The 144,179-nt window shown below is 38.9% G+C and overlaps 4 protein-coding genes, 2 long non-coding RNA genes and 1 pseudogene across 14 annotated transcripts; 5 read left to right on the forward strand and 2 right to left on the reverse strand.

The window, feature by feature from the left end:
- The first annotated feature begins 9,894 nt into the window (after positions 1 to 9,894).
- On the forward strand, positions 9,895 to 13,243 carry LOC121995702. Of its 3 annotated transcripts, none has more exons than XR_006115899.1 (5): positions 9,895 to 10,430; positions 10,566 to 10,674; positions 11,918 to 12,110; positions 12,367 to 12,417; positions 12,834 to 13,243. It is a non-coding gene; the product is annotated as an uncharacterized LOC121995702 (long non-coding RNA). The 3 variants fall into 3 exon arrangements; XR_006115898.1 differs by having other exon boundaries at positions 9,898 to 10,430; positions 12,002 to 12,110; XR_006115897.1 differs by lacking the exons at positions 9,895 to 10,430; positions 10,566 to 10,674 and having other exon boundaries at positions 10,681 to 12,110.
- A 22,560-nt stretch (positions 13,244 to 35,803) lies between these two features.
- LOC121993691 lies at positions 35,804 to 36,299 on the forward strand. Its single transcript, XR_006115367.1, has 3 exons — positions 35,804 to 35,866; positions 35,955 to 36,050; positions 36,241 to 36,299. It is a non-coding gene; the product is annotated as an uncharacterized LOC121993691 (long non-coding RNA).
- Positions 36,300 to 57,453: 21,154 nt separating this feature from the next.
- LOC121995704 (pentatricopeptide repeat-containing protein At3g21470-like) lies at positions 57,454 to 61,266 on the forward strand. Of its 2 annotated transcripts, none has more exons than XM_042549447.1 (3): positions 57,454 to 57,882; positions 58,040 to 59,924; positions 60,953 to 61,266. In XM_042549447.1, exon 2 carries the CDS (start codon positions 58,178 to 58,180, stop codon positions 59,834 to 59,836), a length of 1,659 nt encoding a protein of 552 aa, XP_042405381.1. In that variant the 5' UTR covers positions 57,454 to 57,882; positions 58,040 to 58,177; the 3' UTR covers positions 59,837 to 59,924; positions 60,953 to 61,266. The 2 variants fall into 2 exon arrangements, with proteins under 2 accessions (XP_042405381.1, XP_042405382.1); XM_042549448.1 differs by having other exon boundaries at positions 57,454 to 57,823.
- Positions 61,267 to 61,282: 16 nt separating this feature from the next.
- Positions 61,283 to 76,290, forward strand: LOC121994584 (annotated as a pseudogene).
- A 15,686-nt stretch (positions 76,291 to 91,976) lies between these two features.
- Positions 91,977 to 115,062, forward strand: LOC121995705 (pentatricopeptide repeat-containing protein At3g14580, mitochondrial-like). Of its 6 annotated transcripts, XM_042549452.1 has the most exons (5): positions 91,977 to 92,511; positions 92,743 to 92,749; positions 92,848 to 92,884; positions 113,139 to 113,344; positions 113,411 to 115,062. In XM_042549452.1, the coding sequence occupies exon 5, from the start codon at positions 113,525 to 113,527 to the stop codon at positions 114,680 to 114,682; it is 1,158 nt and encodes a 385-aa protein (XP_042405386.1). In that variant the 5' UTR covers positions 91,977 to 92,511; positions 92,743 to 92,749; positions 92,848 to 92,884; positions 113,139 to 113,344; positions 113,411 to 113,524; the 3' UTR covers positions 114,683 to 115,062. The 6 variants fall into 6 exon arrangements, with proteins under 6 accessions (XP_042405386.1, XP_042405385.1, XP_042405384.1 ...); XM_042549451.1 differs by lacking the exon at positions 92,848 to 92,884 and having other exon boundaries at positions 92,743 to 92,768; XM_042549450.1 differs by lacking the exon at positions 92,848 to 92,884.
- Positions 115,063 to 115,817: 755 nt separating this feature from the next.
- On the reverse strand, positions 115,818 to 119,805 carry LOC121995707 (brassinosteroid LRR receptor kinase BRL2-like). Its single transcript, XM_042549455.1, has 2 exons — positions 116,898 to 119,805; positions 115,818 to 116,831 (listed from the first exon to the last, which is right to left on the reverse strand). Exons 1-2 carry the CDS (start codon positions 119,421 to 119,423, stop codon positions 115,986 to 115,988), a joined length of 3,372 nt encoding a protein of 1,123 aa, XP_042405389.1. The 5' UTR covers positions 119,424 to 119,805; the 3' UTR covers positions 115,818 to 115,985.
- Positions 119,806 to 121,559: 1,754 nt separating this feature from the next.
- Positions 121,560 to 128,211, reverse strand: LOC121995708 (U4/U6.U5 tri-snRNP-associated protein 2-like). Its single transcript, XM_042549456.1, has 9 exons — positions 127,771 to 128,211; positions 125,517 to 125,761; positions 124,590 to 124,674; positions 124,116 to 124,301; positions 123,865 to 124,035; positions 123,573 to 123,788; positions 122,291 to 122,462; positions 122,046 to 122,217; positions 121,560 to 121,967 (listed from the first exon to the last, which is right to left on the reverse strand). The coding sequence occupies exons 1-9, from the start codon at positions 128,161 to 128,163 to the stop codon at positions 121,874 to 121,876; spliced, it is 1,734 nt and encodes a 577-aa protein (XP_042405390.1). The 5' UTR covers positions 128,164 to 128,211; the 3' UTR covers positions 121,560 to 121,873.
- Positions 128,212 to 144,179: the final 15,968 nt, after the last annotated feature.

Consider the following 144,179-nt stretch of genomic DNA (forward strand, 5'->3'; position numbering starts at 1 on the left):
TAACGGCACGGCCGACGGTCGACGACCAGAGGGTCGCCAAATGGGCCGCCGAATGAGTCGGCTCGTTACAAAAGTAAAAGCACAGTTGTCGGGCCCAAGAAGAAAGTTGATTATTATTTTGAAGTATTATAAGTATAAGTTTTGAACAAGTAAAACAAGTTTTACATAAACATAAAGTATTAAAGAATAAGTTTAAAACAATGAAATAAGTTTCATATAGTTCTAAAAATCAGTAAGTTTAGTTCTTTATTCTACCATGTTTATCTAGTAGATGAGTAGATTTCATGTTTACCTATTAGATGAGTAGCATGATTAGCCATTAGAATTACATGAGTAGATTCCTTAGCTTTTCTTTGTTATTAGTTTGACATGAGCAGTTATGTTTATGCTTTATTTCTTTTTAGAGCATATAGTTTCCAGTTCTTTTCGTATACATGCACATTCGTGATTTTGTGAGTTAGATAGCGCTTACTAAGCAAATTTTGCTTATAGACTACACTTCCTCTTACTGCAGATAAAGGAAAAGAAAAGATTTAGCAAGGAAGGCGACAAGGTGGCATGGATGGTGTGTGATGCCAGGACTATGGAAGCCTTGGGACTTAGTTTAAGAATTTATTAAGATTTCCATTTATTAAGAATGTATTAGATGAGTCATTTAGTCTTCCGCTGTTAGTTAATTGTATGTTTTTATTTTGTTTCCTCTATTCATTACTTGCATGATTTGATTTCATTAAACTGCGTGGTGATGTTATTCCTTTTGTGTGTTTGATATGTGTTCCAGCCGCCTGTGGCTGTGTATATTATGTTATGTATGTCAGTTTAAGGTCATCGGTACAGGGGAGATTCTGCCGAAATTTTTCGGTAGGGTTTCCATGTAATTTTTAATCATACCGGTTAAGTAGAGTTAGTAGTTAAGTAACGGTCATCCTTAGAGAGTAGTAGTAGTAAGAAGGGTGGTCGTTACATAAACTTAAATAAGAGATCTGATCCCTTCTCTTTACCGCAATGCAAAAGAACTATAGAGAATGCCATCAAGTTCACAACAACAAACTAAGATCTCCCAGCCTATTAATAAGATGCGCCAAGCTTCTGGGAATGCTCTTTCATCTTGGGATCGGATTGCACAAAGAATAGAGGAATGATGTGGATCGCACAGCTACAATCGATTGATTGGATCGATTTAATAACTACAAATGAAGGTGGAGGTGGAACTGACGTAGAAGCTTTAGGGAATGCCCTTCTAACCTCTATGAATGACTGGAATCCACAGATCTGGGGAACACCTATTGATTTGTGGCAGCGGCGGATCGTGGAAGAGAGAAATCGGAGATCGGGGAACACCCACTGATCTCGATCTGTACCTCGATTGTTGATCGCCGGTTGATGCAAGACTTGCCATCGAAGATGGAATTCGGATTCAAGATCTGGATTGTGAATGGAACTTGCGACGCCAAGTGGTGAGGAGGAATTTGCACGATGAACAGTAGCGCAAGCCACTGTTCATCGTGTCGTAGCTGCGTTTTTTAGTTCAATTCCAGATCGGTTCACTAGCTTGGTTCGGTTCGGGTTCAACAGTACTCAGCCCCTTTAGTGCAGCAGCAACTAACTTGATCCACCAAGTTCAACAATACTTTGGCACGGGTCGAATCCATGTCCAAGCTGTTAGAGTGTATACTAAAAGTTTAGCTTTTTGTATAAACATATAAGAATCACATTGGTCAAATGTCTACATTTATGCTAAGTGTAGTTGTCCATTTAATTTATATTGTAGATAACATGGTGTGAGAAGACACACAGAATATCATGTTATCAGATCCTTATAAATTATAAACAGTTGCTCACAACCAAGATGGAATGGGACAAACCATTGGAGTGGTTATAGTGTAATTAGGTATTAATTTATCTTGAATAATAAATTACACTAGTACACTATGAGTGTATTGAGTATGATAAATTGAGGTAGTATCTTTTTATACTGACTATATAAAAGAATAATACCTCTATTATTATAGAAATGTGTACTCTTAATCATGATATAATAACAAGCACATATACTTAGTATTTATTTCTTTGATTTATCAAAGGGTGCGATTTAGCTCGTTAAATCAATAGGCCCGATAAGTTGGGAAATGATATTATTTATATAGTGTGTTGTTGATAATAGAATGAAACTGTATCCTAGTAATCTAGGTTGATGATGTCCCCTTGAGGAGCTCATAAGGATTGTCATGTAAACTCTGCAGGTGGACTTAATCCGACATGACGATAAGGTTGAGTGGTACTACTCTTGGAGCTGGATATTAATTAAGTGAGTTGTCAGTAACTCATTTAATTAATAGGCATTCGATATCTTAAACACAGGAAGACTAACACACTCATGATAAGAAGGAGCTCATATAGTAATATGGGATTGGTGCGGTAGTGTAATAATAACTCTTTAGTGGAATGAGATATTATTGATGAACTTGAGTTGGGTGTTCGGGGCAAACACGGGAAGCTCAAGCTCATCGGGAGACCAAAACCAATTCCTCCTCTCGGTCCCTATTGTAGCCTCTTATTTATAAAGTCTTATATCAACAAAAAACCCAACTTTTTACCCACATCTTGGTGGTCGACCAGGCCTAGCTTGGAGCCCAAGCTGGGGTCGGCCAAACCAAACCAAGTTGTGAGCCAATTTGTGGTTGGCCCTAGCTTGGAGCCCAAGCAAGGGTGGTCGGCCACATATAGATTAAAAGGAGATTTTAAATTTTAAATCTTTCCTAATGTGGAAGCTATGGTTTTAAAAGAGAATTTTAAAAATTTTAAATCTTTCCTTTTATATCCTTCTACAAAGGATTAAAAGAAAGGTTTGCTATCTTTCCTTATTTATAGTTAAAAGGAAGATTTTAATTTTCGGTCCATATTGTAGCCTCTTATTTATAAAGTCTTATATCCACTCAAACCCAACTTCTTACCCACCTCAAGGTAGTCGGCCAAGCCAAGCTTGGAGCCCAAGCTAGGGCCGACCAAACCAAGGTTAGATGGGTTCAAGTTGTGGCCGACCCTAGCTTGGAGCCCAAGCAAGGGTGGCCGACCACATTGAATTCAAAAGAAAGTTTTATTTTGTAAAATCTTTCCTTTTATAGAGATCCATTAAAAGAATTTAAAAAGATGATTTTAATATAAAACTTTCCTTTTTTAGATCGGTCATAAAAGGAAATAAGAGGAAGTTTTTATTTTGTTGAAAACTTTCCTTTTATGTTGGTTTTAAAAGAGAGTTTTAAAATTTTAAAATCTTTCCTTTTATAACTTTCTACAAAGGAATAAAAGAGAGATTTGAAATCTTTCCTTATTTGTAGTTATCTATAATGTGAAAGAAAGATTTTAATTTTTTGAAAAAACTTTCCTTTCTTGAAACCATGTTTTATTTTAAATCTTATCTTTTATAGATATCCATAAAAGGATTTAAAAGAGATAGATTTTAATTTATAAAATATTCCTTTTAGAACTATCCACAAAAGAGTTTTTTAAAAGAGATATTTTAATTTTTTTTTTTGTTTAAAATCTTTCCTTGCTTGGAGAACAAGCATATGGCCGGCCATGACAAGAAGAAAAGGAAGTTTTAATTTTTTTTGTTTTAAAACTTTCCTTTTTAGTCATTGGCAAGGAATATAAGGAAGTTTTAATTATGTTTAAAACTTTCCTTATTTGCCAAGACCAAGAAATATAAAAGAAAGGGTAGAGGTGCCTCACCTCACAATAATACATCTTCTATTCCTCTCCTCTCTTCCTTGGTGGTGGTCGACCCTTACTCTTTCTCTCTTCTCCTTTGTTTTCCCTCTTGGTGGCCACGGCATAATTGGTGTGGAGATCCATTGATGGCCGGTTACTTGAAGGAGAAGAAGAATAGAAGGAGGTTCTCTTGTCTAGCATCCCTTGGAGGAAAGTTGGTGGCCGAAACTTGAAAGGAAGAAGAAGGCTTGGGTGGATTCTCGCCTTGGTAGATCGTCACCCACACGGCGTCCGAGATAAGAAGAGGAATATAATAGAAGATCAAAAGGTCTATAAGTTACAAGAGGTATAAATAGTTATAAGTTTCCGCATCACAACTAGTGCATCCTTTTGTATAGATCTTGTAAAACCAAACACAAGAGGTTATCGATTTTAATTATCATTTTTGTTATCGATTTTTGTTTCGATTTCATGTTTCGATAATGTGTTTCTATTGAGGTCTCTATTGTTAAACCTTGTTTACTGTGAGAAGTTTAAATATCTGATTTCTTTGAAAGACTTTGTCTAGGCAGTGGTAGATGATCCCATGCCCAAGAAGATCTAGTGCCTCGCCACGTTTGACCTGGAAGCCGATCCTTGAAATAGATATTTGATCAACTTCTGTAATATGATTTAACTTAGGAAGATCACATCGGTTGAACTTGAAGTAAGAATGTTAAGTTTCGTTCCAATTCAAGTTTAACTCCTAAAGAGAAAATTTGGATTAATAATGTTAAGCATCATTTGCAATCCAAATTTAACTTTAGTAGAACACATGGGTAGCTAGGATAGTTCTATCCTTGTACAAATTTTGTATAGGGGAACTAGGACGGTATTCCGAGTAGCAACCAACAATTGGTATCAGAGCTAGGGTTAGCCTCTGTGTGTTTGGATTTAATTTAATTATGCACATGTCATGCATATTTTAGGCAGGATAATAGTAAGATGTGCAAATAGATTAACTCTGTGGTTGCAGACTCCAACTATTATGGCCTATTGTGATTGTGTGTGATTGGACCCTCAGACATGTCGAGGGCATTTTATGTGTGTGCATGATTGTATGTATTAAATACAGCAGGAGTTGTATTAGTTTTAGGATTTTACTTTTTGTTCGATCTAGATTACATGTACATTCCTTCGTGGAATACAGGATCGATAAATGTAAAATTCTATTTTTATTGCGGATCGTATCTTTGCAAGGTGTGGTGCTATTTGAGGACCAGAGGCACAGCGGAAAAAGAAGCAAGATAGATGTTATAACTAGACCTGATTGTGGTGGCTAAAGATGGCAGCAGCTAGGGTTGGCAGCACACGGAGGACAGTGATGGAAAATGCTATAATAGTTGGAAAATTATTTTTCCATATTTATTGCTTTTATTTGCTGTGATGTGTGTGTGTGCATGATAAAATCCTCATCTTAAAAAACTAAGTGGGAGAGGGATTAGTAAATAAATTCCACGGTCTCCATTACTGGTTTGTAAGTGATGCAACAAACATGCATGTTGGCTCTGAGTGCCTCCCTCCACAACGGATGAGTTTGTTTGCAGATCACTAGATCAAACTTCCTAAATGGATGATTATAGGAAATTATTTAGGAGCGTGTGATCTTCTCCAACTGAAGGGGCACAATCCTATCTAATGAACTAAGTATCAAGTAATGGTAAATACTTAGGCGTATTTAATAGTATCCTCCCTAACGGAATCACTGTTATTATTTGTGTAACCAAAGGAATACCAACTATTAATTTGTCATAAAGCTAGGTAAAACCCCCTCTTACAAATGTCTGAATTAGTATACGTTCATACTAACGTGACATACAAAATTCACGGTGTTTGAGTTAATTTTATTTGTCATAAAGTTAGATTGACAAAATAAAATGGGTAAAATCTCCTCTTACAAATAATTGAATTTGTATACGTCCACACTAACATGGCATACAAAATTCATGGTGTTTGAGGTAATTTTATTTATCATAAAGTTAGGTTGACAAAATAAAATTAATGGGTAAAACCTCCTCTTACAAACAATTGAATTTGTATACGTCCACACTATCGTGACATACAAAATTCATGGTGTTTGAGGTAATTTAAGGTTGACAAGATAATTAATGGGTAAGACCTTTCTCTTACAAATATTTAAATTTGTATACGTCCACACTAACGTGGCAGACAAAATTCACGGTGTTTGAGGTGTTGGTGAATTTAAATGATATTGTTTTGAGAAATCAATATTATTTTAAATTCTAAAGTTTTGACCAAATATTTGATCAAAGACAGACTAACTATTAATTTTTTTTGTCATAAAGATAGGTTGACAAGATAATAAAATTAATGGATAAAATCTCCTCTTACAAATGTTTGAATTTGTATACGTCCACACTAACGTGGCATACAAAATTCATGGGGATTTTGAGATGTTGGTCTTGACCAAATATTTTTGTGATTCTTAGGATTTCAAATGTTTTTCAATCCCCTAGCCGTTATACTATAGAATAGACTTAGTAGTCTCAATTATAATAATTGGAAACAAAACTTGGACACAAAGGTGAACTGCCCTCTTAGAACTGAGAACAATAAAGGTGTATTTTATTTATTAGTTGAAATATGTTTAATGGTGTTATCTACCAGTACCTAGTGTGTAGATACGGAGCCACTGATCATGTCTGCAATTCATTGCAGGGGTTCTAAGAAACCCGACAACTATATGAAGGGAAAATCATCGTCTACATGGGTACTGCTGCAAAAGTAGCAGCTGTTGCAGTGGGAGATGTTTATCCTCTGATAGGAATAAAACATGGATTATCTTTACGTATCAAGTTTTAGAAAGAACTTGATTTCAGTTTCTAAAGTATTCAAAGAACTTGATATTCTATCTCTTTTGATAACAAAGTTGTTATCAAGAAAAATAGGGAAGTTATCTGTTCTGGTACATTAGTTGGCAATTTATATAAATCAAATAACTCCCACGATGCAACAAATGGAAATTAATAACACATCTTCTAACTCTAATAAGAGAAAATAACATTCAGAAATGAATCAATCATATCTTTGGCATCTAAGGTTAGGTCATATTAACTTGAGTAGGATTCAAAGGGTAATAGCCGATGAACTTTTGGGTTCATTGGTGTTGGAAAACTTTCCAACCTACGAGTCTTACTTGGAAGGAAAAATGACCAAGAGGCCTTTTAAGACTAAGGGATATAGAGCCAAAGATGTGTTGGAATTATTATGATTTGTGTGGACCTATGACTATCCAAGCAAGAGGTAGTTTCAAATATTTTGTCTCTTTTATGGACGACTATTCAAGATACGGGTACATTTACTTGATGCACCGCAAGTCTGAGTGCTTTGATAAGTTCAAAGAGTACAAGACTGATGTGGAGAAACGTCATGGTAAAAGTATCAAGACACTATGGTCTGATCGTAGTGACGAGTACCTTTTAGGAGAGTTTAGGAGTTACTTATCAGAGGTCGGGATTCAATCCCAACCGTTTGCACCGGGTACACCTCAATAGAATGCATGGTGTGACAGAACGAAGGAACATGACTCTTATGGAAATAGTTAGATCAATGATGAGTTATTAAGAATTACCAAATTCGTTTTGAGGATATGCTCTAGAAACAGCAGTGTACATTCTGAATATAATACCTTCTAAGTCAGTACCCTCTACTATCATAGAATTGTGGAATGAGTGTAAGCCTAGTTTGAAGCATATTCGGATTTGGGGTAGTCCAGCACATATGCTGAAGGGAAAAACTGATAAGTTGGAATCACGTACAGAAGTTTTCTTGTTTGTGGGTCATCCTAAATGAATGAAAGGTGGTTTATTTTATAGTCCTAAAGATCAGAAGGTCATTGTTAGCACCAATGTCTGATTTTTAGAAGAGAACTATGTAATAAACCACAAGCCCATGAGTAAAATTTGTTCTTAAGGAAATAATAAAGAACACATCTACTTTAGTACCAACAGTGTAAGATGAAATATCACAAGAAACTGCAACACGTATCACAAATGATACATAACAACAGACAGTGCCTCGTCGTAGTGGAAGGGTTGTTAGGCAACCTGAAAGATTCATGTTTTTGGGAGAGTCATCGGACTTGATCCCAGGTAAACATGAACCTGATCCCCAAACATATGACGAAGCACTCAAGATAAAGATGCAGCATCTTGGCAAAGAGCAATGAATTCAGAAAAAGAATCTATGTATTCTAACAAAGTCTGGGAGCTAGTAGAACCTTCAAATAGTGTAAAAGCTATTATATGTAAATGGATCTATAAAAAGAAAAGAGGGACAGACGGGAAGATGGAAACCTTCAAAGCGAGGCTTGTTGCGAAGGGATATACTCAGAAAGAGGGAATTGATTATGAGGAAACCTTTTCGCCAGTAGTTATGCTTAAGTCTATCTGAATACTCTTATCTATTGTTGCTCATATGGATTATGAGGTTTGGAAAATAGATGTCAAGACAGTTTTCCTTAACGGAAGTCTTGAAGAAAACATCCATATATAGCAACCAGAGGGGTTTATTGCAAAGGGCAAAGATCATCTAGTATGTAAGCTTAATTGGCCTATTTATGGACTATAGCAAGCTTCAAGGTCTTGGAACATCCGATTTAATGAAGTAATCCAGTTGTATGGATTTATTCAGTGTCCGAATGAGTCTTGTGTAAAGAAGAAGTGTGATGGAAATATGGTGGTATTTCTTGTACTATACATAAATGACATTTTGTTAGTTGAAAATAATATCAAAGTGTTGTCAGAAGTAAGGGTATGGTTGTCCAAGCAATTCGATATGAATGACTTGGGAGAATGCGCACATATTCTCGGGATCAAGGTAATAAGGGATCGCAAGAAAAGAATGTTATGCTTATCCCAAGCTTCATATATCGATACGATCCTAGCTCGTTTTAGCATGCAAGACTCTAAGAAAGTTTTCTACCTTTTAGGAATAGAGTATCTTTATCTAAAGAGATGTCTCCGAAGACATCAAAAGAGATAGAAGATATGAAGGCAGCTCCTTATGCTTTAGTTGTAGGAAGCCTAATGTATGTTATGTTATACATGAGACCAGATATCTATTTTGTCATGGACATGGTTAGCAGATATCAAAGTAATCCAAGACGGGGGCATTGGACTGCCGTAAAGCATAGAGATTATATGTTGGTTTACCAAGCAAATGATTTGATCCCTGTGGGTTACACGGATTTTGACTTCTAATCAGATAGGGGCAATAGTAAGTCGACCTCAGGGTTTTGTGTTTACTTTAGGAGGTAAAGCCACAACAATGAAGGAGTGATAAGCATAGATGCTTTTCGGACTCCACCATGGAAGCTGAGTATGTGGCAGCCTCTAAGGCAGCCCTAGAAGCTGTATGGCTCAGAAACTTCATGATGGACTTAGATGTGATTCCTGATTTGCCCAAATATTATTTCAGTGTATTGTGATAATAAGTGATGCAGTAGCAAACTCGAAGGAACCACGAGCCCATAAGGCAAGTAAACACATAGAGTGCAAGTACCACCCAATATGAGACATCGTATAATGAGAAGTTTTTGTCGCCTAGATTGCATCAGATGATAACCTGGGAGATCCTTTTACTAAGGCCCTTAAGGCAAGAGCTTTTGATGGACATGTTGAAGGGTTGGGAATCAGATGTATGGCAGGGTATATGGCAGCATAGTCTTTTAGTATAAGTGGGAGATTGTTAGAGTGTATACTAAAAGTCTAGCTTTTTGTATAAACATATAAGAATCGCATTGGTCAAATGCCTACATTTATGCTAAGTGTAGTTGTCCATTTAATTTATATTGTAGATAACATGGTGTGAGAAGACACACAGAAGAACATGTCACTACAAGAAAATTGGGCTTTTACAACACTTAAAAGACAACGCTTTTTTTAAAAAGCGTTGTTATTTTTTTTTTAACAACGCTTTTAGTGAAAAGCGTTGTCTATTTCTTTATTTTCTTACTAATAGACAACACTTTTTTAAAAATTGTTGTCTTTTAGTGATTTTTATAGGTCAACGACAACACTTCTTGAAAAGCATTGTCTATTATCATTTTTTTAGTGTTGTCTATTGTTGAGTTCTCGTCTAAATTAAATCTAGAATGATACAAACCGTTGGATGGAGTTGAAAAACCCTAGGTTTCACTCACTGGCACCCACCTATCTTTCGAAAACCTCCCGAACCCCTCACAACTTCGATCATCTCTCGCCTTCTCCATCACTGTAGGCGTCCCTCATTCTCTTCCTCTACCCGATTGGAAGAGGACAGGCTCCCTCTTCCGCCTCCATCTCATCTACATCCGACGCTAATGCACACAATAGGAGCTTCATCCCAGAATCCGCAGGCCATCTCATCTCCTCTACCATCTTCCTCGCTGTTGACGGCAAAGTCTTCTCACAGAGCTTCCAGATCTGAAAGCCATCTCACGGTGCCTTCATCTTTAGCCCACAGCTTCTTCCGATTGGGAGAGGCGCCACCACCGAACTCTACATCACCCTCTCCTGATTAGTAGAGGTTTCTTCGCCACCACTAGTTTCCTTCCACTTCTCCATTTCGGATTTGAAGAGTAAAGCTTCATCACTAGCCAGCATCCCCTCTCCTCTTCGGATTTGAAGAGGAGAGTTCTTATCTGAACTTATCGTTTGACTGGAAGACCAGCTCACATTGTAAACTTTTTTTGCTTATTTTTAATCACCTGTAATCGTTTTATCAGTGTAGATGCTACCATGTTATTTCTAGATAGGTTAAGTGAATTGGTTTTCTTGATTGAAATTGGCTATGACTGGACGTTGCTTTGGCAGAAAAAGAACTGACACACCCAATTCGGCTAGGTTTGGCCCTAAATTTCTCGGTCTGTTCTAGGACGAGATTTTGAATTCGCAAGACAAGTCTTGTTCTCTTGCCAAGAAGGTAAGTTCATCAGAGTATGCTTGCCCTTTTCTTTCTTAGATTCTTGTTTAGGTGATATGTACCAACAGAAGAAAGTGAGTTCTGAAATTCTGGTTTAGATGCATTTTCAAACTTAGAAATAGTTGGCGTGATCTTGCTGGGATAGCTTTTTCATAGATCACTGAAAAGTTGGTGGAATTTTCCTTCATTTTCTAGTTGAAACATTTAATTAAGTTCGGAATATGCAAGTTTCAAAGAGCTTTCATGATAGAGTTGGAACCAAACCAAAAAAAAATTAGAGTAGCAGCTGTAATAATTAACCTTGCTGCAGAGGCACCTTTTCCTCTGTTCTTTTTGTTATCAGAAATATCTAGGGATTTGTCTTGACAGTCTTATTGATATTATCTTTATATCTTGTATGCCAATATGCAGTTTGTTTTGGCCTTCACAATTATGTGGGGATTCTCTTTGATACTTCTCTTGATATATCTGTTTGTGATATGACATTGTTCTCTTTTGTTAGCCAACTCATGAGTAGCATTTCCTCTCTAAATGAACATGTTATTTCTATTATTCTAACATGCTGTATGAAAATTTATTTGGATTGTAATGACATCCTTTTTTGTTCTTGACTTCTTATCCAGTATTGATGTATGTTCGACAATTCGAACTTAATGCCCATATTGCATCCCCTAGCTTGTCTTCCTATAGATGTTTTTCCTATTTGTAGGCAGTTAGAAATTTCTACTTGGTTCCTTTCTAAAGCAAGTTAAGAAATGAAGCTACCTGTGCACTCTATGAGGTTTCATGAATTTAGGCAGTCTGTTCCACCAACTGAGTTTTTAACCATTGTTTTTTTGGCCCTTTCCTAGCATGCATATTAGTGGATGTATTCCTAGTATGCAATGTAAAACTTAAAATAAAAATATCCTTCTTTGAGAATAAGTTCTCTTTAATTTTCATATTATGATAAATTAATAACACAAATTCCTACTTACATGTGGTCTTATACCATCAAATTTTCTACTTAGCAATTCTGGTATTTGAATATGGAACTTTATTAGCTTCTTGTGTATCACTTCTAAAGGACATCATATCACAGGTAAATTCTAAAGGATACGTTTGATATGCTTGTTTAAGTTGATTACATATGATTTTTCTTCTTCATTGCAAGTTACTTTTATATGAGATATACATTTTCAGTAATATATATATTCTGCATTGCTGATAACGCACATGTCAAGCATACAATTTTTACTTTAAGCCTCTTCTCAAGTGCAACGAGAAAGCCACATATAAACATAGCTAAGTGATGCTCAAAATTGCTTGCATGATGCTCTTTGAGGAGACATTGATAAGCGAAGAGGAGGAAGAAGCACTACTTGATCAGAATATGGAGGATTAAGATGCAGAATATAGAAAAATAAAAGTCCATGGCTGCATATATCAAGAGAGAGGTTCGTCATCATTTATCTCCATTCTCTTAGAAAATTGCATGGGCCTAATAACTTTTCTTTTTTGTTAAAATTTGTTTGAAAGCGGAGAGTTCTCAAATAAATCTAATAACTTTGAGTGATTGGTAAGGATGTTGGATATGTATATGTAAGAAAAAAGAGTTCTTTAATGAATCCAAACTTACGTGTTCCTTAAGTATTTTTTACCTTAAGTTTTTTGATCTTTCACCGATCTATGTTTGTTTTCTTTGATACACAGGTTTGTTCTGCCTTGGTGCAACTTATAGAAGTTCGACCATCATTCCTAGAGGTATATAAAAAAAATTATTTGGTTTTTAGATGGATTTGTTCATATTTCTATTGATTGCCCATATTGGTTGTGTGTTTTTGCCATTCTATCTTAGATGAACATCACAATGGGAAGATGTTGTGGAATTCTAAAATAGTAGCATCAACATTTTTGCTAGCACAACCATGACATGGTAGCACATAGTGAAATGTGGATATTGATTATATAAGATATTGTACATTAAGCCATGAATTTGTTCTCCTTTTTTGGTTTATTAGTTATGTTGTGTTGTTTGTTGATTTAATGCTAAGTAAATTGTCTTGATTCCTACTTCAGAATCTAAGAGTTTATAGAATCTACTAGAGATATTGTTGTTGTTCCATTTTTGTGGGTCATCAAGACTAGCTTACACTTTGTCTTGAATCTTTCATGTGCAGTGCCTTTTCAGATATTTTTGAAGGTGAATGGAGGTATTCAAAAACTCCAGCTAAATAGCTCGGGTATGGATAATTACAGGAGCAACAACTACATGCTATGTGGCACTGCATCCGAACATCATGGGTGTGATTGGGAAGTACTTCGACGAAGAACTATCAAGAAGGTTTTGGGATTTAAGTGAGAATATGGTTAAAGTCAATGAGTAAAGAACATTCAAGTCAAGAGGATAAGTAGCATCTATAAAGATCCTTTAAGTTCATACAATAAGATGTAGATGATAGAAGTTTTCAGTATCTCCTAATTAAAATTTCTTTGTATGCAAGTAATTATGCTTGTTATAAAGTGTATGAATGATAATTTATATATTTATCTTGGTTGTTTATTTAATAATATGTCGTTGATTGAAGTAGATTTATTTTCATTTATCTTTTATTTGTCTTTGGTATTAAAAGATAATAGTTTAAAACCTCTTGGATAATGCTTTTTTATGTGTTGTGAAATTGTTGTCTTTGCTAAAGAGGACAATGTTTTTTATGCGTTGTCTTTAAAAAAGACAACGCTTTTTATGCGTTGTCTTTAAAAAAGACAACGCTTTTTATGCGTTGTCTTTGTAAAAAATAACAACGCTTTTAAAGAGTTGCAAAAGCGTTGTCTTTTCTACAAACGACAACGCTTTTAAAGCGTTGTCTTCGAGCAAACTTTTAACAACATTGCTTTTAACAACGCTTTTTCAGTCACATAGACAACGCTTTTAAAGCGTTGTCTATTAGCTTTTTTCTTGTAGTGTGTTATTAGATCCTTATAAATTATAAATAGTTGCTCACAACTAAGATGGAATGGGATAACCATTGGAGTGGTTGTAGTGTAATTAGGTATTAGTTTATCTTGACTAATAAATTACACTAGTACACTATGAGTGTATTGAGCAGGACAAATTGAGATAGTATCTTTTTATATTGACTATATAAAAGAACAATACCTCTGTTATTATGGAAGTATGTACTCTTAATCATGATATAATAAGAAGCACATATACTTAGTATTTATTTCTTCGATTTATCAAAGGATGTGATTTAGCTCGTTAAATCAATAGGTCCGATAAGTTGGGAAATGATATTATTTATATGGTGTGTTGTTGATAATAGAATGAAACTGTGTCCTAGTAATCTAGGTTGATGATGCCCCCTTGAGGAGCTCATAAGGATTGTCATGTAAACCCTGCAGGTGGACTTAGTCCGAAATAACGATAAGGTTGAGTGGTACTACTCTTGGAGCTAGATATTAATTAAGTGAGTTATCAGTAACTCATTTAATTAGTGGACATTCAATATCTTAAACACATGGAGACTAACACACTCATGATAAGAATGAGCTCATATAGTAATATGGGATTGGTGCGGTAGTGCAATAATAACTCTTTAGTGGAATGAGATATTATTGATGAGCTTGAGTTGGGTGTTCGGGGCGAACATGGGAAGCTCAAGCTCATCGGGAGACCAAAACAAATTCCTCCTTTCGGTCCCTATTGTAGCCTCTTATTTATAAAGTCTTAAATCCACCCAAACCCAACTTTTTACCCACCTTAAGGTGGCCGGCCAAGCCAAGCTTGGAGCCCAAGCTAGGGTCGGCCAAACCAAGGTTAGATGGGTTCAAGTTGTGGTCGGCCCTAGCTTGGAGCCCAAGCAAGGGTGGCCGACCACATTGAATTCAAAAGAAAGTTTTATTTTGTAAAATCTTTCCCTTTATAGAGATCCATTAAAAGGATTTAAAAGGATGATTTTAATAAAAAAACTTTCCTTTTTTAGATTGGTCAGAAAAGGGAATAAGAGGAAGTTTTTATTTTGTTGAAAACTTTCCTTTTATGTTGGTTTTAAAAGAGAGTTTTAAATTTTTAAAATCTTTCCTTTTATAGCTTTCTACAAAGGAATAAAAGAGATATTTGAAATCTTTCCTTATTTGTAGTTATCTATAATGTGAAAGAAAGATTTTAATTTTTTGAAAAAACTTTCCTTTCTTGAAACCATGTTTTATTTTAAATCTTATCTTTTATAGATATCCATAAAAGGATTTAAAAGAGACATATTTTAATTTATAAAATATTTCTTTTAGAACTATCCACAAAAGGGTTTTTTAAAAGAGATATTTTAATTTTTTTTGTTTAAAATCTTTCCTTTCTTGGAGAACAAGCATATGTCGGCCATGACAAGAAGAAAAGGAAGTTTTAATTTTTTGTTTTAAAACTTTCCTTTTTAGTCATTGGCAAGGAATATAAGGAAGTTTTAATTATGTTTAAAACTTTCCTTATTTGCCAAGACCAAGGAATATAAAAGAGAGGGTAGAGGTGCCTCACCTCACAATAATACATCTTCTATTCCTCTCCTCTCTTCCTTGGTGGTGGTCGACCCTTACTCTTTCTCTCTTCTCCTTTGTTTTCCCTCTTGGTGGTCGCGGCATAATTGGTGTGGAGATCCATTGATGGCCGGTTACTTGAAGGAGAAGAAGAAGAGAAGGAGGTTCTCTTGTCTAGCATCCCTTGGAGGAAAGTTGGTGGCCGAAACTTGAAAGGAAGAAGAAGGCTTGGGTGGATTCTCGTCTTGGTAGATCGTCACCCACACGGCGTCCGAGATAAGAAGAGGAATATAATAGAAGATCAAAAGGTCTATAAGTTACAAGAGGTATAAATAGTTATAAGTTTCCGCATCACAACTAGTGCATCCTTTTGTATAGATCTTGTAAAACCAAACACAAGAGGTTATCGATTTTAATTATCATTTTTGTTATCGATTTTCGTTTCGATTTCATGTTTTGATAATGTGTTTCTATTGAGGTCTCTATTGTTAAACCTTGTTTACTGTGAGAAGTTTAAATATCCGATTTCTTTGAAAGACTTTGTCTAGGCAGTGGTGGATGATCTCATGCCTAAGAAGATCTAGTGCCTCGCCACGTTTGACTTGGAAGTCGATCCTTGAAATAGATATTTGATCAACTTCTGTAATATGGTTTAACTTAGGAAGATCACATCGGTTGAACTTGAAGTAAGAATGTTAAGTTTCGTTCCCAATTCAAGTTTAACTCCTAAAGGAAAAATTTGGATTAATAATGTTAAGCATCATTTGTAATCCAAATTTAACTTTAGTAGAACACATGGGTAGCTAGGATAGTTCTATGCTTGTACAAATTTTGTACAGGGGAACTAGGACGGTATTCCGAGTAGCAACCAACAATTGGTATCAGAGCTAGGGTTAGCCTCTGTGTGTTTGGCTTTAATTTATTATGCACATGTCATGCATATTTTAGGCAGGATAATAGTAAGATGTGCAAATATATTAACTCTGTGGTTGCAGGCTCCAACTATTATGGCCTATTGTGATTATGTGTGATTGGACCCTCAGACATGTCGAGGGCATTTTATGTGTGTGCATGATTGTATGTATTAAATACAGCAGGAGTTGTATTAGTTTTAGGATTTTACTTTTTGTTCGATCTAGATTACATGTACATTCCTTCGTGGAATATAGGATCAATAAATGTAAAATTCTATTTTTGTAGCGGATCGTATCTTTGCAAGGCGTAGTGCTATTTGAGGACCAGAGGCACAGCGGAAAAAGAAGCAAGATAGATGTGGCAACTAGACCCGATTGCGGTGGCTAAAGATGGCAGCAACTAGGGTTGGCAGCACACGGAGGGCAGTAATGGAAAAGGCCATAATAGTTGAAAAATTATTTTTCCATATTTATTGCTTTATTTGTTGTGATGTGTGTGTGTGCATGATAAAATCCTCATCTTAAAAAATTTAAGTGGGAGAGGGATTAGTAAATAAATTCCATGGTCTCCATTACTGGTTTGTAAGTGATGCAACAAAGTTCCGTGTTGGCTCTGACCTCCATGTTTCGGTCGATCTGCTTATGGAACACTTTATTCATCAACTTTTGGTAGGTTGCTCCGATATTCTTTAGTCCGGACGGCATGACATTATAGCAATAGGTTTCGTCACCTGTGATGAAACTGACCTTTTCTTGATGTTCTCGGGTGAGCGACACTTGGTGGTAGTCTTGGTATGCATCGAGCATACATATTAATTCGCAGTCCGCTGTGGAGTCCACCATTTGGTCTATCTGAGGCAACGGATAGAAGTTCTTCCGGCATGCCTTATTTAGGTCGCGGAAGTTGATGTAGACCCGCCATTTATTGCTTGGCTTGGAGACTAGTACCACGTTAGGTAGCCAACTCGGGAATTGGACTTCCCGTATATGGCCGGTCTCTAGTAATTTTTCTATCTCCGCTCAGAGGATCAAATTCTGCTTCGGGCTAAAGTTCTCTTCTTCTGATTAACCATTTGGGTGTTCGGTCGGATATGTAGCTTGTGTTGAGCCACGCTCGAAGAAAGACAAGACCATTCGTGCATCGACCAGGCGAACAGGTCATAGTTTCGTCTGAGGCAGGCCACCAACTTTGCTTTTTTTCTTGCTCTCTAGATCGGCTACGATAAAGGTTGTCGCCTCCGATCGGTTCAGATGGATTTGGACCTCCTCCTTCTCATCGTAGACCAGAGTAGGAGGCTTCTCCATGATAGCTCTCACCTCCAAGTTCAGTGTCTTCCGAGTGGCTCGTGCTGCCATTCTAACCATCTTGATGTAGCAACGCCGAGCGACCAATTGATCGCCTCTGACCTCACCCACCTTGTCCCTTACTGGGGACTTGTTCTTTTGGTAGAAAGTGGATATCACCGCTCAGAACTCATTCAGCGCCGGGCGGCCCAGAATGACGTTGTAGGCTGACGGCACATCCACCACGATGAAATTGGTCGTCCGTGTCCTCTTCAGCGACTTGTCCCCGAGTGAGACGGCTAAACGCAGTTGGCTGATCGGTAACACTTTGTTGCCGGTGAACCCGTAGAGTGAAGTTGTCATGGGAAGTAAATCGCCTCGATCGATTTGCAGCTGATCGAACGCCTTCTTGAATATAATATTCACCGAGCTTCCTGTGTCAACAAAGGTATGATGAATAACATAATTAACTATTACCGCTCGGATAATCAGGGCATCATCATAAGCGATCTCTACCTCCTCTAAATCCTACGGGTCGAAGATGATCTCAGGTCCTTCGGCCTTCTCCTTGTTGCAACCGACCGCGTGAATTTCAAGCCACCAAACGTGCAACTTTCTTGCTCGATTGGAATCACCACTGGTCGCCCCCCCCCGGCTATGATTCCTATCTCACCTCCAGCAGCGTTGCTCCTATTTTCTTCCTCTCAAGATGAGGGTCGTCTCCGTTCGACCTGCTCCCAAATAGGACTTGGATTGTTCCGTTGTTGAGATTGATTGTGACGTGATTCGACCTCTTTCCTTTTACCTTCCCTTCACCCAGCTGATCGACGTCTATATCTCCGATCGGGCGACAGTGACTGACAATACTGCCTTCTTGGGACCGGTCTGTTAGCCAGGTAGCAATCTCGGGTATTATGAGTCGTCGACTGATAGAAAGAGCAAAACATCTGGTTCATATTTTGCCCCTGGAGGCTTTTGGGTGTCTGACTCCAACGTGTTGCACGGCATGCGTAGGCTCGTGTTGTGATTGAGTTCCTCCCGATCGGGGTCCTTTAGGAGGTTGATGGTTGCTCGGTTGACGTCGCTCGGACACCACCACTGGTTCGACGGGTGCCTCTTTTTTCCTGACCGCCTGATCTTCTTCTACATTGATGTATTTATTGGCCCTTTTCTATAGATGGTCAACTCCTTTGGCAGTTTCCGAATGAGTGACTAGAAGAATTTTCCTTCAGCGAGACCCTGAGTGAAAGCGTTTACTAATACATCTGAGGTAATTATTGGAATGTCTGCCACCTGATTGAAGTGTTGGATATATGCCCTTAAGGCATCTCGGTCCCTTGCTTTAGTGAAAATTGATTTACGTTTGTCTTCTGGTGGCGGTGACTGCTAGCAAAGTGATGTAGGAAGACCGCTCGAAAGTGTTTGAAGCTTTGTATCGAGCTGCTTGACAAATGCTTGAACCAACGTTGTGACGTGGTAAGGAAGACTTGACATTTTACCCCATCTGTGTATTGATGCAGCGTGTCCACGTTGTAAAACTTGGTCAGGTGGTCGTCGTGGTCGGTCGTCCCATTATATTTCCCAATCGGCAATGGGGTGTAATACTTCGGCAGAGGGTCATTTAGAATCCACTCTAAAAATTGTTGATTGACCCGTTCAGGAGAGTTATCCTCCCTGGGTTTTCTTTTTCTGGTATTTCGAACGGGTGCCTCATCAGAGAATGATCCCCTATCTTTATCCACACGGCCCCTCTGTACTAGAGCCTATAATAGGGCCTGCGCATTAGGGGTTTCCCTATAGGTGTCGATCGACATCTTGTTCAGCTCCCAAGCGAAGTGTTGTTTAGTCTGCCACCCCACTATTGAAGTTGCAGGTTCCTGTATTTGATGATCGGCCAGTTCTTGTTGTTGTTGCTCCACTATCTTTGTCGCCCGAGCTTTCATCAGCGCGTCAAGATCCTCTTACATCACCATTACCGTCATGAATCATCCAGTGTCTTCCATTTTCTCGTTAGAATGCAGGCTATGTTCCCACAGATGGCACCAAAATGATCCTGTCCGAAGGCATGAAGCTGGAAAGACGGGGAGGTGACAGTTTAACTGACTGGATGAAGACCTCGCATCTATCTGCAAAACAAAACCAAATCAGGGAAGGGGTCCTTGGCGTTGGTCCTCCGACGCTCAAGTTACGCGTCTATCTGCAAAACAAAACTAAACCAGGGAAGGAGTCCCTAGCATTGACCCTCCGACGCTCAAGTTAGAAGCAGAACAGGAAAAACATGAGAGTACTAAGGATAAAGATTTTTCTTACCTTTCTTTATACCTAGCATGCCCTTTTATACATTTTCTGGTGACCCTGCATCTTCCCCTGTTTAATGATATTGATTACTGACAGAGAATATTTTTGTCTTGTCTTCTTCTCATTTAATGATAGATGGAGTGTTCTATTTGATTTTCTCTTTCCTTTATTAATTATCCATTCCCCCCCTCTTTTTATCATTTTATCGATTCATTATGTGTATAATGCTAACACCATTCTTCGAGCTAGACGGGTGGCTTGCTCGGCTCGGGCTCCTGGCACGCTTAGCTTGTTCTCCTGCCGACCTAATTAACTATACTTGTTTACTCAGATGGCTGATCGGACAAGGATCCCTTTAATCAACCAATAAACTGATTTCTACTCGGGTGTAGTCAAGTCTTGCTTAAGCTCTGGTGTTGACCGTCTTGACTTTGACCTACACTATGACAATTGACTCGTGCCATATAGGTTCTTCCTTATCGCCGCATCATTTGCTATTTGTAATTTATAAAGGAATATGTTTATCTATAACTTCTTACCAAAGAACATTTTGTTATTTTAGATGTTATATACTTTTTTTAAGATTTTGTGAAGTATTATCGAGCATTGATACATGCTCTTGAACCCCTTGCGCCTCTTGTCGTCCCCTCTTTCTCTTTCCTAGGAAAGGAAATAATTAGATAGGGATCAAATTTCGACGATCATATGCATGTCCTTGGAAAGAACTTTTTCTATCCCTTAATAATTTGATGGTCGACTATAAGTTGATCCGATGATTTACCTTTCTTCATGTAACCTGAGGACGTACTGTAAGGGATGTATAGGGTGAGTGTAATTATTTTTTATTACAGAAGGGCAAGAAAATAATTAAAATGGTATAATCATCTAAGTCGGCTGGGGACTTTTTCACTAGGGATCGAAAGAAATCCCTATCGATTAAACCCTATGAGAATGCACTGACTTACACCTCAAGAGTTACCAAAGGTGTATCTATGGCTACCCGACTGAATCTCTGCATGTACTCTTTTAAAGTCTTTAGGCTTTTGTTTGAGGGTGAACAAATCGTGCAGAGTCTTTTGGTATCTTCGACTAGTGGCAAAACACCGCATGAATATCGCTTTAAAGTTTTCTAAAGACCAGATAAAAGGTGTTCGAAGGCGATTAAACTATCTTTGTGTTGAGCCCGATAGAGTCATCAAGAAAACTCAATATTTGACCCATCTGTATATTGATGCAGTAGAGAGGCATTTTTAAATTTACAGATGTAGTCCTTGGGATCAGTCACACCATTATACTCTCTAATTTGCAGTGCACAAAAATATCTTGGTAGTTCATCTCGAAGGATATTCTACAAGAAAGGAGTAATGATAATAATGAAAAATAATCTCAAATTGATTTCAATTAATTGAGATTTATTATATTTAACATCACAATCAAGATCAGCATCACATTAAATATCAACATAAATCAAATAGTAAAAATAATACTTCCAAATTTATTATATTTATTGCTATGTTTATAATTGTATGTCATATTTAATATTTTCATTATTATTTAGATAACTTGTATAAATAAGCCTATTAGCTCTAATAAATTACAAATCAAAGAAGTATTCTCTGTTCTATTTCTTTCCTCTATTTATTAGTTTCAACATAGTATCAGAGTCATCTTCCCTTCCAATTTTCTTCTTCCGAATTTTTGTTACAATAGCTACAAGAGTTTCTACATGATGGTTTGATATCATCATCTATAGTGCGGCAACCTCGGCAACTTCGACGACGGCAACATCAACTTTTCTTCTCTTTTCATTAACAACTCTTTTTCGTTGACAACAGCAACTTCAACAACGTCAATCGTAGCAAGATAGAGTTACTATTTGTTCGTTTTATTTATCTCTTCATTTTTTTTCTTATTCTTCTTTATTTTTTCTTCCTTCTCCATCTCTGTTCTGTTAAAAAGACTAAAACAGGAAAAAAAAAACCAGAAAGAAAAAAAATAGAAGAAAAAACCAGAAAAAATGGGAAAAAAAAGTAAAAAAACAATAGAGAAAAAAATAAAAACAAAGTGGAAAAAATGTCATCTTTATATTCTATTGAGATTTTGTGTGATCACAAAATAGCTCTTTCCCTTTTCATATGTTTCATTCTTTTTCCGTTAAACTTGACTATGATAACTATTTACTATGGAAATTACAATTTCTTCCGTTACTTTGTGTTCATGACTTACTTGGTCATGTTGATGCTACTTCGTACCCACCTCAAAAAGATGATTCATCGTATGTTATTTGGTTTAAGAAGGATCAATTAATCTTGACTTAGTTAATCTCATCAATTACTGAGTCTATGCTCCCTATGCTTGTTGGCCTCAACACCTCTCATCATGTTTAGGAAGCTCTTAATCATTCTTTTGCATTCTACTCTCAAGCACGGGTTCTCCAACTTCGTCTATAATTGCATTTTGTGCAGCGAGGAGATGGTTCTATCAATGACTGTATACAATCAGTCAAGACCATTGCCCATAACCTAGCTGCAATTGAGCATCCGGTCTCTGATCTAGAACTATTAATGCATGTTCTTGTAGGTTTAGGTCCTCAATCTGTTAGTTTTATTCCTAGTGTGATGACTCGCTTGGATCAAATGTCACTCGAAACACTTCATGGTATGCTATCTTCTCATGAAAGGCTTCTACAAATACAATCTCAAAAGGATGTCAGATTCTCTATCTTTATCGGCACACATAATTAGCAAAGCTCCACAACCTTATCAATATAATTAGCCTCCTCCCCAACATGGTCATTAAAATCAGATTGGAGGTTTTAGAGGCTGAGGTCGAGGTTGAGGTTGAGGTTGTGGTCGAGGGTGCTATCAGATTTGCTTCAACTATGGTCATTATGCTCAAAATTGTTATAAAAGATATGATTCAAATTTTTGAGGAGGACATGTATTATCAAATCGACCCCTCCCTTATCTTGGCAATCTAGTACTCAATTATCTCATTATGGAGCATTCTTACTCTCCATCCCTCCATATTTCGACCGGGCGGATATATATTTCTCGACATATTACTTTTGATGAATCTCTTTTCCCATTTGTAGTTGCTACCTCGGATCCTCCTTTAGATAATCAAGGAACCTATCTAGTATCACCAAGTAATATACTAGAATCCTCACAGATTGCTCCATCAGGATATATTGAACGTACAAGTGGGATGGTATCTTGGATCGTGCTCGATCTCCATAAATTCCAGTAGACTCAGTGGCTAGTGGTGATCCACTCCCTAATTCTAATTCCAATTCGTCTAATCACTCATCTTCGAGTAGCTCTGATGATGATACTCCTTGGCGAATGCTTCCTCTAAGTGATATTTATGCACAATGTCAACCAGTTTCCACTCGTTATCCTCTTCCATGTGCTCTTATTGCTTTTCAAATTTTGTTGAACCTTCCAGCTTTACACAGACAGTTAAAGATCAAAATTGACGTACTACAATGACTACAGAGTTTGATGCTCTTCTTCGTAATATAATCTAGAGCTTAGTTCCTCATATTCCATCAATGAATATTGTGGGTTCTAAATGGATTTACTAAATTAAATATCTTACAGATGGATCTATTGAACATTACAAATCTTGCCTTGTTACTAAAGGCATTAATCAACAACCAGGTATTGACTTCAATGATACTTTTAGTTCAATCGCTAAAATTACAACTATCAAATTACTATTATCTATAGTTGTTAGCTCCAATTGGTCGATACAATAATAAGATATTTCCAATATTTTCCTTCATGGACACCTTGAAGAAACTATTTTGATAGAGCAACCACCTAGATTTATTCACATGCAAATTCCAACACATATGTGTCAATTTTAGAAATCTATATATGATCTTCGATAAACACCTTGTGCATGGTTTCATCGTCAATCTACTTGGCTTCATACTTAGGGATTTCCTATAAATACCCTAAGGTAGTTTTGATGTAATCAACCAAGTCATGTTAGGTCCTATTGGTATTTAACCCCTGTGTCTAAGTGTGCAGGAACTTAGGATCATAGGAAGTTGAGCGTAAGAGACAGCTAGTGAGAAGGACGGCATGAGAGGGTCAAAGGGATTGACCAGACACTTGGTGAAGAGAAGAAAAGTCTAAGTGGGTCAAAGGCATTGACCGGACACTTGGTGAAGAAGTCTTAGCAGGTCAAGGTTGATCGGGTGCTAGGCATGAGGTTCCAACAGGTCATGGTTGACCAGATGTTGGAATTGGGAACCTTGAACTTGAGTTTAGGCAAGTCAAAGGTGGGTCCATCGATCAACCGATCGATTGAACCGTAGTCCAATTGATCAGTTGATCGATTGGATGTGTGCCGCGAAGAAGGTTTGGCACAATTGATCAACTGATCGATTGGGAGTAATTATTGCGAGCACAGAACCTTTCCCAATCGATCGACCAATCGATTGGGGAGCTGGAAATCACATGATAGAGGTTGAATCGATCGGGCGATCAATTCAGACATTTTTCAGAGAGCACAGAGGCGCTCTGAATCGATCAGCCGATCGATTCAAAGCCTCCCCAATCGATTGAGAGTCATTCAATTGATTGAGATCAGATCGTTGCGTAGGTTATAACCGTTGACGAGCGTCTTCTTCGCAGAGTTCTCTCTAGCGACTACAACGACTTTCTCCACAAAGCTCATAGGCACACACCAGATCTTGGAGGCTTAGAGAGAAGTGTTGGTGCACTTCCAAGCAAGTCAAGAGGTGTATTCAAGCAAGAAGAAGCAAGCTAGGGTTTTGTAAACCTTGTAAGATTTGTATTGTATAAGCTTGTCTTTCCTTCTTGTTGTACTGTGAGTTTGTACAAGGCTTCTCCGCCTTCGATAGTTACCGTAAAGGAGCATTTTCATAGTAGAGTGAGCGTGTTGTGTGTGGATCCTTGGATTAGTCACCTCTTCTTGAGGTGGATGTTGGTTGCTACTCGGAAAACCTAATGGTTCCACTGTACAAAAATTTTGTACAAAGGTCTGAACCTTTTCCTAGCTACCATGTGTTCTTTTAAATTAAACTTGGATCGCCTGCGGAACTTAACACGTTTGACCCAAAGTTTAATCTATTTATTCTTTTAGGTTTTGACTTGGATCTCCTGCGGAACTTAACACGTTCGATCCAAATCACCTAAGTTATTAATTCCATTAAATATTAATTTCTATAATTGGTTCTCAGTACTGACGTGGCGAGGCACATGACCTTCTTGGATATGGGAGCAACCACCACCGACTAGACAAAACCTTTTAAGGAAAGCTAATATTTAATTTCCTAAAATAACTTTAGGTTAACCGAAAGGAACAATCAAATCACAAGGAAAAGAAAAAACAAAGAACACAACATCGAAAATAAATTCAAAATACTAGAATCGCATGCCTCTTGTATTTGGTATTATTTCCAAAAATAACTAGTATGATGCGGAAAGGAAAAATACTAGTTATACCTTTTAGAAAGACCTCTTGATCTTCTACCGTATTCCTCTTCTAATCCCGGACGTTGTGTGGGCAACGATCTTCCGAGACGAGAACCACCAAACCACCTTCTTCTTCTTTCCTTCAAGTTTCGGCCAAGCAAGACTTTCAAAGGAAGAAGATCATTTTCCACCAACCAAGCTCCAAGGGATGCAAGCTTTCTCTCCTTCTTCTCCAAGCTAAGATCCGGCCACCACTTGATCTCCAAGAGAAAAGAAGGTTTCGGCCACAAAGATGGAGAGAAGAGAAAGGGAAGGGCTGGCCACACCAAGGAAGAAAAGAGGGAGAAAAATAATAGAGTTGTTCATCATGAAGCCTTCTCTACCCTCTCTTTTATAATCCTTGGTCTTTGGCAAATAAGGAAAATTTAATAAAAACTTCCTTAATTCTTTTGCCATTGAAAAAGAAAATTTATTTAATTAAAAATAATTTTCTTTTCATCATGATAATGGCCGGCCACCTTTTATCCCTTAATCGAGGAAATTTTAATTCACACAAGAATTAAAACTTCCTAATTTGCTCACGGAAATTTATAAAAATTTCTCAAATAATTTTTCCCTTCATGGTGGTTAATAAAAAGGAAATTTTATAAATTAAAATCTTTCTTTTAAACATGTGGATAAAAAGAAAGTTATCTCTAAAAATTAAAATCTCTTTCAATCTACAAATAAGGAAAGATATCAAATCTTTTCTTAATCTTTTGTAGAAACTTATAAAAGAGAATATTTAATTTTTAAATTCTCTTTTAAATCATGAACATGTTTAAAAAGGAAAGTTTTCTTAAAATTTAAAATCCACCTTTTAATCAACAAATAAGGAAAGATTTCAAATTTTTAAACTCTCTTTTAAACATGTGGATGATTTACAAATAAGAAAAGTTTTTAATAAAAATTAAAACCATCCTTTTAATCTACAAATAAGGAAAGAGATTAATCTCTTCTCTTAATCTTTTGTAGAAGGCTATAAAAGGAAATTTTAATTTTTAAACTCTCTTTTAAATCATGATATCCACATAAGAAATAATTTTAATAAAAAACCCTTTTAATATTCTAATGGCCGGCCACCTACTTGGCTCAACCATTTGGTCTTGGCCGGCCCTAGCTTGGGTTCCAAGATAGCATGTCGGACTAAGTCCACCTGCAGGGTTTAACATGACAATCCTTTTGAGCTCCTCTTGGGGACATTCTCAACCTAGATTACTAGGACACAGTTTCCTTCTATAATCAACAACACACACTATAAGTGATATCATTTCCCAACTTATCGGGCTTATTGATTTATCGAACTAAATCTCACCCATTGATAAATTAAAGAAATAAATATCAAATATATGTGCTTGTTATTATATTAGGATTAAGAGCACACATTTCCATAATAACTGAGGTCTTTGTTCCTTTATAAAGTCAGTATAAAAGAAACGACCTCAAATGGTCCTACTCAATACACTCTAAGTGTACTAGTGTAATTATATAGTTAAGATAAACTAATACCTAATTACACTACGACCTTCCTATGGTTTGTTCCTTTCCATCTTGCCGTGAGCTACTGTTTATAATTTATAAGGTACTGATAACATGATCCTCTGTGTGTGACACCACACACCATGTTATCTACAATATAAATTAATTGAACAACTACATTTATCATAAATGTAGACATTTGACCAATGTGATTCTTATTTCTAGATAAATATTTATACCAAAAGCTAGGCTTTTAGTATATATCCTAACAGTGGATACCAAGTAAATCCTTGTGTTAGCGTTGCAAGTTTGTTTCTTGTTCATTCCGCTGCATATCATCACCAAGAAGCAAGCAACGAGACGCATAACGAGCTATTCACCCCCCCTCCCCTCTAAGACCAATAACGACCCTAACAAGTGGTATCAGAGCAAGGTCGCTCTTTATTGGAATCATCTCCGGAAGGGGCAAAAAGGTTAGAGGGTGAAGACGTTGGAGCAAAATTCATCAAGTCAAAGAATTAATCAAGATCTCAACTTCAAGATGGAATTCCGAGATTGACTCGAATTCGACACAAGGGTGTCTCTACCATTCATATCAACAAGCTTTGATTCTTGGAAATCAAAAATAAAAAATTTCCTTATGATGGAGATAAAGCAATGGTTTGCTCTAATGGAAGGCTTCGAAGCTCCAAAGAATTCAAAAGGCAAGATCCTCAAGAAGAGCAAATGGAGTCAAGAGCAAATACAAAGGTGCGAGGCGAATGACAAGGTAACCAAATTATTGGTTAGTTTATTGCCAAGCACAATTCTATGCAAAATTGGAGAATTTGAAGATGCAAAAGAATTGTGGAGCAAATTGGCCAAGCTTAATGGAGAACCCTCCACTACACCAAACCAAGAGAAATCCAAAGAGGGCAACTCATTGGAGCAAGACCAAAAGGAGGAGGACACTGAGGTTGAGAGATGCTCAACATCGGAAGAAGAAGAAGCTTCATCCTCAACGGAGTGCAATGAGAAGGGCAAAGAGGGAGCATACTCTTTGTTCCATGTAGAGGATGAAGATGAAGAGGTCTCCACCTTAAGGATTGAGGGGGAGCGACCTTCATTGACACCGGATCAAGAAGAAGGAGGAGCTTCTACTTCCGGGTCAAGAGAAGAAGAAGATGGGGCAACCTCCACAACACAAGCAAAATCAAATGGAGAATAAAGTGTCATCCCTACCGGTGAAGGTATAATTAGCTCAAGTAAAAATAAAAATCATATTATATGTTTTGAGTGTAGGGAACATGGGCACTATAAGAGCAAGTGCCTGAAGTTGACTAAGAAAAAGGGTTAAGTGGCACCAAAGGGCAAGGAGAAGTCCAAGGAGACCACCCCCACAACAAAGAAGAGCAAGGAGCACATAGTATGCTTTTTGTGTAATCAAAAAGGACATTACTGGAGCCAATGTCCAAAGGGGAAGAAGTCGGTCAAGCCCAAAAGAGGAAGCACAAGTCAAGGGGGAGCTCTTAAGAGCAAACCCAAGGTAACATTTATTGATGTAATTTCTCTTAGAAATGGTAAAGAGCATGCTAATTCTAGTTTATATCATTTTAATGTCATTTACCATAAAAATAGAAAGCATGATAACATTAAGAAAAAACATGTAGCTCTTCATGCTAAAACTACCTAACCTAAGGCTAGGAAGGTAGATAACTACTTGGGCAAAAATACTAAGGATAGTAGATACAAGCTTAAAAATAGAAATACTTCACTACAAAAAAACATAACTTTGGGGACAAAAGTTTGGAACGAAAAAAATTCGTCCCAAAATTGGGACAAATTTCGGGTCGAAAATAAATTTCGACCCAAATAACCAACAAAACTTGCAACAAACAAATTTCGTTTCAAGTTTGCAACATAAAAAAAATTCGTTGCTAAATTCGTTCCCAAAATCTGGAACGAATTAAAAATTTGTCCCAAATTTAGGGACAAATCCTGGATTCGTCCCAGATTTAGGAACGAATCCTGGATTCGTCCCAGATTTGGGAACGAATCCTGGATTCGTCCCAAACTTTGGGACGAATTCCTGGATTCGTCCCAAAATTTGGGACGAATCCAGTATTCGTCCCAAAACTGAAAATATTTTTAAATAAATAAAATCAAACACCTAAGGCTTAAATATGGACCTAGAGACATCGGAATTTGATGAAACAAGTTTCCATGCGTCCGTATCGTTGAACTGATCCTAAATACGTCATCATCCATAATAGTTAATTAATATTTTTAGTGATTTGAATTTTTAACACCAAAATAGGTCAAATTGGGATTAAAAAATTCTAAAAAATATATATATTTGGTAAAAAAATATTTTTATTGATAGATTTACGATCAGGATAATGATATGAACACATAGAAACTTATTTCATCAAATTCCGATGTCTCTAGGTCCGTATTTAAGGCGTCCAATTTTGTTTTTTTTTTAATAATTAAATTTTTGGGACGAATACAAAGATTCGTCCTAAACTTTGGGACGAATCCAGGATTCGTCCCAAAACTGAAAATATTTTTAAATAAATAAAATCAAACACCTAAGGCTTAAATATGGGCCTAAAGACATCGGAATTTGATGAAACAAGTTTCTATACGTTCGTATCGTTGAGCTGATCGTAAATACGTCATCATCCATAATTTTTAAATAATATTTTTAGTGATTTAAATTTTTAACACCCAATTAGGTCAAATTAGGATAAAAAAATTCTAAAAATAAATATATTTGGTCAAAAATATTTTTATTTATGTATTTACAATCAGGGCAACGATACGAACGTATAGAAACTTGTTTCATCAAATTCTGATGTCTCTAGGTATATATTTTTTAAAACATATATAGGTTGATACTAACTAAAAAGGGGTTGTGTAGTGAACGGTTGTAAATTAGTGTCCGAAAGCTTAAATATGGATCTAGAGACATCAGAATTTGAAGAAACAAGTTTCCATGCATCCGTATCGTTGAGCTGATCCTAAATACGTCATCATCCATAATTTTTAATCAATATTTTCAGTGATTTAAATTTTTAACACCAAATTAGGTCAAATTGGGATTAAAAAATTCCCAAAAAATATATATTTGGTAAAAAATATTTTTATTGATATATTTACGATCAGAATAATGATACGAGTGCATAGAAACTTGTTTCATCAAATTTCGATATCTCTAGGTCCGTATTTACGGCGTCTAATTTTGTTTTTTTTTGAAATAATTAAATTTTTGGGACGAATTCCTGGATTCGTCCCAAAATTTGGGACGAATCCAGGATTCGCCCCAAAACTGAAAATATTTTTAAATAAATAAAATCAAACACCTAAGGCTTAAATATGGATCTAGAGACATCGGAATTTGATGAAACAAGTTTCCATGCATCCGTATCATTGAGCTGATCCTAAATACATCATCATCCATAATTTTTAATTAATATTTTTAGTGATTTGAATTTTTAACACCAAATTAGGTAAAATTGGAATTAAAAAATTCCAAAAATATATATATTTGGTAAAAAATATTTTTATTGATAGATTTACGATCAGGATAATGATACGAGCACATAGAAACTTGTTTCATCAAATTCTGATCTCTCTAGGTCCGTATTTAAGGCGTCCAATTTTGTTTTTTTTTTAATAATTAAATTTTTGGGACGAATCTCTGGATTTGTCCCAAAATTTGGGACGAATCCAGGATTCGTCCCAAAACTGAAAATATTTTTAAATAAATAAAATCAAACACCTAAGGCTTAAATATGGACCTAGAGACATCAGAATTTGATGAAACAAGTTTCCATGCGTCCGTATCGTTGAGCTGATCGTAAATACGTCATCATCCATAATTTTTAATTAATATTTTCAGTGATTTGAATTTTTAACACCAAATTAGGTAAAATTGGGATTAAAAAATCCCTAAAAATATATATTTGGTAAAAAAATATTTTTATTGATAGATTTACGTTCAGCATAATGATACGAGCACATAGAAACTTGTTTCATCAAATTACGATGTCTCTAGGTCCGTATTTAAGGCGTCCAATTTTGTTTTTTTTTAAATAATTAAAATTTTGGGACGAATTTCTGGATTCGTTCCAAAATTTGGGACGAATTCCTAGATTAATTCTGAAATTTGGGTTGTTACTGAAAATATTTTTAAATAAATAAAATCAAACACCTAAGGCTTAAATATGGACCTAGAGACATTGGAATTTGATGAAACAAGTTTCTATGCGTCCGTATCGATGAGCTGATCCTAAATACGTCATCATCCATAATTTTTAATTAATATTTTCTGTGATTTGAATTTTTAACACTAAATTAGGTCAAATTGGGATTAAAAAATTCTAAAAATAAATATATTTGGTAACAAATATTTTTATTTATGTATTTACAATCAGGGCAATGATACGAACGTATAGAAGCTTGTTTCATCAAATTCCAATGTCTCTAGGTATATATTTTTTAAAACATATATAGGTTGATACTAACTAAAAAGGGGTTGTGTAGTAAACGGTTGTAAATTAGTGTCTGAAAGCTTAAATATGGATATAGAGACATCGGAATTTGATGAAACTAGTTTCCATGCGTCTGTATCGTTGAGCTGATCCTAAATACGTCATCATCCATAATTTTTAATTAATATTTTCAGTGAATTGAAATTTAAACACCAAATTAGGTTAAATTGAGATTAAAAAATTCCAAAAAAATGTATATTTGGTAAAAAAAAATATTTTTATTGATAGATTTACGTTCAGCATAATGATACGAGCACATAGAAACTTGTTTCATCAAATTCCGATGTCTCTACGTCCGTATTTAAGGCGTCCAATTTTATTTTATTTTTAAATAATTAAATTTTTGGGACGAATCTCTGGATTCGTCCCAAAATTTGGGACGAATCCAGGATTCGTCCCAAAACTGAAAATATTTGTAAATAAATAAAATCAAATACCTAAGGCTTAAATATGGACCTAGAGACATCGGAATTTGATGAAACAAGTTTCTATACGTCCGTATCGTTGAGCTGATCCTAAATATGTCATCATCCATAATTTTTAATTAATATTTTCACTGATTTGAATTTTTAACACCAAATTAGGTTAAATTGGGATTAAAAAATTCAAAAAATAAATATATTTGGTAAAAAATATTTTTATTTATGTATTTACAATCAGGGCAACGATACGAACATATAGAAACTTGTTTCATCAAATTCCAATGTCTATAGGTATATATTTTTTAAAACATATATAGGTTGATACTAATTAAAAAGGGGTTGTGTAGTGAACAGTTGTAAATTAGTATCCGAAAGCTTAAATATGGATCTAGAGACATCAGAATTTGATGAAACAATTTTCCATGCGTCCGTATCGTTGAGCTGATCCTAAATACGTCATCATCCATAATTTTTAATTAATATTTTCAATGATTTGAATTTTTAACACCAAATTAGGTCAAATTGGGATTAAAAAATTCCAAAAATATATATATTTGGTAAAAAAATATTTTTATTGATAGATTTACATTCAGCATAATGATACGAGCACATAGAAACTTGTTTCATCAAATTCCGATGTCTCTAGGTCCATATTTAAGGTGTCCAATTTTGTTTTTTTTAAATAATTAAATTTTTGGGACGAATCTCTGGATTCGTCCCAAAACTGAAAATATTTGTAAATAAATAAAATCAAACACCTAAGGCTTAAATATGGACCTAGAGACATCGGAATTTGATGAAACAAGTTTCTATGCGTCCGTATCGTTGAGCTGATTCTAAATACGTCATCATCCATAATTTTTAATTAATATTTTCAGTGATTTGAATTTTTAACACCAAATTAGGTCAAATTGGGATTAAAAAATTCCAAAAATAAATATATTTGGTAAAAAATATTTTTATTTATGTATTTACAATCAGGGCAACGATACGAACATATAGAAACTTGTTTCATCAAATTCCGATGTCTCTAGGTATATATTTTTTAAAACATATATAGGTTGATACTAACTAAAAAGGGGTTGTGTAGTGAACGGTTGTAAATTAGTGTCTGAATGCTTAAACATGGATTTAGAGACATCGGAATTTGATGAAACAAGTTTCCGTGCGTCCGTATCATTGAGCTGATCCTAAATATGTCATCATCCATAATTTTTAATTAATATTTTCAGTGATTTGAATTTTTAACACCAGAGTAGGTCAAATTGGGATTAAAAAATTCCAAAAATATATATATTTGGTAAAAAAAATATTTTTATTGATAGATTTACGATCAGGACAATGATATGAGTGTATAGAAACTTGTTTCATCAAATTCTGATGTCTCTTGGTCCGTATTTAAGGCGTCCAATTTTGTTTTTTTTTAATTAATTAAATTTTTGGGACGAATCTCTGGATTCGTCCCAAAATTTGGGACGAATCTAGAGATTCGTCCCAAACTTTGGGACGAATTCCTGGATTCGTCCCAAATTTTGGGACGAATCCAGGATTCATCCCAAATTTTGGGACGAATCCAGGATTCGTCCCAAAACTGTAAATATTTTTAAATAAATAAAATCAAACACCTAAGGCTTAAATATGGACCTAGAGACATCGGAATTTGATAAAACAAGTTTCTATGTGTCCGTATCGTTGAGCTGATCCTAAATACGTCATCATCCATAATTTTTAATTTATATTTTTAGTTATTTAAATTTTTAACATCCAATTAGGTCAAATTGGGATTAAAAAATTCCAAAAATATATATATTTGGTAAAAAAATATTTTTATTGATAGATTTACGATCAGGACAATGATATGAGTGCATAAAAACTTGTTTCATCAAATTCCGATGTCTCTAGGTCCGTATTTAAGGCGTCCAATTTTATTTTTTTAATTAATTAAATTTTTGGGACGAATCTCTTGATTCGTCCCAAAATTTGGGACGAATCTAGAGATTCGTCCCAAACTTTGGGACGAATTCCTGGATTCGTCCCAAATTTTGGGACGAATCCAGGATTCGTCCTAAAACTGAAAATATTTTTAAATAAATAAAATCAAACACCTAAGGCTTAAATATGAACCTAGAGACATCGGAATTTGATGAAACAAGTTTCTATGTGTCCGTATCGTTGAGCTGATCCTAAATACGTCATCATCCATAATTTTTAATTTATATTTTTAGTTATTTAAATTTTTAACACCTAATTAGGTCAAATTGGGATTAAAAAATTCCAAAAAAAATATATATTTGGTAAAAAATATTTTTATTGATAGATTTACGTTCAGGATAATGATACGAGCACATAGAAACTTGTTTCATCAAATTCTGATGTCTCTAGGTTCGTATTTATTCTTTTTGATTTTGTTCCTCTTTTATTTAAAAAAATTTAAACTTTGGGACAAATTTTTGAATTCGTCCCAGATTTTGGGACGAATCCAGGATTTGTCCCAAAATTTGGGATGAATCCATGGATTCGTCCAAAATTTAGGGACGAAATTGGGAACAAAAAATATTTGTTCCTAAGAACCCTAGATCTAAAAATCAACCCGATTCTTTTTCCCTTCCCTCATTTCTTTCCTCTCTCCCCCGTTCCCCTTCCCAGCTACGATTTCCAGGGTTTCGGCCACATCTCCGACCGACGACGGTGTGATCTGCGACGATCGGCGGTGGAAGGTTTTCGTTTGGTAAGCCCTCTCCTCTCGGATCTCTCTCTCTCTCGGCGTCACGGGGCTGCCTACCGGCGTGGGTTGGCCGCGTGCAGGCTCTGCCTGGCCGCCGCTAGGCGCTGCCTGGTCGGCGCCAGGCGCTGCCTGGCCGCCGCCAGACTCGTGCATGGCCGCCCGCGCCAGGCGCGTGCTGGCCGCCGCCGTCAGCAGCGTGCATGGCCGGCGGCGGCAGGCACTGCCTGGCCGCCGCTGCCAAGCCCTGCCTGGCCTCCGGCAGGTCCTGCATGGCCTCCGGCAGGCCCTGCGCGCCTTGCCTATGCCTGGCTCTATTTGGCCGTCGGTAGTCCTTGTCTGGCCGCCGGCAGTCCTTGTCTGGCCGCCGGTAGGCCGCTGCCTGGCCGGCGTGTGGCTGCCCGCTGCCTGGCGATGGCTGGACGACGTATGGCTGCCGCCGTGCACCTTTTGAAATTTAAGTTAATATTCGAAAATTACTGTCTGAATTGATAATGTTGTTTGTGCATGTCTCATTTTGGCGTGATCTCAGTGTAGTTGAAGGCAGCTGTATTTGTTGACCTCTTTTCGGTATTCTTAAGTTCATTATTATACATTTACTAATTTGTATATAAAGTTAGCTTTAAATAATTATATTATAGTTGATTAATTACGTTCCTTCTTTTTGATTAGCTGTTGTTTTTGTTTTGTCTTCAATGATAAGATTTATCTATAGTAACTTGTAATAATGTTTAACTGAATAGTTGAATTCAGGTAAAATACAGAATGAGTGAAGTTGGATGTATTGTAAAATACCGAAAATAGGTGAATATGAATAAAGGAATTTTCCGGAATTTTTGGACATTTTTCGGGAATTTTTCGGAGCACGTACGGACGAGTTCACGGGGATAAAAATGGGGCCCGGGAAAGCCTATTTAGGCTACCCCATTTAAGAGAGGAAAAGTTTGCTTTTCTTTTATTTCTTTTCTTTGTTTGTTTTTATTTTCTTTTCCTCTGGTTTTATTTGTCGCCGTTTCCCTCTTCTCCTGCCCGAGTCCTCTTCTTCCTTTTCTCCCCGACGCCGCCGTGCCTCTCCTTGCCCTAACTGCCGGCCGACGGTTTCTTCTTCCCGAACGCGGGCGGCCCGTTCATTTGCCGGAGCCCTAGCACAGCCGCCCGACCACCTCTCTTCTTCGTCTGTGCCCAAATCCCCTCTGCCGCCGGCGACGAGAGCCACCGCCGACCCCCTGTCGCCCTAGGTGTGGAGATACCGAGCACTAGCCGATCGCCTCTGCCCTAGTTGAGCAACACTGCCGCCGATCGAAGCCTCTCTCCATCTTCCTCCTCAGCCTTGTATCGGCTGTTGTCCCTCTCTGCCCTAATGTTGTGATCCTTGCCCTCTCCACTGCATAGTGCCGACGCCGACCCACCTTCACTGGCCACCAGGCTCAGCCGTGCCCTAGGTCTTTCACCGGCACACCTCTGCTCGGGTGGTTTTCGGCCAGGAGCAAGAAGGGTCAAGTCTTAGTTCTTCCTGCTTGGTCCGATTATTTACAGTAAGGTAAAAGATTAGGTGGTCAGGTGGGTTGTGGTTTGATTTGTGGTTCCATTTATTGAACTAAACATGATCTCAGTGGGAAGGATTTCAGCAGGGGGATTCGGTTCCGTGGGGACTTCGTTTGGTTCTAGCAGCACTCCAGTGAGCAGTTCCTTTGTTCCAGCATCAAGAGGGGCTGTGAATTGAGGTATCGTGTAAATTTTGATACATGATGAGTTAGGTTTATGTATAGTATTGGATTGGTATTGAATTTAATTCATTGCTTGTTTTGTTACATGGGATCAATTCCATTTCTAAGGAAGGATAAGGTTATTAAATAGGTTTGGAGATTTTTATTTAGCTATATAGCTAAATACATTATCTGTTTGATAATACAGGACCTTGATTCGAGACGAGCATCTCGACGTTCGAGTTGGACCTTTCTATTTACGGAGGCGGGTACTTTTGACTTATTGTCTTTGATATGCTTAGTAATTAAATTAACATGTTGTATTAATTGTGTTTCTTATCTGTTACGGTTAATCACTACCCAAATCTTACATGCTTGATTGATTGATTGGTTTTGCATCTCAGGTATATTTTACCTGTTTATACATGCTTATAGGGGTAGTGATATGCCATGCTTGACCATGTTCAGGACCTAGGTTTTATACCTTCTGTATACCTTTGGATTGTTTTGGATTCGTTGACCTTTGATGCATTTTTATATATATGTGGATTAAGTCAGGATATTCTTGTGGTTAGTGCCATGCACCATTTGCATGATTGCATGCTGTGCGATAGTCCGCTCCATTATTGTTGAGCACATCGCCAGTTACATGGATCTGCACACACCACCACTCATGGGTTAGTGGTCGATTCAGGCTGAGTGTGTTGCAGCAGGGACTCTGTTAGGCACCGTTGGTCCGCTCATGGGTAGTGTGACACAACGTGTTATCCGGCAGGGATTCCTCCCCGTCTTTGAGTACCAGGAGTTGAGAGCATTGCGCTCCCCCATCTATGATTTGGCGTAGGAGGATAGGTGTACTCCGACAGCATCCCGTCCACTCGGTCACTCATCAGGAGTAGTGACGACAGAGTGCACGGTTGTCACAGCCCTACCCACTCGGCCTCACTTTTATATGAGATGATCGACTGACGTCAGGGGTGACCAGGACGCATCATTGGCATCATATGCATGATGCATTTATTGCTTGTGTTTGTGTTTGCTGCATTTATATGCTGCATATTGTTTGGATATGTAACGCCCGAAAATTCTCAAAACTATTTTAGAATTATTCTATGATTTATCTGGAATTTTTAGATATTTTCCCGAAATTTTCCGAGTAGCGGAAGTAGCAAAAATAAATATAAACGAAAACGGCCTAAGCGGGAATCGAACCCGAGACCTATGGTTTAAGGGATAATGTTAGTAACCAGTGAACCCAGTAGGGCCGTGCTGAGAGAAAGGAGAAACATTTATATTTATATTAGAGTTGGACCGGAATTACCACATGATATAAATAGGAGGTTTAAGTGGGTTGGTTTATTTCTAATTGGTTCGTGACCTTCTCCAAACCCTCACCGAGACCCTCTCCCTCTCCCGTTTCTTCTCTCTCGACGCAGCAAAACAAAGCAAGGGAAACCTAGGGTTCCTTCCCTAGGATCGTGTGTTCACTTTCCAGCGACAACACCCGTACGAAGTCGGTTCTTCTCCGCGAGAGGAACGCGAGGACGTAAGCGGTTCGTCGAACGGAACAGTTTTCCGGAAAAACCTAGCGGATAAATCGTAAGAAAACCTTGCGATTGAGGTAAGAAACCCCTCACCTGCAGTATAATTGCTCTCGCTTGTTAGTTTTGGCGTTAGTTCAGTAATTTTACAGTTTTCAGTTTTAGGGTGTGCTTTTAGTGCACACCAAGCATTCGGTAGAATGCCCAGTTCAGAAGGATGCACTAGTAGGCGTCCTAACAGCATGTAAATATATTAGAAACATTTTATTCAGTTATTTATCAGTTATTACAGCTTTATGGATCAGATATCCATTGGATAGGCTCCCACGTAGCCTCAGGTTCGAGATAACCTAGCTCTAGGTTCGAGATAACCTAGAACAAAGTAAAATAAAGCGATATTGATATTTTACTTTTATTGAGTTAACCTTGTACTTGGATCGAGATATCCATGGGTGGACTCCTGATCGTCCCTAGGTTCGAGATAACCTAGTAACCTCTGGATTGGAACTTGCAATCCGGGTCTCGTGAGGATCGGCTGATAAATCTGATTGCAGGGCTAACGGCATGTTTAGTATTTTCATCTATTATTATATATAGTTTTCCAAATATGTAATCGGTGATGGAAACACTAACTTAGTTTCAGTTTCAGTTGATTGATTATCTCAGTTAAGTTTCATGATTTGAGTTCATGACCAGTTAGATGTATATGCATGATCAGTTCAGTATGTATGCTTAGTTTCAGACACAGTATGCTATGCTCAGTTTGTTTGTATGCCATGATCAGTTCAGTACATGTTTGTACGCCATGCCATGTTGCCATTCTCAGTTCAGTTTTCAAATAGCATGTTTTGAAACCATACTTGCATCGTTGCATGTTTTTGTGAGGTAGATGGTTTCTTACTAAGCTCTTTAGCTTACAGGTACTACTTTTCTTATACTGCAGATACAGGTAAAAGAAAAGTGGACTAACGGAGGTTGGAGGACAATGCTATGGAGGTGTGTGTGCAAGGGGTTTGGAATAAAAGATCCTAGGGGTCGAAACAGCTTAATTCCAGTATTTACATTGTTAGTTTGTTTGTGGTTTAAATCCTTAGCTGGTAAATGTTTTAATCCAGTAAAACTATGCACTATTCAGTTTGTTCAGTTTAGGACGCATGTAGGTTAATGTTAGATTGTTTTTCATGTATCTAGAAACTATGTTTGTGAGTTGTGGTACGTTCCAGTGCCTGAAAGTTCTGAAATTAGAAACTCTGATTTCGTATCAGAGTTGGATCGGTCTGCCGACCGATCCGTTGCAGTATCGAGGATCTGGATGGTCGGTAGCCGATCGAGCATCTGATATACTCTTGTATGCTATCGATCGATCATCAGGCCGATCCGGCCGAACAGAGCATCCGGCGTTTCGGTGCACGGATCGGTCTGCAGACGATCGAGACACACTGGATCGGTGTGGCCGATCCGACCTTCTTGGTTCGGTCCGCAGACCGATCCAGCACGAAATCGTAGCAAGTTTGATCGATCCGTGGATCAATCGGCAGCTAGTTGGGAAGTAAAATTCGAGTTCTAGCTCGGATGGGAGGTCAAGTATCCTCCTTAGTACATGTACACCAACCGGAAAGGGTCTTGAATCCTTCCTTATAACAGCATGGGTGTATCAGTTGTCAGACTAACCGAGTCGGTTAGTGAAATTTTATTTTACCCAGTTTTCCGTACAGTAGCTTCAGTAGTTAATGTAGCGATCCGGCTCACAGATTAGTACCCAGGAGTTGGGTCTTTACAGGATACCTATGTTTGACATGCATACAGGATTTCCTTATCCCTCAGACTGTTTGATCTTATACTCAGGACCTGGTTAGTACAGTATTCTCCTGTTTATTTCAGATGCATTCTTATCTTTCTTATCAGGAGACTGTATGCATGATTAGTGCTAGATGTTGTTTCTTTACTTTGCATATCAACTGTACCTGCTGAGTGTTGGACTCACCCCGCCTCCATTGTTGTTATTTTCAGGTTGATGCTGTCAGGAGGGAGTTCCAGTCGCTAGTCCTCACTGCACGTAGTGCTGGTCCTGCAGACCTCCAGGATATGTTTGGTTTTCTTTGGTTTTTTTCTGTTCTAGACTGTTTGAACTCGTTATGTTCTGGATTTATTTGCTTATGGACATGATATAGATTTTATTATATCGATGGATTTGGATTTGGTTTTTATTCTACTACATGACTGCCTGGTTGGCAGAAGAGGTGAGTTCGTCGGTTTTGAGCTTTACGAGTGTAGTTGAGTAGGGTGGTTTTGAGTCGAGTATTATTACTACGTGGTTGTGTCAGCCAGAGTATATATATAAACTGCGTGGTGATTGATTTTATTATTGTTATGATTCCAGTCGTTTGTGATTTAGTGCTTGTAGAAATTTTTGATTGTCCGTAGTATAGGGAGATCTGCAAAATTTTCTCGGACGGGGACTCTTCAGGGCGTGACAATTTAGTGGTATCGGAGCGGTTTTACGATCTTTTGTTTCGTATTTTGGATTTTGGATTTATCTTATACCAATTTATTTGGTATCGAGGCGGAGTTATGATACACTTTTGGTGTTACGAGATTTATCGGATACATTGTTGGTACTCGGATATTTGGGTTAGCGGTTTGCAGTCAATGGGCATTATCGGATTTCGATATGGTTATGTTTGGATTTCCGTTTGGTTTATTTGGATTTCCGATATATCGTTGAATTTTGAGGTCAGTGGGGGCTGACGGAACATCTCGAGACAAATAGGTATGTTGTTATTTTATGTTGGTTATATTGGTATTGATATCTGTAATTTAATTTAACATATATGAGACGATCTACTCGTATTGCTGCGAGACGTGGTGCTGGACGACCACGTGCGAGGACCACGGGATCTCTTGATATGCCAGAGATGCCCACTGTTAGTGAGCCTGTCAGTCAGGGACAGACTCAGGATGCAGCGGGAGCATCGGGCTCTCAAATCCCGATAGCTCCTGTAGAGATACCTATTTTGGCCACACCGATGGTATCCACGCCTACCCTGTTTACGGTACCATCAGGGGTACCATTGGTGTACCCGACATCTGCTCCAGCGCAGCCTACGACGTATTCAATGCCACCACCATTTGGATCTACAGTGTATCCTATACCAGTGACACCTGTACCCCCAGTGCCTACAGTAGCAGCAGCTGCTCCACATCCGGTACCTTTTCCTACCGTACCTCCAGTTGCCACCACTTTTGTTCCCCAGGCAGTACGGCTTATGCTCCGGTATATACAGAAGACCGGAGTTCCTCCTCCGGTTTATTCCGCGGTACCACACAGTATCGACTCAGTGTTTCCTTGATTCCTGCGTAGTCCAGGCCACGACTCCGATATTGTCATTGCCACGAGCTAGGATTCCGGCCTTGGTGAGTCGATGAAGACTCGTTTCACTCTTTTCCGCGGAGATCTCGATCCAGGGTATGGCTCTGTCATGGATAGAGACTATGGGAGAGACTTTCTTCTATATGGCTTGCTCAGAGTGGGAGAAAGCATGGTTGCTTACCATTTACGGGATGAAGCTAATGCAGTGGGTTACTCATTCTATTATTGGTGGCGCGTCACATGGACCGAGTTCGAGAGGCTTTTGAGTCGTTTCTTTCCTTGTCTATCGGATGTCTCACGAGTTTTATGAGTCGAGGCGCTCGGTGAAGGTATATCTGAGAATTCCTCCGGTTGGCTCGGTTTTGTCCGAGTTAGTTGCGGAGGACAAATCGCATGATGCAGTTTATACAGGATTGGATGGTTATCTGCATGTATAGCTTGCCGGATTAGGGATTTCATCTTACTCGATGCATTGAATCGAGCTTTCATGATAGAGTTAGCTCGGACAGGCATATCCGGACGGAAAAGGAAGCATCTGGGTGGGACATGCAGGCGGTCCGGCGAACCTGACGACATGACAACCTCGAGTAGTCACAGACGGTGGTCGAGTACCAGGGCGTCTCGTGAGCCTCGAAATCGAGGCGGTCTTCTTGGGACGTTCCGGTTTTCTCGTGAGCCGGCAACCACCTTCGGTGATACTCATTGTTTGGATGTGGGTCGAGATCACCTCACCTCGGCTTGCTCTGCAGGGATCGGTTTGCTTTTATTGCAAGCTGGGCACCAGAGCCGAGATTGTCGGTGAAGGCTCGGCACTTCAGGAGGTCGGTCGGAGGGGCAGTCTAGTCGATCGGGGCATATCGAGGAGGCGGCCCAATCTTCACGTCGGAGGTAGCTCCTCCGGCATTTGGCATGCTTGGGCAGGAGTACTCGGTGCTTCAACACCCAGTTTTGCTCCGGATCATATTCAGGCTCGAGGCGATGTCGGACTCGATTCGGCCAGTGATGCTCGATCACCATCCTCTCGGTCTTATCGGCACATAGTCGTGACGCCTCGATGTTACGCGGTAGTAGCCGGCGGCATACCACCTCCTCCTCCGCGAGGTCGTGTTCATGCTATTACCGAGAGGATGCTCGGTGGGCGACGGATCCGTTTTGTGATCGATTTCCATTTATGCATTTCTGCGATATTTTGATTGATCTTGGTAGTTCGCACTCTTTTATATCCGTACCTTTATGCGGGAGATTGGTAGATTACCTCTTGTTAGGTTGCGGTGATTGTTGTCTCCCCGTCGGTGATACTTTAGGCGTCACCCAGAGATCAGAGGTTGCCGTTAGACTTTGGCAACATGATACTTACGGTAGATCTTCTAGTATTGGAGATGGTCGAGTTTGATATCATTCTTGGTATGGATTGGCTATCAGTATATCATGCTACCGTTGATTGCCAGACGAGGGTGGTCACCTTCCGGCCTCCGAACCAACCCTCGTGGAGTTTCACGGCATCGAGACAACGACATCTCGATTATTTGGCGATTCAGGTAGCTCTCCAGTATCATGGTTTCTGTTGTCGTTGATCGATCGAGGACGGTAGTAGTTCGACTCTCGGCGTTCTGTTGTCAGGAATACCGGATGTATTTCGGAGGAGCTGCGGTTTGCCTCGAGGCGGTGGAGTTCGCTATTGGTGATTAGGGAGCCGCGACATCAGCTCCGTATCGTATGGCACCAAAGAGTTGAACGACTGAAGGTTCAACTCCGGGAGCTTTTAGACAGGTTATTCGGCCTAGTGTTTCACCATGGGGTTCTCCATTATTTGTCAAGAAAAGGATGGTACTATGAGGTTGTGTATTGACTATAGGCGGTGAATGATGACCATCGAAATAAATATCCATTACCACGGATCGAGGATTTGTTTGATCAGCTCGAGTACATCGGTGTATTCTAAGATTGATGCGATCCGGATATCATCGATTGAGTCGAGATTTTGATATCGAGCGACTTTCCGTACGGATCGGTCATTATGAGTTTTGGTAATGCCATTTGGGCTTACCAATGCTCCAGCCATTTTTATGGATTTGATGAACCATCTTTCTGGAGTATCTGGATCGGTTTGTTATCGTTTTCATTGATGACATATTGGTCTACTCTCGTTAGGAGGAGCATGCCGACATCTTCGCGATCTTGGAGATTCTTGACGACATCAATTTGTCGTGAAGTTGACAAGTGTGCATGCTATCCTCGGTTGGTTTTCGGGACACGTGGTTTCTAGCGAGGTATTTGATTGATCCTCGGAAGATCGAGGTCACGGTTGGGAGCGGTAGAAGTTGGTCGAGAGATCATGATTTTTGGGATTGGCGGATATTACCGGCGTTTTGTCGAGGGTTTTCGCGTATTGCTATGCCATTGACACGTCTTACCGGAAAGGCGTGAAGTTTACATGGTCCGAGGATTGCGAGACAAGCTTTCAGGCTGAGGCGGAGATTAGTGTCGGCTCCGGTTTGGTTTTATCTTGGAGAGGATGGTTTGTACTTTACAGACGCATCTCTTGAGGGTTTGGTACGATGCGACGGCGAGTAGTCTCTTATGCTTCTCGTCATGAAGGAGCATGAGAAGAACTACCAGTTCATGACTGGAGTTAGCCGCCATCATCTTTGCTCTGAAGCTATGGCGACATCATTTATGCGGTATCACATTTGAGATTCTCACGATCATAAGAGTCTCAAATACATTTCACTCGGAAGGAGCTTAATCTCGACGGAGGAGATGGATGGAGTTCTGAAGGACTACGATTGTACCATTAGCTACCACCGGGAAAGCTAATGTGGTTGATGATGCAGAAGTCCAGAGGGACTTTAGCTTGCCACCGGATTTCGGTTATGGTTTGAGTTAGACCTTGAGGAGCAGGGACAACAGAGGAGGGTATTCTTGTTACCATGGTTGCTCGATCGTCGATCGGGATGAGGATCCAGAGACACGGGCGTGATCGGCACTTGCGGTTTATTAGCGATCGAGATAGCTTAGGGCGTGAGGCCAGTTTACAAGAGGCGAGGAGGTATTATATTCTTCAGGCGATTATGTGTACCTCGGTCTCATCCGGTCTTACAGAGCTATTACAGGAGGCACACCGTTCTCGATTTGCGATCCATCCGGTGGGACCCGTATGTATCGAGACTTGAGACGTTCTTATTGGTGGAGCGGTATGAAGAAAGACATCACGGTTTCGTAGCTAGATGTCTTGTTTGTCGGCAGGTGAAGGCTGAACACCAGAGACTTGCTGGATTCCTATTCCCGAGTGGAAGTGGGATCACATTACCATGGACTTTGTGGTAGGGTTGCAGAGGACACGACGAGGTCATGACGCGATTTGGGTAATCGTTGATCGATTAACCAAATCCGCGCACTTCTTAGGACTGATTCCCTGGATCGATTGGCATATTTGTATTCGAGAGATTATCGGACTAAATGGTGTTCCATTGAGTATCATTTCGGATAGAGATCCACGGTTCACGTCTCGTTTATGGCTGCAGCAGGCCTTGGGCACAGCTCCGTTTGATACAACTTTCCATCCACAGACGGATGGGCGGTCGGGCAGACCATTCGAGACTTTAGAGGACTGCTGAGGTCATGTGTTATGGTTCGGAGGCGATTGGGAGGACCATCTGCCGTTAGTAGAGTTTGCCTACAACAATGGCTTCCATTCGGCTATCCGGATGGCACCGTTTGAGGCGTTGTATGGTAGACCTTATCGGACACCGTCCTTTGGGATGAGGTTGGAGAGGCTCAGTTGTTGGGACCTCATAGAGTTCAGCAGGATGCGAGTTGGTCCGTACTATCAGACGGAGGATGTCGAGGCGCAGATCGCCGGAAGAGTTATCCGAGACGCAGACCACTAGAGTTCTCTGTTGGCGACCATGTATTTCTACGAGTTTCACCCACGAAGGGTGAAGAGATTTGGCCTCGAGGTAAGCTAGCTCCATGATACATTGGTCCTTTCGAGATCTTGGAGAGGATCGGAGCGATAGCTTACCGGCTGGCACTACCGTTGTCAGGCGTGCACGATGTATTTCATGTATCCATGCCGAGGAGATATGTACCGATCCGGCGATGTCTTGGCAGAATATTCGATTCGACTGACATTACATAAGGAGGTTCCAGTTCTCGAGGAAGGAGCGTCGATTCGGAACAAGACCATCCGGCTGGTTAAAGTCGGATGGCAGCATCATTCGGACGAGGAGGCTACTTGGGAGCTCGAGGACACTATCCGAGCTCGATATCCCCATCTTTTCACTTGAGGTATGTGATTTATTTACCGTTCAGCATTTATACTCTATATCTGTTGTTAGTATGTGCTGATAGTAGATAACGAAATTTGGGGACCAAATTTTTATTAGTGGGGGAGAATGTAAAATACCGAAAATAGGCGAATATGAATAAAGGAATTTTTCGGAATTTTTGGACATTTTTCGGGAATTTTTCGGAGCTCGTACGGACGAGTTCACGGGGATAAAAACGGGGCCCGGGAAAGCCTATTTAGGCTACCCCATTTAAGAGAGGAAAAGTTTGCTTTTCTTTTATTTCTTTTCTTTGTTTGTTTTTATTTTCTTTTCCTCTAGTTTTATTTGTCGCCGTTTCCCTCTTCTCCTGCCCGAGTCCTCTTCTTCCTTTTCTCCCCGACGCCGCCGTGCCTCTCCTTGCCCTAACTGTCGGCCGACGGTTTCTTCTTCCCGAACGCGGGCGGCCCGTTCATTTGCAGGAGCCCTAGCACCGCCGCCCGACCGCCTGCCCGACGCCACCATAGCGACGCCGTCTGTGCCCAAATCCCCTCTGCCGCCGGCGACGAGAGCCACCGCCGACCCCCTGTCGCCCTAGGTGTGGAGATACCGAGCACTAGCCGATCGCCTCTGCCCTAGTTGAGCAACACTGCCGCCGATCGAAGCCTCTCTCCATCTTCCTCCTCAGCCTTGTATCGGCTGTTGTCCCTCTCTGCCCTAATGTTGTGATCCTTGCCCTCTCCACTGCACAGTGCCGACGCTGACCCACCTTCACTGGCCACTAGGTTCAGCCGTGCCCTAGGTCTTTCACCAGCACACCTCTGCTCGGGTGGTTTCCGGCCAGGAGCAAGAAGGGTCAAGTCTTAGTTCTTCCTGCTTGGTCCGATTATTTACAGTAAGGTAAAAGATTAGGTGGTCAGGTGGGTTGTGGTTTGATTTGTGGTTCCATTTATTGAACTAAACATGATCTCAGTGGGAAGGATTTCAGCAGGGGGATTCGGTTCCGTGGGGACTTCGTTTGGTTCTAGCAGCACTCCAGTGAGCAGTTCCTTTGTTCCAGCATCAAGAGGGGCTGTGAATTGAGGTATCGTGTAAATTTTGATACATGATGAGTTAGGTTTATGTATAGTATTGGATTGGTATTGAATTTAATCCATTGCTTGTTTTGTTACATGGGATCAATTCCATTTCTAAGGAAGGATAAGGTTATTAAATAGGTTTGGAGATTTTTATTTAGCTATATAGCTAAATACATTATCTGTTTGATAATACAGGACCTTGACGCGAGACGGTATCTCGGAGTCAGATTGGACCTTTCTATTTTCGGAGGCGGGTACTTTTGACTTATGTCATTTGATATGCTTAGTAATTAAATTAACATGTTGTATTAATTGTGTTTCTTATCTGTTACGGTTAATCACTACCCAAATCTTACATGCTTGATTGATTGATTGGTTTTGCATCTCAGGTATATTTTACCTGTTTATACATGCTTATAGGGGTAGTGATATGCCATGCTTGACCATGTTCAGGACCTAGGTTTTATACCTTCTGTATACCTTTGGATTGTTTTGGATTCGTTGACCTTTGATGCATTTTTATATATATGTGGATTAGGTCAGGATATTCTTGTGGTTAGTGCCATGCACCATTTGCATGATTGCATGCTGTGCGATAGTCTGCTCCATTATTGTTGAGCACATCTCCAGTTACATGGATCTGCACACACCACCACTCATGGGTTAGTGGTCGATTCAGGCTGAGTGTGTTGTAGCAGGGACTCTGTTGGTCCGCTCATGGGTAGTGTGACACAACGTGTTATCCGGCAGGATTCCTCCCGTCTTTGAGTACCGGGAGTTGAGAGCATTGCGCTCCCCATCTATGATTTGGGGTAGGAGGATAGGTGTACTCCGACAGCATCCCGTCCACTCGGTCACTCATCGGGAGTAGTGACGACAGAGTTATCACAGCCCTACCCACTCGGCCTCACTTTTGTATGAGATGATCGACTGGCGTCAGGGGTGACCAGGACGCATCATTGGCATCATATGCATGATGCATTTATTGCTTGTGTTTGTGTTTGCTGCATTTATATGTTGCATATTGTTTGGATACCTATGTTTGACATGCATACAGGATTTCCTTATCCCTCGGACTGTTTGATCTTATACTCAGGACCTGGTTAGTACAGTATTCTCCTGTTTATTTCAGATGCATTCTTATCTTTCTTATCAGGAGACTGTACGCATGATTAGTGCTAGATGTTGTTTCTTTACTTTGCATATCAACTGTACCTGCTGAGTGTTGGACTCACCCCGCCTCCATTGTTGTTATTTTCAGGTTGATGCTGTCAGGAGGGAGTTCCAGTCGCTAGTCCTCATTGCACGTAGTGCTGGTCCTGCAGACCTCCAGGATATGTTTGGTTTTCTTTGGTTTTTTTCTGTTCTAGACTGTTTGAACTCGTTATGTTCTGGATTTATTTGCTTATGGACATGATATAGATTTTATTATATCGATGGATTTGGATTTGGTTTTTATTCTACTACATGCCTGCCTGGTTGGCAGAAGAGGTGAGTTCGTCGGTTTTGAGTTTTACGAGTGTAGTTGAGTAGGGTGGTTTTTGAGTCAGAGTATTATTACTGCGTAGTTGTGTCAGCCAGAGGCTGAATTTATATATAAACTGCGTGGTGATTGATTTTTATTATTGTTATGATTCCAGCCGCCTGTGGCTGAGTATTTAGTGCTTGTAGAAATTTTTGATTGTCCGCCGTACAGGGGAGATGCTGCCGAAATTTTCTCGGACAGGGACTCTTCTGGGGGCGTGACATGTATAACAAAAATTTGCCTAATCGTCAGGGGTTAACTCCTGAGTTTATCACTGGACTGAGGCAATTTTTAAATTTTGCATCTACTCAAGTTATGTATATGGATGGCAAGAAGATATGGTGCGCGTGTAGAAAATGTCACAATGGGAAATTTTTACCCACCGATAAAGTTGAAGAACATCTTTGTAGATTTGGTTTTACTCCGAATTATTATAATTGGACATGTCATGGCGAACCGTTCATATCTGATGAAGATTATGGACGGAATTTTCAAGCCTTTGCTAGTGGGGATCAGAGTTATTATGCATAATTCAATCCATATCAGAGGATGGTAATTGATGCAAGTTGTCAGAATTATATTCCCGAGACACTTGGTGCAAGTTCTAGTTTTCCTCCAACAAGTGAACAAATGTTTGCCACTAATACATTGCCGTTGGAGGAGCCTGATGTAGCAGGTCTGGATGAAATATATTACAAATTTCAAGAAGTATTGAGTGCTGCAAATGAACCATTATATTCCGGTTGTGACAGTCAGACTAAATTATCTCTTACATCCAGATTATTAAATATAAAGGCAGATCATAATATGTCGCAAGATTGTTTTAATGATATTGTTCAAGCGTTTGACGATACATTGCCACGTGATCACAATTTGCCTCTTTATTTTTACAGTATGAAAAAACTGGTGAAAGATTTAGGTCTTCCAGTTGAAAGAATTGATGTTTGCAGAGATGGTTGTATGTTATATTGGGGAGATGATGCACATGTAGAGATTTGTAAATTCTGTAATCAAGATAGGTATAAGACAACCAGAAGGAGTCAACAACGACGTAAAGCATACAACTAGTTGTTTTATTTACCTTTAACTCCTAGGTTACAAAGATTGTATGCATCAAAGGCAACTGCGGAACACATGACTTGACATGCAACTTATCAAACAGAAGAGGGTTTAATGTGTCATCCATCAAATGCAGATGCGTGGAAAAATTTTGATAAAACATATCCAGATTTTGCAAAGGAGACTAGAAATATTAGATTATGTCTTTGTGCTGATGGATTTGCTTCGTTTGGTAAATCAGGAAGAAATTATTCTTATTGGTCAGTTATCTTAACGCCGTATAATCTTCCACCTGGGATGTGCATGAAAACACCTTATATGTTTTTAACATTGGTTGTACCAGGTCCGCAAAATCCAAAGAAGTTAATAGATATTTATATGCAACCTCTGATAGAAGAACTTAAACAACTATGGGATGAAGGTGTTCCTACATACGATGTTCATTCTAACCAGATGTTTATACTGAAGGCTGCTATTCTTTGGACCATAAATGACTTTCCAGCTTATGGTATGCTATCAGGTTGGAGTACTACTGGGATCTTGGGATGCCCAATATGTATGGAGAGATCAAAGTCATTCAGATTGAAACATGAAAAGAAACCAAGTTATTTTGATTGTCATAGGCAATTCTTACCAACAAATCATAAGTTCAGAAAGAATAAAGATGAATTCACTAAAAATAGGATCGAAAGAACACTTCCGCCATTGAGATTGACAGGTCAAGATATTTGGTACAGAGTGCATCACTTTCCCTCTGTTATTGAACAACCATATGGTACAACATATGAATATGGGAGTACACATAAATGGACTAAACGAAGTATATTTTGAGATTTACCGTATTGGTTTAGTCATTTGATACATCATAATCTTGATGTAATGCATATTGAGAAGAATGTTTTTGATAATCTGATAAATACTGTGATGGATATCACCGGAAAAACAAAAGACAATCTCAATGCAAGAAAAGATATGCGACTCATATGTAAAAGACCCACTCTTGATGTCGATGAAAATAGTAGAGGACCAAAGCCAAAGGCAATTTATACATTAAATAAGGATCAAAGACGTGTCCTATGTGAATGGTTGAAATCTTTGAAATTTCCAGATGGGTATGCCTCTAATCTTGGAAGATGTGTCGATATGAAAGAATGGAAGTTAATTGGTATGAAAAGTCATGATTGCCATATCATAATGCAAAGACTGATTCCTATTGCTTTTAAGGAACTCTTACCACAATTTGTATGGGGAGCGATTATGGAGTTAAGTATTTTCCTACATGATATTTGCTCAACAGTTTTGAGACGTTCACACATGGAGAAGTTAGAGAGAGATATTCCAATCATTTTGTGCAATTTGGAAAGGATATTTCCACCCTCTTTTTTTGACTCCATGGAGCATCTTTTGATTCACTTGCCATATGAGGCCAAAGTTGGAGGACCTGTCCATTTTCGGTGGATGTATCCATTTGAAAGGTAGAGTGTCTTATTTGTATAATTCGATTGTTTGAATGCAAAAAAAAAATACTTATACTCCTGGATCATTTATATATATATATTTAATATAATTTTATATATCTTCAACAGATTCTTATATCATTTGAAGAAAAAGGTAAAAAATAAAGCACGAGTTGAAGCCTCTATTGTTAATGCATACATTGTGGAGGAAGTCACCACTTTTGCATCATATTATTTTGAACCTCATGTTCAATGCAAAAGGCGAAGAGCGGGCAGAAATGATGAGAGTCCTATTGATCCAAATGTTACCTCATTTTCAATTTTTAACTACCTTGGTCGACCAAGTGGACCATGTAAACAAAGATACTTAACTGGTAAAGAATGGCGGGCAGCCCAAACATATATTTTACTAAATTGTCCAGAAGTATCATCATATTACGAGTAAGTATATATTTTTTTTTTATTTTTTCAATTGTTTGTGTAACAATATGTTTTTTTGAGTAGGATATTTACCAACTTATATTCTGAATTATCGACACAAGAGTTCGATCGATTTTGTGAAGAAGAATTTGCTGCATGGTTCAAATCATATGTAAGTAAAAAATCTATATTTTGTTGATACATATGCATACTTTTAACAATTTATATTTTGACCTTAGGTTCAAGCTAATCAAGCTCACCTTGAGCAAGAATGGCTAATCCATCTGTCATGGGGTCCAAATTCATGCGTACGCACTTAGCCAGCATATTTCATAAATGGATATAATTTTCATACTCAAGACTATGGAATGGGCAAGAATAGCATGAATAGTGGGGTGTGCGTATCGTCATCCAATGAAGGAGGTGCAAGCTATGATTTTTATGGTTTGTTGGATGAAATAATAGAAGTAGAATACCCAGGACCACAAATGCAAGTTATATTATTTATGTGTCGCTGGTTTGACCCTGTTAGAGGGATGAAAGTGCATCCACATTATAATTTAGTTGAAATAAATCATAAGAGATTTTATAAGAGATATGAACCATTTGTGTTGGCACAACAAGCAATTCAAGTATTCTATTCTTCATATCCGAGTTTGAAACGCGATAAGATTGATTGGTGGGATGTTTGTAAAACTAAAGCACGAAAAAAAATTGAGGCACGTTGGGAAAACATTGCATATCAACAAGAGGAAGTTTCAAACACCTTTCAGACTGAGGAATATATTATTCCAACTTTACGAGATCCCAACGGTGTAGTAATCAACGTAGATAGAAATGAAATTGATGATGATGAGGAGGAGGAGGAGGAGGAGGAAGGAGAGGAGGAGGAAGAGGAGGAGGAGGAGGAGGAAGAGGAAGAGGAGGAGGAGGATGATAATGACAATGATGACTTTGATTTTTGATGATGGGTAAGTTTTGTTAGATTATTTAAAGAAATTTCTCATATTTTATTGTATATACTGTCTCTTTTATAATTTGATTTACTTTATCTGTTAACACATTGTATTTGTTCCTACAGGTCATCAGAGGTCACATTTTATAAATTTCCCCTCCACTCTTTCCCATAATCTTTACATAAAAATGGTAAGTTTTTAATTATCCTTTGTTATGTATCAAATCTGTAATTAACTTTATTAAATTATTGAAATTTCCAGCATATATTTCGACGTGGTGGACGTAGACGGCGACCACAGGACCAGACACATCCATCACCTGCCAGTGAACCTATGCCACCCCCTACTCAGGCAGGCCCATCCCATGTGTCTTCTCCACCGACATCATATTCCCCTGCCAGTGTACCTATGCCACCCCTTCATCAGCCGGGTCCATCTCATGTACCTTCTGCACCGGTTTCATATTCGCCGCCACAAGTACCTTACCCAGAGCAGTTACCTGTCCACTCAGATCCTCCTGACTCAGCAAGAAACTCATTTGCTGAGTTTAGGAATGATAGAGCTCCTTTAGTCCCCATCGGTGATTCATAAATACTATAAAATATTTTATTTGTTAGACCTATCTTAATTATTTAACATCGTTATTTTGTAATTTAATGCAGCTTTGAAAATCCGGTACAAGTTGTTCGAGAAATAAATAGAATCGTGAACAACCATTGGGGAGGGGATTCTTTGACATATTCAAGCACTCCACCAGCCACAAAACAACTTTGGTGGAGCGAGTTCAAAGTATATTTTCTTGAGTTTACTTCAATTTTACAGTGATTATATAATAAAATAAATGTCTATTTCAGTGCTTAAATAATTGGGACCCGAATGACGAAATGGAGATACGAAGAATATTTAAAAAGAAATGTGGCGATCACATTAGACATGTATTAAGTCACGCAAAGAGTCGGGGGAAAAAGCCAAACTTCATCACTGAAGAAAATTGGGAGAGGATCACTATATTTTGGGCAATGGAGGAAAGTAAACAAAGGAGTGACCTGAATAGAATGAATCAATCTCACAATTCTGGTGACTCAAGTGCTATATATGCGGGAGGCTCCATTAACATAGATGAGCATAGACGGAGAATGGTAATTGTTTCACTCTTTCACAAATTTTTAATATATATCAAATTATTTCATTATTTGAAATAATGTTTTTTTAGACCAAGGAGACAGGGAAGGAGCCTTCTTTCATTGATACTTTCACTCGCACTTTTAAAAAAAAAAGATAACACATGGAGTGGGGCGAGAGCAAAAGCAGTCAAGGTTGGAATTAATATTTATTTTACCTTAATATATGGTTTAAATTTAATTAGTTACCTACCATTATTGTCTTAATATTATATGTGTTTCTATTATATCTAATCAATATCGTATGTGTTTTACAAAACAGGAAAAATATGATCAACTCGAACTATCCCAAACATGCTCACAAGCTGGTATCGATAGTCAGGGGTCTGAGGAGTCTATTGGCAATAATTTGAGTTTATGGTTAGAGGTCAGTGGAGGACCAAAAGGGGGAAGGATATTGGGGATGGGTTCCTTGAGTAGAACCCAAAGATTAGTTGAAACTTCTTCCTCCACATCAGCACTTACGACCCAAATAAATACCTTGACTGATGAGGTTAGCCATCTGAAGGAAATAATATCGCAAAGAGACCAAGAAAGGGTGCAAAGAGACCTAGAACGGGCTAATTTGGAGAAAGATATTAGAGATATGCGCTGACAACAATAATTAATCATGCAACACCTTCAGTTGAGCTCCACTCAAAGTCAAAATCCTCCCAATGATGACGATGATGATGCCTACGATGATAACGATGATGGCGGTGATGATTTTTGATGATTTTAATAATGTATGATGAATTTTTTTCTCATGTTTACTGCTTTACACATTAATCAATGGTTTTTTAACTTTTCAACTCTGCCATTTGTAGGTTAAGTCTGTTGTCTTCTTGCACTGTTCCACTGTTAATGTATGAGATGACTTATCTTTGACGTAGATTAATCTATATGATTCTTAGTTGTGTATCAGTAACAAAATTAAAGCATAACTAGGCAATATGAATGGAGTCTTTAATACTCTGACTTTATTTTTGTCCTGATTTGATAATGTTATTTGTGCGGGTCTCAATTTGGTGTGATCTCAGTGTAGTTGAAGACAGCTGTATTTGTTCACCTCTTTTCGATATTCCTAAGTTCATTAATATGCATTTACTGATCTATATATAAAGTTAGCTTTAAATAATTATGTTATAGTTGTTTAATTATATAAAGTTAACTTTAAATAATTATGTTAAGGTTAGCTTTAAATAGTTGTTTAATTGTGTTCCTTCTTTTTGATAAGCTGCTCTTTCTTGTTTTGTCTTCATTGATAATGATGCATAAAAGTTCTGAATTTGATCTATGTACAGTCTCAAAACTATATAGATACATAAAAGTTCTATATTTCATCTAGAATTACATCACACTATTCTAAAATTCTTTACTAGATACCGATGCATCCTCCTACCTTAATATTTTGCAAAGAGTTGTTAAAAATGTGCTAAAGTTATTCATATGAAATTGTCAACTAGTTAACACAATGAAAGGAACAATTATTTTAAACATCCTTTAGTTTACATTAAATACCAACCAAAGACAAAACTATAAATTCAGCAAATTAAAATGAAAAATAAAGTTAACTAAGTGAGAAAATTTGAACCCTAATACCATACTTCACAAGATCTCTATCTCTTTCTCTCTATATGATGTGCCAATTATATTAGGTTGTATCATAGTTACGATACATGTACTTAGCTTCAAAATAATTCTTATAATTTTATTTACCGTTGCTATGACATGGATGATTCATATCGTTGGTAAATATGACTTTTATTAGAATTAGGACTTTTATTAGAATGTTTAAGGAATTTCATATTTTTGTTTTATTTCCAATTATTTTTTTTACATGGTCATATCGTATAATATTTACAATCTTTCTTGTTACATGATCTAGTTTATTTGTTTGTTGTTATGTAGGTAGAGGAGATTTGATGGGGATCAAAGATTTTGTGGTACACGGAGATGACTATATGTATTCTTAGTGTTGTTGGATGGATGATGGATTTATAAAACATTGGGTTGTTGAACTTTGTATCATATTTTCTAGCAGTTTGAACAAGATGGATCTTGTAAACTTTGTTGAAATCTTTATATTTCTTGAATTATGAGTTGATGTGTTGAATGTTAAATTAGGATGTGTTGAATGTTAAATTAGGATGTGTTGAATGCATATTATTTGTTGTTTGAATTTGGTTTTTATGTATTTGGATTGTATTGCAGAAATTTTGAAGCTGGAAAAAAATATTTGATATAGGGACGAATTTGACAACGAAAATGATTTGTCCCAATTCTATCGTAATTAGGGACAAAATTATTTTCGTCCCAGATTTTGGGACGAATTTTGGGACGAATCCACAAAATTCGTCCCAGAATTTGGGACGAATCCACAAAATTCGTCCCAGAATTTGGGACGAATTCTGGGACGAATCCACAAAATTCGTCCCAAATTTCGTCCCAGAATTTGGGACGAATTCTGGGACGAAAATTTATCTTATGATTATCAAAGAATTTGGCAAGTTTTCGTTGCCAAATTCATTGCCAGTTTTGCAACAAATTTATTATTCGTTGCAAACTTAGGAAAAAAAATGGCAACAAAAAAAATTTTGTCTCCGAATTTGTCCCCAAATTCGTTGCAATATTAGGGACAAACTTGGCAACAAAATATAATTTGTCACCGAATTCGTCCCCAAATTTGTTGCAAAATAGAGACAAATTTGGCGGAAAATTTATGTGAATTCGTCCTCAAATTCGTTCCTAAGTTTGCAACAAAAATAATTTTCGTTGCAAATTTGTATACTTTTTTGCAACGAATTTGGGGACGAAAATTTTATTCGTTCCCAAATTTCCAACAATCCATAATTCGTTCCAAAAGTTGGCATCAACCATTTTGGGACGAAAAAATTTTCGTCCCAAATTTTGTCCCAAAAATTTTTGCAACGAATTTTTTTTTAAAATTCGTCCCCAATTTTATCCCAAAATGCCTTATTTTTTGTAGTGCTTAAGGATTTAAAGAAAAATCCAAAATTAAATATTTAATGATGAAAATAATCATGGATGAAATTTACTTAGTAATTTCTATATGGTATAAATAATAATTTTAAATCTTAAACTCATCCTAATATACATCCTAAATATATTGTAATAAATATTAGATAACTTCTATTTTACTTATAAATTATAACGCGGAGTCTAAGAATATTTTTAAGATAAACTAACTGTTGTAGTACTCATTTATATTTATTATTATTTATTTATTTATTTTCGATTATTTTGATCTTAATTTACAACCTGTTTTGAATATTTTAGAAAATTTAAAAACATGTTGCGTCATTTGTTTTTATGAAATTATAAAAATAGATTTTCATTTATAACGTCTGTCTGAAATTTCCACATTAGCTTTTTAGTGGATAAAATTTCAAAATAGTTAAATCACGGATCATAATTTTAAAATTATCAAATTGCACCAACTTCTCATTTTACCTTCATCCTCAAATCAACTCGATTGGAAAAATTTTCCAGTTGAATTAATTTCTTTCTATGCATTTAAAAAAATTCATCAGTCAATTTCGATCAAAACTGATTGATGGAGCTAGAGACCTCGAAATGACATGAAACCAGAATCTATTTGTTCGTCTAATTCTCCTGAGGATAAAAATGCTATCAAACATCAATTTGACCTAATATATTAAGAGCAGTAATTTTTTAAATATGAATATATTTAAAAAATTAATTCGGATTCAAAAATCATCGCTTTCAATATATTTGGTCAAATTGATGTTTGAGAGAACTAATATAATCATAAAAACTAGATGAACTCATAGGATCTGGTTTCATTTCATTCCAAGCTCTCTAGGTCCATTAATCGATTTTGACTGAATGAACCTATATTGATTTTATTTAGGTTCATTTGACCATAGTTTAAAAAAAATCACTGCTCTCAATATATTGTATCAAATTTATATCTGATAGTATTTTTACAATCAGGAGAACTAGACGAATACATAAAAATCGTTTTTATGTTATTTCAAAGTCTCTAGGTCTATCAGCTAATTTTGACAGAAATTGGATAATGACCCTAGAGACCTTGAAATAACATGAAATCAGTTTCTATGTGTTCGTCTAGTTCTCTTGATTGTCAAAATACTATCAAATATCAATTTAACTCAATATATTGAGAGCAGTGATTTTTTGAACATTAATGTATCCGAAAAATTAATTTATGTTCAAAAAATTACTGCTCTCAATATATTGGGTTAAATTGATATTTGATAGTATTTTTACAAACAGAAGAATTAGACGGACATATGAAAATTAATTTCATATAAATTTTTAGGTCTATCAATCAATTTTGGTTGAAACTAATGGATAAATTTTTCAAAGAGAATAAAATTGATTCAAATGATTTATTTTTTCAATTGAATTGATTTGAGGACGAGAATGAAACAAGAAGTAGGTATGATTAGTAATTTTGAAACTCTTATCTACTAGGTTCGGTAACAAACTGTTTGGTTTATTTTGAATTGGACCACATTAGGCCGATCTTGAACCGCACCATAAACCGAAGCAAAGCCCATGACTGCGCGACTAGTCTCTACTATGTCTATGTGGTCTCGAGTCCATGAAGGCGAGTGTGCCCCGCATCGCATTAACAGTGCGGCGTCCGCCACCGTTCTCTCGCCGCCGATCTCCAATTCGCTCCGGCGTTAATAACCGGGCGCTGACTTCTTTGCCTCATCTCCCCTCACTGACACTACGCTCACCTTATCTAATTGGGTTTATCAGAGCGCGATGGCAGAGCTCGGATTTTGTGGAAGCCCGCAGTTTTGTTTCTCCATCATCTGAGTTCTTACATCGTGTTTTGCTTGTCTGGTCGTGGTAGAGATTGGTTTCAGCGTGCCACGGATGAGTGGATTATAATTGCTGGGTTTACCTGAAACCTCGATGTTTTTCTTCTCCGGAAAGGTTAGGTTCAATGATTTGCTCGTATTCTAGATCAAGGAGTTCCCTTCCTTTTCGAAATGGTCAGTTTTTTTTTTTCAGGCTTAATACGTAATGCCTCTCTCTTCGAAATTGATTATTAAATAACTGTTAATTTTCATATTGATACGATTAATTATTAATTATCGGAGAGGTTCATCATCGTATTCCCTCCTCTGTTTTGTGTTTTCTGTGTTTCAGATAGAACGCGTGTTCCTTCTCAGCAATTCAGGTGATTCCTCGCCATGAGAAGCTTCCTCTCCTGATTCCTGCGGAGCAAATTGTAGCATGAGTCTTCCGTCAGAGCCTTCCCGTACTGCTCTCCAAGTGTTTGTGTAAATGCCACCAAGCTACCTCTACCTGAGGCAGCTCCACGCCTCGCTTATATACAAGGAGTCGCACGACGTATCACAGTGGAATCGGTTGTTTAGAGACTACCTTTCCCGTGGTTTTCCCAAGGAAGCGCTCCTTGTCTACAGCCGGAATCTCCCTGATAGAATCCACCAGCCCATCCTGCCTCTAGTGCTCAAGGCATGCGCCTCACTCTCCTTGGTCTCCTTTGCGCGATCTTTGCATGCAGAGTCTGTGAAGATTGGGATTAACCATGAGCTGTTGGTTGGAACCACCTTTGTTTCTGTGTACTCTAAATTCTATAGAACATATGACGCCAGAAAGATGTTTGATGAAATGCCTGAGAAGAACGCCGTGACCTTTAGCGCGATGATTAGCGGGTATTCGATGAGGGGTGACATGGAGTCTGCTTTGGAACTCCTGAGGTGGTTGCCTGAAAGGACTCCGACAATCTGGGCTCTGTTGATTGAGGGCTTTATGAAGACTGGTGATGTCATGGCTGCGAGGTGCTTGTTTGACCGGGTTCCAGAGAAGTCAAGGACGGTCATCACGTGGACTGTAATGGTCCATGGTTACACTGTGAATGGCGATTTGGAGGCAGCAAGAGCGTTGTTTGACCAGATGTCTGTGAAGAATGTGTTTGTGTGGTCATCCATGATCACTGGTTACTTTAAGAAGGGCGACAGCAAGGAGGCTCAGTCTCTTTTTGAGCAAATTCCTGTGCGGAATTTGGTGAATTGGAATGCTTTGATTGCAGGTTACACACAGATCGGTTGCTGCGAGAAGGCATTGGAAGCTTTTGACCAAATGCAAAAGGACGGGTTCCAACCTGATGAGTTCACCATTGCTAGCTTGTTGTCAGCCTGCGGGCAGCTTGGTTCTTTGCATCACGGAAAGATGATCCATAAGATAATCAAGAGGAGTGGAATTAAGATGAATCACTTTGTCCTTAATGGGCTGATCGATATGTATGCAAAGTGTGGGAATCTTGAGCGAGCAAGGAGCATATTCAACGGGATGAACAAAAGGAACACAGTGTGCTGGAATTCAATGATTTCAGGCCTTGCAATTCACGGCAAAAGCAAAGAAGCGCTTGAGCTTTTCACTGCCATGGAGTCATCAGAAGAAAAGCCTAATGCCATCACCTTTCTTGTTCTTCTTTCAGCCTGCACGCATGCGGATTTTGTCAAGGAAGGACTAGAAATCTTTGCAAAAATGGACAAGTATGGATTGGCTGTAGGAGTAGAGCATTACGGATGCTTGATAGATCTTTTAGGAAGAGCAGGAAGACTGGCTGAAGCTTATGATATGATACAAAAGATGCCAGTAGCACCCAATGAAGTGATATGGGGAGCATTGCTTGGTGCTTGCAAAGTTCACATGGACGTTGAGATGGCTGCCAAGGTGATGCTTCAGTTAGAACCATTGCACTCAGTTGCTCGATGCGATGCACCATATGTGATTATATCGAATATTTATGCTGCTTCAGAGAAATGGCAAGAAGCAGAGAGGATGAGAAGGGTAATGCAGGATAAGGGATTTCAAAAGTTTCCTGGGTGCAGTTCAGTAGTTGTGGCAGATAAAGAGCACCAGTTCTACTCTGGTGCCATTGGGGAATCTCGCATGCTTCAAGCTGTAGGACTCTGAGCATGAAGCTCTTTTTCTTCTCCAGAAAGGTTAGGTTCAATGATTTGCTCGTATTCTAGATCAAGGAGTTCCCTTCCTTTTCGAAAAGGTCAGTTTTTTTTTTCAGGCTTAATACCTCTCTTGGCCTTCTTCCTCAGTAGCAATCTTTCATCTTTCTATGCGTAGTCATTTCACTAAACCAGTCCCTTTACTAACTTGTTGTATTTGCCACAGTTTGTTACTTTATTTAGCTCATGGGTGCCCCGTGTGGGCATAAATAAATCGCTAAACTGATCAAACAAATTGGTTTGATAACAATGAATGCAGTGTTTTAATCTAGGGACATGGATGTAGATTTAGCTGAATATGATGAAATACTAACTTGATATTTAGCTAAATATGATGAATTCAGATTATTGCTCTAATATGATGAAGTATTTTTAATGTTTTCCTCACGACATGTTGATATTTTCTTTTGTAAGAATTTATGATTCTGTGTGCACATTAGCAATTCCACTTTTAGTATGTTCATTAAATAATTTCAAACAGATATGGATATCTAAGATTGTTTTACTAGATTGACATGGATAGTAGCATCTTTTCAGGAATCACAACATAAATCAAATGAAGTTTGTTGTTAACTTAAAGGAACTGATTGAATTGAATGGGAAGAAAACAACTCTAAAAACCTGCTATGACTAAGGCAATGGCCAAAACGTTTTAGTTAATCATCTTTATCACTGTCGTCATCACCATCATATTCGTCTCAAGGACTGACTACATAAATTTTAGTACTCAATGGTTATATCACTAGTAACTTGTTCCTAAAAATATAGCTTTAAATGATGCATAAAAGTTTGGTGGATGATATTAATAGTCTTCTCCTAAAATATAAATTAGAGAGGATCACGTGCACAGGAAAAAACTTAGATTCAGAGATTAAAAGCAATGTGAAGACACTGTAACTCCTATAAGAGAAATTACATGTTCAAGGAATTAAAATGATTCATAGGTTTATAGCTTGACTAGGTCATGTTCTACATTTCTTCTTTTCTACATTTTGCTCTTGATGAATCCATTAATTCACAAGCTGACTTCTTTCCCCAATGAGCATGCTTTCTACTTTCCCAAATGCAGGCTGATAAACATCGATTGAACTTCTAAGACAAGTACTCAAAGTTGTATTGGAACAATCATCTAATTCACCCTTTGTCGTGCCATGGATGCCAGGCATAGCAGCATGCTCTTCTTGATGTTAGTAACACTTGCAGGAAGAAAAATTTAGCCATTTTACAAGATTGACTATTTCTCACAATGCTTCCAGGATTTTTTAGGAGTGATGGTGAGATTTCATATCTTTATTCTATACATCCTTGTAAATTTAACAACGGCATCTGTTCTCATTAGCGAATCAGTTCTGGGCTCCAGACTTTGCTTCTCAATTTGCAAAACATTTGAGTGAAATAAAACAGGCTATATGGGTGCGGACTATTAGTGAATGCAGGAAATAAACTGGGCATATGGGTTGCAGAATTGTCTCAAACTGCCCTCAATGGGTCACTTGCTGATTATAGCCTGATTAGAATATCAAGATACTCTACATTTCTCATCTCAAAGTCGAATTGCAAGCTTGACAACGATGAATTTTGGTTGGATACACCAAATGCAGTTCTGAAAATATTTAGACATGTGAGAAACCCTGAATCAATTATTAGTGCATTCAGAAAGGCATCTAGTCGCATGGATTATAGGCCTAATGAAACACTTTATAGTTTATTGATTGATAAACTTGCTCATTTTCGGAAATTTAGTTATGTTGATGAACTATTGGAAAGGGCAAAGCGGGAGAACTGTGAACTCTCAGATGATGATTTTTTTATAGATTGATCAAAATGTACGGTAATGTGGCAAATCATCCTGATAAGGCCATTGAGATTCTCCTCAAGATGCCAGATTTTAATTGTTGGCCCACTGTCAAGACTTTCAATTATGTTCTTAATATGCTTATTAATACTCGGCAGTAGGAAGTTATACGTGAGGCTTGTTGGTGTAATGGCCTTTAGGTTTTGATATTTAATAATATGTTTAATGGAGCTTGATCAAGTTGACATAGTCAAATGAGAAGTCTAGCCAGGTTAAAATTGACCAAGTGATTGCAAGTGGTTAGTAATATATCGAGTGACTAGTAAATCCAAGTAAGTCAAGGTGATTGATGCTTGGCAAAAGGAAAATCCTAGGAGAGGTAAATAGGGGAGGTAATCCTAGTTAAAGAGGAAACTCTAGGGGGGCATAATCGTAGGTCTTGAATGAGTGAACTCCAAGTAAAAATCATAGTGAGTAAGGCTAGATGATGAAAAACCTAGTGAATGAAACTAGACTCTAGTGAGTAAAGTTAGGTGGTGAAAGTTCTGGTGAGTGAAGTCAGGTAACAGAATCCTAGGGGGAGGTAACCCTAAGTAGTGAGAAGTTTTAAAGGAGTAAACTCCAAGCATGTATGATCGGATTGTTTCCGGTTGACCGTGCGTGATCAACCAGATCAGCGGATTTTGGTAAACCTAAATATAGTTTTACCAATACTATTTTGCATTACTATTTTTGTTGTTGTGCTAATTTAGTATTGGAGAAAAAGTCTTAGTGGATCAAATGATCATACACTGAGCAAAGAAAGTCCAAACAAATCTGAAGGATTAGATATTTGGCAAGTGAATTGAGGTACGTTACTGGAGGTAGTGAAGTGAGGTCGTGTCCTATTAGGGACAAACCTTAGATACTGATCTGACTAAGAAACCAATGGTTTCTAAATTGAGATCTAGACAGTCTTAATTGTTTGTTTCATGCATATATCTATTCTAACATTATTTTGCAGGGAAAATATTGTATTTATTCTAACCTTGTTTTGCAGAATAAAATGCTCTCACTTTATTTTACAAGTGTTCCATCGACGGAAAGTAAGGTTTAGTCGACGGATCCACAGATTGTTCCAATGATGGAACAGAGTGTTCAGTCGATGGATGACATTCAACGGATCATATCAGAGCATACAAGGAAGATAAGGTTCAATCAACGGATAAGGTGGTTTAGTCGATGAAACAGCTTGATTTACGAGATATGATGGATCGAATCACAGCAAACAAGGAAGAACAGAGGTTTCGTCGATGGATCAGTCGACGGAACAACTTGATTTCTAGGATCAGACGGATCGAATCGCAACACACAAGGAAAGATTAGAGATCTATCGACGGATAGATCATTTAGTCGACGAAAAGGATCAATCGATGAACAACTTATCTGTCGACTGAACGAGGGCTATAAAAGAAGGGCTCAAGATTCGAGCTGACATAACTTCTCTGTTTAAGTCATTTGTAGTTGTGCTTCATTCCGTCACTACACGTGCAAGCTCTACTCCTACGACACCGGAAAGCTCACCGACAATCTATGCCTCTTGTTACTCAATAGTTGTCAGTATAATTATATTTAAATTCCATTATACTTGCACTTTCATTCATATAGTAAATTGTCCAATGAAAACGGTCGACGATCACGGGTCTTGGAGTAGAAGTCACCACAGGATGTAAACCAAGTAAAAAAAAATCGACTTATCTTTCGTCTATTTTTTTACTTCATTTCCATGGCATACTTTGTTTTTAACTAAAGTAAAGAAAAATTTTAAAGTGACGAGATCCCCCCCCCCTTCTCTCTCTCAATGAGCCTTCAATTAATATCATAGCAAAGACTCTTGATTTTGGTGCAACTACTAATCAAGAATTTCTTTTCTTTGCTTTTATTTATTAAGGTGTTATTTTTATTTCTATTGCATTACTTACACCAAGACAAAAGTTCTATTGCAAGTACAATGGTTCAGTCCGAAGAATATTCAATCGTATGCCCCCCACTCTTCAACGAAAATAACTTTTCTTATTAGAAAAGGAGGATGGACATCTTCCTCAAAACAGACATTGAACAATAGTTCTGCATCCGCCAAGGCTACAAAGTTCTAACTGAATCCGGAGAAGTCCTTCCACCAGAAAAATGGAATGACAAAATAAAGAGGGAGATCGAAGTTGACTCAAAGATGCACAACACGCTCCAGTGTGGACTAATAAAGGAAGAGCTCAACCGAGTTAGCCCAAACGACAACGCTAAAGATCTGTGGGACTGATTAGTTGAGCTACATGAGGGCACTAACGAAACCAAGATAACTAAACGATACCTCCTATTGAATCAATTACTTAATATTAAAATGAAGGAAGGTGAGACCGCAAATCAACTCCATATGAGGATCAAGAACATCTTCAACGATCTACATCTCATTGGACACCAAATCAACAACCGCAACTTAATAAGATATGTACTAAACTCGTTCCCTCGAAATCCTTTATGGGCATCCATGGTGGATGCCTATAAAGTCTCAAGGGGTCTTTCCAAAATTTGTTTAGATGAACTTTATTGTGAACTTGAACTACACAAGCAGTCTAATTCAAGTTAAACCGAGAAAGGTATTGCTCTTATTGAAGGACCAAAATATTTACTAAAAAGAAGAAAAGATTTTCTAAGAACGATCTCAAAAAGGTAGTACAATCCACACTAACCAAGTCACTCTCCAAGAGTCCAAGGTGACATGCTATGCATGCAACAAAAAGAGGCACTACAAGTCCAATTGCCCAAATAACAAAGAAGGAAACTCTAAATCAAGAAGAAGACACTAACGGTTGGATCCTATGTGGCCGACTAGAGGATGGTGAATAGCTTGAAATAAAATTCAACTCTTTCTCGTTCTTTTGACTTTGATTAGTAAGCACAATTAATTAACCAAAATAATTAACATAAAAGAAATAACAACTTATAAAAGAAATGAGTAAGAAGACCAGAATTTACTTGATTACAACATAGGTAGTTGTTAATCCAAGACAGATAAAAACTCTAGAAAGATCTTCGTTGAAGGCGGAGAAGCCTCTTACACTCTTTAATAGCTAAGAAAGTTGCTAGGAAATGAATATAGAAGTTGTTGTCTATTTTCTAACTCTAGGAGTCATTTTATAACCCCTAGAAAATTCTATCCGAAACTTGAAGTGACCTTCAATAAGGTCCAAGACGCCTCCAATGTGATAACTTTTATCCACCGAAGATAAAAGTTTATCTTTGGCCAACAACTATCGAAGGCGCTTCTTACAGGCTAGAAGGTGCCTTCGGCATTGTTATAGAAGGTGTCTTCCTAGCCATTGAAGGCGTCTTTCCTGTAGTAGATCAGCTCCTTAGTTGATCTTCATTAGGTGATGCTCCGGCCTTCTAGAGTTGAGCACACTGGAACCCAACTCTGGCCTTCTCCTAGAGTAATCCTCTGCTTCAACTTCTCGTCTCTCGAAAATATCGCACGCTTCTTTCTCATCCGTTAGCATACTCTTCCGCAGCACCTTATCCCTCAGACGCACCAAGCCTGGCAACTCTTCCCACATCATCCTTCTCGCTAGTTGAGTCTTTCGCTCAACTTCTTGTGCTCCTAAGTTCATGCACACTTAGACATAAGGATAAAACACAACAGGATCTAATTTGACTTAGTTGATCATACTAAAACTATCACAGGATAAATATTAATTTCCTCCTTTTCAAATGTGAGCAACACAAGTTAAGTTAAAAAATAACAAACATAGTGAAGTAAATTCAAGCATTAAAAATACCAATTAAAATAATAATATGCAAAATGTTACCTCCCTATAGACTTAATCTATAAATCTCTCTATTTGATCACATTAAAAATTAGGGTAAAAAATTATAAGGGTTACAAGCAATCACTAACACTTAAAAAAAATCTGGAAATTATTTTTCAAAAAAATAATTTTTTATAATTTAAAAATTAGTTTTAGAAGAAATAATTTTAAAATTATTTTTATTTGTTAAAAAATTCTAAAAATTTTTATAACGATTAAACATGCTCAATCAAAATAAATAAAATTTCTACGAATAAATAAAAATTAAAATAAATAGTAATTAATTATTCTATACAAAATATGTTTTTTTTAAAATAATACTTAACAAATAGATTTTGAGCTCCAAAATTCTTGCAACTTTTTCCCAATATATAAGATAGACATTATGTCTTCAATAACAATAAAAAAAAATGAAAATATTTTTTATGATAGAGAATATGATATTTTATCAAAAAAATAAAATTTTTTAAAATAACTTTGCGAAATAATTTTAATTTTAAAAATAACAACGGCTAGGAGGTCGTCGGCGTCCGGCACAGCGGCCAGGAGGCCAGCGACGGCCGGCACAGCGGCCACCAGGCCGTCGACGGCAGGCAACTGCCAGTGCCGGCCGGCACAAAGGCCAGCAGGGCACTGGCGGCCACAAAGAAAGGAAGAAATAAACGAGGGGAGCTTACCGACGAGATCGGGGAGGAGGAAGAGGAAGGAGTTGGCTGCCACACGCGCGGAAAGAAAGGAAAGGGGTCGAGTTAGGGTTTTTTTCCGTCTTTACCGACGGAATCTAGATTCCGTCGGTAAAGCTATTATTTAAAAAAAAAAAACAAGTTACCAACGGAAAGTGTTTTCCATCGGTGTATTTTTTTTTAAAAAAATACATATTACCGACGGAATTAAAATATCCGTCGGTAATGTCGGAACATTACCGACGAAATCTTTGATTCCGTCGGTAATGTAAATATTACCGACGGAATATTATCTTCCGTCGGTAATTTTTAAACATTACTGACGAAAATTGTTATCCGTCGGTAGACCCGTCGGTAAAGTTGTTTTTTTTTGTAGTGTATGATTTTTGTTAAAAAATCATAAAAACTAATATAGTGGTCACTAATAAAATCTTTTTTCATGAAAAATTAAGATTTAATTATTTTAAAATAGAAATTATATAAAATAATTTATTTGAAAAAGTTAGACAATTTTAAGTAAAAAAATATTAAATCAAATTAAAAATAAAATATGCATAAAGATTTAATCTATGCATGATTTTAGAATCCAATATAGGTTCCTACCTACTGGATTAATCAAAAATTTTCTTAGAATATATTTTTATTCTATGCAATTATATAAAATAGAAATTATTAAATCAAATTAAGTTAGACAATTTTATAAAATAATTTACAAATAGAAAAAGTTAGACAATTTTAAGTAAAAAAATATTAAATCAAATTAAAAATAAAACATGCATAAAGATTTAATCTATGCATGATTTTGGTATCCAATATAGGTTCCTATCTACTGGATTAATAAAAAATTTACTTAGAATATAATTTTTATTACTTTTTTGATTTGACCCCCTTTTGGGATCTATAATACCAATGTTGTCCTTGATAATTTCTAAAATTTGATGTAGTAAAATTTGAACATGCAGAATTTTTCAAAATTTCTATTTGTTCTTTCAATTTTTGTTTTTCATCCTTTAGTTTATCATATATTTCTAAAAGACACACATTCGCTAAGATTGCTTTCAATTCTAAAGCTACCTTTTTCAAATTAGTATTTTTAGACTTAAGCTTATATAACGATCTAGTCATAGATTTAATATTTGAATATAATTCGTAAGGAGGTAGTAAACATACCTCACTTACCAGAGCCACTCTGAAGCTTGTTTCTTCCTCCTTACTGTAGGTTTCTTCTGAGGAGCCTCCCCTTTCGTTTGTGCTCTCCTCCTAGTGATTTGTCATCAGTGCAAGTCCAACGTACTCCTCCAAATCAGATTCTGATGACGACTCATCCCAAGTTGCTTTTAGGGTTTTAAGGCTCGGTCCTTTCTTATTGTCCTTCTTCTTCTTCAGTCTTGGGCAGTCATCCTTGATGTGATCTTCTTCATTGCAGTGATAACATCTCACTTTTCTCGTTCTTCTTTTCTTGGCCTACACTTCATTGAATTTATTTGATCTAAAAAATTTCTTAAATTTTCTTAACATAAATGTCATTTCGTCATCGTCGAGGGGAGTGTGACATCTGATTCGTCCTTCTTAGCTTTAGGGCAATGTTATTTAATTTTTCTATGTCCTGAGTATCTACACAATGAAACTCGTGAAGTTCAAAAGTAAAGAATAAACTTTCAAGTGTACTTACCTAGAGATCCTTAGAGATGTAATAAACATCTACTAAGGTTGACCACTCTGGAGTTTTCAGAAAGACGTTAAGTGCATACCTTAAAGAGTCACGATTTGTTACCTTTTCTCCGAGGTTGTTAAGTTGAATGATCAGATCTTTGATCTTAGCATGGAGTTGAGCTTCCTTCTGTCCCTTGTTCATACAGAGATTTGTCAGTTAACTTTGAAGGATGTCCCGTCTCACTAATTTTGCTTCCAAAGTGCCCTCGTAAAGTTCTAGGAATTTCTCCCAAAGCACTTTTACGGAGTCGTAGATTCCGATCCGGCTGACCTCCTGGGGCGAAAAGACGCTAAGCAGATGGAATTCCGCTTTGCCATTAGTCATGAAGTCGGCTTATTACTTCTTCATCCACATGCACTCTTCTTTATCGACTCCTTGTTGATCCTTAGGTGCTACAAAATCATATTTTATATTTAGCAAAATTTCAAAATCATTCTTGAAGAATATCTCCATGCGATTTTTCTACATTGCGAAGTCTCCCTAGAATTTTGGCAAGTAGATGCTGGATCCGGTCATCATCTTTGTGCTTCAATCGACAATTAGCCCTTCTGAGATGGTTGGACTCTAATACCACTTGTTGGACCCAGTGCGGCCGGCTTGAGGGGGTAAATAACCTGAAATAAAATTCAACCCTTTCTCGTTCTTTTGACTTTAATTAGTAAACATAATTAATTAACCAAAATAATTAACATAAAAGAAATAACAACTTATAAAAGAAATGAGTAAGAAAACCATAATCTACTTGATTACAATTTAGGTGGTTGTTAATCCAAGACAGATGAAAGGACTAGAAAGATCTCCTTCGTTGAAGGTGAAGAAGCATCTTACACTCTTTGATAGCTTAGAAAGTTGCTAGGAAATGAATACAGAAGTTGTTGTCTATTTCCTAGTTCCATGGGTCTTTTATATCCCCTGAAAAATTCTAATCAAAGCTTGAAGACACCTTCAATAAGGTCCAAGGTGCCTCCTACGTGATAACTTTTTGTTGGGATTGCAAGGTTGCAAACATAGTCCCACATTGAAAACACATGGGAAAGATCATGAGTTTATAAGAGAAAAGATATCTCCATTGGCATGATACCTTTTGGGTCGAGCACAAGAGCAAAACCATGAGGGCTTATACCCAAAGTGGACAATATCATGTCATTATGGAGATATCTAAATTCTTTTCGATCCTTCAATTGGTATCAAAGCTCGGACTACTGCACAAAAGCTATGGTCTGATTGAGTCATGTTGGTATAATATTAACCTCGAACAAAGAAAGTGAGGGCTCCTATCTTCGGATTAAGAGGACCAGACACCAGAAAGGAAGTCCTAGTTGCGGCTAGGCAAGGAAGTCCTAGTAGATCGGGTGGACCAAGGGGCAGGAAGACCTTGTGGGTCGAAGATCAGATATGGGAAACATGTGGTCCTTTGTTTGAGGGGAGGGGGGATTGTTGGGGTTGCAAGGTTGCAAACATAATCCCACATTGAAAACACATAGAAAAGATCATGAATTTATAAGAGAAAAGATATCTTCATTGGCATGTATTCTTTTCGATCCTTCACTTTTATCCGCTGAAGATAAAAGTTTATCTTTGGCCAACGACTATCCAAGGCGCCTCCAACAGGCTGGAAGGCACCTTTGGCGCTATTCATAAAAGGCACCTTTCAAGCCATTGAAGGCGTCTTCCCTGCAGCAGATTAGCTCCTTAGCTGATCCTCATTGGGTGATGCTCCGACCTTCAGAGTTGAGTTCACCTGAACTCAACTCTGACCTTCTCCTTGAGAGCTCCAACTTCTTATCCCTCGGAAACGCAACGCGCTACCTTCTCGTCTGCCAGTGTATTCTTCCGCAGCACCTCATCCCTCGGACGCACCGAGCCCGTTGACTCTTTCTCGTGTCATCTTTCTCGCTAGCTGTATTTTTCGCTCGACTTCTTATGATTCTAAGTTTCTGTACTCTTAGACACAAGGATCAAACACTATAAGACCTAATTTGATTTGGTTGATCATATCAAAACTATCACGAGGTACTTACACCAACGACAACCGAGGAATCATACACAGACGAACCAAGACAAAAGAATGTCTTGCCTCTAATGGCAAGAAAGCAACCCGACGAATCCAAGTCAGAATATGAGTCAGAATTTAAGTCAAGAAGACGAGTCCAACAGAGAATCAAGCCTCGGAACCGTATCCATTTCCGAAGGTTCCCAATAGGTAATATCTAATTTGAAAATCAAATTCTTTAAAATTATTGCATGCTTAAAAAGGAAACTAACTAAATCTAAAAAATAAGTAAAATTGCTCCTTAAGTAAGTTAATAGTCTTAAGGCGCAAATTAACCCAAAACTCTCAACTAACCAAGTTCAAAATGGAAACCCAAATCAGGTTGCAAGACTTGAGGAGGAAAATTTATATTGAAAGGAGAAGTTGAGAGACTTAAGGGAATGCTTGAATGGTTCACTTTGGGATCCAAGAATCTTGACATGATACTTAGATCACAAAAGGTCATGTACAACAAGTTCGGTCTCGGATATCAATCTAAATCAACAAGCAACTCATTTTTTTATCACTTATTAACCAAAATAAAAATTATGTTAAAGTATGAGTTCTGAAAGCTTTTCTAACAAAGAAAGTAGGACCAAACCAATACTATGTGCCTAAAAATGATATTCATCACTTAAGCATAAACCATAAAATCTATGTTCCAGGGAGGCGGCAAACTAATTGTCACCTAAATAACTTAATCTACCCGTTTGGGTATTTAGGACCAATAATATTAGGAAACATTTTAACTTAGTTCTATAAAAGACTGGGATGATAGTAGGTCAGGGAAGCTAAGTCGAAAGTATGTTTGGGAGAATCATATGTGTTCAACTTGGTGCAATCGTCTTAGTGGACCCAACTAAAGGTATTCTTATCTAGTTTGAACTAGTTGAACCAAGACTTAGTATTAAATTTTTTGAGCAAGACTATTTTGAGAAGTATTCAGAAAGTGGTCCCTTGTGATACTTAAGAACGTCATATATCTCGCCACTAACTGAAAACTTATTCTTAAAAAGTTTGCTTGATGGACACAAAGCTAAACCCGAAGCCAACATTAGTTAAAATTGTCCCATGAAAATTAATTAAAACTAAATAAAAATCTTAAATTAACTTAATTCAAAATTGAACCTAAATTAATCAAACTTAACCTTAATTTGATTAATCTTAAATTAGCTAAACTTAGTCTAAATTTAAATTCAAATAAAACATAATTTTAAGACTAAAATTAAACTAAGAATAATTAAACTTAAAATCAAATAAATTTTAAACTTAACTTAAATTAAAATAAAAAGGTAAAACTTTAATTAAACTTAAACTTAAATTAAGATTAAACTTAAACTTAAAATAATTAAAACTTAATCTTAAATGAAACTCAAAATAATTAAAACTTAATCTTAAAATTAATTAATAAAAATTAAACTTAAACTCAAACTAATCAAAACTTAATCTTAAAATTAATTAATCTTAAAATTAATTAATCTTAAAATTAATTAATCTTAAAATTAATTAATCTTAAAATATATAAAATTTAGACTTAAACTTAAATTAAACTTAAATTTAAACTAATTAAAACTTAAAATAATTAAAACTTAAATTAAAAACATTAATTAAATAAACTTAAACTAAAAAACTTAAATGTAAACTAATTGATGCCTTTAAAATCAACTTAATTAACTTTAAATCAATCCTTAATTAATTAATTAACTTTAACAATAAAACTTAATAATTAAAATTAATCATTCAATAATTAATTCTTAAATTAATTTTAAATCTAGGTTATAATAAATTTTAAACTTAATACTTAATTAACTTCAACCTAATTAATATAATTTTTAATCAATTTTAAATTAATCTAAAATTAATATTAACTTAATTAAAACTTTATTTTAAATTAACTTAATTAATATGAGATTAAATTAACTATTTTATCATTATAAAATTAACAATTAATGTTCAATGCTAAATTAATTAAAACAAATAATAATTCATAATTAATAATCATTAACTTAATTTAAAATCAAACAAAAACAAATCTTAAATTAACTAATTAATTATTTGATTAATAACTTAATCCACATAATTAATTTTAACATCATTTGAATTTCATTCTAAATTAATTTAATTAATCTAAAATCAACTTAATTCAATTTAACTTAATTAAGCATTAATTAATAATTAACTTAATCTTCATAGTTAATTAATAAAATTTAATTTAATTAAATTCAAACTAATCTAAAATTCTTAGTTAAACAAATCATCTCATATAACTACATGATTACCATATTTGAAAATTCTAGAATGGGTGAAATGCTAGGAAAAGTAAATTGAAAATACTTTTGATGAACACCTAAACTTTTAGATCTTTAAGTTAACCACGAATACCCTATTGGATATATGTGAATGGAGAAAAGGTGGAAGAGGCATGAAACTTCATTGTGAATGGGACTTTAGTCTCACTTTAGGAGTTTCAAGGTATATTAGTTAGTTTATATTAATTCACATGCATTAATGATATGAACAAATGCATGGGGAGAGGCTCTCTCTCACGCGTGAATGCGTAAGGAGTGCAAATCCAAGGCCTGAATTGCACTGAACTAAGTTGACTCATGTGTGAGCACGACCTGTGCACGCTAAATGTCGGACCAGTCCTTTTTACTGTTTATTTAAGTGTATAACGGATGCATTAAACTGAGGATTAATGCATAATGTAAACGCCCGAGTGAAACGTGGGTGTTTCACTGCTCGACGAATAATGATCATTAATGTTCATTGGTCTGAGCTCCTATATAAGGAGGCTATGATCACAGGAAACATACACACATAAGCAGAAGCTCTCCATCTTCTTTCCCCTCCTCCTCTGTCATGAATCTCTTGCTCGGCGAATTACTCGTGGTAGTAATCAGGTACATCTCAGTTCGCCATGACCACCAGTACTTGGTGCGCATCACGGTTAACTATTGTATCTTGGGAAACAGATGATCCGAAAAACCTTGAAGCACAGTCGGAGGTGGGGCGAATTTGTTTCAAGGAAACTATGTCCATTGCAGGCCTCAGCCTCTTCATCCGCTCAGCTGCACACCTGTTCGATCACACACTCGCTTGGCCGCTCACTCACTCGGCATCTTCCTCCGCTCGGCTGCACGCCCATCCGGCCGCACGCTCGCTCGGCTGCTCACTCACTTAACCACTTTGTTCACTCGACCGCTCACTCGATCGACCTCTCTAACCGCTCGGCTGTTCTGCCGATTGGCCACTTAGCCTAATCGTTCTATTCTGCTGCTTTGCTCGCACTATCCGGTCAGCCGCTTCGCCCGTTCGGCCGTCTCCACCGCTCGACTGATCTGCTAGCTCTGTCACGTGTCAGCTCTTCCTCATGACCCACTTGGTCAATCTGTCCACTCTGCCAACCTACGTCAGCGTTTAGCATTTGGTAGAAAATCAACCCTTATTGATAGTTTGAGATTATCATCTCAGGTCATCTTGATAGATAAGTTGAATTTAATTTAGTATAATTTAAATTCGATTAATTCTCCAATATCTCTAGTAGATTGTTTCTCCGACATACCATTAGACACATATGTATATTTTCCTTGTGGCTAACAAGGATATCCTAAGAAGTGTGAGATTAAGGGGGAGAACCTATTGAAATACATATTTTAAAACCAAAGTTAAAAATTAAATATTTTTTAAAACTGTCTTCAAAAGGAATTTAAAATTTTTTATATTTGAAAACATAGTTTCAACATAACTTCTTTTCTTCTCAAAATTCTTTTGAAAATATTCTTAAAATCATTTTTAGAAAACATGATGAAAAATATATTTTGGAAAGATATTTTTTTAAAAATCATGTTATAAATATTTTTAAAAATAATTATTTTTGAAATTACACATTATTATGCAAAATTCTTTGAAAATTAATTTGTACAATATTTTAAAAATGCATGTTTCCAACAAAGAATATTTTTGAAAAATGTTTAGAAAGTTGTTCAAAATTACTTTGAAAATTATTATACTATTATGTTTTGGCAAATATATTTTAAAAATTGCCTTTGGAAATAGTTTTAAAATTATTTTGCAAAATCTAAAAATTATGTTTGAAAAGGAGTTTTTCAAAATTGAAAATTATCTTTTAAGAGGATAAAGATATTATTATTGGTGCAAAATTTAAGGAATACTTTAGAAATCAAAATATTTATGTAAATTTCTTTTTGATGAATGACAAAATGGGGAGGAGGGTTTAAGTTAGAAGCCTAACTCTTTTGACTTGATTAGTTGGATTAAGTAATTAGTCTAACTTAAACATATTTGTCAAAAATAAAAAAGGGGAAGATTATTGGTACAATCGACCTCCAAGACTTTGATGTTTAACAATATATTTAATGAAGTTTGGTTGACTTAGTCAAGTGTGAAGTCTAGTATGGTCAAGATTGACCGAGTGACTGCAAGTTGTGAGTAGTGTACCGAGTGACTAGCAAGTCCAAATAGGTCAAGGTGACATGATACTTGGTAAGAGGGAAATCCTAGGGGGAGGTAATCCTAGGGTCTTGGAGGAGTGAACTCCAAGTAAAAGCCCTAGTGAATGAAGCTAATTGGTAAAAAACCTAGTGAGTGAACTAGGTCCTAGTGAGTGAAGGTAGGTGGTTAAAGGCCTAATGAGTGAAGCTAGGTGATGAAGCCTTAGGGGGAGATAACCCTCGATAGTGAGAAATCTTGCAGGAGTGAACTCCAAGCATGTGTGATCGGATGGTTTTCGGTCGACCTAAGTATAGTTTTATCAATACTATTTTGTATTATTATTATTTGTTATTATGCTAATTTAGTATTGCATAAAAAATCTTAATAGATCAGACGATTAAACACTGAGTAAGAGAAAGTCCAAATAGATCTCAAGAACTAAATGCTTGACAGGTGAGTTGAGGTAAATTACTGGAGGTAGTGAAGTGAGATTGTATCCTATTAGGGACAAACCTTAGGTACTAATCTAACTGATGAAGCCAATGGTGTTTTTTAAGTTGAGATCAACATAGTCTTAACTGTCTGTTTCATGCATATATCTATTCTAACATTGTTTTGTAGGGTAAAGGCTATATTTATTCTAACTTTATTTTGCAGGATAAAATGCTTTAACTTTGTTTTACAGATGTTTTGTCGACGAAAAGTAAGGTTCAATCTACGGATCCACAGATTATTCCATTGATGGAATAGAGTGTTTAGTTGACAGATTGGGCTCATTCAACGGATCAGATCGGAGCATACAAGGAAGATAAGGTTCAATCGATGGATAAGGTGGTTCAGTTGACGAAACAATTGATTTATAGGATCTGATGGACTGAATCACAGAAAACAAGGAAGGGCAGAGGTTTCGTCAACGGATCAGGTGGATCAGTCGATAGAACAACTTGATTTCCAAGATCACGGATAGGATCGCAGCACACAAGGAAATATTAGAGATTCATTGACAGATAGATCATTCAGTCGACGGAAAGGATTAATCAACAGAATAGTTTATCCGTCGACTAAATGAGGGCTATAAAAGAAGGGTTTATGATTCAAGCTGAAATAACTTCTCTCTTCAAGTCAATTGTATCTGTGCTTCATTCCGTTGCTACACGTGCAAGCTTTGCTCCTACGACACCGGAAAGCTCACCGACAACCTACGCCTCAAGTCCTTCAAGGTTTAATTAAGTGCTCTGAGATTATGTGTAACCCTGGACACTTGTTCCTTTAATATTCTGATCAAAGGCTTGTGCCAATGGGGAAAAGATGGATGCTGCTTTTTCTGTGCTGCAGGAAATACCAAACCAAGGATGTAAACCTAATGCAACTACTTATTCGACAATAATGTATTATCTTTGTAAGCATGACAGCGTAAGTGAATCACTTGATCTTTGCGAGACAATGGAGAAATTTGATTGTTACCCAGACATTAACTTTCAACATTTTGATTTCTGACCTGTGCAAACAAGGAAAAGTGACCGAGGCTATGGGGATGTTAAATACTATGAAATTAAAGGGATGTTATCCAAATTCAGGCATACACCAGGTGCTACTCTATGGTTTTGCTCAGTTCAAAGAAAGTTGTGGAGGCTAAGTATTTTATAGACACAATGATCTCTGACGGTAGCAGGCCATGTTTCTCATCATACAAAATAATTATTGATGGCCTTTGTAAGGAGAACTCTTTGGCTCATGCTGAGATGGTGTTGGAGCAAATGGTGCATCAGGGATTTGTTCCTCAAATGGGGACATGGAAGATATTACAAAAATGCATGTTTTTAGAAGACAAATAATATTCTTGCGTATTTTATGTAATCACACAATTATTAAGGAAGCAAAGTGAAGCTAAGGCACTGCACCATGATTTCAGATTGCGGGTAGGATAATTCTTGTGGTTTGTAATGACTTCTTTGGTTCAGCACTTCATCTAGGATTTCAGATTCACTGTGTGTTTAATTCAAATTTTAAGTTAGATTCTTTAAACGAGCATGTGTTAATTATTTGATAGATTTTTGTCAACTCTGTAGGATGGTGTCAACTTCCCACGTTTTCTTTTACCCCTCGATTCCTTCAAAGTCAATCGATCAATACGGGTCTGGACTCAATTGAGCCAGGCCCTAGCCCGAGTCCATCTAATTGATTTCAACAACTATCGGGTCTATCCAAAATCTATGGATCGGCCGGGTCGATCACATTCCAATAGAGTAAAGAGATTTGATTAATATCGATAACTCGTCTTAATTTTTTTTTTCTCAAGAGTTGTATATATCTAATTTTGCTTGGCATCGTATGCTTATCAAAGCCAAAAGATAAAGGAACAGAACTAAATTATCAGTTTAATTCCTCTTTGAAATACAAAGTAACTTAGCTTGTTGAATTTTGAATTTATTCTAATACATACGATCAACGAAAATAATGATAGATAAGTAGAAAAATCGTTCTGCAACATAAGAAGCGTATGTGTCAGGTTAGGAAAGGGGTCCCGAACGTTGACCCTTCGACGCTCAAGTCAGTCACCGCAAAGAGAAAAAAGGTGGAGCAACAGTAGATGTTGTGTGCGACGTGCGCACTTCTCTCGAGATGTGGGCACGTTATCCAATTGATCATGGGTACGTTTTCCAATTTGTCCTATGAAAGGACACGCCGAGAAAGTGCCTCTGACACCATATCTCATGCATATTCTTGACAAGACAGTAGAAGGTTTCGTCGTACGATCTACTTGTTAACCATGCCTTGTGTAAGCGGCGCTATCTCCCCGAAGGATACTTCAGTGATCCATCTGCTCGGCTGAGTACTCCTCCGCTCAGCCGGACTTGGCTGCTCTTCCGCGTGGCAACAGGTCTCAATAGTTTGTTTCTGCTCGACCAGATTAACACTCCGGTTATATGCACGCTCCTCTGCTTTGTGACGACCTTTTGATGATCTTGGCTGAACGGACGCTTCGCTTGGACTGACCCTTTACCGATCGGGCAATACATGCCCGATCGACTACTGCTGGAGAGATCCACTTGACTCCTCAGTGTCCAGTCCTTTACCGTTGACCTCCTTGACTTTGACTGCTATCTTCGTCCTTTGACCCGTACTTAGTGAACCCCCCTATATTACCTATATATACACGGGCTCGACCCCCGCGCGAAGAAGGTTGTCATAGACAATGATATTGCCAAAGTCGAATCCGGAGGTGGAGCCGTGGCGCTCGATAGCATAGATGACGATGGCGTTGGGGCCGGAGCCGAGGATACTCTCATGGTTGTAGAAGCACAGGTGCATGTAGTCGTTGGCGTTTAGCGAGGCATTAGTAGTTGTGGCGGCCAAGGAGAGAGCCAAGAGGAAGAAGAAGGATGGAACTGAGATGACTGCCATTTTTTTTGCTTGTGATCGAACGGAATGGCAATGGGCGTCCATGTAGGATCTAAGAGTCAATCTTCCTGTGTAGATGGTGGTCAAAAGGTTGGTGTAGGCGATCGAGTTTTGCTGACCCCCAAGGGCCATGCTCCGATTGAACCAACTACCTATTTAGTTCAAAGATACGATGTCGGTCATATTTTCCCGATCAGGGGTTATGCTCCCTCCGATTTGGTACCTCACTCTGCCATGTTCAAAATAATCTTCAGTTGATCAGATTAGCCCAATTCTAATGGTTATGTTCTCTTCGAAGTAACACTCTCAACCAACTCAGACATGTTGCTTAGCTGATTGGATTCCTTCGATCCCCAAGGGTTGTGCTTCCTCTGACTCTATAATCCGATCGGCTAGCTCTAATATCACCTTCCAGTTGGATTCTTCAACTCTAGTGGCCCGGCTCCCCTCACTTCCTCACAGATGAACATGCATGTAATTACACCCGCTCGCTCAAGACCAAGGGCTTCACGCCCTTATATTGTGCACTGTTCCACTAAGGCCCCCATTATCCAATCCCCTTTCTTTATGGGCCAAGCCTAGGAATCCCAATGAGCCCTATGGTTCATGGGTTGATCTTGTAATAAATGCTGCACATAGGGTGCCAGAGACACATGGGATATTATCATTATACAGATAGAGAATATGAGCGATAAAACTGGTTGATACAATAACTTACTGATTGATAGAATATGAGTGGTGAGACTAGTTGATATAATAAATATACGACAACTTAACATATCCTTTATCATAGCATGCTACTTAATTAATGAAAATAAATTATTATCACAGAGGTATTATAAAAAGAGCCTGCTCCTGTAGGCATAGGTAGGCTTTCACAGACAAATACATTACATTTTCTCTATTGTTTATCTTCCACATCTACTCTATTAACTCGAACTTTGAGTGTCGGAGTGGCCGTGTTGGGACACCCCCTAGCTTGCTTACTAACGCTCCTGATGCGGTGATGATGAAGGACCCCATCCCGTTGTCACGGTGCAGGTCAAATGGTCAAAGTCAAGGTGGTCAATGCATAGATGGCATCGGTCGGTCCGGCGAAACATGCCCCGACCAGGGATAAGGCTCTGACCCGCCATTGTCTTCGACACAGGGAGCAATCAAACAACTGACACTAAAAGGAGACAATGTGCAGAAGCGGAGCCAACCAGCTACCCCGCTCGGCCAAACAACAGAGTTTGATACAGCAAAGTTCGACTTCAGCCGAGCGACTACCCCGCTCGGCCTGGCAGCAAGTCTCGGCAGTGACAAAGTGAATTTTCGGTCGAGCAGACTGCAGACACACACTGAGGAATAGCGAGGTTCTGGCCGACCAGACGGGGCACCAGGGAGGCGAAATTCCGACCGAGTGGCCAACCCGCTCAACCTAACAGTACACTCCTGATGATATCAGTGATATCCTTTTGAGAGTTAGTGCCGCCGACACCGGGCATAGACTGCCAGAAGATCGTATGATGGAAGCTTTCACTGTCACTTCAGAGACATGCTCGGCCCGTTAAGGTACCGTGTCAGGGACACTTTACTGACAAGTCTTTTTAGAAAAAACTTTGAGAAGTGTGCTCGCCTTGGGAAGCACGCAAGCGTGTTACCAGATTTCTATATAAAGGGGGGTCTAAGCATCGGCAGAGATATGCGATATCCACTATTTGTTCTACAATCGGTAGTTGAGGGGGTGAGCGGGATAAGAAGACCGAGAGGAACAACTCTCCGTATGGGGACAGAATAAAAGGCCAACCGGCCCACTAGGGGAAGCGCCGCCCACGCCAATCTCCTTCCATCACGCCTATTCCAACCCCCCTAAAAAATAACCCAGACGAATCAGGAGAGGGGATCATCCTCGGACGACGCTCCCATTCGGGATGCACGAAAAGGCAAGGTGCCTCGAGGCACCGCATCACCCGAGTGGATCAATTGGTAGTTCTCCGAGGAAATCTTATAAAACCCTCTGCACAGACACTATACCCCGCTGGAGATCGGAACATACAACGGATCGGCCGATCTGGATAATCACTTGGATCGGTTCGACAATGAGGTCACGCTGCACCAGTATACAAACTGAGTGAAGTCTAGAGTCTTTCTCACTACGCTATCCAGATCGGCGCAACGCTGGTTCTGACTGTCGGACAGCTCAATACAGAGCTTCAAAGACTTCCGAGCCATGTTCCAACACCATTTCGCCAGCAGTCGGCACTATCAGAAGACGAGCGTTAGCCTCTTTGCCCTAAAGCAAGGGCCCAAGGAAGTGCTCCAAGCGTACATACAGCGTTTCAACCAAGTGGCCATGGACATCCCCTCGGTCTCGTTTGAGACGATGATGAACGTCTTCACTCAGAGGCTTGTCGAGGGAGATTTCTGTTGGTGCAGTGGGGCCGGCAAGAGGGGGGTGAATTGCCTGCAATCAAAGAGTATACCCTCCTCAAAGAACTTTAACTCAAAATAAAAGCAACAAGAGTATTATAAATTAAATAACAGAAACAAAAAGAGAGATGACTCAGCTATTTGACTTGGTTACAACCGAGACGGTTGTTAATCCAAAGCAGTTGGAAAGCACACTAGAAACGCTTCCTTCTTTGAAGGCGGAGAAGCCTTTTACACTTTGAGAGCACAGAAGTTGCTAAGAATGAAAGTACAGAGTTTCTTTTCGTTCATCTCTGAATAGTTGTTCGAGACCCCTTTATATAGGGATTCTAAGACTTATCCAGTTCACCTGATCTTCGGGATCAAGATTTGACTCGAGAGGGATCGGTCGACCGATCCCCAGGTTCGGTCGACCGAACCTGGTGAACTTTCCCAGCTTTCCGTCTGGATGCAGGCTCTGTGGATCGAGTTTAGGTTAGGCCGACCAATTCTTGTGTTCGGTCGATCGATCATCCAACGGTCACTACTCGATCTGACCCGATCAAATCGCTCGACCAAGTCTCTGATTATCTTCGGTTCGGTCGACTGATCAGAAGGTTCGGTCAACCGATCACTTCACCAACGGCTGGCTGCTTGTCGTGGCTTCTGACGTGTCACCAACAGCTGGCTTTCTGATGATAGGGGTTCGGTCGACCGATAAGGGCGTTCGGTCGATCAAACACTTGTCAAGTCAACGCCCCGGTTGATTTTCTCTGGTTCTGCTTACTTGGGTGATTTCGGCCATCCGGAATAGGGCTCACCAGAACCCAGTTCCCGACCTTCTCCTCGAGCAATCTTCCGTCCCTGCTTTACGTCCCTCGAATGTCGTGCACGTTCTTCTCGCTCACCAGTGTACTCTTTCGCAGCTCTCTCGTCCTTTGGACGCACCGAGCCCGTCGGCTCCCTTCCCGTGCCATCCTTCTCGCTAGCTGTGTCTTCCGCTCGACTTCATGCGCTCCTAAGCTCCTACACACTTAGACACAGGGATCAGACAAACATGACCTAACCTAAACTTGGTTGATCACATCAAAATAATCACGGGGTCCAACAATATCCCCATTTTTGATGTGCATCAACCCAAGTTTAAGTTAGGGTAAAAACAAATAAATAGTAATTTTAAGAAAATTACTAAACTAACATTTTAAGCACAAAAATTTTAAAAAAAATTATAAATAAAAAATTTAATTTTCCTGACTCTCTCCCTAAACTTGTTACTTAACTCTCTCCCTTTGATCACAACAAAAACGGAAAAAAGAAATTTTCTAAGTAAAAAAAAATGATTTTCCCAGGAAATGTTTAAAAAATTTTCAAAGCATTATATAATTTTAATTTTAATGCTTTTATCCGAAATTAAACATTTTATTTTGATATTTCGGCTTTCAGGTCGTGGCGAGACATTAGGTCTTCTTGGTTATTGGAGCAACAACCACTTCCTTAGACAAAGCTTCATAAAGAAATTTTAAACATTTAATCTCTTTTCTGACAGTCTTAATAACAATTTTAATTTAGCACAGATTTTGGAATCCAATAGAGGTTCCTTCCTACAGGATTAATCAAAAATCTGGGGGTACATAAGTTTTAGGAATTTTCCTAAGTTGACCTTGATGATTTCTAATATACTAGTTTAATTTACCAAAAATTCTTAATTTAGATTTTTGAAAAACATTTGAACATGCAGCAGATTTCAACTTTTCAATTTACATTTTTAAATTATCATTTTCTGATTTTAAATTATCTAGCAATTTACTTAAATCAACGTTCTTATTTTCTAATTTAAGTAAATCTTTAGAAAGAGATTTAATAAACTTAAAGGACAGCTTGGGAGTTAGATTACGTACCTCACTTACCTGTATATCCGTAGCTCCCCCTTCATCCCAGCTTTCTTTTTCTGATGTTCCTCCCCTTTCATCTATGCTCATTTCTGAGCTCGACTCTTCTTCCAGCTGATAGTTAGCCATTAGCGCTAGCCCCGAAAATTCTTCGACGTCTGATTCAGAGGATGAGTTTGACCATGTGGCCTTCAGGTTCTTCTGTTTGGAGGAAGATTATCGCTTTTCCTTTCCTTTTTCATTTTTCTTCAATTTTGGGCAGTCATCTTTGATGTGCCCTTCTTCGTTACAGTTGTAGCAACGAATCATCCTTTTATTTCGTTGAAGCCTCTTTGTCTGTGATCTAAATTTATTAATATTAAAAAATTTATTGAAACGTCTTACCAATAGAGCCGCTTCGGATTTGTCGATCGAGGCTTCGGAGTCAGAACCGTTTATTCTTGCCTTTAAGACAATGTTCTGACTAGTCTTCTCTACTCCATTGGGTTCTACAACTTGAGATTCGTGAAGTTCAAAAGTGAAAAATAAATTTTCTAAAGTACTTATCTTGAAGTCCTTAGAGATGTAGTATGCATCTACTAAGGACGCCCATTCTGGAGTTCTGGGGAAGGCGTTGAGTGCGTACCGGATCGAGTTCCGGTTCGTTATTTCTTCTCCAAGGTTGCTTAGTTAAGTTATTAGCTCCTTAATCCTTACTTGGAGTTGCGCTACCTTCTTGCCATTGTTCATCCGGAGGTTCGTAAGCTGAGTCCGGAGGATGTCGCGTCTTGCAAGCTTCGCTTCGGAGGTACCTTCGTGAAGCTCCAGGAATTTTTCCCAGAGGTCTATCGCGGAGTCGTAGCTTCCGATCCGACTTACCTCCTGAGGCAGCAGAACGCTGAGCATGTGGAACTTAGCCTTTCCGTTGGTGACAAAGTCTGCTTGTTCCTTCTTCGTCCAGTTGTACTCTTCTTTGTCTTTTGGTGCTTCATATCCATATTTCATTATTAAGAGTATATCAAATTCAGTTTTAAAAATTACCTCCATTTTTCACTTCCATGTAGCGAAGTCTCCGTCGAACTTTGGGAGATGAATGTTCGCGTCGGTCATTGTCCTTATCTTTGTGCTTCAGACAGCAGTTAGTCCTTCTGAGATTGTTGGGCTCTGATACCACTTGTTGGTGCAGCGGGGCCGACCAGAGGGGGATGAATTGCCTGCAATCAAAGAGTATACCTTCCTCAAAGAACTTTAACTCAAAATAAAAGCAACAAGAGTACTATAAATTAAATAACAGAAACAAAAAGAGAGACGACTCAGCTATTTGACTTGGTTACAACTGAGACAGTTGTTAATCCAAGGCAGTTGGAAATAGCACTAGAAACGTCTCCTTCTTTGAAGGCGGAGAAGCCTTTTACACTTTGAGAGCACAGAAGTTGCTAAGAATGAAAGTACAGAGTTTCTTTTCGTTCATCTCTGAATAGTTGTTCGAGACCCCTTTATATAGGGGTTCCAAGACTTATTCAGTTCACCTGATCTTTGGGATCAAGATTTGACTCGAGAGAGATCGGTTGACCGATCCCCAGGTTCGGTCGACCGAACCTGGTGAACTTTCCTAGCTTTCCGTCTGGATGCAGGCTATGTGGATCGAGCTTAGGTTCGGTCGACCAATCCTTGTGTTCGGTCGACCGATCAGCCAACGGTCACTGCTCGATCTGACCGGATCAAATCGCTCGACCAAGTCTCTGATTATCTTCAGTTCGGTCGACCGATCACTTCACCAACGGCTGGATGCTTGTCGTGGCTTTTAATTTGTCACCAACAGCTGGCTTTCTGATGATAGGGGTTCGGTCGACCGATAAGGGCGTTTGGTCGACCGAACACTTGTCAAGTCAACGTCCCGATTGACTTGCTATAGTTCTGCTCACTTGGGTGATTTCGGCCATCCGGAATAGGGCTCACCTGAACCCAGTTCCCGACCTTCTCCTCGAGCAGTCTTCCGTCCCGGCTTTACGTCCCTCAAACGCCACGCACGTTCTTCTCGCCCACCGGTGTACTCTTCCGCAGCTCTCTCGTCCTTCGGACGCACCGAGCCCGTCAGCTCCCTTCCTGTGTCGTCCTTCTCGCTAGGTGCGTCTTCCGCTCGACTTCCTGCGCTCCTAAGCTCTTGCACACTTAGACACAAGGATCAGACAAATAGGACCAACCTAAACTTGGTTGATCACATCAAAACAACCACGGGGTCCAACAATTTCTTCCGATCGCTCATCAGGAAGCCGCCCAGGGACTTCGACCACATGCTCAAGAAGGCCAACGAGTTTATAAATGTGGAAGAAGCCCAAGCGACCAGAAGAATTGAGGTGTCGATCGAACCCTCGATGCTAATCAAGTGCCGACCCTTAAGCAGTCATCAACTGCCCAAAGGGCCAAGGACCGAAGGAGCACGACCGCACCAGGGGATCAGGACACATGCCGTACAACATGTGGCTTCCGGTCGATCGAAGACAGCAAAAGGCAAGTTGTGGACGCCGATGTTCTGTTCTTTCCATCAGTCGGCGACCCACAACACGCGTGATTGCCACGGTCTGGCACCAATCGTCAGTCGACCTGCCCCAAGAGGATACCGTCGCCGGTCTCCTTCTCATTCGGTGACAAAGGCATTGATCGACCGGGTGGAGAGAGGAAGAAAGAAGGGACCCCGAGCGCCATCACCAACATCGGCGGAGGGATGACACTGATCTCTCCTGAGTCTCGGCCAAGCGAAATAGACTATCTGTTCGGGAAGAAGAAATTAGGAACAACGCTTCTCGAGGAGAGATAGGCATGATCGCCGGAGGGTCGACCGACGACGATTCCAACATAGCCAGGAAGTCATACGCTCGGCGGTTGGAGATCTACGCCGTGGGATGAAACAAGAAGAAGGCCGAAGGACCCCAGATCAGCTTTGTCCCCAGTGACTTGGAAGGAGTGGAGATCCCTCACGATGACGCACTGATCATCCGAGCGGTAATTGCTAATTACACAATTCACCAAACTTTTGTTGATACAGGGAGTTCGATGAACATTATTTTCAAAAAGATATTCAATCAGTTATAAATTGATCGAAGCGAACTGGTGCCCATGACAACCCCATTGTACAACTTCACGGGAAACGAAGTACTACCGCTCGGACAGACCGGCTTGGCATCTCGCTCGGAGAAGAGCTATTGAGGAGAACCAGGACCACCAACTTCATCGTGGTAGAACGTCGTCGGCCTACAATGTTATATTAGGTCAACCAGCCCTCAACGAGTTTTGGACGGTAGTATCTACTTAGTGCCAAAAAATCAAGTTCCCGGTAGACAACCGGGTCGGCGAAGTCAAGGGCGATCAGATGACCGCTCGTCGATGCTATGTCGAGATGGTTAAGTCTGAAGCAAAAGTCGCTCGAAAGAATCTGTGTCTGGAGGTGAGCGCTGTCACTGAAAAGCCTCCCACGCTGGTATATGAAGAAAAGGAGAAATTTCAGATCCATCCCAACAGGACAGAGGCAACCACCTTCATAGCAGTTGATCTGGAGGAGGGAAAGAAGGCAGAACTGATCACCTGCCTTAAGCAAAATCACGATGTGTTCGCCTGGTCGACACACGAGCTGCCCGACATCTCCCCGAGTGTGGCTCAGTATGAGCTTCATGTTCGACTAGATGCTCGGCCGGTAAAACAAAGAAAGAGAGACTTCATTGCGGAGCAAAATTGATCATCTGAGTGGAAATAGAGAAGCTGCTGGAGGCTGGACACATTAAGGAAGTTCAATTCCCGAGCTGGCTAGCCAATACCATGCTAGTCTCCAAACCGGGCAACAAGTGGCGGATCTGCATCGACTTCCGCAACTTAAACAAGGCGTGCTCGAAGGACTTCTATCCATTGCCCAGGATAGATCAGATGGTAGATTCAACGGCGGGTTGCGAGCTGATCTGTATGCTCGATACATACCAAGGGTACCACCAAGTGCTGCTCGCCTGAGAAGACCAGGAGAAGGTCAGCTTCATTATGGTCGACGGAATCTACTGCTACAACGTCATGACGTTCAGACTCAAGAATGTTGGAGCCACCTACCAGAGGCTGATGAACAAGGTGTTCTGACGGCAGATCGACCATAATATGGAGGTATACGTCGACGACATATTAATAAAATCCCTTCGAGCTGCTGACGTATGGGCAGATATTGAAGAAACTTGTCGGATGCTAAGAGCTTACGAGATAAAGCTGAACCCTAGTAAGTGTCTGTTCAGCGCAAAAAGTGGTCGCTTCCTGGGCTACATCATCACCGAGCGGGGCATTGAAGCCAATTCAAGCAAGGTAAAGGCGTTACAAGATATGTTGCTACCTCGGAACTTGAAGGAAGCTCAACGGATGACTGGTCGGATCACAGCACTATCAAGATTCATTTCGAAGTCGTCTGATTGGAGCCTACCATTTTTCAAGATATTGCCCCAATCTACCAAGTTCCAATGGAATGTTGAGTGTGACTGGGCATTAGAAGAGCTCAAGGAGTATCTTAACTCCTTGTTTGTATTGGCCAAGCCGATGTTGGTGAACCACTTTGGATTTATCTTTCATCCAACGAACATGCTGTTGGATTGGCTCTAGTTAGGCAATATGGCCAAGAGCAGCAGCATGTGTACTTTTTGAGCATATATTGAAAGATGCAGAGTCTCGCTACACCGGTCTTGAAAAACTAGTTTATGCTTTGATTCTTGCCGCTCGAAGGCTTCGTCCGTACTTTCTAGCACACACAATCATCGTGCTAACTAACAACGTCTTGGGACGAGTCCTTCTCAACCTCGAAGCATCAGGAAGGCTAATCAAATAGATAACATAGTTGAGCGAATTCGACATATAATATCAACCTCAAGCGCCAATCAAAGCTCAGGCCTTGACGGATTTCATCATGGAGGTCCAGAATGTCAAACCGGAGGTGACATGGAAGATAATGTGGATGGTTCATCCACTCGGCAGGACAGCGGAATCGACATATTACTCATCTCACCACGGGAGGACCGGATGCAACTGGTCGTTCGGCTGGACTACAGAGCCACTAACAATGAAGCAGAGTATGAGGCACTGATAGCCGACCTACAGGCAACCCGACACGTGGGAGTCATTAAAGTCCTCATTCACTCGGACTCTCAGTTGCCCACTCAACAGCTGTCTAGGACGTTCAAGATAAGCAATGTCCGACTCTGGCTCTATGCAGAAGCCTTCGAGAAGCTAAAGACCAATTTTCAAGAAGTTATTATTCAAAAGATCCCCTGATCGGAGAACCAAGTGGCAGATGAGTTGGATAAATTAGCCAGCTCATTGATGTCTATCGTCATAGGGCAACCGATCGAACAGGTCTTGCTCATGGCACATATCAACCGAATGGAAGGAATAACCTTCCCCAACGACTGGAGAACAACCCTAATAGAGTTCTTGCGGTCGGGAGCTACACCTGCCGATCCGGAAGAAGCTCGCTTACCGAAGAAAAGGGTCGGACGGTTCACCTTGGTGGGGGACCAACTTTATAAGCAAGCCTTCTCTAGACCCCTACTCAAGTGCATCAGATCGGAAGATGCTGAATACATTCTGTGGGAAGTGCACCAAGGTTCTTGCGGAGGCCATCTGGGCGGCCGATCATTGACCAGAAAAATACTTTTATCCAGATATTTCTGGCCAACCCTCCAAGAAGACGCCGCTAGGACGGTATCCATTTGCCCTGCCTTGTTCGAAGTACCACAACCTTTCGCATCGATCGACCGAAAAAATGAAGACATTCATAGTATCCTGGCCATTCGACCAATGGGGCATGAATATCGTTGGATCATTCTCCATGCCATCTTCCCATATTTTGACGAGCGGACCTTGGATGATGATCTGATGCTCCGGAGCTCAGGATTCAGCACTGGATTCACACCACTCCTCGATCGGTAGATGCAGAATTGTCGTAATGTGGAGTTGGCCACTCAGGGTTGATTGTGTAGAAGTTGCCCGCCCGAACGACTGTGATGAAGAGGCCGACCGGATGCCTGACTTCTTGGTCTTCGATTTTGGTGGTAGGAAGGCCACCGGCGGTGCGCAGACCGCCCCTTGAGGCAGACCGGATAGGGAGGGCGTCTGATCTGACGACCCGGGAGCAATGGGCTCTTAGACAGGAGCGGGGTCGAGACGACGTCTCGACCCGTTCGACAGACCGCACCCCCGAAGTGGCGGATCGTGATGAAGGCTCCGCTCGACGCCTCTTGTGCCTGTTCAGTAGCTCGGCTGAGGAAGCTGAGCCCGAATCCCCCTCAACTGGAATGATCAGACGCTGTTCAGAAAGAGGTTGGGAGCCACCGGTAGCTCCGCCACTTGCCAGAGCGAGAGCCGCCTTGCTCTCGTCCTACAACTCCTCTTGCGAGCCAATCGGCTGTAGGTCGCGACTCCCTAGTTCTTCCACTGCAGTCGTGTTGATCACGACATCCGTCAGTTTCACCTTGTCGGCTAGACGTGCACGCAGCATGACTTCGATTACAAAAGAAGAAGAGAAATCAGTTAGACTCAAAGGAAAAGTTGAAGCAATTTCAAACCTAGGTTGGACGGAAGCCGGGTTCGGATCAGACTCAGGCCAAAGATGTAGAGGACACCCTCCAACAGTAACTTGTGGATGTCATACTTCTGACCGACCAACATCGAAACTACATTGAGGTAGTCCGATTGGCTTTTGTACCATTTTAAGGGAGGTTGAGGCGCCACTTCGAGTTGCCAGTTGGTCGGAAAGTTCGGCCGCTCAGGAAGGCGCATGAAGAAGAAGTATTCCTTCCAATGCTTGTTGGAGGTTGACATTTTATCAAAGAAAACTAAACCTACTTGGGATTGGAAAAGGAAAGTCCTTGGCTCAGACAGTTTGGGATAATAAAAATAGTGGAAGACCCGGGGAGTGAGAGAAATGTCGTGCAGACGGAATAAAACAACAACCACACACAGCAGTCGAAAGGAGTTTAGCACTAGCTGAGGAAGGGAGATGCGAAAATATTTACAAACGATGAGAATGAAGGGGTGAATGGGGAACTACAGACCAGTGGTAAATTGATCCAATTGATCCCTAAAGAAACAAATGCTGCTGGGCGGCAGAAAGTTCGTTCGATTGGAAGGTGAACGAAGAACAACTTCATAACCAGGGGAATTTTGTAAGAGGCCTCCAAGCTCTCAACGTTGCCGGTGTCAAACCTGGACTCAGTAGAGGTATACCAAAGCCCATGGACGCCGGCTGGGGGGGGGTCGTGACGTGCTTGCCATCGTAGTGAACAAAGAAAGTGGCAGAAAGGTGCGGTCGAAGGGAAGAAATGTGATCGAAGGGGAAAAGGGCTTACTGGGATGTCGTCGGAAAATGATGAAGGAAGAAAAATCATCGGAGAACAAGGGCGGAAGGTCGTCGGAGAAGGAAGGTCACCCAGGAGCAGAGATGGATTGCCACCAGAAGCACTCGAAGGTGACGAAGTGTAGAAGAAGGCGACACGACAGGTTTATAAGCCTCAGGGCCGGCCGACCGAAGCCGTCCGATCTAGGTCGTAGAAATCCAAGCCCAGATCTGATCGTTGAATTTGAACCGCCAAATGTCACATCACAACAGATATCCGCCTGTCACGTCATGCGTACGGTGACAGTGGGCGTGACATGTGGCGCATCGCCACGAGTTGGCATTTAATGAAGGCATGGGGCGTGCTTAGCCTTAATGTGAAGAGATTTGCATGATTTCCCAGAAATTTAGGTGATGTCAGCCATGCTAGCGCTCGCTCGAGGCAATCTGAGAAAATATTTCACAAGTACAAACCTTCGTTGTGCCGATCAGATTGAGGGAGAATACCTATGGTCGATCGACAAGCTTCAACAGGTCGATCGACAAGAAGCGTGTGCCCCCAATCAAAAGCTAAGTTGATGCTGAAGGCTGATCGGGAGGAAATCTGCTCAGACAATTGTCCAGTCAGTTGGACTTACAACCTCTTTCGACTAGACTTGAGGGGGAGGCTTGTGATGCGGTGATGATGAAGGGCCCCACCCCGCTGCCATGGTGGAGGTCAAAAGGTCAAAGTCAAGGCGATCAACACGTAGATGGCATCGGTCTGTCGGCCGAAGCATGCCCCGACCGAGAATAATGCTCTGACCCTCAATCGTCTTCGACACGGGGAGCAATCAAACAACCGACGCTCAAGGGAGACAATGTGCAGAAGGGAAGCCAAGTGGCTACCTCGCTCGGCCAAAACAACAGAGTTTGATACAGCAGAGTTCAACTTCGGCCAAGCGGCTACCCCGCTCGGCCTGGCAGCAAGCCTCGGCAGTGACAAAGTGGACTTCCGGTCGAGCAGACACACACTGAGGAATAGCGAGGTTTCGGCCGACCAGATGGGGCACCATGGCAATGGAATTCTGGCCGAGCGGCTAGCACGCTAGACCTAGCAGTACACTCATGATGATATCCAGTGATATCCTTTTGGGAGTTGGTGCTGTTGACACTGGTCATGAACTGTCAGAAGATCGTACGACGGAAGCTTCCACTGTCACTTAGAGACATGCTTGGCCCGTTAAGGTACTGTGTTAGGGATACTTTATTGCAAGTCTTTTCAGGGAAAGCTTTGAGAAGCATGCTCACCTTGGGAAGCATGCATGCACGCTACCAAAGCTCAATATAAATGGGGGGGGGGGGGGGGGGGCTAAGCATCGGCGGAGGTATGTGATATCCACTGTTTGATTTACAGTCTTCTTGTTGCTACGCTTTATTTTTCATCGTCAATGACTGACTTTAGCATCGGAAGGCCAACGCCGGGAACCCATTTCCTGTCTCGGCACTGACGTAGTCTGTGTTGCAGGTCCGAGCGGAGTCCACAGGAGGTCAGCATGAGCGCCACATCCCCAACTTTCTGTCTCTTTGACTTTCGGACAGGATCAACTCCCTTTTTCCCCTCTCCTCAATAATCTTGTAGATGTTGTTGTTGCAAGACCCTCTTCTAGTCAACTTTGAAGCCAGCTCACCGGTGGTCCAATCGTCACCAATTTCAGACAGAATCAAATTTGGTATGTTCTGTGGGAACATATGTATGTTTGATCTAAAACGTGAAGATGGATGACACCGGAATATCCACTATCATCACTCTATCACAAGAAGACCTTAACTTGCTGGTAGTTGCCATAGTGAAAGAAGTCATGCAGAGGCAACAAGTCGCACATCCCTCACCATTGAAAGTATCCGCTGTAAGTACTCCGGGTTAGTTTTTGATGTGATCAATTGAGTTAAGTTAGACTGCGCTTTTTGATACCTTGTGTCTAAGTGTGCATGGACTTAGGAACACAAGAAGTTGAGCGGAAAATGGAACGAGCGAGAAGGATGACACAAGAACCGAGTTGATGACTCGTGCATCCAAGGAACGAGCAGCTGCGAAAGAGTACACTAGCGGACGAGAATGACGCACGCGGTGCTTCTGAGGGACGAGAAGCCGAGTAGGAAGACTGCTCGAGGAGAAGACCGAAGTTAGGTTCGGGTGAGCCTAATTTTGGACGACCGAAAGATCACCCAAAGGATCTGACAAGTCAACTACTGAGTTGATTTTGTCCAGTACCTAGACTAGGTCAAGGCACCCGAACTTCAAGCATTCAGACTAGGTCCAGACATTCAGAATTGTCCGGGCTACGTCAACAAGCTGTTGCCGAGAGATCAGGATAGAATCCACGTCAGCCGACCTCAGGCGCTCGGATCGGGTCTAGATGGTGAGATATGATAATTAAATAAAATAAAAATTAATCAAGAAATTATCTTATAGATTTTTTTTTGAAATTTTTTGATTTTAAATGAATTCTTTTCTAGTTTATGGGAAATGTTTATTTATCTTAAATTTTATTTTCTTTTCCTCTTCCAATTCACCGAGCCCTAATCCACTTCTTTTCCTTTCTACCGCCGCCCAGCCTTCTCCATAGCACCGTCGACCAATCGTCAACGCCACCGTCCACGCTGTGCCGCCCCTTCGCCGGTGCTGTGCCGTAGCCACCGCTGCCAGCCCTCAGCCACGGCTAGCGTCGCGGCTACTACAGTCGGTCACCACCCCTCTATTCTCCCTTCTCCGCGCGAAGGAGAACCGCGACCGCAGTGCTGCCAGCCGCCGCTGTTCGCCCTTTCCGGTTCTGTCGGCCTTTCCTTGGTCGGCCGGAAGCCTAGTTTGCCGAAGCAACTACCCTAGCCAACACCATTGCCCTCAAATCTACGACCAGTTCCTTTGCCCTCGTGAACACCGGCGGCTATCCATCGCGGCCAACCATCGGCTTCGACTCCTCCGGCCTTTGAGAGCAGCCCCACTGCCGGTCGTGAGAGGGACACCATTGCTTTTCTCTTCGTCCGATTCAACTATCGTCGTGAGCCACTGCTAGGGCAGTGAATATCCGTCGGGAAGAGGCCAAAGGGTAACAAATTTCTTGACCTAAGCTTGGTTGACTTATTTTAGTTTGGATTGGAAATTTGAATTCGAATGTGATATGTGGATTTGGATAGTCAGAATTGTTGTTTAATGAAGTAGGGAATTTAATAAATAAGTTCTGATCTAATGGAATTGAGTAGTTAACCAAGTAATTTGGTTAAAAATCTGGATCGAGGATTAATTGGATTTAGCTTATTTAAGCTCTGATCATTTGCAGGGTGAAGGTATGGTGGGATAATTAAGGTTTGATTTGCGTTATCCAATCTACAGTAGATCTAAGTTTGATTGTACTCTGTGTTGCATGATACTGATTTGAGATAAGCATTCTGACGCTGAGATAGTTAATATCTACATTTGAGGTAGATAGTTCTTGCTTGCCTTCTTTAGATTTTTGACTTTATGTGCATGATTCTGTTATTTGCATTGCTTGTGTAGTAGCTATTTGTATCTTGATATTTACTCTATGTTACTTCATGAACTTGACCTTTTATTGTTTGATCTTGTATTTTGATCTATTTTGATATTTATGCAGTCTAACTTGTTATTCTTACTTGGGTTGGTTATACATGTAGGATATTAGCAGACCATAGTTTAGATGTGATTATATGCCCGTGCATTTATACCGTACTATATGGTTATATATTTAAGCTCATGCCTATACGTGTTAGATAGTATACTTTAGGTTATCTGTTTTGGACTGCCGGGACTACTTGATTATGACCTCGTTTTAGGGTATTTATGATGATACCATGGAGTTAGTTGAGATGTTACGACTAGAATACTAGATGACTAGTATTCTCTAGATAAGATTGGTTTCCTAGTATTCTCTTGATGAGATTGGTTCACTGTTTTGATTGCTGCTGTTATACTTGTATGTATCTTGACTGCCCATGAGACATCCGTGGTAGCGAGTTCACGTGTAGTTCGTAGCTAGATAGCTACGTATATACCCTATTTGACCACAAGACATACGTGGTAGCGAGTTCACGTGCAGTCAGGACTTATTATATACTGGTTATGCATTTGTTTGTGCAGTTTGGACGTATTATATGTACTCCTGATTTATTAGTTATACCTGCATGAGTAGATTAGTAGAGGGTTATGAGTTGTTTATGTTTTCGTTAGTAGTTGATTATATTGATACTCTTACTTATACAGTAGGTATACTACTTGAGACTGTATTTTCTTTAATCTCCGTACACTATATTGATCATGAACTGTCTATCTTATACCCGCTGAGTATTTTGTAGTCACTATCCCCTGCTTTCCCTTCTATTTTCAAGTTAGCAGGTAGAGGATGTGTCGTGTCACTCAGAAGTCCTTGTTGCTAGTCCCATATCACACTCGAAATCGTGCTTTCCACGTTATGTCTTGTTGCTTTGTATTTTCACTTGGTTTTGTTCGTGAATTTTATTCTTGTGTATTTTTATTCGGTTGTGATATTTATTATGTTAAGCCGTGCTAACATGCAGTCACTTTTAGTTTTCATGTTGTGAGTGGATTGTATAAATCCCTCTATTGTGTAGTTTGTTATTTTATATCTTCCGCCGTGTATTTATTTTTGATTTTGTGGAGTAATATCATATTGTATCAAATATTATCACAAGGGGTACAATCCGTTCTGTCTGACAAGTACACCTCTGGGGCGTGACATAGACACTGATAATCTTTGAAGAAGAGCCATTTCGGAGTGGATCAAGTTGACCGAGTTCAGGTGCCCAAGGTGCCCAGACAGGATCCAGGCACTTGAGAGATGGCACATCAACCAACCACTAACTTCGACCAGTGGACTATAAATAGAGCCCTAGTCCTTAAAGTTTAGTACAACACGCTTTGTACCTTCGTCAAAGGAGATCTTCTAGTGGAACTTTTCAACTGCCTTGGATTAACAAACTCTCTAGTTGTAACCTAGTAAATCTTTCGAGTCTCTTAATTTCTTTTTTATGTTATTTATTTTTATTTATCTGTGTGTTTATCCTTACTAAATTCAAATAGCAAGAGAAGTATTAATTCTAAATTGTAGGCCAGTCACCCCCTCTAACCTGCCAATCGGGGCCTACACCTACAACATCAGCCAGGGGACTCTAAGCGGACGATCGGAGATCCAAGCCGTTGCACCCCCTGAGACCCTCAGACCTGCGGTGGATAGGCTAAGGAATTTTTCGAGTACTCCTTTTTCTCAAGGGATTCTCGATGATAGGTTGTCTCACCATTTTCGACCCTTGCATATCAGAGAATACATAGGGATGACTCATCCGAAAGACCACCTCTACAAATTTGAAAATGCAGTTCTATTGTACCAATACATTAATGGTGTCAAGTGTTGATTGTTTTTGACAACACTCTCTGGCTCAACCCAAAGGTGGTTCAACCGACTTCTTTCCTCATCGATCTTATGTTTTGAAGATTTCAAGACCATCTTTCTTCATCGTTTTGCTAGCAATTAGAGGTACCACAAGACCATGCTCAATCTATTTACCCTCAAGCAAAGGTCAAAGGAAACCTTGAAGGAAACATTCAGTGGTTCAATCAAGTTGCCTTGGATGTTTCTTCTGTGAGTTTCGAAGTGCCGGTGAGTGCCTTCTGTCAGGGACTTGTAGATGGAGATTTTTTCTCTTCTCTAGTGAAGAAACCCCCTACTGACTTTGATAGACTATTGAGCCGAACAATCAAATATGCCAATGTGGAAGAAGCCCAATTTGCTCAAAAAAAGAGGTTGTTGTCTCGACTCTCGAGTCCCTCATTTCAGTCGGAACGCAAAGCTCCTCCACCCTCCATGCAAAATAGGGAGCATTGCCGAGCCACCATCAACCAGTGCATGGAGAAAGAGAGGTGCAAACGGTGGAGGTTGCTTGGACATTATTCGTTGAATCCCGTCAGTGGATCCCCATTTTTTGCTCTTATCATAAGTCCAAGACTCATTCCACTCAGGAATGTAGCAATATGCTCAGGAGCTTCGCTGAGTCGACGCGAAGTGCTGACAAAACCAGATTTCACCCCAAGCTCCCTACAAGTCGAGCGGACATCCGACACCTAGCTCATTGCGAGGCTCGTCCTCTCCCACTGCTCAGCAGAGAGATGTTCCTCAACAGCAAGAGCGTCGAACTAACTCTCCATCTAATAGCGCCCTAGAGCTCTCTCGCCAAGAAGAGAACTGAAGAAATGCAGCTCGGGGGAACGTTAGTATGATCTCTGGAGGTGCCACTGATGGGGATTCACACCAAGAACGGAAAGCTCACGGTCGGCGACTCGAAAGTTATAGGGTCAGCCCTAGGTAGGGGTAGATGGAAGACCCCAGATAAGCGTTGGGCCTTAAGACCTTAGCGAAGTAGAAGTTCCTCATGAAGCTGCCATGATCATTAAGGCCATCCTAGCTAACTACAACGTGGCTAGGGTCTGCATAGACATGGGTAGTTCAATTAATGTCATCTTCAAAAAGACGTTTGATCAATTGTAAATTAATCCGAAGGATTTACACCCCACGATTACTGCTTTATATGGATTCACTAGGAATAAAGTACAGTAGTTCAGATAAATCCAATTGGCAATATCATTGGAAGAAGAGCCCTTGATGAGAACTAGGCGCACCTACTTCACTATAGTGGATGCTCCTTCCCCTTGTAATGTCATCGTAGGGAGACTTTCTCTGAATGAATTTCGAGTGGTTCTCTAATTTCCACAAGAAGGTTAAGTTCTTCGTTGAAGCACAAGTTAGGGAAGTGAGAGGAGACTAGGTGGTGGCCTGGAGGTGTTATGTAGACGTGGTTGTAGCTGACTCGCGCAAGAATTGTAAAACACAGGGAACCAAGGTACAAGTGGTCCAAGAGGTACCTGTGTCTCGGTCGATCAATGTTACGCTCCGCAAGTGTACGGAAATGTCGCAAGTAATATAAAAGATTATCGTATCCACAAGGACTAGAATAAGCACTAGAAATGTCTCAATGCGAATTAGCTAAACAACTATCCAATCGTTTCAAATGCAAAGTGAAGGTAAACAAATCTAATATTAAAGATCAACAAACAAGAGTTTAGTGTTTTGGGTTATGATAAAGGGAGATTCTAGGAGTTTCGGTTTCTTTGTAAGGTTTCTTGAATGTAAATGGTTCACCAATTCTTATCCCTCAATTGCCAAACACTTGTAGAAAGTTGCCGGTTCTCTCTTGCAATAGAAAGACTGGGAAATGTATCTAAATATGATCGATTAGACGTGAACCTACGTTGTCCTTACACAGGAGCGCACCTATTACTATGCCTTCCTCGGATATCAACATAGAAGCCCACGACTTATTAATCAAGATACAATAAACTAATCACAAAATCCATCCTACTCTCTTGAATATTCTTATTTCCTTTCAAGATTATCTCTCAAACGTCCTTACACGGGCTTGTACGTGGATCCCTCGGATGATCGGTGAGAGTTTATCTTTACAAAGTCCACAAATCGAACAATCAATCAAGAATGAGAATTAGCCAAACCACCATTAATCATTCAAGATCTAATTGATACAAGTAAAACAATGTCGTTGAAACAAGAAAATGACAAATCCATATGAGATTACATCAATCCATCATACAAATACTCCCTTAATCCTAGAATACAAGATCTACTCCATGAATCGAGGAAGAATACAGAAGAAATAAAGATTACAAGCATTTCTTAAATCCCCAATCCAAGAAACCAAGAAAGGGAAAGAAAACTTATCTATGAAGAAGCCTCGTCTTCGGATCGATCCTCGCTCCGGAGTCGAAATCGTCAAGAACTCCCTTAGACCCTGAAATCCTCCCAAGAATGGGAGGAAACCAAATCTTGCCTTCTCCCAAGGGAGAGATCTTCATGAAGGAAGGTTTAAATAGAGGAGAAATCGGGCGCGACCCAGCGACACGTAGTGTGAGATTCACGACCGTATCGATTCCTTCTCTGCCAGCTGCAGTGAGTGGTTCACACGGCGAGACCTCGCTTTACGGAAATGCTGCGGTAGTGTGGTGCGCGGCCACCACCTGGTCTCTGGAAACTTCACGGTGGTGTGATGCACAGCCACCACAGCAGCCTCTGGAGCCTCCTGCGTGTGTAGATCCAGCGGCCGTATAAGGCATCTGCTCGATTTCTTGAATCAAGGCAGGGGCCGTGTGAGATCCTCGGCCATGTCCTCTTCCTTCTGTTAAGACTACGGCCGTGTGGTACACGGCTGATGCTCTCTCCTTGATTACTTCAAGCTTGCGAGGGCGTAATCTTCACGATTTCGACTCTGTGTATAGAAAATGCACAATCTCCGAACCAAAAGAGTAAATATGCTAAAGGAAAGGGAGTATAAAATCGTAGATCGAGCATGCTCAAGTATGTAAATGTGTAAAAACATCGTAAAAAGTATATAATCTCTGCATCACACCCCGGACTTAAACCTTTGCTTGTCCTCAAACAAACTCTGTAAATTCATATGTTCTACAACACATTCATAAAACCTAGTGCACTTTCCTAATTCTATCAAAAGTTTCATTAACAAGCATGATCGTGGAAACAAGTAAAGTATGGTTCAAGCATAAGAATCTTGTGTGCAGTGTAAAAGTAACTCAACACCCTTGAAGTTTCAATCCATGTCAAGTCGTCATTAAATTTGAATTCCTAATGTTTCCGATGAAAGACAGTAACCGATGATAGACACTTACTCACCATTCACTTGGTTCGTATTTCTCAACTAACCCAAGGTCTCGTATGGGTGTCGATTGGGTGGGTCGGGTCGGGTTGGGTCGGGTTGAGTTTTTTTGACCGAACCCGAACAGGTTGACCCAAAACACCTCAGCCGAACGAACCCGACCCGATCGGCCGGGCAGACCCGCCTGCTTGAAAATCCGATTAAACGACTTTTTGGGCTATTTTCCTATAATTCTTCACTTTTATCTCAATACTCCATCATTATCATACAAACATACATTAAAACATCTAAATTTTAAAATAAAATTTGATTTAACCCCAAAAACCCTATATTTAAGTCAACCGGGTCAACCCGAACCCGACCCGACCCGAAATTTTTGCTCTCGACCCTCAGACCCGAACCGGCCAGACGAAAATGCCCAACCCGAACCTGATTTTTTGGTCGACTCGGTTGGTCGTCAGTCGGGTTCGTTTTGACACCTAGTCTCAAAGGTGTGCTCGATCTCGAGGAAGCTAGCGATCGTTTCCCGGTAACTTCTTTCGGTCTCGAAGGGTGACTTGCTAGATTCCACTCATAACTATTTTTTTATATCCTTTTTTTTATAAGTGTTTGCATTGTGAAACTTATTCACAAATGTCTTGATCTGTCGAGCGGACTCGGCGGACTGAGCACGTGGCGCTCTCGGTTGCGGATGTGGGTCTTATTGGTCGTCTGAAGCTCGCGACCTGCTGAAGTCGGGCGGGAAGGGTTCCGTGGCGCCTTGGCCTTTCAGTCGAGACAAATGATAAAGAAGGTGGCTCCAAACTTGTAGAACGTACCTCCGTGAAGTCTGCGGCTCTTTATATAGGCGGTGAAAGAGCTCTACCATCCGAGGCGTCGTGTCCATGACCCATACCTCGATATGTGTTTGTCGAAAGCTTACATGACGCCACTGATCCCATCGCGCCGATGGGACAACAAGACCATTGTCGGACTAGGGTATGGCAGCCGTATGACAGCATTTGTCGAAGATGTTCTGTTCTCCTTTACCCACGCCGGTAGGACGTCGTCTGGCCGGCTGGACGGAGACCATCGTCCGGACGGCCTTCATCCCCTGCGCCGGCTGGGCGGCACGCCCGTCACGTCTCGCTTGTCATTTGCGTTGAAATACTGGGAGACTTCCGGGCGAATGCCTTCCGCTCGGCTCTTAGACATTGTTTCATTGAGCGTCGGAACCCCAACTTTAGTCGGGGCGCCTATTGCCTCAGCTATTCACCGGTTGGTCTGCCTATCCGGTCGGCCACTTGGCCTTTTGACTCCAGCGTGGCATGGACCCCTCAGAATGGGGGTCCCCCGTTCTAACCGCCGGATCATGTACTTTTAGCACACATGTTGGGATATTTTGATTTTTCCAAATGAGCTTTAATGATTTGAGCCTCATCCAGTAACCAAAATGAAAGTTGAGAAATCACCATGGAAACCAAGTACTAAGCAAACAAGATGAATCATGACTATTTCAATGACATCAACTATTCAAGCATCAAGCATAAGTGTAGTGAAGATAAAATCCTTAAGGTTGAACTAAAACTAAAACTCATCACCATAAGATTCTTAGTTTATTAATGCTTCCCAAGATAGAAAAAAAGAACTACACAAAGTTTACTACTAGCATCATTCGAACATCATGAATCAAGACAATAATCGTGCTAACATTTCACTTGAATCCAAGAAAGCATATAAGTGAAGATTTGATGTTCTCAAAAAAATTTTTTTGCCATGATTATTTCAAAAACAAGCAAAATAAAGCAACAAGCAATGACTAAAAACTGAAACCAAACTAAACAGTACATGACACCATACATGACACCCCCCAGACTTAAACTTTTCATCGTCCCGATGAAATCAATATGGTGGAGGAGGTGGAAAATCAGGAAAATCAGGGAAGGAAGATGCAAAATCTTTAACAAACCATTTAACTTCGTTTTTGAAAAAATTATGATACTCAAACAATTTATCAATATCATCCTGCACAAATCTCATAAATCCTCTAAGATCTTCATGAAATTCCATTTTAGCCCTATAAGCATTCATCATTTTAGAAATCTTATCACACAATTTTCTTTCACTCTTGAAACAATCTTGTAGCTTTTTAAATAGTTCCTCCTCTATAAGCTTCTTATCTTCAAGAAATTCATTAGTTGGATCTAAATCACTATGAATATTCTTTAAAGCAAAATTAAGTTCTTGAAACATAAAACTATGAATCTCTTGGTTACCCTTAGAAACATTTCTTGGAGTAAAAGTTGACAAAGCTCTAGATTGTTGCCTAGCTAACTTTAAACACCAATTCTCTTTATTATGAATTGTAGTAAAATCATGATTGGGCAATTTTAAAGGGAAACCATTTTTAATGACTAAACTAAATCCATGCTCTTCATGCTTAATCATTTTCATTGCTAAACATGAATTGAAATCCAATGTACAAGAACTCTCCACCACCTCTAATTCACTCAAATCACATCCTAATACTAAGGCCAATTGAGTAAGTAATCCCCCCAAAATAATAGGTGTGGTAGAATTTGATTTCCCTAATTTTGCCAAATGTCTAAGAAAGAAATAACCAGAATTAATTTGAACATTTTCGACCATTGCCCACAAACAATACAAATCTACAAGTCTTACTGATCCCTCTTTGTCCTCCCTTCCAAATATAGTGTTTTTCATGACTAAGTAAGCATATTTAAAAATAGGATTGATAATTTGGAAAACTCTAGAATTATGAGGATCAAATAGCGGTTGTTCAGAAATTTGTTGCCAAAAATGTGAATTCTCAAATTGGGGCAAAATCACACACACATCATTCTTTGGCAATTCATAACAAGTATTAAAATCTCCCAACGTCCATTCATAACTTTCATTAAACAAACGAAATTTACACTTCCCCCCACCTTGAACATTATCAACCTCTATTGAGCTTAAAAATTCAAAAACAATTCTAGGATAAGTAGGATATTTCATGTTCACTAAACCACTCCATCCTATCCTTTCAAATAGCCAAACTAAATCATCCTTAAACCCCAAAGTTTCTAAAGTTTCAACATCAAGAAACCTAGTGCCTAAAAGAGGTCGTTTACATAAAGAAGAATATCTATACCGTTGCTCATCACTAGAGAAAACAATACCAAAGTCATTAGAAATACCTTTAAAGCAAACATTCCTCTCCTTTCTTGCAACCACCTTCTCCTTCCCTTTTCTTGTGGCCGAAATCTCCTCAATCACGTTTTCCATGGAAGAAAATCAAATCTCCTAAAGAAGAATGAGAAGGAAAAATTAGAAGAAGTAGTTTAAACCTTTAGAAATGGGAAGATAGGAAAGAGGAACAAGCGGCGGTACACGGCCGTGTGCCGCCCCACACCCCGTGCCCTAATTCCTTAAGAAGATGTGGATCAGGCCGTGTGATATCACACGGCCATGTTCATTTCTCATCGCACGGCCGTGCGAGGACGGCTTTCTCTTGACAGGAATCCCTACGACGGCAGAGACCTGACCTAAACCTCTTCTTTCACGGGTTTCTTCACACGGCCGTGTCTAGGACACAGCCTCTCCATCTTTCTTCTCAGGATTCTTTACACGGCCGTGTTTGGGTGACACGGCCCAAGCACTTCCCTTCCCTGCAACCTTTGCCTGGCCGTGTATAGCACACGGCCGAACTTTGTTTTGCAGCTAACCTGAAAACAAAATCAAGAACAAGTAAAAACCAACAAAATGAATTTATACTAGCTAAAAGAATTCAATCTGGAGGGCGGGGTTCAGAAAAATACAACCTTTGTACCTCTTCTATTTTCGTACCATGAATATATTTTTTCAGATGTTGATCATTTACCTTAATTATCCCAAAATCTTTGTTCCAAATATCTACAGCTCCAAAAGGGTAAACCTTCTTTACCTCATATGGACCCGTCCACCTTGACTTAAGCTTCCCAGGAAAAAGTTTTAATTTTGAATTGAACAACAAAACCAAATCTCCTACATTAAAGTCTTTACGAAGAATGTGTTGATCGTGCCATTTCTTCGTCCTTTCTTTGTAAGATTTAGCATGCTCATATGCATCCATTCTTAATTCATCAAGTTCGTTCAACTGAAGCCTTCTTTTCTCCCCGCTCCTTTAAATCCATATTCAAATTTGCAATTGCCCAATAAGCCTTATGTTCTAGTTCAACTGGAAGATGGCAAGGCTTACTATAAACTAATCGAAGTGGGGTCATCCCAATAGGAGTTTTATAAGCAGTTCGATATGCCCATAAAGCATCATCTAATTTCAACGCCCAATCCTTTCTTGAAGTGGATACAGTCTTTTCCAATATGGACTTAATTTCCCGGTTAGATATCTCAGCTTGCCCATTAGTTTGAGGATGATAAGGTGTTGCTACTTTATGCTTCACTCCATATCTTCTAAGTAAGTTTTCAAACTGTTTCTCTATAAAATGTGATCCTCCATCACTAATGACTGCCTTTGGCACCCCAAATCTTGGAAAGATAATACTCCTAAATAATTTGATAACTGTTTTCGCATCGCACATAGGAGATGCCACAACTTCTACCCATTTGGACACATAATCTCCCGCCACAAGAATATACCTATTCCCATATGAAAGAGGGAAAGGTCCCATGAAATCAATTCCCCAAACATCAAATAACTCAACCTCAAGAATGTAATTTAACATCGTTTCATTTCTTCTAGTTATATTCCCAGTTCTCTGACATTGATCACAAGACTGAACAAACAACTTAGCATCCTTGAATAAGGTTGGCCAATAAAATCCTGCTTGAAGAATTTTCGTAATCGTTTTTGAACTACTCAAATGTCCTCCATAGGACGAAGAATGGCAATGAAACAAGATATCTCTAACTTCTTCTTCAGGTATACATCTTCGATAAATCACATCATTGCATTTCTTATACAGAAGAGGTTCATCCCAAACATAATTCTTAACTTCTGAAAAAAACTTTTTCCTTTGTTGATGAGAAAAATCCGGAGGTAACACTCCACTAGCAAGGAAATTCACAAAATCTGCGTACCAAGGAGTTTTCACACTTGATAAGGCTAATAAGTGTTCATCCGGGAATATGTCATCAATAGACAAATCAAAATCCACCTCATTTTCTGACTTTTGAGCTATTCTAGACAAATGATCCGCTACTACATTTTCAGCTCCTTTCTTATCCCTAATCTCAAGGTTGAACTCTTGCAAAAGTAAAATCCACCTGATTAACCTAGGTCTAGCGTCTTTCTTTCCAAGTAGATACCGGATAGCTGCATGATCAGTATATACTATTACTCTTGATCCCACTAGATAAGATCTAAATTTATCAATAGCAAATACCACTGCCAATAATTCTTTTTCTGTAGTAGAATAGTTTACTTGGGCTGCGTCAAGTGTTTTACTTGCATAATGGATCGCATGTAAAATCTTATTTCTTCGCTGTCCCAAAACTGCTCCTACAGCAAAATCACTAGCATCACACATTATTTCAAAAGGAAGATCCAAATCAGGTGCTTGAATGACTGGAGCTGTTGTAAGAACACTCTTGATTTTATTGAAGGCTTCAATACATTCGCTATCAAAACAAAACTCAACATCTTTAATCAACAGATTAGTTAATGGCTTGGAAATCTTTGAAAAGTCCTTAATAAAACGTCTATAGAAGCCAGCATGTCCTAAAAAACTCCTAACTCCTTTTATATTGATGGGTGGGGGTAATTTGTCTATTACTTCCACTTTTGCTGGATCTACCTCAATACCACGCTCTGAAATTTTATGCCCCAAAACTATTCCTTCCTTAACCATAAAATGACATTTTTCCCAGTGCAACACTAGGTTTGTATCTTCACACCTTTTTAGAACAGTAGAAAGATTTGACAAACAAGAATCAAAGTCATTCCCATAGACTGAGAAGTCATCCATGAAAACCTCCATAATTTTTTCTATTAAATCTGAAAAAATTGCCATCATGCATCTCTGAAAAGTGGCTGGAGCATTACAAAGCCCAAATGGCATCCGACGATAAGCAAAGGTACCATAAGGACAAGTAAAAGTAGTCTTCTCCTGGTCTTAAGGATGAATTGGAATTTGAAAAAATCCAGAATATCCGTCCAAGTAACAAAAGTAGGAATGTTTAGCCAATCTTTCAAGCATTTCATCAATAAATGGTAAAGGGAAATGATCCTTCCTTGTTTCTTTATTCAACTTCCGATAATCAATGCACACTCGCCACCCCCTCACTGTTCGTGTTGAAATTAGCTTATCTTCTTCATTCTTGATAACAGTCTTTCCTCCTTTCTTTGGAACCACGTGGACTGGACTCACCCATTCACTATCCGAAATTGGGTAAATAATCCCTGCATCAAGAAGTTTAATCACTTCCTTCTTTACTACCTCTTTTAAATTTGGATTTAGTCTCCTTTGATGCTCAATTGAGTTCTTGTACCCCTCTTCAAGTAAAATTCTATGCATACAGAGAGATGGACTAATCCCTTTTATATCATCAATTGTATATCCAATGGCCTTTATATGCAACTTTAACTCATCCAACAGTCTCTTTGTTTCAAACTCATTTAACTGAGCATTAATTATAACTGGATAAGTAGAATTCGGCCATAGAAATTCATACTTAAGATTTGGTGGTAATGGTTTAAGTTCAAGTTGAGGTGGTACTATTTCTGGTAAAACTGGCTCTTGTTCTATCAACATAGTCTCCCCCTTAGCCAAGCTTTCTTCTAACAACTCTTCATTGTCTAAAGACAGATCATCCTCCTTATGATCACCAAAACATACCCCCTTTTCTGTTGAAAATGCTTTTTCACCAAACATTTTTGATAATGATTCACAACACCAAGGAAATAATGTTTGGAAATCATTTTGATTCAAGATAAGCCCTTTTTCAACATCATCCTTTTCTCTAATGATATCCATTGTTAAGAATGAGCTATCTTGCTCTGCCCAATCATTGGAATTTTGCGTAATTCTGCCAACTATCTCAAAAGTTTCTTCTAGACATTTTTTCAAAAATGATCCTCCAGATGCTAAATCCAGTTGATTCTTATTTGAGAAAGAAAGCCCAACATAGAACAAATGCATAATTAACCATTTCTCAATTCCATGATGTGGACATAACTGCAGAAGAGAAGAATATCTTTCCCAGGCTTGGTATAATTTTTCTCCATCCAATTGCTTAAAATTTAAAATTTGACTTCTCAAATAAGTAGTTTTCCTTGGAGGGAAATATTGGTCAAGGAATTTTTGCTCTAACTCATCCCATGTTCTGATACTTTGAGACTTTAGAGAATCGTACCATCTTTTTGCAGCATCCTTCAGACTAAAAGGAAAAGCAAGCAGCTGAACAATATCAGATGAAACTTCTTCATATTTCAAAGTATAACAATATCTATAAAACTCCATCAAATGGAAATAAGGATTTTCAATCTCCAATCCTCCAAACTGAGTTTTCTGAACCATGGAAACAAAAGATGGTTTGAGTATAAAATTTCTTACTTGTATGTTAGGGTAAACAATTGCTCCCATTTGTTTTGCAGACTTCGGAGCTCCATAATCTCCTAGTGACTTGCACACCATGTTCAGATATTCTTGTTCTTCGATTTGCCTTTGCAGAATTCTTCTTTTATGGAAAGTTCTGTCAATCTAGGGGTCAAAAGGAAAGAATTCCCCTGCAAAGTTAGATCTTCGCATAAACAAGAACAAGATAGCAAATGACAATTCAACAGAAAAAGAAAAATAAAAGAATAAAAAATGCAGAATTGAATTTGTACAAAAAGAATTAACAAGAAGTAAAAGTTATACAAGAGAGTAAAAACAGAAATCTAATGATTAGTTACAACTATGCAATATGAAAGGAAAACAAATGTTATGTTTAGTCTAACTCAATTGATAATTCCTAATGTTATAGCGCAGTCCCCGGTAACGGCGCCAAAAACTTGTTACGCTCCGCAAGTGTACGGAAATGTCGCAAGTAATATAAAAGATTATCGTATCCACAGGGACTGGAATAAGCACTAGAAATGTCTCAATGCGAATTAGCTAAACAACTATCCAATCGTTTCAAATGCAAAGTGAAGGTAAACAAATCTAATATTAAAGATCAACAAACAAGAGTTTAGTGTTTTGGGTTATGATAAAGGGAGATTCTAGGAGTTTCGGTTTCTTTGTAAGGTTTCTTGAATGTAAATGGTTCACCAATTCTTATCCCTCAATTGCCAAATACTTGTAGAAAGTGATAATCGGCTAAGGACTGAGAAATGTATCTAAATATGATCAATTAGACGTGAACCTACGTTGTCCTTACACAGAAGCGCACCTATTACTATGCCTTCCTCGGATATCAACATAGAAGCCCACAACTTATTAATCTATCAAGATACAAGAAACTAATCACAAAATCCATCCTACTCTCTTGAATATTCCTATTTCCTCTTCAAGATTATCTCTCAAACGTCCTTACACGGGCTTGCACCTGTCACGTGGATCCCTCGGATGATCGAGTGAGAGTTTATCTTTACAAAGTCCACAAGAAATCCAAACAATCAATCAAGAATGAGAATTAAGCACAAATCACCATTAATCATTCAAGATCTAATTGATACAAGCAAGACAATGTCATTGAAACAAGAAAATGACAAATCCATATGAGATTACATCAATCCATCATACAAATACTCCCTTAATCCTAGAATGCAAGATCTACTCCATGAATCGAGGAAGAATACCAAGAAATAAAGATTACAAGCATTTCTTAAATCCCAATCCAAGAAACCAAGAAAGGGAAGGAGAAACTTATCTGAAGAAGCCTCGTCTTGGATCGATCCTCGCTCCGGTCGAAATCGTCAAGAACTCCCTTAGAATCGAAATCCTCCCAAGAATGGGAGAAACCACCAATCTTGCCTTCTCCCAAAGGGAGAGATCCTTTCAATTCATGAAGGAAGGTTTAAATAGAGGAGAAATCGGACAGTTAACACTATGTTGACTGTCTGAGAGCCCGGTGCTGCACGGCCGTGTGGTTCACACGACCAAGACCCTTCTCTCTGGAAATGCTACGGCCGTGTGGTGCACAGCCACCACCTGGTCTGGAAACTTCACTGGTGTGATGCACACCACCACACCTTGGCCTCGGCCGTGTAGATCCACACGGCCATGTAAGGCATCTGCTCTGATTTCTTCAAATCAAGACAGGGCCGTGTGAGATTCACACGGCCATGTCCTCTTCCCTTCCTGTTAAGACTACACGGCCATGTGTGGTACACGGCCTGATGCTCTCTCCCTTCAATTACTTCCAAGCTTGCCCGAGGACGCATAATCTTCACCAATTTCGACTCCTGTGTACAGAAAATGTACAAAAAGCAGATCTCCGAACCAAAAGAGTAAATATGCTAAAAGGAAAGCTGGAAGTATAAAAATGCATAGATCAAGCATGCTCAAAGTATGTAAATGTGCGTAAAAACATGCATAAAAGAGTATATAATCTACGCACATCAATCAAAGAACAAGAAGATGTACAAATTCTTGATAGGCCAAAAGGGGTCACCCGAGTCACAACTAATCTCCCCTTGAAGCTCATGCAGGACTTGATTGTGGGTTTATCATGCAATCGAGATGTTTTCGCTAGGTCATCTAAAGAGGTCACTAGTGTATCCCCGACTGTTATGGAGCATCGACTCCACAATTCTGGATGCATGACCGGTCAAACAAAGAAAAAGAAATCTCTAACTCAAGCAAAACCATATAATCCGAGCGAAGGTCAATAAGCTACTAGAAGCAGGTCATATTCAGGAGATTCAATTCCCAACTTGGCTCACCAATGTTATGCTGGCGGCCAAGTCAGGGAACAAATGATGAGTCTGTGTCGACTCCAGGGATTTCAACAAGGTCAGTCCAAAACATTGCTATCCTCTCCCCTTATCGACAATTAGTGGATTTCACTGCTGGGAGTGAGCATCTGTATGTTGGATGCATGTCAAGGTTATTATCAAATTCCACTCGCCCTTGAGGATCAAAAAAATATCAGTTTTGTCACATCTGACGGGACCTTTTGTTACAATATTATGTCATTCGGACTAAAAAAATGCAGGGATCATCTATCAACGACTTATGGATAAAGTCTTCAAGCAGTAGATAAGAAGGAATCTTGAAGTATTCATTGATGCTATACTTATTAAGGCTGCCCGAGCTGAATATTTAATTTCTGATGTTGAAGAAACTTGCGGTATGCTGAGGCAGTTTGGGTATAAGCTAAAACCAAGTGCATGCCTCTTCGAAGTCAAGAGTGACCATTTTCTCAACTATGTGGTGATCAAGAGGGGAATTGAGGCCAACCTAGAGAATGTCTCAGGGCTTAGAAATATGGCTCCTCCCCAAAATATCAAAGAAACACACAGGTTGGAAGTTCGGATCACCGCCCTTTCCAGATTCATCTCTCGGTCTACCAATCGGAGCCTTCCCTTCTTCAAGGTGCTCCGTAAAGCCTCTAAGTTCTAGTGGGATGAAGATTGCAACAGAACTTTCGCTGAGCTTAAAGAATCCCTAGCCAGTTATCAGTTCTCAACTCTGAGTATATTTATCTACTACTGAGGGAATGATTGTATCTGTCTTAGCTCGACAGGAGGGCAATGTGCAATATCCTGAGTATGTTTCAAGTCATTTATTAAAAGAAGCTGAATATCGATACACGGAGAAGTTGGCCTTAGGGTAGCTATAATGGCTCTCCGACTGTGGCCTTATTTTATCTCTCATCCAATAACGGTCCTCACGAACAACGCTCTTGGTCGTGTGTTAACTAATCCAAATGCTTTAGGGAGTTGGTCAAATGGACTACAAAGCTGAGCAAATATAATATAACCAGTTCTAAACAATTGTCAAGGCTCAGGCTTTAGTCGATTTTCTAACTGAAGTATATTGTCAATAACTAGAAAGCATGTGAAAAATCTATCTAGATAGGTCATCCACTCATCAAGGTAGCGGGGTTAGAATACTCTTAATGTCCCCCTAAGAGGACATACTGTAGCTCTCAATTCAGTTGAATTTTCGAGTTTCGAATAATGAAACAGAATATGAAGTTTTGATCGCAGGTCTTCCAGCGGTAAACAACATAGGAGCTTCTTGAGTCTGAATTCATTTAGATTGGCAATTGGTCACTCAGTAGATGAGTGGAAATTTTGAGATCAACAATGACCGGTTAAAATAATATGCTGAGGCCTTTGAGAGATTAAAAGCGGATTCCCAAGAAGTTGTTTTGCAAAGGATTTTCTGAGCTGAGAATCAGAAAGCTGACAAGTTGGCCAAAATGGCTAGCTCATTAGCTTTATCCTAGATGAGTTGGTTACTGAAACTCTTCTAATAGCTCATATCGACCAATAGGTAGAGCAAGAAATACAAGTTGATTTGCGAATCCCTCTTATTTCTTTTCTCCAGCAAGGAATTTTGTCAACTGATCTCGAGCAGGTGAGGACACTCAAAAGGAGGGTCACACGTTTCACTCTGATCAGCGACCATTTATATAAACGTACTTTCTTTCGTCCTCTACTTATGTGCTGGGCCTTGAAGAGATCAAGTATGTTTTATAAGAAATTCACCAAGGTTGTTGCGGGAACCACAATGGTAGGCGAGCACTCGCTCGGAAAGTATTACTGTTGGGGTATTTTTAGCCCACTTTGTAGATCGACTTTGCTTGTCTTATGACCACTTGTATTCATTGTCAAAGACATCAAAATAATCTTCACCTCTCGACTGAGCCCTGAGGACATCTGTCTCTTGTCCCTTTGACTAATAGGGCATAGACATTGTGGCCCATTTCGATTGGGCTCTATTTGAAAAAACTCATTCTAGTGGTCGTGGATTATTTTTCCAAATGGGTGGAAGCCGAAGCTCTGGCAAGGATAATAGAAGGGGTGGTCATAAATTTCTTATGGAAGAACATTCTGTGCAAATATGTGATCCACACAAGTTTTTTCAGATAATGGTTGACAATTCTAGAGCCAAAAACTTCGATATTGGTGTCAGGGCTTTAATATTCTTCAAGCCTTCATCTCCGTAGCATATTCCCAAAGAAATGGTCAGGTAAAGGTGACCAATCAGGAGATTATTAGAGGGCTCAAGATCAAGCTTGATCATGTCCAAGATAGCTGGTGGAGTAGTTACCAAATATTTTATGGACTTATATAAGACTACACCCCACGAGAGCTCAGGGATGACTCTTTTCCATCTCTTTTATGGAGAAGTAGTGGTTCATGTGGAGATTGGTGAGGAATCCACTAGATGACGTATGTATGATCAGAGTAATTTTTATCAATGACTCCTGGAGTTGGACCTAGTTAGTGAAAGTAGGGAGAAAGTTGTCACTCAGCTTGTAGCCTATTGACAAAGGATGCATCAGAGCTATAACTGAAGAGTCATCCTTCACATCTTTCAAGTTGACGACTTAGTATGGAAAGGATCAAACTCGTAAGAAGTTGAAATCCGAATGGAGCGGGCCTTACAAAGTCATTCGGAAGCTATCTTCAGGAGCTTACTATTTACAGGATTCCGACGGGAAGGAGTTGGATCGATCATGGAGCGCTAATGACCTGCAACCCTATTGTTTTTGAAAAAGTGTATCCTTTGTATAAACTTTTCGTTCAATTGACTAACATTGAGTACTCTATACATATCTCTCTTATGGGGTAAATGAAAAAGCTCAGGATAAATAGCGCCTCTCCCAAAAGCCTCTATGGTCTTCATCTCCTTCTACAATCACCCCTCTTAGGGCTCAAAGATGATCGGGTTGTTCCGAGCTAAAGACGTAGCGTGTTGGCATGCATAAAGACTACGACCGCTCGCTCAGCAAAAAGACTAAGACTCCTTGCTTGACATAAAGATAATCTAGTTGCCTCGAGCCAAAGACTTAGTGTGTTGCCACATGTAAAGACTATGCCGACTTGATCGACACAAAAACTATGGCCGCTCGCTCGACACAAAAATGATCGGATTGTCTCGAGCCAAATACTTAGCGTGTTGCCAAGCGTAAAGACTATGGCCGCTCGGTTGGCGTAAAGACGATCAGAATGCCTTAGTCAAAAACTGTGGTCGCTCGCTCAACGCACCTACCTACAACCTTATCAACGATCTCCTGCCCAGTCGGATTCATTCATCTTACAATGATCGACTATTAGAATTCGATACTTCATTTAGTTTGATTTTATAAGAGTAATAGATCGGAAGATGTTTCATTAGAATTGATAAAAGAGCGCCAAAGCATTACAAAAGTCCCTATGGAAATTGGAAAATTACAAAATTGCACGTCAAATGAAGTCAGCGAAGGCATTTCGGAAACATCTGTGTAAATCTTCTGAAGGCTCACAAAGTCTCCAGGGAGCTCAGCCATAAGGTGCCCTATCTCTTAGAGCTGCTTTATGACCCCTTCATCCTTGTAGGAGAACATTCTGATAGTCTGCTCGTTGAAGAAATCATAAAATTCTACCGATTGCAAGTATTATGTTCTTTTGGCCCCTAATGCTCAGTTTCTCCGCCCTTGAGGTTCTCTAGCTCAGTCCTTTGGTGTAGTTAGCACCGATGTAGTTAGCACCGATGGTCAAACTTATATTTTGATGAATGACAAATGGATTAAAGTTAGATGATATGTTTGTCAAACTTCTTTACCGTGTGTGTAGGAATTGAATGGTCTAGAGGACTTGATACTATACTGAAACCAGTTAGGTCTGAGGACTTGATAATTTGTATGAAGCCCAAATAAGTCAAGGTGTGACTTGATATTTGTCAAAAAGTCTAGCTGGGTCTGCGGGACCTGACAGCTGGTTGAAGTCCACTTGAGTTTGTGGGTCTGACAACTGGCAATGTCACTTTTAGTATGCTTGTGAAATAATTTTTTTTTTTTATGGATGTCTAAGATTGTTTTACCAGATTGACATGGATATTTGTATCTTTTCAGGAATCATAGCACAAATCAATTGAAGTTTGTCCTTAACTTAAGGAACTGATTGAATTGAATGGGAAGAAGAACAACTCTAAAAAGCTGTTATGACTATGGCACTGGCCAAAACGTTTTAGTAAACAATTGTCGGCATCGTCGTCACCATCCTATCCGTCTCAAGGACTGACTACATAAATTTTAGCACTCAATGGTTATATCACTAGTAACTTGTTCCTAAAAATATAGCTCCAAATGGCACATAAAAGTTTGGTGGATGTCTGGATGATATTAATAGTCTTTTCCTAAAATATAAATTAGAGAGGATCACATGCTCAAGGAAAAAACTTAGATTCAGAGATTAAAAGCAAGAAACTGAAATGTGAAGACACTGTAACTCCAATAGCACTAGTCATCACATATATATCCTGCAGCCACTGAGTTACAACTCAAGTATAAGACTCTGGGAAACTGTCATCTTAATCATCAGTTGTAGAAGAAGAAACATTAATTATAGGTCAAGGACATTTCATTTAAATCTTATATACTATTTAATATTGCTCCACACTTAAATGAGAAGAAGATGCAACTCAAGTGTGTATCTCATTTCCTCTTTGATTAGGATTTGAGTTTCTACCAGTGAAACTTGAGCATGTTTTTCTTCAATTGGATAAAGCCTTTAGCTGCAAGTTGGCATCAGCCGCTAACACCTCTTCACTAGGCATCCTGCAATCTCCTTTTGAAAGATAATCCACTTTGACAGCAACTTTAATATAACAAACATGTGAGATACATGTTAAAATAATATTTTACTACTGAATATAAGTAGTAAGATCTAGTACTTGTCAGTCAAATGAGAAAAAGAGAAATTCTATGTTCAAGGAATTAAAATGATTCATAGGTTTATATCTTGACTAGGTCATGTTATACATTTCTTCTTTTTTACATTTTGCTCTTGATGAATCCATTAATTCACAAGCTGACTTCTTTCCCCAATGAACATGCTTTGCAGGCTGATAAACATCAATTGAACTTCAAAGACAAGTACTCAAAGTTGTACTGGAACAATCACCTAATGCACCCTTTGTCGTGCCATGGATGCCAGGCATAGCAGCATTCTCTCCTTGGTGTTAGTAACACTTTGCAGGAAGAAATATTTAGCCATTTTACAAGATTGACTACTTCTCACAATGCTGCCAGGATTTTCTAGGAGTGATGGTGAGATTTCATATCTTTATTCGATACATGCTTGTAAAATTTAACAGTGGTATCTGTTCTCATTAGGGAATCAGTTCTGGGCTCCAGACTATGCTTCTCAATTTGCAAAACATTTGAGTGAAATAAAACAGGATATATGGGTGAGGATTATTAGTGAATGCAGGAAATAAAACAGGACATATGGTTTGCAGAATTGTGTCTCAAACTGCCCTCAATGGGTCACTTGCTGATTATAGCCTGATTAGAATATCAAGATACTCTACATTTCTCATCTCAAAGTCGAATTGCAAGCTTGACAACGATGAATTTTGGTTGGATAAGTTGGATCAAAAGGATTGGCTTGCACCAAATGCAGTTCTGAAAATATTTAGACATGTGAGAAACTCTGAATCAATTATCACTGCATTCAGAAAGGCATCTAGTCGTATGGATTATAGGCCTAATGAAACACTTTATAGTTTATTGATTGATAAACTTGCTCATTTTCGGAAATTTAGTTATGTTGATGAACTATTGGAAAGGGCAAAGCGGGAGAACTGTGAACTCTCAGATGATTTTTTTTATAGATTGATCAAAATGTATGGTAATGTGGCAAATCATCCTGATAAGGCCATTGAGATTCTCCTCAAGATGCCAGATTTTAATTGTTGGCCCACTGTCAAGACTTTCAATTATGTTCTTAATATGCTTGTTAATACTCGGCAGTATGAAGTTATACATGAGGTTTACTTGAGTGCTCTGAGATTATGTGTAACCCTGGACACTTGTTCCTTTAATATTCTGATCAAAGGCTTGTGTCAATGGGGAAAGCTGGATGCTGCTTTTTCTGTGTTGCCGGAAATACGAAACCAAGGATGTAAACCTAATGCAACTACTTATTCGACAATAATGTATTATCTTTGTAAGCATGACAGGGTAGGTGAAGCACTTGATCTTTGTGAGACAATGGAGAAAATTGGTTGTTACCCAGACACTATAACTTTCAACATTTTGATTTCTGGCCTGTGCAAACAAGGAAGAGTGACCGAGGCTATGGGGATGTTAAATACTATGAAATTAAAGGGGTGTTATCCAAATTCAGGCACACACCAGGTGCTACTCTATGGTTTGCTCAGTTCAAAGAAATTTGTGGAGGCTAAGTATTTTATAGATACAATGATCTCTGAAGGTAGCAGACCAAGTTTCTCATCATACAAAATAATTATTGATGGCCTTTGTAGTGAGAACTCTTTGACTCATGCTGAGATGGTGTTGGAGCAAATGGTGCATCAGGGATTTGTTCCTCGAATGGGGACATGGAAGATATTACTAAAATGCATGTTTTTAGAAGACAAATAACATTCTTGCGTATTTTATGTAATCACACAATTATTAAGGAAGCAAAGTGAAGCTAAGGCACTGCACGATGATTTCAGATTGCGGGTAGGATAATTCTTGTCGTTTGTAATGACTGCTTTGGTTTAGCACTTCTTCGAGGCTCTTTCATTCATCAATTGCCTCCTATAGACTCAGGGGTCACTTCGTCAGACGGAGGAGAAACGAAGACTAGACTGACTCACTGACATGGTACATTGTTTTAGACTTCTAGCTTTCATCAGCAAATTGGAATGTCTATCCTGTTATCTGTTGTAGTTAGGGATGATAATTTCATCCGAAATCGATGGAAGAGATTAGTTACCAGTTCAAATTTGATAAAATTTATGTTTTTTTGAGAACTAGTGGGAATGTGTTCTTATTTATTAATAGGATTTTGGTTCACACGATCGACTGCACAACTTGTCAAAAAGCTTTTGTAACTAATCGAGTAGAGGATTTTGGTTTATTATTAGGAATCTTAGGTTTTTATTGGATAACTGGTAGTTTTGAATTTCGGGGATTCGATATCCTATCTGAATGGAGCAGGGTATGGAAGGACTATCAATATTTGATACTCGAATATCCGATTAAATAATTTATATATACATATATTAAAGTTTTTTTTTTCTAAAATCAAGTTAATATTTTTATTGATATTAGTAGGAGATCATATGGATATTTAATTTATTTTTTATTATATATAAATTTTTAATAGGATGTTAATTTTAATATATATTTTTTTGAATTATAATAGTTGGATAGAAAGAAGAAAAATTATAAATATAGAAGATATCCGATTCTTTAATAGGTATTGATATATCTATCGAATATTCTATACCTGATGGATATAAATACAAAGGATATAGAATTCGATCAGAATCTGATTCATTACCATCCTTAGTTATAGTAGTAATTCCTTTTATTCTGATTCATTACCATCCTTAGTTATAGTAGTAATTCCTTTCATGATATGTCGTCGTTCTCTGTACTAGTGTTTTCTTGGCTATCAATTTGGTTTGATGAAAGTTTTATTTATTATTTTGGGTGTATAAATGATGACTGCCAACATGTTTAAATACATTTATAGCAAGGAAAAAAAAAAAAAGACAATTTCGCATTATCTCTTTTTATTTTAAGCCTTTTAGTCAAAATTTCGAGCTTCAAATTGTTTTGACTTGTAATTAGTCACAGACAGGAGGACATATATGATAAATCCATTAATATATATATAAATATATATATATTTATTTATATTTATATATATGCAGAATTATAAGGAGTAACATTAAGCTACGGCGATCGGCGCCGCTACATCCCCGGCCGGCCTGAGCTCCTTCAGCATCGCCACCACCTGCAGCATGTTCGGCCTCTTGGACGGAAAGTCATCCACGCACTTCAACGTGATCTCCAAGAACCTCTCCATCTCCTCCTCCGCCGCCTCCCCGCCGCCCATCAGCAGCAACTTCCCGTCGAACACCTCCCGCCCTTTCCCCTCCCTCACCTTCATCTTCACCCAACCCACTAAGTTGGTGTCCCCGAAGTCCTCCTTGTCGGTGGGCCGCCGCCCGGTGAGCAGCTCGAGCAGGACCACCCCGAAGGAGTAGACGTCCCCCTTGGCCGTGCAGCGGAAGCTCTGGTAGTACTCCGGCGGAACGTAGCCCGGTGTGCCGGCGAGCGTGCTGACGCTGAGGTGGGTGTCGAGGGCGCTGATGAGCCGGGCCATGCCGAAGTCGGAGGCGCGCGCCTCCATCTGCGCGTCCAGCAGCACATTGCTGGACTTCATGTCGCGGTGGATGATGTGTGGGATGCAGTTGTGGTGGAGGAAGCAGAGGCCCCTGGCGGCGCCGCGGGCGATCTGCTTTCGCGCCGCCCAGCTGAGGGCGGGTCCGGCAGCCTTGTCGGTGGGCGGCGAGTGGAGCATGTCCTCGAGGCTGCCGTGGTGCATGAACTCGTAGACGAGGAGCCGCTCCTCCCCCACCCTGCAGTATCCTAGCAGCGGCACCAGGTTCTTGTGCTTAATCTTGCCCAACGTCTCCATCTCCGCCATGAACTCGCGGTCTCCCTGGTAGCTCAGGTGGATCAGCTTCTTGATCGCCACGCACGACCCGTCCTTGAGCGTCGCCTTGAACACCTGCAACAACCAGAGCCAAAATTTACAGCAGAAAGTTTCACTCAATGGAAATTTTCTGTGATGCACCTCGCCGAAGCCTCCGCAGCCGATTAAGCTGGCGGCCGAGAAGCCGTTGGTGGCCTCAATGAGTTGCGAGAACTTGAGCTTGTGGAGCTGCCGCTGGAAAGTGGCCACGTTGATGCTCAGAGGCTCCTTCTCTTTCTCGATCTTCCACGTCGTGGCGGCGTGCGCCGCCTGCAGGCTGTTCAGCATCTTCGCCTCCTCCGCCTCCCTCCGCCGCGCCCGCATCGCGATCGCCCACACGATCAGCACGCACAGCGACGCCACCGACACCAGCACGCCCAGAACCACACTGTTCGCCCAGGCCGCCGCTGCCGGCGGCCCCCTCTCCTTCCCCTGTTCCCTCAGCGGCGCCGTGCTCGGTAGGTTCCCCAGCGCCGACTGGCACGGCGGCAGCGGCACGCCGCAGAGTCCTGGGTTGTTCGCGTACTGGCTTGCCGGGAGCGTCGTGAGCTGCCCCAGCGCCGGGATCGGCCCCGACAGGTTGTTGTCGGAAAGGTCTATCTGCACCAGGAACGAGAGGTTGGAAAACGACTCCGGGATGCTCCCTTGCAAGCGGTTGTGCGAGGCGTCGAAGACGCCGAGGTTCCGGAGGCGGCCGAGGCTCGCCGGAATCTCCCCAGTCAGCCTGTTGCGCGCCAGGGCCAGCACCTGCAGCACCAACATGCCTCCGAACTCCACGGGGATGCTGCCGCTGAGCTCGTTGTACGAGAGGTCGAGATACTCCAGCGTCTGGAAGTGCGCCCAGTCGTTTACCGCCGCACCGGAATAGAGCCGCGTGAAGTCGCAGGTCTTCAACGTCGGCACCTGAAGCAGCCTCTCCGGCCTGATGCCGGCGAACTCCAGCAGCCCTCCTACCCCCTTACAAGAATTCCCAACATTCCTAACGAACGCCAGCGTGTTCCCCGACAGGATTCCGCTCGGCGCCTTGACCCCCAGCTGCCGACCGAGGCGCGGTGGGATTGTACCGGTGAGCTTATTACTGTTGAGGTCGAGCCACACCAGACTGCTACATTTTCCAAGCTCCCGAGGAATCTCGCCGCTCAAACTGTTGTTGGCGAGCTGCAGGACGGCGAGCCGGGAGAGCAGGCCGAACTCCGGCCGGACCTTCCCGGTGATTCTATTGCTGGTGAGCGCGATCCACTCGAGGTTGCTGCAATTGAACAGCTCCACAGGCATGTCGCCGCTGATGAAATTGTTATTCAAGATAAGATTCCGCAACCTCGAGCACCGCCCGAGCTCCGCCGGAATCGGCCCCTGCAACCCGTTGAACCACATCATCAAGTGCTCCAGGCCCTGGAGCCGCCCGAGCTCCGGCGGTATCGGGCCACGCAGATAGTTGATGCTGAGATCGATCGTCCTCAACCTCGAACAGTTAGAAAATTGAGGCGGGATTTGGCCCGTAACCAAATTATCAGGAACTCTCAGCTCCTCTAGAGAGGACTCACTGGAACAACCCACTGCCGGAAAGGATCCATACAACTTGTTCGAGCTGAAATCGGCGATCCTCAAGCGCTTCAAACTGAAAATGGAGCTCGGAAACGGTCCGGAAATGAAGTTACTGCTCAGGAGCAAACTTTCCAGGGACACGAGATTCTCGAGCACGTCCTCCGGCAGCGCACCGGACAGGTTGTTCTTGGCTAAGTCGAGCAATTGCAGAGAATAGCAAGAGCAGAACGAGCCGGGAATCGCTCCGGATATGTAATTGTTGGAGAGCTTCAGCTGCAGCAGCGATCCACAAGCGTTCCCCAGAGCATGAGGAATCCGCCCAGTGATGTAGTTGCGAGACAGGTCCAATCTCTCGAGCCCCCGGAGCTCGCCCAAAGCTTCAGGTATCTCCCCTGCGATCGCGTTGGCCGACAAATTTAAGTACTTAAGACTGGTGCAATTGGACAGGGAAGGCGGGATCGCGCCGGCGATGCGGTTCGCAGAGAGATCCAAGTGCACTAGACCGCTGCAAGAGTTCTCCACCGCGATGGCGCCTGACAAATTGTTGAAGGAGAGATCGAGAGCGTGGAGACTGCCCGAATTCAGACTCAGAGAGCCAGTAAGATTGTTATGGGAGAGGTTCACGTAGGAGAGACTCGGATAGCTCGAAAAGAACTCATCGGGGAGGACACCGGTCAGTCCGGAGTAAGAGATGTCGAGCTCCTTCAGCGAGCGAGGGAGCTGGAGCAAAGAGGTGGCGGAATTGACGTACAAGTTGTTGAAAGATAGATTGAGATTCCATAGCATGTCGAGTGACGCCAGAGGATCGAGAGAAGGAGTTCCTGAGAGGCAGCCGCCGCCTAGATCGAGCTCGATCGCTCTTCCTTGCCAGCAGACCACGCCGTGCCAGCTGCAGTGGCTCTGGTTGAGCCGCCAACTCGACAGAACTCCGTTGGGATCCTTCCCGATCGTGCTTCTGAAACGGAGCAGAGCATCTCTGTCTGAGTTTGCGCTGGAATCAAGAGACGAGGAGGAAGGCAGCTCCACGAAGAGAACAAGAACTAGGACAGCAAAGAAGATTTGAGGAGCAAATGGGAAGGCCATGGAGGAGGAATCGTCGGGAGGGTGCTAAAGCTGCACGAGAGAGATGGAGAATAAATTCAGTTAATAAGCTGCGTCGCTTTAACTTTTGTGGTGCTAATGATGAGAGAGGGAATGTTTGCGTTGGTCAAACACACAATCCAACAACCTGTGCCTTAGATTACTGAAAGATCCGAGGGTGGTCATCATAAGCAGCGTGGAAATCTCAATTTATCTCAGATCCCACAGCACCAAAAGAAGGCCCTGCAACCTTCTCTACTCATTCAAAGGGAGGACAGATTAAACATGTATTTATTTTGGAATGCTTTGCATGCACATAAACTACACAAAAGTGTGTTCGAGTGCATGAAGGGAGGGTCCTTGTGTTCCTCATCCGAAAGACAGACTTGGTCCACCTCAAAACAAAACATCGATGGCATCTGTTAATAATTCTCCTCATATTCCTCCACTTTTTTCTTCCTTTTATGCTGGCATCACCTTGGGGTCTCTTGTTACCATATCTTCTCTTTTGGTTCTCTTATTTAACTCCCAACTGCACCATAATTTAGAACTCGTGAAAGAGTATTTTGCTACTGAAGATGAGATTTACCCAGTGATGCCTTTCCATCCACTATAAAATAGAGCAGCATGTTCTCCAGTAGAGGGTGAAATGCCCACTCGATACTCCAGTTTGATTCGACATTTTAGTATTATTATGACCACGAGCACACGTGTGATCATAATTAGATCAGCGTAATGTGGTTTGAATGGAAAGCAATGAAATTATATTAGGTGCATCATTCATTCATTCATTGATTCTTTGGTTTTAGCTTTCCAGTACTGTTGTGTTTTTTCCCTGGGTCTAGATCTAAGTTTTGAAGAGTGTTTCACAATTTATTTGAACAGAAGCCACAATTTAATTTCCATTCCATGCGAAATGGAGGACTCATGAGGTCACTTCAGTTTCACTTATTGATGATTGATAGATTAACTCTCAAGGTAGAGAGTTGAAGAATAACAACTCTTAATTTGAGAGATTAGCAAGGAGATATGCTTCTCCAACATCAAAAGTTCTGCAGAATAAAACAGTCTCTATTTTGCAACTGTATTGATACATTCATCCCAAGGATAAGTGGAAACCAAACGAATTATTGTTTGTTCTTGCTTAGAAACTTCATGTCCTTGCTTTAAAAAGAGAAAAACAAATCAAATAAATAGTATTAGCACTCTCATGGTTCTCATCAACAATCAGCCAACGGAGTCTTTGTTCTCGTGAGACTGGAAGTCACTGAATTCAATATATATAATAATGTGATCAATTCAATCCAGTTATCTGCCACGCTGAGCAAAAGTCGAGGTGACAGTAATGAACAGTGTGTCCTTGATGCTGCATTTTCACCGGGAGCAGATTTCAAATCTCTCCTTGCTTACATCGGCCTCTGGGGAATTTATTAAGCTACATAATGTTGTTCAGACATCACATTTATGTTCAATAGAAGACCCCACGCCATCATTGCCATCACCTCATCTTCTTTGTTGCGAAGCCTTCGTGTCACTGCATGTGGTCCGTCACTTTGTTGGAACCTAAACCTCAACCTCAACTCTGCCTTTAAATGCTGTGTTGTCTTTTAGGTGTTGCATGGCGTGTAAACTAAAGAAAATGGCGTGGGTTGCTTACTTTGTTAGGATCCCAAGGAGTGAGGATGGAGCTTTCCAATGGAGGCGCAGGCTTCAGCTTTGTGGGAATGTAAGAGTGCGAGGCTGAATCATGACACCTCCCACATGCGTCTTTTCCCATCAGCCACATCCTCTCTGTTATGATTCCTTACGTTGTGCGATTATTATACTTCACACGCCATTCTTCTTGCTCATTGGAATCGCTGCAAAGCGCCGCAGGAAACTATTTCACTATTTCATACCTTTTAGTTTTCAGCTCCTTGAGATCCCAGAGCTCCTCATGAGTCAGTGCTGCAATCTAAACCTAATCCAGAGCAACAATTCAATCTGCTATTTCAGCTCCTTGAGATCACACAGGCTCTAAAATCGTGCAGTTCGTGTAGATCACAGGCTTGACCGTCCTTGGGTGTGGTCAGTACCTGAGAGCCACCAGATTAGGGACAAGTCATTCATATTTCGATGCAAACATGTGACATGTAGATGTACATTCTAATTCTGAAGCATAAATGAATGATTCAGGGTCCTGGAGAGACTGTTGTGACTACAAGTCTACCACCAGCTTCATTACAAAAATCCCAAGAATCAACATCATAAAGGACCCACTTTTCTTGCCGGTGAATAAGAATACTCTTCGTTACATTACCATTTGATACTGTAAGCACAACAAATGAACTTAAAACTAACTTCAGTCATGATTATGCCCTGCAAAAAAGAGCCGCCTTGATCACACAATTCGTAGATTCTACATCTTCCAAATGTAAAAAAGCCAAGGTTAATGTGAGGAAATCATCCTCGGATCATCCTTGCTGCTCATATATTTGCATATAGGCCTCTGATAGAGCAACCATTTGAGGAAGAGTTTCAGTGACGTGGAGATCCTGCATCTCGTACCTGAAAGAAATAATACTCAGCAAGCCAGAAGGTAAATAACAAACATGATAACAGACTAAACTTTCATAACCAAGATACCAGAGCTCTTCTGATTTACGCTGCACGAACACTCGATAATATCCCTCGCCTGGCTTCCCATCGTGAACTATGTTCCCTATAAGATCATATTTTGACCGCAACTTCCTCTTGTCCTTTGGTGGGGGTAATGGAATGTAATCCTTCAACTCAAGATTCTTCACAGGGAAGTTAACTGAACAAAAAATATCCACAATCAGATACAACTACAGGAAGATAATACTTCAAATTGAAGGAATTTAGTATACCAAGTGTAGGATTCTTTTCTATGAAGAAGTTATTTTTTGTAAATCGACGCATGTGAAGAATCAAATATTTTGGCAGTCGGATGACCCGATATCTCATCCTAGCTATACAAGGCCGGACAACCTCTGTGACAGTCTCACCATCAAACTTCTTTAATATATTGAACAGAGGAACCTACAAAAATCACATGCCAGATTAGCTTTCCTTTATTAACCAGCCTAGCAATTTCAGAACCAGTAGTCTTCCACTTCCGGAACTGCCAATGTATTGATATACTAAAATGTTTACAGTAACTAAATAGAGAAAATTTAAGATCCACATGTTAATTAATTAAACTTATGTAAGAACAACTAGTTGAACTAACCATCCTGGAATAGAAATCAGAGGATACCTAACCCAAATTAGAATATGGTACGTAGTCTGATCTGTGATATTGTCACTATGGTAACTATGTATCCCATGTAGGCCACTCTCACTATCAACCAGAAATTGTTCAACAATGGTTCAGCATCTAAATCGACCCAAGAAAAGAGGAAGAGTAGAGAACATAAACAAGTGAAGAGAATCAAGAATGAAAGGAGAAATAGACTATCAATATTGTGAACATAACTCTGCTACTACAATCTACTTATCTACTCCTTTATATAGGCCTTCGAACTATATATATATATATATATTTTTTTTTTTTTGGAAAAAGTAAAAGTGTTGGTGGGGATAAAGAACTTTACGCATTGACAAAGTCTAACATTAAATGAAATACTAGATATAGGACAAGTCTAGAGCTTAATAGTTTTGCACCATAAAGATCATTCGGTCTTGTATAAAATCTTGAATAGGTTTGCATCATATTGATTCCTCAGCATTTGGATAAAATGTTCAAGGAAAAGGAAGCTCAGCAGTGCACTTATTAAAATCATGTGGGATAACTTGCCGCTTATTACTGTTCCACATGCAACTAACAAAAATGCATGCAGATAATCAGCTGCAGAAAAAACGCTAGTTGCAGCATTTCTACAATTACTTCCCAGCATGCATTTTGCCAGCAAACAAAGACCCATAGTGCTAAGTAGTATAGTATTCCATTAGATAATTTTCTCCAAACAATAATTCTTCAAGAATGAAAAGAAAGGGAAATATGAAAAATTCAAAATGCATACACTTTGAGACTCAAGACTGAGGTAGGTTTGAAAAATTAAAGATCTGTAACCCATTATCTATAATAGGCGATAACTGAATAGGAATATAAACGATTCTCATGCATATATAGGCTTACAGAATTGATACCTGAGGAATAATGTTCTTCTCCATTGCATCCTTAAATAGGGGAGGTGGTGGTAGATCAAGGCCGAGCATTAGGAACGAAACTTTAGATGTTTCCCTAACAATATTGTCATCTGGTAATCCGCCCTCTGTAAAACTATTTTTATTCTGTTCGTCTTCATTATCTAGTTTATCAGCAATAGATTTCTTTGGCATCTCTTTTACAACCTCCAATTCACCCTGCAAAGCAAAGTAACCAACAATCAAAACAGGAGTGAAACATACAGATGAATAGCCATAACCTGTAGGGAAATACCTGGAAACAGTCATAAATAATACTTCGATCCTTTTTCTTCGAGAGTCTAAGTTGTGTATGCAGTATATTCAACAACCAGGACATAAATTCAACAGGATCTGATTGGACACCTATTTGGAATCGCTTGTTACTAGCCTTCATAACAGCCTGTAGAAATTCATGGGGGCTGACCTGAAAAGGAAAGATCAATATGTATCGCTGCCTCCAAGCAAAGTATTAGCATAAAGAAACAGAAGTCTTTAGAAACTGACCTGTCCCTTAAAGTTCCTGGCATGCCAAATTTTTCGTGTAAGTTCTCCAAATCGATGAATGAGTGGAGATTTGCTGTGTTGATAGTTTTCGGGGATTAGGAAAAAGTTCCTCAGGGGAGTCACTCTCATCAAAGACTGAATTGTGACATTAACAAAATCAGTCTCCTTGATATTGTTGAGACCCACCTAATAACAAGGAAAAAATTTGACAAGTTCACAACAGCAAATGTAAGGATTCTGAAAAAGAGAATGAATAGTCATAGCAAGAATATAAAACCCCAGAACAGCCTTGCAGACCCATAGAAGCTAGACATTTATTTAATAATAAACTCTGTTCTAAACTCTTGAATTTATTTATTCCATTCTACTGGAAGGTATCAAGCGACTAGCAGAAAAACTAATTGTTCTGACATACTTAAAAACATATTTCGTGAAAAGCTCGTGCAAGCCATTGCGCATATATGTTGAACATACCATTCCAGGTAGATAGTTGGAACCATCCAGTGCTCTTGACCATTGTCTGTTTTCATCCAGGTGCAGAACTTGTTCTCTAGAAAACCTGAATTGCAAAAATTGTATGAAGCTAGCCCGTGTAAAAACACTTCCATGTTGTCTGAATAACAAAGACAAAATTGACTAAAACTATATAACCAAGTTATCAAAATATCAACAAATTAGTGAACTACCAAGAAATACATCTGATGCTTTGGTTCTATAAATAGTGTTCCTCTATGAAATTAACTAACTGAACGGTCAACAACAATTCTTGACCGATAGTACGATTCCAGTTCAGTCTTTTCGGAGTCCACATCCTAGCTACTTTTCCTCAGAAAAATAAAGCTGCCTATTTCCTCTGAAATTTCTTTTTATGTTTCAAAAAAACAAATTATTGGATATCACAGAAAAATTGTATAAATTGCCAATTTACCTATAATAAAAACTTAGCTACAAGTATGACTACTACTGTGTCATAGTGGCCAGTTCAAGTTGTCTTTTTTTCTAACTATATCTTAAGCCATAGAGTATGTGCCATGTGCCTAGAAACTTTGTTCTCACATTACAAACTGCTATTTTCAGTAATCATAAAACCAAGAAAAGCCCATAAATTCACAGAAAACAAAAGAAAGGAAAAGTTCTACCTATAAGGAACATGGACAAAGAAAAAATATTCTTCTTTCATTAGTTAGTCTTGTATACTTCTACATTGGGTGTACTAGTTCCAACTTACACTATATGGAAAATGTACAGTAGCTACTTACTCCAGTGATACTGGAAGATGAAACATGTTGATAATACTCGGTCAAAAATAAATTAATAAAGATTAAGTATGGAAACATATTTAGTAGTGTTACAACTCACATCCAAGGAAGAGTAGAAAAACTGCATATAATACCACATTACCTTGGGTTTAAAACATGCCGGATATCATCTAGTGATGAATCATCAATTTCGTATCCATCAGGAAGGCAGTAAACTTTTTCTGTTTGAAGATTAATGTATACGTGGTGACCTGCTTCAAGACTGTGTGTATATGCATGAGAGTTCAAGCCTCGTCCTTGGTAGTACTTTCCACACACCAAGCATGCATATACATTTAAGTTTGAGAGAGAAATGGAACAAAACTTCTCAAAGTCAAAGTCCAGAACCTGCAATAATTAGATAACAAACGTTAAAAGAATGCAATCAACAAATGGAATCTTCATGATTCCTTTCTCTTCTCTCCTATTTGATCCAACCATTGTTAGCATATTTGGACCCAACTTAATTACCTGATATCTTTGTTGTCCTTTCATTTGATTACTACTTTTGTTTTTATTTTCTCTTTCCTATCTTCTTTAATTATGCAAACTCTATTAGTAAGTCTAAATAAATCAAAATGGCAACAACAAAAAACCCTGATGGTTCGGTGCTTCTTTATCCGCATATTGGTGGTTTGGGCCCATAGAACTTTTCAACAGTAAAAAAACAAGAGATAGATATCATAAACCAAAATCTCATCACAAATATCACAGATATTGTTTCTTTAACATAGCATTGTATTCCTCAGTAATTTAGACCCTCTGGTCTTGCAAAGGAAGTGGTTTGCTAATGAAGAGGATTTATATAAATTTGATTGATTACTAAAATTGGTTGGAATTTAAGCATTTTGATCCAGCAATGGAATCTAACAACTTCTTCTTTTTGTAACTATATTGATTGATAAAAAAATCAATATAATAATGTGTTTACTAGTGTTATGGCTATTGAGTGTGAACATTAGGAGTCACTTCTAAGCCTATCTTTTTATATGACTACTCGATGATCTCACCCATCATATCATCTTTGGTTATCAGTTTAAAAAGACTAAATTTGAAATTTAAATTGTGGAGAAAATTTTTAGAAACTAAAGGATCAATTTAATTTGTTTATAAGAAAAGAACTAAGTGGGTAACTACGATGTATCGACATAAAATTTATGTAAGCGGGGGTTTAGATATCGTAGATATATCATTCAACAAGAAGATATTAAATGAAAATACAATTACCAGGATAAAGAATGAGTTTAAAATAATGAGGGGCTTTCTGTGATTGTTGAGTAAACAAATCTGAGAGTTTGAGCTTAGAAAGTGACACAAAAAAGTTAATGTAGAAGATATAAGAATATGCTAAAATGAATGTGCGGAGTTACTGAAAAGTATAAAATACATAATCCTATTATTAGAAACTAGAGAGTGATTATGTGTAGTTTCAATAGAATATAAAGTTTGGGAAAACAAGTTTAGATGGTATGGGCATGTGCAAAGGTGACCAGTAAGTTTCATAATCTGAAGAATTAGTATAGTATCAATTCGAATGGAAGGTGCAAGGGGCAAAAAGAGAACAAAGACAACATTAGTGACAGAAAAATATTTAATTGATTTCAATATTATTAGTAATATAGCTTTGTATCAAGCTCAATGGAAGAACAAAATTTATGTTGCCAAACCCAAATTAATGGATACACATGGCTTGCACGATGATGTAAAATAATTGAGACAAACATGTTAATGGTCATTTCCCTTATTGGGGAAGAACGTCACAATCTGAGAGGATTGGCATGACATACATGATTTTACTCGAGCAACAAATAGAAATTAGCATATTGGATCACCCAATAATCACTCATGGCCTTATGGATTAGTGAAAATTATGTTAATAGCGAACCATCTCCTTATATGTAATGAGAAAGTTTTTACACAAGTATGAATTATTGCTGAAAACTTACTAGTGCACTGAAGAAAGAAAGTTCATCAAATCTATATCTCCAGTTAAATGTGAACTCAAGAAGTCAGGCTTTATATAGCTAATTGTTACGAACTAATTAAAATTTCATAGTGTATCTGACTGTACTTCCATCATAAACTTAGGAGAAGACTAAGACACAACAGAAAATAAAATGATCCATACTCAAGACTAGAAGGCTAATCCAGTTTCCTCCAGCTGAATTCAAAATTCATAATCTGTTTTCGGTTTTTTATCTAGTCAATTTTGAGCAAAAAGTTCTGTAATTTCTATAAACATAGAACAAAAAGTCCGAAATGCAGCTATAAAATAGGTGTCCGAGCAGAATTCTAGGGCTTTGTCATATATTAATCCAGAACGAACTTAGATTCTACGTAACAAGCAACAGAAGAACCTGACGATTGACGGTATCGAGATAGGGGCAGTCCCTCCGACGCTCCACCTGGCGCTGACGTCTCACCGGTTCCATAAACCGGCTGCCGTCCTTCTGGTCCTCCCCCTCTTCCTCTACGTCGTCTCCTCCATCCCATGCTACTAGACCACCTCCATTCTCGTTAGTCTCCCCGCCACGATTCCCCGGTTCATATCCCCCATTATCCTGGCCACTCGACTGCTCTCTCCTCCCCGTGATCTCCTCGTCGTCGATGCCCGTATAAACGGCGAGGCCCGGGAGAGAGCCGCTGTCTCCTTCCTCGTCCAAGACATTTGGAATCGTCTGCCTCTTGATCGCCTCCGGCTCGTCATGGACCTCGTCTTCACGGGATTTCCTCTTCCCCGGAGCGTCCATGGGTGTCGGAATAAACCCTAGCGTCACTTACCTAAATTTTTTATATTTATGATAATTATGAATGTTTTTAGACTTTTTTTTCCGACTTTTTATAAAGGACCAACCCAAAGTTTTGAAATCCCCACAATTACAAAGCACACCAAGATTTTAAATTTTCCAAAGACGCACTTAATTCCAAAAATATCCTTTTCCTCTTTTCAGTCCTAAACTAAGATAAAAATAAATTAATTTTTTTTATTTAAATGAATCAAACTGAATGGAACCAATCAAGAAAAAATAAAAATAAAAGCTTGATTATTTCATAAGGAATTTCATATAAAAGTCACTAATACCTTTATTTAAAAAAAATATATGTCTCCTAAATTTATCTATATTTTTTAAAATTTAATAAAAAAATTTTAAAAAAAAGTAAAAAAATTATAAAATTAAAAGAATGTTAATAAAAAAAATAATTTTATATTTTTAATAGCTAATTACAAGGAGAGAAATAAAATAAAATTAAAAGAAAAAACAAAATAAAAAATTAAATAAATAATTATTTTGGTGTTCTTTTATTAAAGCATTACCATCTTGTTGCTACTTTGATCAAATTATGGCTCCTGAGATTATGGTGTAGCGGTAGAATATTGATATTATCACCTAAGTATTCACGATTCGAGCTCTAGTTATGACGAATTTATAAAAAAATTCTCTCCAAATGAGGTATACAACTAAAGGATGTTGGGCTCCTGGACAGCTGGACTGTCCGCTACGAGCGCTTCCTGATTTATCCTGATGACCGATGGAAAATTTTCATGGGACCGGATTGATCATTCCAGGCTCGATATTACTCAACCTGATTAATTTTTTTTTTTACTTTGATCAAATTATCATCATCTTAATATTGATTTCATCGAAATATCATCACTTTGATATTGATTTCGTTAAAACATCATTGTCTTGATGTTAATTTCTTCAGAGCACTTCATCTTGACGTTGATTTCGTCAAAACATCATCACCTATAAGATTATGTTGAATTTTTAAAAATAGATTATGCATGGATAGGAAGGCTATGAATTTGAGACTTCAACTAATGATGAGATTGAATAGCATTGCATAAATTTACTAGACTTGGATTGGGTCCCATTATAATTGGTTAAGGCTATCAATGAGTTTGGAACGAAACTCATTGATAAATATAGAGGTTTTGGAATTTTAAAACTTGGACATAGAGTGTAAGAAGGGAGTGTATAAAATGTAGATATGATGTACAATCATAATTCTAAGTCTTACATGAAATTATGATTGTATATTAATTGGCATATCGATTGAATTTTTAAAAATAGACTGTGCACATCTAAGAAAGTTTTGAATCAATGACTTTAGAACACAATAAAACGGAGGAGCACTATAGAACTAAAGATATCTAAAAAAACTTGGGTTTATCATGGACTTAGAAGAATTAAAATTCTAAAACTTGAACATGGAATAAAAGAGAAGAGTGTGAAAAATATATATAATGTGCAACTTTAGTTTTGAGCTTCTTATATGAAGTTATAGTGTTGATTTAGAATAATTTAGAATGGGACAAACGTATTCGTCTTTTGTCGGTCTTACTGTGCTGTGTTGCAAGGAGGTTCACAAGGCAAGCTAATGATCTAAGTTTATGAACAAGTACAACTTTCTAAAGAACCTGAGCAGACCAAGTTCATCTCTGAGGTCAAGTCCAACTTTACCTTTTTGCCCGTTGTCTGATTGCTTTGAGCATCATTTTTGCGTTTGCCTAAATGGACTCGAATCAGGTGAACTACTTCAAAGCTAAGTGTTTGATGACAAAAGTTTAAGGGTGCGTTTAGTTCAAGTTATCATGTATAATCTTGGTTATGTGATTACCAAGTAATCGCATAATCAAAATTATGGGGAATAAAACATAACCAAATGTTATTTGGTTCAATTTAGGTAATGCAACAAAAACATATTTGTTTGAAGGTTTTAATGAACTACCTAATTTAGTATTTTACTAGATTATCCTTAGTTACAAAACCAACTATACATAATAATAATAATAATAATAATAATAATAATATTATTATTATTATTTAAACTCTATTCTTTTTTACTATATTTTCATGTTTTTTTTAATTTATATTTATTTTTTATTTTTTTATTTTGTTTTTTTTTATGTTTTTTAATTTTTATTTTTTTAAAGTTTTTTTTTACTTTTTATTTTTTAGGATTTTTTACATTTTCTATTTTTAATTTTTTTTAATGTTTTTTAACATTTTTTATTATTTTTTGTTTTTTAAATTTTTTTACTTTTTTTCTATTTTTATTTTTTTTAATGTTTTTTTGTATTTTTAAAATTTTTTAATGTTTTTTCTATTTTAAAATTTTTTTAATGTGCGTTTTTGTCTTTTTTTAAATTTTTTTTTTAAATGTTTTTTCTATTTTTTAAATTTTTTACATTTTACTTTTTCCACATTTTTCTTTTATCCGAGGGTATTTTGGGTAAAAAAAATTGATAAACCCGGAATCAAGAAAAATCTCAGTTTTCTGAGATTTTCCGATTCCTGGTTGCATGTCCCTTTTGCTGACATGTCGGACATGAGACATTACTCGGGAATCATCGATTACCTAAATTAAATAGGATTTTTGTTGATAACCTTAGATGAATAACTAAAGTTATCAAGGATAACCTCCAATCAAACGTATATTAAGAGTACTCTAGTACGATTAGAAATGGATGAAGTTGTATCTTTGAAGGCATGCCTTAATTCTAACTTATTACATGCATGTGGAAGCTCTAACTATATAGTACTTCCATTATAATTGAATTTTTTTTATCAATGAAATTTCATTGAGTATTTATGTGACCAATAGATTGTGATAAAAATAAATTCTAATGATATTGTTGGTTTAATGATAGATCTAGACAATCCATGCTGTATTTTTGCTATGTCATAGTAGCAAATAATCTCACACCTTTATATATAGTGATGTTTAGACAAATACATGGGTGGGTATATTGAAGAACAATTCACTAACATAACGTACATAATGTAGATTCATTTAAGGGGGTGTTTGGTTGATGAATTTAGGAATGAGGGAATGAAATGATAGTAAAAGATAGTGTTTGGATTGTGGATTTGAGAATCACATTTTGGGAATTATTATCAAATTTATGGGAATCAACCAAACTCATATAACTTGATGGGTTTTATTTCCATTTCTATTCCCATTCCACCCTACTATCAAACTCATACCCATAGTCATTCCTATCATTTAACCAAACGCGTCCTTAGTATGTTGCCTATTGTCTAAGGGGATCTCATGAAATATCTAGACTTAGATCACTACTCATCTCATAAGAGGATTAATATGCTTTGATGATTGATAATTATTTTGTTTCTCAAGAAAATTGCATACCCAATTAGTGTTGGGTATTTTATTAGACATATATAGATGGGAAAATGACGTCGTCGGGTAGAATAATAATTATTTTGTAGGCTAGTTCTAGTAGAGAAAAATCTAGGGAAGACATTGGAAATCATCAAACGTGGAGCGCCCTTCTCTAGGTTTAATTGAATTATTGATTCAAAACCATGATAAAGCTCTAAGGTAAACTAAGCAAATGTGTAAATAGTCTTGAAACTCTAATGATGCAAAAAGACAAAAATAACTTTAATAAAAATGACTAAATTATTTGGAGTCTCTGAAAAAATTTTAAACGATATTTTTTGAATTTAAGATTGGATCATTACGAGTTACACCGGATAATGAATGTAGATCTCTTATTGAATTTTGATTTGATATATTGATGAAGAAATTATAATTATATGATGGGGAAGTTGGACAACAAGGAAATAAAAAGAAACTTAGTAGATATGCTTATCCGACTTCATAAAACGAGCATCAAAAGAAAATAGACAACTCTATTCTCAATATTTTTCTTCATCCAAAAATCCTTCCTAACTCCTTTGAATAAAAATGATTTAAAGACTTAAATTAAATGCAATAACAAAGTGGTTTAGTTTTCTTAAGCGTTGGTACAATTTTCCCAGCTTTTTTACTTCAATTCCCAAGTATTTTTTACATCAATTCCTAAGCCTTTGTAATTTACTAGTAGCCTTTTCAACTTCCCAACCTTTAACTCCATTCACTATCTGCCCTGCATCATCCTCTCTAGGCGAGAAAGAACTCGACTCAGAGTTCAACTCGTTTCCTCCCTGAGAAGGAGTCAAATCATGAACATTAAATATCGGATGGAAGCTCGACCTTGTAGGCATTATTATTTATTTTCTTCAAAATCTGACATGGTCTGATCCAGGACTATAAACAAGTCGAGTTGAGTCAAGTTTTGGGGTATTCAAGCTTGTTTGATAAGATAACCGAACCGAGCCGAGCTTAAAATGAACCAAACTTTCGAAATGAGTGTTCAAACTTGCTTTGGTTTATTTTTTATGAGTTTGAGCTTGTTTGAAATTTGGTTTGAACTTGATTCGTTTAGATGTTATCAAGCTCTCAATTCAAGCTTGACTTGAGCTTGGTTCGAGCTTGACTTGAGCTTAGTTTGAGCTTAATTCGTTTAGATGTTATCAAGCTCTCAATTCAAGTTTGTTTGATTGTTTGAAACTTTTAATTATTTGATTGGTTATTAAGATTGATAATTTAAATTTATTTATTTATTTTATTATTTATTTAGCATATTGAAAAGAGTATTATTAATAAATATGGTTCATGAACATTGTTCATGAATATTGTTCACGAGCGTTGTTCACGAACGTTAACGAGCTGAACACATATGTATTCAAACTTGTTTGTTTATCTTAACGAGCTGTTCAAACTTGTTTGTTTAATTAATTTTATGTATATTGAACGAACATAAACAAGCTCTTACCAAGTCGAACACCAAACTTATTCACGAACGCTTGATTCATTTATAGCCTTAGTCTGATCTTTTTTCCTTGAGCTTGTTGTAGGTTATAGTGAAATCTCTTTTTCTTCAAATAAACCCAAACAAGGCCATTTCATTAAAAATCCGAATTCTTCTATGGGTATTTGCAGCTTCTTGATAGGATTTATTACTTTCTTGCAATTTTTAACCTCTTCTTAGACCCTTGCCATTATTGCACCTTACTAAGAGTAGGAAAATCAACAAAGTCCAAATAGTGATGAGGATTGCTCCCATACACTATTTCAAAAAAAAAAAATTTCCGGTAGAACAATTCACAAGAGAATTATAAGCAAACTCAGCTAGAAAGGATGGTATCCCAAATAGTGATGAGGCTTGTACGAGAGCTTAAATGTTGATTTTTGGGTTTGATACTTGATGATTATGAGTTCCCTTATAATAAATATAGATCTCTAAATTCTGCACGCGTGTGATTTGACAGAGCCTTATTCTGAATTTTGAGTTAAAAGTTGTGTCCCTTTAAAATTTAATGGATCATGTTAGATTGATCCTGCGTCAAAAAATGATTAAGAAATTTTGAGTCATGATATGATGTAATAATCTTGGGGAGTCCATGAAGTTTGATGACTTTTTTAAAATACAAATTAGTAATATATGAAGCATCTATGATCTTTTTGCAAGGAATAAAATGTGCTATCTTTGAAAAGCGATCCACCACCATAAAAATAGAAATCAATATCTCGTTGTCTTTGGCAACCCAATAACAAAATCCATCCTAACAACCTTTCAAGAAGCATTGGGAATAGGTAAGGAAGTATAAGCACCCGTGGTTTGACTTTGTCCCTTGAAAGTTTATCATATTCGACACCTTTTCACGAATTTCATAATATCACGATAAATTGTAGGACAAAAATACTTCTCCTTAATCAGTAGCTAAGAGCATCTCCAATATAATTTTTTTTAATAAGTTTGTAAAGTTGAAAAAACTCAATAAAAAAATTCTAATGAATGGAGACATAAGTTTTGAGGTTTTTATTTTAAGAGCAGGTTTGAAATATCAAACTTATTTTTTTCTCTTGAAGATGGAGTCATTAATCATTGAAAAATTAATATTACATGTTTGACTTTTTTAAAACCATTAAATATTTTATTTAATAGTTAAATTAGACACTTTTCTTTTGAAAATAAATATATTTGGTAAGTTAAAAAAAATACAAATGACTATAATTAAATTAAAATTCATAAGTTAATTAAATATTAAATAAAAATTACAAATTAAATTAAAAATTATAAGTTTATTAATTTATTAATTAAAAATTACAAATAAATTAATTTAAAGATGAGAATTAAATAAAATATTAAGTAAAAATTATATAGAAATATTAAATGAAAAAATAAAAATAAAGATGTATGATTTGTAATGTAGGACCCATAAAAAAAGTTGTATGGAGGTTTTTTGATTGTGGAGAGAATAGTAAAGTTTTCTATTTTTGATGTGGCATTGATGTGGTATATTGGAAACTAAAAAAAACTTACGAAGATATTTAATTATTAGAGATGCCCTAAGTCTTCTTGTCCAAAATATCCATTAACCTCTCCATTAAATTATCTAATGATATGACCTCTGAGAAAATATTTAGGAATGCATAAATGCACTCCCTTACAAAGGTCATTACGTAGCAAGTAATCATCATGTAGTCCCTCCTTGCACTATTGGTAAATGATCTAGAAATCAATATCATCTTCACATATATCTCCAATGACACCAACTCAACGTTAAGGTATGGGTGTTGCCATATGAAGTCTTGAAGTCAAAACTTGGCGTGTTCGAGCATGTCTCCCCCCATATCTTACCATTTGCACTAATGGCTAGTAGTCATCCGTGATTTACCTCCTCTGTGTTGGTCTAGAGATAGGTTGACAAGGACACTGGAGGCGAGCGAATCATCTTTTGTCACACGAATGACACCAACTCCCTCCACTAGCACAGTCATTGAACTAACCAATACAACTCTTCAGCTAAGTGCATCAACAACCTTGTTAAGCTTTCCACTCTAATTGTGTCTCAACATGAAAGTGTATTCCTGTAGGAATGTGACCCAGCATGTGTCTTCTATTCAAGTTGGCTTGCGAATTTATATGTTCGAGAGCTTCATGATTTGAGTTAAGAATGAATTCCCTTTGAATTAGATAAGGCCGCCAATGCCGAAGCTCTTGAACAATTGCATAGAGTTCCACATCATAAGTAAAATATTTCTTGTCTCATTTAGTTTCTCACTAAAGAAAGCTACTGGATGTCCTTCTTGACTAAGTACTCCTCTGATTCCCACACGGGATGCTATAGGATTAGTGTGTGTCAATAGAGGAGAGGTGAATATCAACCATCTTTCTTTTCGATTTTGTCGTTCGTGTATGTCTAGGTAGACCGACTAGAGGAGGGTGAATAACCCTGAAAAGAAAGAAAAATATCTTGCTTTGTATTGGCAATGACACAATATTAATCAAGCACAATTAATTAACATTAAAAATAATAATATAAATAAGTACGAGGTAAAAAGATTTATTTAGTTACAATCGGGATGGTTGTTAATTCAAAATAATTAAAAAGCTCTACTAGAAAAGATTTCTTCATTGAAGGCGGAGTAATCTCTTACAGACTTTGAAAGCACAAAAATAGCTAGGAAAAATAATACAGTGATTGATGTTTAATTCCTAGCTCCAAGGAGCTATTTATAGCCTCCTGAGAAAAGTTATTGTTGAACTGACATGGCTTGGAGGTGCCTCCAAAGGGATCCAGGGTACCTCCAAGTGGATAAGATTTTATCGACGCAGTAACGGTTAGCCAATGGCTTTACTTTGTTAGAGGTGCTTTCAATGTAATTGGAAGCACCTTAGTACTATTCATCCGAGGCACCTTAGTTTCATCAGAGATGCCTCCAATCCAGTGGCTAGCAGAAGCGATTTTGCTCATCTAAGGTGCCTCCACATAGCCAAGGCGTGTCAAGTCTTGATGACTCCAAAAGTCAACTTTAGAGTTAACTTTTTCTGACATTCTTCATGTGGGTGATGCTCCATTTTTCTCCTTGAGTAGGCTTCCTCTCGGCTTCTCATCTCTCGAATGTTTCACGTGCATCCTTCTTATTCAGTGGTGTACTCTTCCATAGCTTTTTATCCCTCGGATGCACTTAGCCCATTGATTCATTTCTCGTGCCATCCTTTTCTCTCATTGCATCTTTTTTTGGTGCAGAAAGCATCAAATGATTGAACCTAAGTTTTGATTATGGCAAAAGGTTCAAAGTTAAGTTGTCTTATGATCTAACAAGTGTGATTGAGTATGCACGAAAGTCCTAATTGAGGCTAGGTAGGTGGAAAATCCTTACTGCGGTTAGGAAACAAAGTCCTGGTCTGGGGAACTGGGAAAGTCTTGGCGGGTCGAAGACTTTAGAAGAAATCCTAGAGTCGAGGATGCTAGGTGAAAATCCTAGGGTCTCGGACACCAGGTGGAAGACTAGACGGGTCGTGGATTGGACGTTCAGTATGAAGTCCTGAAGTCTCGGATGCTGAGCAAAAGTTCAGATGGTCTGGAGGACCAGTCTGACAAAAGGTAATTTCTCCTAAGAGGAGTAGGTGAGGATGCATTCCCCGAAGAGGAAACAGTAGGCATCGGTCCGACCTAGAGTTTCAGCAAAACTCAAAGTCAGGATCGGACAGTCCGAAGGTTATCAAAACTTGTCGTTCTTTAAATATTATTGCCTGAACTAACCTTGTTTTACAGACAAAAGAACTTGGCAAAAATGGTGGTCCAGGCGTCCGGACTGGTTTCATCAACGAACAGCTCGGGCAGGGTGCCTGGCTAGGCACCCTGGCGGTCCAGACACCCGAAGTTGCTCCAGGCACTCGGACGGCCAAAAGTTGATCGGTACGCTAAGCTGGAGCGCACTGACTGACGGGCCTATGTTACAGTCTGGGCGCCCGGGGGTGGTTTGGCACTCGTAGATGGATAACTTTAGCCAAATTGAATTTCGATAAGAACACGCCACGTCAGCCCTGTGGGGGTGCTCAGGGGAGGTTCCAAGCGCTTGGAGTGGGCTATAAAAGGAGAATTCGACCAACACCTCAAACACATCATTCTAAGCATCTTCCGCTTCTGTGCGCTGCTCCGATAAAGCCTCTACGACGCCCAAAAACTGCTCCAACGACGACGACACTAAAGATTTGATTCTCTAAGTTATTAGTATTGTTTACATTTCAAATTGCATGTACTTAAGTTGAAATTGTACTTGTAATATTCTGTTTGATTAGTGATTGCCCATCGAAAGTACTCTTATGTATGAGCCTTTGAGTAAGAGTTGACATACTCCGAACCAAGTAAATCTTGACTTGTGTTCTTGTGTGTTCTTCCTTCTCTTTTACTTTTCTTTCCGCTGCACGATTTACGTACTCTCAATTGTTTTTAAACAAATGTAAAAGCCACAAGCGCTATTCACCCCCCTTCTAGCGTAACTATCCTACAATTGATATCAGAGCAGTGTTACATCAAATTGGTGAAACTGTTGGTTGCTACTAGGAATATTGTACTGGTTCCCCTGTATAAAAATTTTGTACAAGTCCTGAACCTTTCCTAACAACCTATTGTGTTCTTTAGAAATTAAATTCGGAATCGCAAACAGAACTTAGGGGGCGTTTGGTTCTCTCCTAGGAATCGGAATGGGAATAGTATTATGGAATGAGAATAGGTATGAGCTTGGGTATCATTCTTAAAAATGATGTTTGGTTAGTTAAATATTTTCAATCGGAATGAACCTAAATTTCCTTTTTTACCCTTATAGGAAAATAAGAGAAAAAATTAGATGGGAGAGAAAGTTGAATGTGAGAGAAATATATGATGAGAGAAAATGATGAGAGAGAAAGTATGATGAGAGAGAAAGTGTGTTGGGAAAAATGAAGAGAGAGAAAGTATGATTAGAGAAAATGAGGAGAGAGTGCATGATAGGAGAGATTGAGAAGAGGAAAAGTATGATGAGAGATAAAGTGTGATGAGAGAGAAAGAGTGATGGGAAAAAATGAAGAGAGAGAAAGTATTATGAGAGAAAATGAAAGAGTGAGGAGAGAGAAAGTATGATGAGAGAGAAAGTGGGGTGAGAGAGAAAGAGTGATGGAAAAAATGAAGAGAAAGAAAGTATGATGAGAGAAAATGAGAGACTGAGGAGAGAGAAAATATGCTGAGAGAGAAAGAGTGATGGAAAAATGAAGAGAGAGAAAGTATTATGAGAGAAAATTAAAAAAGTGAGGAGAGAGAAAGTATGATGAGAGAGAAAGTTGGTTGAGAGAGAAAAAATGATGGGAAAAAATAAAGAGAGAAAAAGTGTGATGAGAGAAAATGCGAGACGGGAGAGAGAAAATATGATGAGAGAGAAAGTGTGCTTAGAGAAAATAAAGAGAGAGTGTGTGATGAGAGAGAATAAAGAGAGAGAAAGTGTGATGAGAGAAAATGAGGAGAGAGAGTATGCTGAGAGAGATTGATGAGAGAGAAAGTACGATGAGAGAGAAAATATGATGAAAAAATAAGTAGAAAATGTATAATGGGAGAGAGTGTGATAGAAGAGAATGAAGAGAGAGAAAATAAGGAGAGAAAGTATATGATGGGAGAGAATATAGAGAGAGAATGAGGAGAGAGAAAGTATCTTGAGAGAGGAAATATGATGATAAAATAAGGAGAGAGAAAATATGATGAGAGAGAGTGTGTGAAATTAAAAAAAAATGAACCAATATACTAAGGGTATTTTTGTCTAAAACTTAATTCACAATCCTATTCCATCAAAACCCAATGGAGGGAGTGGGTTTTATCCATACCTAAATTTTTGGGTTTCATTCCAAAATCTTGATTCCATTCCCATTAACCAAACACAAGGTTTGGGAATGAATCCATTCCCTCATTCCCAAACCCATAAACCAAACGCCTCCTTAACATTATTGATTTCAAATTTAACTTATATGTTCTTAGAGATTTAGACTTGGATCACAAACGATACTTAATATTATAGATCCAAATTCACCCATGTTACAAATTCAATTAAATATTTATTTCAGAGATTGGCTCCTAGGTCAAACATGGCGAGACACTTGGCCTTCTTGGGTATCGGAACATCTATCACTGCCTCGACAAAACCTCTCAACGAAATTCAATATTTAATTTCCTTATAGTAACCCTAGGTTTAACCAAAAAGAATAATCGAATCACAAGATCAAAAAAATCAAAAGAAACACAACTTCGAATCACAAATCCGAAAATCTAGAATCACTAGCCTCTTGTGTTTGGAATTCATACAAAGAAAACTAGTATGATGCGGAAAACAATTACTAGTTATACCTTTCATTATAAGCAATAACCTCTTGATCTTCAATCGTATTCCTCTTCTTATTTCGGACCTTGTGTGGGCAACGATCTACCGAGATGAGAATCCACCAAGCCTCTTTCTTCCTTCTTCCAAGTTTCGGCCAAGCACCTTTCTCCAAGAGATAGCAAGTCTTGGCCACCAACCAAGTTCTAAGGGATGCAAGAGCAAAGCCTCCTTTCTCTCCTTCTTCTCCTAGCAAGAACCGACCACCACAAGAACTACAAGAAGGGGATGCACCGACCACTAAGGAAGAAGAGAAGAGGAGAAGAATAGGGCCGACCACACACCAACGAAGAGAGGAGAAACTATAGAAGATTTGTTGTGAGGTGAGGCACCTCTACCCCCTCTTTTATATTCCTTGGTTTGGCATATAAGGAAATTTAATTATAATTAAAATTCCATTATTCTCCTTGCCATTGGTTAATAAGGAAAATTTAATTAAAAATTCCTTTTAACCCATGCTATGACCGACCATACCATTATGCTCCAAATAAGACAAGTTTTAAACACAAAATTAAAACTTTCTTATTTGTTTCCGGAAATTTTAAAATAAAAATTTCTCTATTAATTTTTCCCTTTATGGTTGGTTATAAAAGGAAATTTTATAAATTAAAATCTCTCTATTAAAATATGTGGATGATTTCCAAAAAGGAAAGTTATCTTTAAAATTAAAATCTTCCTCTTAATCTACAAATAAGGAAAGATATCAAATCTTTTCTTAATCTTTTATAGAAATTATAATAGGAAAGATTTAATTTTAAAACTCTCTTTTATATCATCAAGATGGTTACAAAAAAGGAAAGTTTTATCAAAAATTAAAATCTTCCTTTTAACTACAAATAAGGAAAGATATCAAACCTTTCACCCAATCTTTTGTAGAAAGCTATAAAAGGAAAAATTTAAATTTTAAACTCTCTTTTAAAACCATAGTATCCACATAAGAAAAGATTTTTTTAAAATAAAATCCTTTTATTTTCTTGTGGTCGGCCCACCTAGCTTGAGCTCCAAGCATTGGTCGGCTACTACAATGGCTCAACCCTTTGGCTTTGGCTGGCCCAAGCTTGGGCTCCAAACTTGGCTTGGCCGGTCACCTAAGGTTGGGTAAGAAGGTGGGTATAATACTTTATAAATAAGAGGCTATGATAGGGACCGAGAGGAGGAATTGGTTTTGGTCTCCCGATGAAATTAAGCTTCCCGTGTTCGCCCCGAGCACCCAACTTAATTTCATCAATAATAATTCATACCACTAAAAAATTATTATTGAACTACCGCACCAATCCCAAATTACATTTTGAGCTTCTTCTTATTATGAGTGTGTTAATCTCCCTGTGTTTAAGATGTCGGATGCCCACTAATTAATTGAGTTACTAACAACTCATTTTAATTAATATCTTAGTCCAAGAGTAGTACCACTCAACCTTATTGTAATGTCGGACTAAGTCCACCTGTAGGGTTTAACATGACAATCCTTATGAGCTCCTCTTGGGGACATTATCAACCTAGATTACTAGGACATAGTTTCCTTCTATAATCAACAACACACACTATAAGTAATATCATTTCCCAACTTATCAGGCATGTTGATTTATCGAGCTAAATCTCACCCTTTGATAAGTCAAAGAAATAAATACTAAATATATGTGCTTGTTATTATATTAGGATTAAGAGCACACACTTCCATAATAACTAAGGTTTTGTTCTTTTATTAAGTCAGTATAAAAAGAACTTACCTTAAATGGTCCTGCTCAATACACTCAGAGCGTATTAGTGTAATTTTATAGTTAAGATAAACTAATACCAAATTACACTACGACTATTCCAATGGTTTGTTCCTATCCATCTTAGTCGTGAGCTACTATTTATAATTTATAAAGAACCGATAACATGATCTTCTGTGTGTGACACCACACACCATGTTATCTACAATATAAATTAATTGAACAACTACACTTAACATATAAATGTAGATATTTGACCAATGTGATTCTTTTATTTCAAAAATAAATGTTTAAAAAAAGCTAGGCTTTTAGTATACACTCTAACAGAAACACTATTCAAGTAATTTTTTTGTGGTATTAGTTTTAAATTTTTTGAGTCGATCGAAATCAATACGATTACCCCTTCCAATCAATTTTTCACAATCATTTTTTTATTTCTTGAAATTGGTGCAACACCACTCAGGTTCTTTAGTTTTTCATAAATTCTTTATACCGTACTACTAATCCAAGACTAAGTCTTGGGACAAGTCTCTTTATTTCACTGTGTGCAAGAGTTTGTTAAATGGAGTACCAAGAAGGATACAACCCGCATGCCCACCACTATTCTTTGGCGAAGATTTTGGCTATTGGAAGAGTTGAATGGAGTATCACCTCAAAATACAAGTTGAAATGTGGATCATCATCCAAACTAGCTTCGCTTTTCTACTAGACGACACTGGAAAACTAGTGTCATGCGAAAACTAGGACCAAAGTGTAATGAAGAAGATTGAAGTCGATGCAAAGGCAACCTAGATCCTTCAATGTGTCTTAACCAAAGAAGAATTGAATCAGGTCAGTCCCTTCAATAGCATAAAGGAATTATGGAAAAAGCTAATTGAGTTGCACGAGGGCACCTCTGACACTAAGGTAAGCAAACAGGACTTAATATTAAATAAATTATATAATATTAAAATGCAGGATGGTGAGTCGACAATTCAACTCCACGCTTGGATCTAAGACCTACTTAACGGACTATACGCAATTGACCAGAAGGTAGAGAATCATGATATAATAAGGTTCGCATTAAATGCTTTACCGAGGAATACCTTGTGGGCATTGATGGTAGATGCTTACAAAGTATCTAAGGACCTTTCTTTAATTAGACTAGACAAGCTATTTTTAGAATTTAAACTTCATGAACAGACTAATGCACTTCAATCAAGAAAGGTATTGTGTTGGTTGCAGGTATAAGCAAGACAAAGGGGTCTAGGAACAAGCGCCGGACCGAACCCGAGTCCGAAAATGAATCAAACTCAGAAGACGATGACGAAATCACCACCGAGCTCGTCAACTTAGTACAAAAATTGTATAAGAAAAAGAAGGGCTTCAAAATGTGAGATTAAGAAGGTGATCCAGTCAAAGACGATGCAACCAAGTCCAAATACAAAAACCAAGCCTGAAGTCACCTACTGCAACTGCAATAAGAAGGGACATATCAAGGCAAATTGTCCGAAAATGAATCAAACTCAGAAGACGATGACGAAATCACCACCGAGCTCGTCAACTTAGTACAAAAATTGTATAAGAAAAAGAAGGGCTTCAAAATGTGAGATTAAAAAGGTGATCCAGTCAAAGACGATGCAACCAAGTCCAAATACAAAAACCAAGCCTGAAGTCACCTACTGCAACTGCAATAAGAAGGGACATATCAAGGCAAATTGTCCAGACTACTGGGATGTATACTATAAGCATAGCTTTTGTATGAACATCTGTTTTAAAATATTTTGAAATGAGAATCACTTTGGTGAAATGTCTACATTTTATATTTATATATATGCCAATACAATTGTCCATTTAATTTATATTGTAGATAACATGGTGTGTGGTTCCACACAAAAGATCATGTTATCAGTTTCTTATAAATTATAAATAGTAGCTCACAACTAAGATGGATTGGGATAAACCATTGAAACGGTTGTAGTGTAATTTGGTATTAGTCTATCTTGGCTATAAAATTACACTAGTACACTATGTGTGTATTGAGCAGAACCATTTGAGGTTGTTCGATTTGTATTGACTACATAAAGAATAGAACCTCTGTTATTATGGATGTGCGTCCTCTTAATTCCTATATAATAATAAGCACGTATAGTTAGTATTTATTTCTTTAACTTATCAATGAGTGAGATTTATTCGTTAAATCAATAGGCTCGATGAGTTGGGAGATAGTATTATTTATATGGTGTGTTGTTGATTATAGAAGGAATCTGTGTCCTAATTATTTAGGTTGATGATACCCCCTTGAGGAGCTCATAAGGATTATCATGTAAACCCTGCATGTGGACTTAGTTCGACATAATAACAAAGTTGAGTGGTACTACTCTTGGAATCATATGTTAATTAATTGAGTTGTCAGTAACTCATTTAATTAACGGACATACGATATCTTAAACACGGGAAGATTAACGCACTCATAATAAGAAGGAGCTCATATTGTAATATGGGATTGGTGTGGTAGTTCAATAATAACCCTTTAGTGGCATGAGTTATTATTGATGGACTTGGGTTGGGTGTTCGGGCCGAACACAGGAAGCCCAAGCCCATCAGGAGGTCTAAATCAATTTCTCCTCTAGGTCTCTGTTATAGCCTCTATATAAAACCTTGTATCCACTCATCCATAACTTGGTTTGATTTAACTTGGTTTGATTTAACTTGGCTTGGTTTAACTTGGTTATGGAAAGGAAGATTTTTTCTAAACAGAATTTTGTTATTTTTCTTTCTTTGTAACCGACGGCAAGCTATAAAAAGGAGTAGGTGGTGGCTCCTAAAACCTAATTTTCTCTCTTCTCCTCCTTATGGTCGACGCCCCTCCCTTTCCTCCTCACTTAGGGTCGGCACCCCTCCCCTTCTCCCTTGCTAAGAGCCGGCGACCCCTCTCCTTACTAGGGTCGGCGACCCCCTCCTTGCTAAGGCCGGTGTCCCCCTCTTCTACTCCTTGGTGGGCGGCAGCTTGAAGAAGAGGAAGAAGA

The sequence above is a fragment of the Zingiber officinale genome, chromosome 6A (genome assembly GCF_018446385.1).
Source record: "Zingiber officinale cultivar Zhangliang chromosome 6A, Zo_v1.1, whole genome shotgun sequence".
In the NCBI taxonomy this organism is placed as follows: Eukaryota; Viridiplantae; Streptophyta; class Magnoliopsida; order Zingiberales; family Zingiberaceae; genus Zingiber; species Zingiber officinale.

What these genes read in the sequence shown, in the direction of transcription:
- LOC121995708 (XM_042549456.1), bottom strand. Translation starts at nt 128,163, where the DNA reads ATGGACGCTCCGGGGAAGAGGAAATCCCGTGAAGACGAGGTCCATGAC. An exon ending in CGGCATGTTTTAAACCCAAG is followed by an intron (nt 124,675 to 125,516) that starts GTAATGTGGTAT and finishes TTTGCAATTCAG; the next exon opens with GTTTTCTAGAGAACAAGTTC. An exon ending in CCAGGAACTTTAAGGGACAG is followed by an intron (nt 124,036 to 124,115) that starts GTCAGTTTCTAA and finishes TTTCCTTTTCAG; the next exon opens with GTCAGCCCCCATGAATTTCT.
- LOC121995705 (XM_042549451.1), top strand. Translation starts at nt 113,525, where the DNA reads ATGGTTTGCAGAATTGTGTCTCAAACTGCCCTCAATGGGTCACTTGCT.
- LOC121995704 (XM_042549447.1), top strand. Translation starts at nt 58,178, where the DNA reads ATGCCACCAAGCTACCTCTACCTGAGGCAGCTCCACGCCTCGCTTATA.
- LOC121995707 (XM_042549455.1), bottom strand. Translation starts at nt 119,423, where the DNA reads ATGGCCTTCCCATTTGCTCCTCAAATCTTCTTTGCTGTCCTAGTTCTT. An exon ending in GCTGCGGAGGCTTCGGCGAG is followed by an intron (nt 116,832 to 116,897) that starts GTGCATCACAGA and finishes TGGTTGTTGCAG; the next exon opens with GTGTTCAAGGCGACGCTCAA.